We start from the raw sequence: 121,896 nt of genomic DNA, 5'->3' as shown, positions 1-121,896 counted from the left end.
AGGCAGGAAGCAGATCAGAGAAGCTTGACAGGGGAACTAGCACTGAGATGAGCCTTGAAGGATGAAGAGCCCCGGGGGTGCTAAAGAGGCAGACATTCTAGATAAGGGACCAGTGCAAGTAAAAGCACAATATGGGGGACTATAGGAGTGTACTTAGGACACCAGGCAGGCCAGGGAGTGGGGCCTGGAAAGGTTGGAAGCCAAGTGGAGCCATCATGATGAGAGCCATTGGAAATGATGAGCCCTGGGCCAGGGACGCCACATTCTCACGCCAGTTCTTGAAGGCAGAGTCCCTCACTACTCCACTGTTCTTTCAGATAAGGAAACAGAGGTTCAGAGAGTTTACTGTCACACTGCTGATGGAGAAATAGCACTTAACCCAGGTCTGTCTGGTGCCCCATCCTTACCACTGTAATGAAGGTTAGGCATTACTGAGCCCTTTCCATCTAAGTTACCATTGTCCCAGTGTACCTGGCCTGGCATCCCATCTCAGACATGTGGGTACTGAAGGTCAATCTTTGTTTCAGTTGTGAAAGCTGGCTTGGTTAAGCCCCCTCCACTGAGGCAGCTAGGGGATTATCAGGAGCTCCTTTTACCAGAACAGAGGGAATGGGGGTGGGCAAGGAATACCAGAATTGCTAGCGTTTTTGTGCTCCACTGCCTGCTGGTCTTGGTTTATTATTGTTCTACAATGGTGTTAGCTGGCTAGCTCCTACGTATTCTCCTTTCAGTCTAATGTCACAACCCCGGGGTAGGTCGTCTGCCTTGACTAGGGTGGTTGGCTTTTCTTGTTAGGATGGAGTGACCTTGCGCATGCACGCGGGTGCTATTCAGGTACTGCCGGATATTCATGGATTCCCGTTTCCAGCGCATCAGCTTTCTAAGCTGGTCAATCATGAACTTTTTTCTCAAGTGGTCATGCAAGTGGCTCATCTTTTTCTTGGTCTTTTCTGAAGCTTTCATCTTACAAAAAAAAAGAAAACAGATGAGATTAGGATAAACTACTTCATAACAAGAGAGGCATCTGTGTTGCTGATACGAGAGGTGGAAAATGTGCCAGCTGGACCCAATATTCCATAAATAATTTGACTCACAGGGAGTCTCAGTTTCCCTATTTGTAAAATGTGGGCATTGAGCTAGAAAACTCCTATGCTACCTTCTGGCAGTATGCAGCCGAGGACCCTGATTTTGACCTTACCACCTCTATATGAAGACTGGTCAGAAGGAGGTGGGGGAGGGTGTACAGAAAAGGCGCATCTTGTTCCTTCCCCTTTCCATTCTTTAATTCCTGTCACCACTCCTTATTACTCATTTAGTGCTTCTCACATATTGTGTGTGACATCCCCTACAGCACATTGAACTCTAGTTATTTCTTCTATTATATCGTGTTTGCCCTGTCCCCAACAAGACTATACACTCTGGTAAGTCCCATCCTCTATCTTACTTACTTGTTCATTTATTTATTCCAATAAGGTAGCTGTGGAGAGGATATGAAGGAAAATCAGTTATATGTCTCCATAGAAATTACAACATAGTCAGGAAGAGGAGACACATGCCCAAATATTTCTAAGCAAGGTAGAGAGTGATACACCCCTTTAAAAAGCATAGAGTTCCAAGAAGGGAGATAGCGAGAAAAGCCTCATGGGTACTTGGCATATAAGTTGGGGGGTTTGAGTTTTGAAGGATGGGGAAGTGTTGAGCATGTTGAAACAGGACCAGGTGGGAAGTAATCCTGAGAGTCCACACTTTAACGAACTCTGCTGGGGATTCTAAGCACTGACATTCTCTCAAAATATGCACAATGTAAGCAAACAAGAGCTCCATAAGGCCAATGTTGCCATAATTATTTGACACAGGGAATTAGTGCCTGAGTGGACCTTGGGAACAAAGGATAAAGAGGGAGAGTGGGTGGCAGAAAATATGGACACTAAAAGACATAGTTCAAATCCCTTTCAGTTACTTGATAAAAATATAGACTCCAGAGATACTAGCTTAGTAGGGCTTGGATGGGACCCAGGAATCTTTTTTTTTTTTTTTTTTTTTTTTCATGTACCTGGAACGGTGCTGATACAGCCATTGAGAAATTAAGTAGCCGCTTTGTATCACTATTTTCTAATAGCTCACCCCTGTGGCAGCAGGCTTTTTGGCCTTTCTAAGCTAGTGATTTCACCTTGAGCTTGACTTTCACTATGGATCAGGGTCTCTCAACCTTGACCCAATGACATTTAGGGTCAGGTAATTCTTTGTGGTGAGGAACTGCCCTATGAATCACTGGCCTCTACCTACTAAATGCCAGTAACGCCACCCCACTCTCCCTGGTGCTACCAAGAATGTCTCCAGACATTGCCAATGTCCCCAGTTGAGAGCCATCATTGTTCTTAGAGTGTGCTCAGAGGATTCCCAACACACTAGATCTTGGCTGTGCTCCTTAAGGTCCCGAGAAATCAGTGGTTAGTCAAAGCTGCCTCTTCCCCTAAAGTGAGCACTTTCGGAGGGAAGACAGAAACAACTGCCATGCTGTCACTCAAGCTTCAAATATACTGAGTTCCTACAAGCTGGCTCCTCAGCAAGCCACTGGGTCTACAAACAATGTGAAGATAGCCCCTGTCCTTAAGGGAGATCATCCTGTACCATGGTCAGTCAGACCCAGGTCTGCAACTCAGTGATGATGCACTCTGTGACCTTATGAAGTTACTCCATCTCTCTGAGCCTCAGGTTCCTGAACTATTAAATTGGGTAATAGTACATACTGAATGTTGAATATCTAAAATACATAAGGGCTCAATTCAGCTTTAAAAGAACTTCTGGATGGCTGGAGAATGGCACAGCCCTCTGGTACATATAAAACTTGGGAGAGTTTCCAGTTACAGTATCTCAGAGATACTTACCCCGTTTGCCAGAGGTACAACATCCCCCACCCACTGGTTATAGGAATTGGACTCAACCTCTCCTGGGCCCGTCAGAATGGCTTATACCACCTGGCCCACAGTCATTGGTGCAGGGATGGGCCCATGGCCCAGCATGGGCCAACTAGAGTCCTTTTCCAGGATTCGTCTAATTTGAGCAACAGTGGAAGCACTCCATTTCCTTTCTGGGCTACAGGCCAGAGTTTCCTGTGGCCACACTCCCAGGGACAGCTAGCCTGATGATGATGCCAACATGCAGAAAGAAGCAGAAGAGGAGATGAAGAGGGAGAGTGGAAGACACACCCAATGGTATTGGAGCCCCTGGCTTCTGTCACCCCAAACATTGTGACCCTGCCATATCTATCCTCTATAATGTAAACTCATGGTTCTCTATTTTGCTTGAACTAATTCAACTTCAATTTCTGTCACCTGCAACTGAGAGAAACCCAACAGATCCTATTTTACCAAGGGGAAAAGAGTACAGAAGGAAATATGATTTCTCAGGGTCCCAAGAAGCTGGCCCTGCCCACCTCCAAGTCCATCCCGTTTCTACTACAGCAGGCTACAAGAAGTTTGGCAGAGGGAGAAACAACCAGGTCTCTACACTTCTTTTGGTCTCTGTGGCCCCTGAGAGGATCTAGCACCATCTCTTAAGCCTTCTCCTCTCTTTTCAATATCAGAATCCCATGGGCCCATCCAGATTTGGCCCTGGAACATGGAGGGAAGCTCAACAGAATCAAGAAGGGGGAAGCAGCTCAACTAAGGTCAAACCCTAGTTGTCCATAAGCAAAAACTAGAAGAACCTCAATTCTCATATGAAAAATGGGGAATATCCCTAAAGAAAAAAAGTGACCAAATTGTGTTGATGCCACTTCAAGTTCTAGGACCCAAGACCTCTTCTTATGGAAGATAGTTGGAATCGATTCATGGATTCTTCAAATAGAAAGGTAATGTGCTTTTTTTTTTTTTTTTTTTAATTCTCACATAAGGACATTTTTTTTTTTTCCATTGCTTTTAGAGAGAGAAGAAGGGGGAGAGAGAGACATCAATGTGAGAAACATCGATTGGTTGCCCTCTTGCACACTCCCTGCCTGGGGATTGAACCCACAACTCAGGCATGTGCCCTGACTGGGAATCAAACCCATGACCTTTCAGTCTACCAGACAACACTCCAAGCAACTGAGCTGCACTGGCCAGAGTGGTAATGTGCTTTGAGGGACAAAAATGTCACTAGTGCCGAAACATGAAATCCTTTTCCCAGGCTCCCTCAGCACAGGAACAGCTGTGATACTCTGGGCAAATCAGTAATCCAGTGTCTCAAGTCTCCTCTATAAAATGGGACTTGCATTAGAGCACCATGGTGGCTTCCTACCACCTCTAAGATCTGTGATCTCCTTTAAGGTATCAGTGAGAACAAAATAAATAGGGTTCAAGTCACTAATACCCTCTAACAACACAAAAGCTTGTGAGGACTTTACCTCCATCTCATAGATTCGTTGTGCGTTGAGGTTGTCACGAATAATCACCCGAGATAAGTGGCTCTTGGGTAAAAATTTAGTCACGGCTGCTTCACTGGCGTTCATTAAGCTGACGGGGGCAGAGGAAGGTGGTACAGATTGAGATGGCCGGGGCGAGCGCTAGGGGTCCTGGGATAGTGGCTGAGGCCTCCATGGGTTTCTTGAGAGAGGCATAGCTCTATCATAATCGTCAGAGGAGCAAGGGAGGCCTAGGTTTCTTCCTGTGGGCGTGAAAGGGGTAGTTTCTCAGATGCTGAGAGGAAAAGCCATCCTGGAAAGGGAGTAGGAAGAGCAGTCCACAGGGAAGTATCAACAAGGGACTTGGAACTGTCTGCTGGAGCAGCCATCTTCAGGAGAAAAGGCAGGATGGAATGGGAAGTGGGGGGTCTTAAAGAAGAGGAGCCAAAGTTGTAGGGTCGGGTTCAAAGGGCTGAATTTGAGGGGAGCTGAGGCGGGGGGACTTGCTCCAGAGCCTAGTTCTGGGGTGAGGAGGAGTCAGAGGAAGCAGGAAAAAGAAAATAGAGTTCAGACAGGGTTAGGCTGGTTAATAGGGGAATTCTAAGGGAAAGGGGCTTGGAAAATGTCACAGGGAGAGAGAAGTATGGGACGGACCAATGTTTGAGGAGACTCTGGAGGGTGAGATGGGATGAGACGGGCTGAGACGGAGGGAAGTGGAGCCAGGTAAAACTAGAGATCATGCTTGGGTCAAAACGAGGAATTGGTCAAACGTGGATAATGCTATGCACTGACTTTTCCCTTTTTGATAATTTGGTTACACCACGAAGTAGTTTGCAATCATGTACCTTTAAATGTTGTTGCCCACTTCAAAATAATTGCTCATAATTTCTTTCTAAAATGTGGAAACTAAATGTACAGCAGGGAAGAAATTGAATAAATTGTGCTTAGGTCATACAATAAAATACTCCACAGTTATGAATGAAACAGATATTCATAGTGTATTAGGTGGTGAGAAAAGCAGGCGACAAGACAGGGAACTTTTTGATGACATTCCTCCTCCCAAGACATGTGTAAGCATGTAGTAGTACATACATATATAAATGGATCTGGAAAAATATACAAAATGTTAACAGTGATTGTCTCTGGCCATTCATTTTGCTTGTCTGTCTTGTCTAATTTTTCTATAATAATTGTATGCTACTTTCATAAAACAAAAAGACAATTTTGAAAAGAAAACATGTTGAAGGATTAAAAAATATTTTTTTGTAATTCATTTTCAGCCAATTTGGAACCACGGTTTTATGAATGTTTTTACATTCACAAACTAGTGGAAATAAACAGCCCCAATCTCCCATTTACAATTTTCTGACAGCAAAGGCATGAGGTGATGAAAAAGGCTGGTCTAGAGTGAGATGCTCACATACAAAAGTCCCCAAACTGTTTTTTTTTTTTAAGATTTAAAATATTTAAAGACACATAAGACTCTTTACCTATACAGTGGTGCACCAAATTTACCAGTACTTCCCGGAAAGGAAGAAAAAGAGGCAGTGACTGGAAATATTCCCTTTCAAGTAGTAAATGGTCATTTTGAACCAAATCATTTTCCAAAGCAAGGACTCTGTGGGAGAGGGGAGAATGCCGGCAGGAGGTGTGAAATGAACGTGGGGAGGGGAAACGGGCGTCTGTGGGGACTGAGGCCGGGCTGAGGGAACCGAGCGTTTTCTCTCTGGGGCCCGAGGCCGGACTGGGGCCCGGCCGAGGCATCTGGAGTTTTCCCAGGGCCACTGGAGAATGTAGAGGCTGAGGAGGGGGTGTCAGGCCTGAGCGGACCTGCACCTCGCCAGGCTCTAAGGAAGTTCAAGGCTCAGCCCAAAGGGCGCTGGGGACCCCCCCGGCTACACGATGTCAAGGACGACTCGGTGAATGTGTGGGTTGGAGGTGGGATTCCCTGTTTCTTCCCGGAGTCAGGGCTGAGGGGATTCGGGCTCCAGGCAGTGGGAAGAGCTGAACCAGGAAGAAGCTGGGGCCCGGGTCTGTGAGGAATCGCGACTCTCCTGGGGTCTAGGAAAGAGCCGGACTCTGGGGGAGACAGCCGGGATCCAAGGGGCCAGCTGAGGGAACGGGGGCTGAGGGAGCTCGGTCTCCCTCCAGGCGTGTGACGGACGCCCTGGGCACCCGGGCCGCACCTGAAGAGCACGAGCGGCTGCACGGTCCGCGGGCGCAGGAAGATGATCTGCGGCTGGGCCCCTACGTTGCTTTCGGGGCTGCTGCCGAACCTATGGCGCCGGGAGAAGGCTGTTGCCGGAGAGGTGCCAGAACTGGTGGTGGTCTTGATAGAGGCCATTTTGGCCGTGGGAGAGCATAAATCCCATGTGACTGAGGGCTTTTGCTGCTGGGCAGTCTGCTTCTCCTTGTCAGCGAACGACTGAGGAACAGGAGCCGGAATAGAAGCCATTCTGGTGGACACGCGCGGACGTGGAGCCCCTGCAGAAACTCAGTGAGCTGAACACCGCTTGTTGCCCCGGAGACGGACAAGTGGGGCGGGACCCGTGGGATTGGACAGGCCCGGAGCTCGAAAGGCTGAGGACACAGCAAGATTGTCCCTCGGCTGTTGCCGTGGTGCGGCCCGGCAATTGCCATGGAGACGTGCTAGGCCAGCGCGCGCTGAGCTGATGCTACTGTTGGAATAGGACGACCTGGCCCCCACGTGATCGTGGCGCGGGTAACGGGGTGAGTGCGGGCGGGGAGACGAGGCCGGCGTTCCTCCGAAGACTGGGCACGGCGGATTCCTCCTTGCGACGAGGGACCATTACTAGGGAAACCGGAGCGCCCGGCAGACACGGATCGTGGCTCCCGGGTCGCCACCGGTCTTCTCTCTCCCGGAGACCCTCGTCCGAGCCTCTGGGTGCGGTCGCTTCCTGAACGAACCTGCCCTCGCGGCGGGAGAGAGGTAAGACCGTCTGGGTCTTAATACCCAGCAAACGAGGAAGTCCATTACAATGCTAACTTCCCAGGAAAACTATCTGGCTCTCCACGGAACTGGCGCCTTGGTCCTATCAGCCAGTGGACTTTGTTCCTCATGTATAACCCAGAATTAACAAACGCCCCGCGGTGTTTGGCGACCTTTCCCACATATAATGAGACCAGAAAGACGGGCTTTTGGACCTGCTCTGTGACCCTAGACCGGTCCTTTAAAAAAAAAATTTTTTTTTTTTTTTAGAGGAAAAGGAAGGGGGAAAGAAACATCGACGTGCTAGAGAAATATCGATCTATCGGTTGCCTCTCGCTCCTCTCAACCGGGGACCTGGCCTGCAACCCAGGCAATGTGCCCTGACCTGGAATCAAACCAGGGTCCATGGCCCACCAACTGGGCCACACCGGTCAGGGTGACAGGTCATTTTCCCTCCCTATCTCACTTTCCCAATCTGTAAAATGTAGATATTAACTCCGGACATGGGCCTATTATGTTGCTTTGAAGGAGATGAGGGAAGCCAAAGGCTTTGTAGGCTGTAAAACGGCGAAACTGAGCAACAGTGGAGTTGCTCTTTCTCCACGTCCCTCCCCTTCACTCTAAACGTTCTAGAGATCTTTGTGTCATTTCTTCAAGTGATCTTCACAACTTTTTAGCCCTGGGCTAGAATTAAATTCCTTTAGTCTTCACTTCCTTAATGCCCTGCATATCAACTTCCTTAACAACAGCAAGAATAGTTATTATTTCTAGAGGACTCACTCTATGCCAGGCCCTGTGTTAAATACTTTACGTGGGTTACCTCATTTCATCATCAGACGATCCTTACTGTTTTCCCTATTTTCCAACTGTGTTGCACCTGTAATTGCCTGTTTAGGGGTCCGTAACTGTTTTGTACATTTTAGTATCCCCAGCACCTAATAAAATGATTTTCCTACCATCACTACCCTCACCCTCAAGAGCAGTGTCTCTGCAACTTTTTGTCACTGTGATGAACAGCAGTCTCCCCTATTGCTGTTTCCCACTGGGCACTAAGAGGGGGGCGGGTGGTCAGTCTACTGCTCTCTGGAATTTTGGATGAGAAGGATCCAAAACATTTAGGCTTCCAGCTGGGCAGGGGAAGGGAGGCTTTCTTTAAGGACAAACCAGCCCCATTTGCCCTTCCTGGGGTGAGCCTGATGCATTTGATTCTGGCATTGGCAGGTAGGATTTGCCTATGTGGCCTTTTTCCTTCCTCTCCAACAGCCTCAGAACCACACTCATCTCCACCCAGCCCCTCCCCAAATTCTAGAGGAACACAGCCAGAGAACTCATCCTTTCCAGAAGACTTCTCAGAAGGCAGAGTCATGGTTGGAAACATTCCTTCATTCAACAAATATTCATCAAGCACCTACTTGTGGGGACACAGAGCTTGGCACTGGTTACACAGTAGGAGTGAAGATAGACAGAGTGATGTTCCAATGGAACTCACAGATCAAGGCAAAACCACCTCTTCAGGAAGTGTTAAGAAGGAGAACACATAGGGCTTAGAAGGCTGGAGCAGGGACTTGATCAAATGTAGGAGAGAGTTGTGATCCTGAGAGAGTTCCCTTAGGAAGTGATCCTTGGCTAACTCTGCTGGCTCAGCATTCCTCTGCTGAAGGTAACAGATTAGGATCTGACAACCTTATAAGGAAAGAGACTGCGAGCCGCAAAGGCCAGAGAGGACCAGATGTCCATATGGAACTGCAAGTGGCTCAGCCCAGCTGAGGCCCTTCAGGACACAGGGAAGGCTGACAGGAGGCTGGAAAGATGGGCAGGAGCCCGGGTGTAAATAGCCTTGACTGGCAAGCTAAGGGGCTCCATCTCATTCTGACAGTGGGCAGCCACTGAAATATATTAAACAAGGGAACAAAACTTCAGCTTATTTGTTTGTACCACACGAAGACTGCCATTTGGTTTGAGAGGTACTCTAAATCTGAATGCTCCAATTTCAGTGAAACCTGTGAAGATGTGCTGTTTTTATAGCTTTGTTCAAGACTGGGAGAGTAAGGGGCCTGGGATATCTTTTGAGAAGGCAGGAGGTTCTGCCCCACCCTGGAGTGCATGCCATAGTTCTGCTGTACACAGCATCACGCTGGTATGGCTTGCCTACCTGAAGCCCCTCTGCCTCTCTGCACTTGCCATTTGGGGGGTGCTGTGGTGTCCCTTATGCAGGACTCCAGGAAGCTTTCAGTGACCTCTTCCCCTGGCTGTCCTTAGAGGTAAGGTGTAGGAGCATGGCTAATGATGTAGGACTATTGCACATGGGCATATTTTGTCTCTTCGAAGAGATGGTTCTTGGAAAGGGGAAGCTAAGACCCTCCTCTTTCTTATACCCCAGTGACTCCCAGCACATTGGGCTCTGGTTTCATGACACCGATTCAGAGTCTCACGATCTGAACATAAAGTCAGAAAAGGAGAGAGACCATGTGAGTGGTCTGGAAGGAAAGAAAGGATATTGAAGAGAAGAGAGAAGAGGGCTGCGTGAGCCTAGGTGGTGAGTTAGGTAAAGCCTCAGCTATGGGACACAGGCTGGCCTGCCCTACTAAAAATGTGGGGCCCCTTAAGGGAAGCCTTCAGTGCCAGGCTCAGGGGGTTGTCCTGTGTCCTACAATGCACATTAAGACTCCTGAGAAGCATGCTGAAAACGTACATTCCTGTTCCTCACCTCAGAGCCTACTCAGTGGGTTTGAGGAAGAGCTTGGGTATCTGCATTTTTAAAAAGTTCTCTGGGTCATTCTAGTGTGATGATCAGAGGACCACCGTGGGGAATTCTGCTGTAGGCCCATCCATCCATTTTCCAGAAATCCCCTGGGGTTGGCCTGCTGGCCCAGCTGGGCTCCTGCCCTCTGAACATTCTCTCCCTCCTTGCAGTTTTCCATGGACACAGCCTAGCAGAAAGATGCAGCCTGCATGTCTCACTGGCTGCTGACCCACCAGCCTGATGACAGCTTCTCCAGGTACCTTCCCAGTTCAGTTCCGACATCCCTCGGTCAGCGGACTCTCACAGATCACCAGCAGCCTGTATATCAGCAATGGGGTGGCCGCCAATGACAAATTTATGCTCTCCAGCAACCAGATCACCACGGTCATCAATGTCTCAGTGGAGGTGGTGAATACCTGGTATGAAGACATCCAGTACGTACAGGTGCCTGTGGCTGACACACCCACGTCACGTCTCTGTGACTTCTTTGACCGCATTGCTGACCAAATCCACAATGTCGAGGTGAAGCAGGGCCGCACGCTGCTCCACTGTGTGGCTGGCGTGAGCCGCTCTGCTGCCCTCTGCCTCGCCTACCTCATGAAGTACCACTCCATGTCGTTGCTGGATGCCCACACGTGGACCAAATCTCGTCGGCCCATCATCCGGCCCAACAATGGCTTTTGGGAGCAGCTCATCCACTATGAGTTCCAGCTATTTGGCAAGAACACTGTGCACATGGTCAACTCCCCTATGGGATTGATCCCTGATGTTTATGAGAAGGAGGTCCGTTTAATGATTCCATTGTGAGCCATGCCACCAGGCACTGCAGGTGGTCAGAGGTGCAGATCTGCCGTTGATCGGAACTTAAACATTCTCCTTTTGTGATACAGAAAAAAAACAGATGATGCCTTTTTACAAAGCAATAAAAAAAGCATGCTGTAGCTTTTAATCTTGTAATCTATATCTTTAAAGACTAAACTCGCTAAATGTAAAATGGTAAAGATAAGTTTCCTACCCTGTGAGTGACAGGTCGTGGCTGTTGGCCAGAGGGGAGAGTAAGGCAAGGGGTGCCTGGGTCAAATGGATCAGTGCTCAAACCATATGGCAAGACTGAAATCCTGCGGCCTTCCCCCAGACCAACTAACCCAGGAATGAGTCTGCCAATATCCTACCTCATTCTTTCAAACCCAAAGCCAGAGCCTTAAGCATCATGGCATCTCCTTGTTTCTCACAGTAAGAGCCAACCTATTGGATAAGGAACCTTCTTCAGTGTAGGGCCGCAGGCCAACCCCATGCCCACCTTCAACCACAGGGGCGGTTTTCTGGATTGGATTTATACATGAGATAATTTTCAAAGCATTCCATATAATTTTTTTAACTTTTTTTTTTTTTTTGAGTGCTATTGTACATGATAAGGTCTCAAAGTGCCCATGGTAATCCCCTACCAGTCTCTGATGAAAGGTGGCATTAGTTTTCTCTGGGGCATATGTGGAGAGGCCTGACATTAGGCTTCAGGGGTTCCTCTCACAGGCCTTGGTTTGGAAGACTGGAGCTGCAGACTCAAACCTGGGCTTGTCACCTCCTCCTCATTTGATCCTGCATCTCTTGGAGCCTGTTTCCTCATCTGTCCAAACAACCACAGCCCTTTTCTCACAAGGTTATCATGAAGATTCAACAATTCCTTAGTACAGTGCCTGGCACATGCTAGGTGCTTAGTGTGACTGGCAGCTCTCATCACGAATGATGCTGTGACCCTCCTGGTCCAGGTCAGCAGTCATCCTCATAATGGCATTTCCCCCATCTGTGCACAGTCCTTTCCTGTTACAAAGTATTCTTTCAAAAAGTCATCCTGTGTGGGGGAAAAAAAAAAGTGGTTTAAATACTTTCAGACCCTGCCTCAGAAGACACCTAGACTTCAAAGCTTTTTCAGAGCTCTTGTTTTGTTTAATCCACGTGTGAACTGGGAGTCCTAAAGCAAGGAGCATACTTCCAGCTTCCCCCAGAAGTCGTCGTTTAGATCACTGACTATTAGAGCCAGTGCCCTAGTCTGGCTTACCCACTGGGGTCCACAGGGGCATGAGCCAAAGGGACAAATGAATGGGCCCCCCCAGTAGACCATGAAATCAGTGCTCTGACTCACTGTCTACAGTAACATTCCCAGCTATTACTTACATGTCGTTTTCTCCACCATATTCTCTCATTCTCTGTCTTTGATGAGATGAACATTAGACCTTTTGATGCTGTCCCGCAATTCCTGAGGCTCTGTTTTCCTTTTTTTCTCTCTGCTCTTCATATTGGATAACATATTAGTTTTCTCCTGCTGCCATAACATTTGCCACAAACTTAGTGACTTAACACCTGTTATTTCACAATTTCTGGAGGTCAAGAGTCAGGTTGACTGAGTCATTTGCTTGGGTTCTCACAAGGCCAAAATCAAGGAGTTTCATAAGGCTAAAATCAAGTGCATTTTTTACTGGCAGCTCTGGGGAAGATTCTACTTCCAAGCTCACTAAGGCTGCTAATTGAATTCACTTCTTTTCGATAGTGGGAGAGAGGACCCCACTTTCTTACTATACCAGCTGGGGGCTGGTCTTTTCTCCTAAAGCTGCCACATTCCTTCTATTGACTTTCATGTGGCCCTCTTCAACAATGGCAGGTTGAGTCCCTCTCATGCTTTAAATAACTCGACTTTTCCTTCGGCTGAATCTCCGAATTCAGCCAGAGAAAATGCTCTGCTTTTTAAAAATTCACGTAAATAGATTTGACACACTGAAATGAAGATAATCCCAATTTTAAAGTCGGTTTTGTCTACAAAATCCCTTTTGTTATGTAAAATAATACAGAAATTGTTATTTGGTTGTCTTTGGCAGGAGTGGGTGTTCTGCCTATCACAGGTAACTTCTGTTGATCTATTCTTCAAGTTCACAGACTCTTTCCTCTATTGTCTCTGTTCTGCAACCAATGCCACCCAGTATATTTTAAATATTTGATTATTTTCTTAGTTTAAAAATTTCTATTTGGTTATTTTATGTATCTCCTATTTCTCTGCCAAGACTTTCTATTTTCATTTCTAAAGCTTTTTCTGATAATTCCAACATCTGGGTCATCTCCTGTGTTCAGACGGTCTGGGTTCCTTGCATATAGAATAATTTTGGGTTGTATACTGGACATTTGAATATTATGTCCTGAGATTCTAGGTCTTGTTTAAATCCTTTGGAAAATTTTGAGTTTTTGTTTTAGGAGGTAGTTGACCCATTAGGTTAAATTCTGATCTGCCTCCTGTGGGCTGTTAGAAATAAGACAACAGGTCCAAAATGGAGTCATGTATGCTAAACCCCATGTCACCAAATCAAGACTTAATTACAGTTTCAGCTCTCCCAGAAATGTAATCTTAAACCAATCAATCAAGAATTACCTGATAGACCCTGCCATCCCCGATAATCTTGCTAACAAACCCACTTTTTGCTTAGGATAACCTCCTTGGTCCTGCTTCCATTTGCCTATAAAGGTCTTTTATTTTGTATGGTTCATTGGAGCTCCTTTTTTATCTGCTAGATTGGATGCTGCTCAATTCATGAATTGTTGAATAAAGCCAATAAGATCTTTAAAAAATTTACTCACTTGCATTTTGTTTTTTAATAGGACCAGACTTCCATTATCAGGTCAGTTTTCAAAACTTACAATGTAAGTCAGATCTGTCCTAAGTTTGTGCCACCCAGGGGCCAGTTTGAAATCTGGGTGGTCTACCTGAAAGTGTAGTTCTCAAAGTCGTTGGAATATTGTTTAGGGTCAGACCCATGCATGTGAGCCAAGCAGTCCATATTGCAACTTTATGGGATACATTTCTCGAACTCCCTCCTCTCCACAACCTTCCCCTCCCCCCACTCTCCAGTTGTCATGACCACTCATTCTCTAGTTTTTCAGCTAGAAATCAGAACTTTTGTCTTCCTGCTCTGCTGCATACATTCAGGGACCAGATCTGCTCTGGGGCCAATTGACAAGATGAAGAGAGAAAAAAGGAAATGGGGATTCATTCACACACACACCCTCTGAGGATTCCCCTCAGAGTTTTAGGTGCTTTTCCAGATGCCACTGCCATCGCTGCCACCAAGTTTGAACTTCGGTATGAGGCTTGCCTGGGAGCAGGGCCATATGGAGAGAAGAAAAGGGGAATTTCCCTCATTCTGTCTCTCCTTATGGGAGGAGGCCCCTCTTCCTACTCCTCAGACCACAAGGATAGGGCTTCTCTTGGAGGTCTTTTCGTGTCCAATGCACAGTTCCAGGATTCACACTGCCTTTGCAACCAGGCCAGGAGATACAGGAAACTTGCCACCAGATTGTTTATACTTCAAGTCCTGGTTTCCTTTCCCAATCCACCTACCATTTCTTCTTCAGAGTCCTAAGATAGCTGCTCCATGCATTCTGTCCAAGGTTTTTAGTTGTATTCAGGGGGAAGGACAGACTATACTTACTCTATCTTACTCAGCACTAGAACCCTAAGAAATTTATTTTTCCCACATGCTCATTTGTGGGAAAAGGAAAACAAATATAGTCCATCTACAGTACTATCTTCAAGCAATAACCAAGTCAACATTTTATGGTGTATTTCCTTCCTTCTTTGCATATTTTTATCATTGAGAAAATATAATTTTGGATCTTTCTTTCTAAATTAAATTTTTGATATTCAGAATTGGACGTGGTGGGACCAGTATTGCACATCTTAAGTGCAAGAGGTTGAGGTGGAGGGCTCTTGAGAGGGTCCAAGTCCTTTTCCCAAACAGTTCACTCTAGTTCTTTGAGACTCAGAGTAAAGTGATCCTTTACTCAGAAAATCATGTTGGAGTTTTAATGTAAGCCCGTCATAGGGGAGAATAAAATGGTCCTCACAGGCCAAAAGCCTGGCTTGGAGCAGGAATCCATGCCTCTGTTTGAGTTCATGAACCTTTAATTTACCCACTCCAAAAGTGCAGAATCTCTTTCTTTCATTATGATGAATTAAAGTCAATTAAATTTGGTTTGAGAAGTTTCTGTGAAATTTATTATACCCTGTCAGATAAATAGGGAACATACTGGTAGCCCTGGGGATTTCTCTGAATGGTCTCTGTTGACACGATGATCTCATTACAAATCCCAGTGACTGGTAACTCTTGACCCTGAAATACACGGCCCTGTTTACCTACCCTGGGATGTTAAGTCCACATGCCCGAAGAATCCATCAACCTCCATCTCTGAACTGAGGCTCTATATCAGCTAGGAAGGAGGGTGGGATGAGACTCAAGAGTTGAGGATTCTCATCCTCCTTTGTGACTTCACACAGATTCTGGAGGTTTTCTGGAATTCTGCCTACTCTGTAAAATAGGAGTCACAATGCCATCTGTGACGGTCATAAGAATGTGCCCCTCTAGCCTCCAAATATAGAAAACAATTGACCAAAGCCCCAAATGTTGCTCCCTGAAGTCCATCATTATGTTGTTGTTTTTTAATCCTTACCCAAGGATATGTTTATTGACTTTAGAGATGCGGGGAAGAGAAAAACATCAGTTTGAGAGAGAAATATCAATTGGTTGCCTCTAATACACACCCTTGCTGAGGATCGAAGCCACAACATTTTGGTGTACTGGATTATGCTCCAACCAACTGAACCACCTGGCCAGGGCCCATCACCACGTGCATTTGCCAAGTGCCTGCCGTGGGCCAGGATTTTATGGTACGGTGTCAGGGAAGATGCAGAGGTGTGGCTGACAAGATATCCACGTTGGAGCAGGAAGCTTTCAGATTAATTCCCCATGACCCCAGGCTGTATCTTACTCACTCAGCACTTACTGATGTGGTAGCCAGCCTCAGAAATCAATGATCTCCTCCTTCTGGTACTGATGCCCACATTGAATAGGATTGATCTGTACCCAATAACATATTAGAGAAATGAAGATATTAGAATTAACTAATAAATGAGAGTATTAGAGAAATTATTGTAATTTTCTAAATTGGATCAAAAAGGGCATTGTGGCTTCTAGCTCTGTTGCATCACTCACTCTGGTAGAAGCCAACCACATTGTCACAGAAGCCCTGTGGAGAGGCCTACATGGCAGGGAACCGAGACCTCCTGCCAACAGCCATGGGAATGACCCATCTTGAAAGTGGATGCTCCAGCCCCAGTCAAACCTTCACATGATTGCAGCCCTGGCTACCATCTTGACAGACCCTGAGCCAGAACTATTCCACTTTGCCACTCTCAAGTTCCTGATCCACAGAAACTGTGAGATAATTTATATTGGTTGTTTTAAGCCATAATGTTTGCAGGTAATTTGTTACCCCAAATCAATACAACGGATGCTACTATGTGCTGTATGTAAGACAGTGCCCCCACTGTCACCTGCTCACCTGGATCACAATAATAGCTCTTCCCTGGCTCCTCTGACCCTTCAATATCTCCTCCACATAGGATCCGGACCAAATGGAATATCCATTATCAAGAAATGTTTATTGAACATCATGGCTCTTGCCAGCTCAAAACCTTCCATGGCTCTGCATTGTGTCTTATGTTATTTCCAGGAATCATTTTCAACCAAGTGGAAACAGTGCAAGTTTCTGGCATTCCTAAGCTGATTTGGGAGCAGAGTAGAAAGCAAGAAGACTCCTTGTTTGCCCTGGCCCCTGGAATGGCAATCCAAGTGCCCCTTGGGGAGGTTGGGAGGGGCCCCTGGCAGCTGGAGCTAAGACAAGACAACAGCTTTGTTCTGAATTCACAATGGCAGGGAGCCCAGCAAAGACCCAGCTTCCTCTGCTTCCTCCAAGGCAGAGATGGGTGGTGGGAGCTGGGGTAGCTGCTTCAGCAAGAACATGCCCTGGGGGCTCTCACTGTGCAATGGAAGGCTGGGCGTGAGGGTAGCATGAGAAGCCTGGGAGCAGGTGGGCGGTACCTGGGTGTCTGTAGTGAGTCAGTCTACTAATCTTTCTTAAGGACCTATTAGCTTCCGGGCACTGTTGCTAAGCACTTTAGCCTCCTGGAGCTAGATAGGGTTAGGTTCTACTGCTGCCCCCACTTCAGAGAGGCACAGGAGAGGAGGGCCCTTGCCCTGGGTCACATAATTTAGACATGTCAGAGCTGGGATTTGACAAGGACTGGCCCCTGCTCTTGACTGATATTCTCTCCTGCCTACTTTATCCATGCCACTGCTGGGAGACAGCGGTGAGCTGGACAACTGTCTCAGCCTTCCCAGAGCCCAGTCTGGTGGAGAAAAGGTGATAAACCAGTTCTGAGAATGGAATGTGCACAGGGCTCTGCCTGGAGAAGCACAGGGAGCTGGGGTGACCTTTACCTCAGCATGGCTTGGGGCAGAGCAGGGGCGGGGCCAGGGAAGAGCTTCCCAAGGGAGATGACATCTGTTATCCTGAGGAGGCTTCACAGCAGGGACTGGGTACAAAGATAGAGGCTCAGCGAGAAGAAGTGACTTACCTGAGGTGCTAGAACCAGTAAGAGGCAGAGCCTAGAGGGACAGTGGCCTTTCAATGGGATTCACCCTCTCAGCCTGCTAGTTAGCCCTGTGATCCTCTCTCCCAACTATACTGTGAAGCCAGGAAAGACTAGACGGGTCATACTGTGAGAAAGGGGAGTTAAACTCAGGCTCTCTGACTCCCGACTTGAGTGCTCTCTGAGTGGAAGGGAGGACTTTCACTACGAGCTTGGGGAAATGACCTCAATGCTGGATGGTCCTTAGTTTGCCCAGCCCCCAGGTCAAGCACTGCTCCAGTTGTCCCCTGTCTCAGCCCCACAACCACCAGGGCTGGCTTTCATCCAACAGGAGGCTCACTCTTAAGCCAAGCATTCCCCTGGGCCCAGGAGCCCAGGCAAGGGTGCTGCAGGGAGGCTCTTGCTATGACAGGGAGTCCCCTTGAATGGGGAGGAGTCCCGAGTGCCGAGGAGGCTCTGCCCATCCAAAGCCGTCTATCCTCTGTCCTGTTTGTCTAAGCCATAGAATGGGTCCTGGAGGTGCCCAGGCTACACCAGGACAGGGCTGGGCCATTGGCATCTCTGAGTCACAGGGAGGGTGGGTGGTAAGTGACTCATACTAGGCCCACTTCCTTCCACAAGGCCAGCCTAGATGGAGGTCAAGGCCAGGGGACCTTGCACATGTCCTTTCTGGGCCAGGTAACTCCCAGGCTTGGGCTCACCCCCTCAGGCAGCCCTGTCTAGCTAGCATTGGCTGGCATAGCGGTGCTCCACGAATTCTGGCTGTGTGAATGAATGATTCCTCCCTGAGTCCCAGGCCCCCTAGATCCCAGCCCCAACCTAGCCTAGCTCCCATTCTCACACAGAAGGGGGATACTGTCTCACCTTCCAGATGGGGCTGGAGAAAGTAGATGATAAGGTGATAGCCCAAGGTAGGGATCAAGCCAGCTAACACCATCACCCCTTTTTTCCCCCGGCCCTGCCCACCAGGCTCCTCATTGGAATCCTCTCCATAGAGATCATCAGCCCCATTTTGCAGATATGGAAATTGAGGCTACCTACCTAAGGTACACAGTGACGTGGGCAGAGCAGAACTAGGTCTGTTTTCTTTAATTCAGACAGGGTCCTTGTTGTTTTTAATAGGCAGTCTCCAGCACAGGCAGCTGGGTGGGGCAGGGGGAGCCAAGTACACAGGGCCAAGGAGAGGATGAGAGAGAAGTGAAGCTGAGTTCAGCCAGAAGGTCGGGGGTGGGGGTGAGGGAGGGGACTGGGGTGGCTCTAGGAGTTAGGTCTGCTATCCTAGGTTCTCAACATGACAGCCCTGCTCTCCTGCAAGTCCCCTGGGTCAGCCCACAAGATCCTCCCTTCTGAGTGCACCCATAGCCCTGGGCACAACCCCTTGTCAAGATCCTCCCTTCATCAGGCTTCCTTTTTCGGTTTTCCATTTGGACATTTGCATGTTTGGGTTTTCTCTCCCACGCGAGGGTTTAGCCATGAAAGGGAGAAGGCTATGTAGAGAGATGACACCAGACAGAGGGAGCAGCGTGTGCAAAGGTTCTGGTGAGTGGGCCTGCCATTATGGGGGGCTGGAAGGAAGTCATGAGGCTGGAGGGTGGAGAACAAAGAGAGGAGAAGCGAGACAGGAGCCTGGTGAGCCTGCAGGGGCCGGATCCTGAGGGCCTTGTGGTTTGGGGCAGGGAGTTCTGACTTTTTCCCAAGACAGCTATGGAGCCACAGAAGGCATGATCTTTTAGGAAGATCCCTCTGGGGCTGCGTGGAAGTTGGAGTGGAGGGCCCAGAGCAGAGCAAGGAAGAAGCCACTGTTGCCATCCAGAAGATGGGAAATGGTGGCCTGGCCAGTGGAGGGACTTTAGACAATGGGACTAAGTTGGAGCTTGAACATGTCACAGTGGATAAAGGAGGATGTCCTTGTTTTTCTATGGGCGGCTAGAGGCCAGTGGCCCCATTGCTCTCCCTGTATTTCCTTGGCTGTAACCCTGAGGAATAACACAGGAGTACAAGCAAAAATAGTTTATTTGAGGATGGAAGATCCAAAATGGGGGGGGGGGCAGGGGTGAGGCCACAGTAGCTGCCAGGAGTTGGCACACATGACCCCACCTCCCCAGGGGAGGCCAGCAGCAAGAAGCCCCTCTCAGGGCCCCCAAGCTGCTTCCCCCACTTCCTGGAGGAAGGATTGTGCAACCGCCAAGAATCCTCATCGTCGTCATCAGAACACAGTGAGGTTCTCAAAGTTTGGCCAGCAGTTTTTGGCATAGTCATTGATATTAATAATAATTACTTTGACCAGCACAGTGACTGTGCCAGGCTTGGACCCACCATCCAGTGGTGAGTAGGGTCTGTGATGAGGAGAGGCAGCGGGTCTCTCTGGGTGGTCCAATTCCAGCCTCCAAGGTCACCTTGCTGAAGGCACCTCTCCCTCCCATGGCCCCAGTAACTGCCTGCTCTCCACTTTTCCCGTGGCCACTCTCCAAAGTTAGATTCGGGCTGGGGGTGTCCCAATAGCCCACCTGCTCTCCCAGGTCTCAAAGACCCTTGCCAGGCTGGTTCCTCCGCCAGAAGCCCCAGCGGGCAGCCCAAGAGGCCACGAACTCACAGTTGTGGTAAAGGAACATTCCTGAAAGGGTGAGTGCAATGCCCACGTAGCTGAGGGCACTGAGGCGACTACCAAACAGGAGCCGGGACAGGACAAGGTTGCCCACAACAGTGAGGTTGCCCAGGACGTGGACGGTGAGGGCAGAGGTGAGGGCCAGCAAGGAGAAGCTGGCCAGATTGTAGAGCACGGACAGCAGGCAGCTGAGCAGGATGCAGGCCCAGAGGCGGGAGTCAGTAGGAGCAGGTGACAGAGTCACGCCAGCCTCCAGTACCAAGGCCGCCCCTGCCAGCAGGCAGAAGCTGGGCAGCGAGGTGGCGTACAGCAGGGTCACCGCGTCTAGCCTCTCCTCCTGCAGCAGGGCACCTGCAACCAGGACAGCAGCCATCAGCACCCAGTGGGAAGGAAACCCCCTCTTTGCCAACCCAGCATGACCTCCAAGGCCTGTCCTCCAGGAAGTATGGTCTAACCACTCAGGCAGAGTTAGTGACTTTTGCTCTGTAACATGATAGTCAAGAATCCAGAATCACTCTGCCTGGGCCATGACCTGTATGCACTCCTTACTAGCTGTGACCTGGCACTTTGCTTCATTTCATCAGTGGAGGCCTAGGTTTCTTCATCTGCAGAGTTAGGTGATAATAAAACCTAATACGCAGGGGTTTTTATAAAGCTTAAAATACATAAAAGTGTGCAGTAAATGCAAAAAACTAAAATGAAATAAATAGGCCCTTTATTGCCTCTTCAGACTGCTTTCCATAAGGCTAAAACAATCACCTACTAGTGATAGTCCAGTGATCAGTAAACATGAAGTGTGGCTCCCCGCCAAAAAAACCTTCAGTGGCTCCCCCGGCCCTGGGGAACAACGTCCTAGGCTCTTAACCAGCTTGGAAGGCCCTGCACTCAGTGGCCGTGAGCCGCCTTTTTTGATCTCAGCCCTTATCACAGCCACCACTCCACAGTGACGCTCCCACTACCACAGCAGGGACAGGCCAGCCGTCTCTAGCTCTACCACTTGCTGAACTACATGGCCTTTACTTAAAAAAAAAAAAATTTTTTTTAAATAATAACTTGTTTGAGTCCAATGTTAGGTCCAGTCATTGCTTCACTCACTTATGACTGCTGGTATGACAAGGGAACAACAAAAAAGTCATTGTTTGCGCTTGGCTGTCATTCACTAATCAGCATCTTTTGCTACCAACACTGGGGCTTCTTGAGATGAACCCAGGACTAAGGGGAAACGTTCTAGTTTTGTAAAGAAAGAGGGGATCCTCCCCCCTTGCACATGTGTGACTATGTGCCTGTGTGTGTGTGTGTGTATGCATGCGTACACATGTTACCACACAGCCAGTTCACAAAGGAAGTGGTGCCCGTCATCAAAGTCAGACACAGCTCAGGTGAATGGCGGTATCTGCACAAAGGCAGTGATTGTTTGGGACCTTGTCCAAGTTTTAGTGGTGACAGATGAGTAATCAATCCAGGTGCTCTCTGAGCCTCTATGCATTTTCTGACACACACTTTCCAAAAAGCTACAGAGGACCTTATTCACAGGCGATGCTTAGAATAGGAAATCTCTCCCTATTTCGTTCTGATGTTTTGCCTTTGTTCTCCAGGCAACAGTCCCTCCAGCTAGAGCATTTCTAGAAATGAACAGATAATTGGAATACCTCCTGCTCGTTCTCTCCAAATTTAGCATCGTTAGGAGCTGTCTGTGGCCTGCTTATTAAAGGTCCAGCCATTGAAAGATGTTTAGGATTTCAGGTAAACTTTACCTCTGAGACAGTCAGACAGGAAGGTCCTAACCTCCTCACCCAGCCTCTGAGCCTGTTGTGCATCCCACCCCTTAGTGACCCCTCCTCTGCCAGCCCCACTCCCTAAGCTTCCCATTGCAACCTCTCCTTCTCCAAAGGCATTTTTGTTTAAGCATCTGAACGTGTCCAAGCTTCTGCCACATGCAGACAAACATATTCTCTAGACCCTGTTCCGCTGGTTGCTGGCTTATCCCATCCTCACTCCTTCACTAGCTGCATGGTACCAGGTAAGCCACCCTGGTCTTGGGGAACATGGCAACACCCACCTTACAGGGCCATATGAGGTGCTGAGCACAGGGCCTGGTGCCCAGTGGCAACTGCTCACCATGGCCGCTGTCTCAATCCCACACACTCTGCTCCTGCTGGCTGATGCCTTATGCCCTGGCACGGCCTGTTTCCTGTTCCCAGAATGCCCTTTCCTGCTGTTGCTGTGTGAAGAGCTGGGCACAGCATGGGCACATAGTGAGGGCTCAGCAAGTGTTTGCTACTGTGATTACATTACTGTTACTGTCACCACTCACTGCATGCCTCTTCCCTTAGGCGGCCTTCTCTGGTGTCCCCTATAAGCAACTGCCCTTACCACACCTGTGTTCATCTTGGCTCTGGAGTTTCTCTCCTGTCATTGCGATTTCTGTTTCTGAGGGTGTCTCCCCAGCAGCCTGATAGCTCAGAGGACAAGGGTCAGGTCAGGCTACTCCCTGATGCAGGTGAGGACAGCTGAGAACAGGTTCATACCCCACTTCCCAGCCTCTCTGTGAGTGGGAAGTTGGCATTACTCCTCCCCGCCACGTAGCCCCCTGGGTCTGCAACTGGCCCAGGTAGGAGGGAGGCTGCTGGTCCTGCCCATGGCTGCCTTGGCGCTCCTCTTCCTGGACTGTCACCCTCTGCTCCCATGGGGTCTGTTCTCACAAAAGGAGCTGATGTCGGCCATTTACACTCTAATCTAAACTGGGCCCTAGTGCCTTTCTTGAAACCTCTAGAAGTAGAAACCACCTCTTGTCTAAAACCCATGCCACCCCCCTAGCTCCATTCTGTTCCTCCCCATCTCTGCTGGGCCCCCTCTCTGTTTGTGTGGCTCCCAGCATCCTAAGCTCCCTCATGAGCATCCTGAGCCATGTAGCCCAGCCAACGTGCCAATTCTGCTGTCAGCTCCATTAATAAATCTACCAGTTAAGGAGTACCTGCCCTGTGCCAGGTCCCAGGCCAGGTGCTGGGAACATGGAGATGCCCCAACCTAGTCCATGGCCTCTCAGAGCTCCTGTCTGGTGGGACACAGACAGGTAACAAAGTGGCTATAATATGGGGCATTTGGAGTCTGGATGGAGGAAGCAGAGGGTGCTGTGGGAGCCTGAGGCAAGCACCCTACCCACCTCAGGGGCCAGGTAGTTGACATGGAAGAGATGAGAGGAGCTGGCAGAGGCCAAGAAGTGGCATGATGCCAGGCACCTGCCACTCTGTGCCTCTGTGCCTGGGTTTTCGTCAGCCATAGCCCATTCTGCAGGCTGGGCCTTCTTCTGGATGAGGAGCTCTGGACCTCAGCAGGCATGGTGTGGGCCTCAAGGCTGGAGCCTCCCAGGCCTTGTGGCCCTGCCTGGTTTAGGGGGTGGGGGAGTAGGTGTGTCCATGGGGTCAGGTTTCCCGCTGCCAACTCATGCCCAGAACTCAGGCCTGAGCTCAATCACCAGCTCTCATATAACCTGAGGGCAAAAATAGAACCAGGCTTCAGCCCTGCCACAGGGCCAGGGAGGATGGGGACAGGGCCTCTGGGTCCTGCCTCTGAAGATGCCAGGGCAGGGCTGAATCCTGACTTTAACCTTCCATGGCTGCAGGCCACCCCCAACCCCAGCCCAGTGCCCTTGGATCACCCTTTCCTTCTCACAGGCCTGGGTCACAGGATTTCAGAGTTTGAAGGGAGGGAGAGCAGGAGGCCCCTGGGACTCCATCGACTCCAAACCTTCTCCACCAAACAAATGGGGAGACTGAGGCTCAGACAAGACTCAGGCCTGCCCAAGGTCACCCAATATGAGCAGAGGTGTGGTCTCCCTGCCCCGAGTGGGTGCCCTGGCCTCCCGCACATCTCCTTGGGTTTAGGCAGAGGCCGGGGTTGTGACACAGACTCCCCTCAGAAGGACAGGTAGGAAGGTGGCCTCCACCCTCAGACAGAGTGATTTAGCAGGGTCTAGGCCTGGAGCCTCCACCCGCCCTCTGCTCAGAGCTTCCCCCTGCCCGCCCCTGTCTCCTTTCATCAGAGGTGAGGTAACCCTGGGCAAATCGCAAACCTTTCTGGTTTCAGTTCCATCATCTCTAAGATGGGAGAGAAGGTGCTGGTTGCCGTGATGACTCAAGGTCAACACCCAGCACAGGGCCTGTTACACTACAGCTCCCAGTAAATATGAACCCTTCCCAGACTTAGCCAAACCCTTGGCCTTCCAAATCCCAGCTCAGGGCTTGCCCTCTTTCTCTCTCCCTGGTCCCCGCTGTCAGGTCTCCCTTTGGGGCCACAGCCTTTATGCCACATCTTGGATAGCATGGATGTTGACCGCCTGGGTTCAAATTTTACCTCTGCTGCTCACTGGCCATATGGCCCAGGTCAACCCTCTCTGCTGGTCCAATGGGGACAATGTAGTGATTTCCCCTTGATCGGGGCAGTATGGGGAGATCCAGTGAGATAGAAACAAAATATGGGACACAGGTCAATGGCAACTATTATTACATATTAGTTGGGCCTCTAGAGCCTAAGTTTGGAGCCTAGAACTCACTGAGTTGTTGGCTCTTTTTGAGCCTCAATTTCTGCCGCCATGAAGCTCAGTTTCTTTATCTGTAAAATGGGATACCAGCCCTATCCCTCACAGGGCCATCCAGGCCACACACACCTCCTGATCCCCACCTCCTCAAACAGTGACCCAGGCACTCACTCTGCTGAATGGACTTGAGGCCACGGAGGCAGGTGGCGGCCAGCAGGAAGCCACAGCCAGCGGGTGGTGTCCGGAGCTCACCTGCCAGGCTGCAGGCAGCACCCAGGCAGAGCGGGCCCATGGCAACGAACTGCAGCGGGTGGTGGCGACGGCCAAGCAGGAGCGCCGACAGGGCCAGTGTGATCAGTGGCGTGGTAGTGGTGGCCAGCTGTGCCAGGTCCAGGGGCACAGTGCTCAGGCCCACATTGCCACAGGCCATTGATGTGCCAAAGGTGAGGCTGAGCAGCAGCACTTGGCGGTGGGTACCGCTGGGCATGGGGCGCTGTGCTCCCCGGTGGCATGCCAGCGCTGCTGCCAGCATGTGCAGCGCTGAGAGCAGCAGGGGCCGTCCAAAGCCATGCACCGCGAAAATCCACTTGTTGAGGCTGGACATGCTGGCTCCCGCCAGTAGCCACACCAGTGCTGCTATGGCCACCCGGGCCCGGCCAGGCCGCCCAGGGGCCTGGTGGGTATCAGGGAGGCACTCGGGGGACCCAGCCACCCGAGCACCGCTAGTCTCTGCCACTGCCTCAGCAGAGGTCATCCTGCCTTCATGGTACTCCAGAGGACAGCGGCACATCCGTACCAGAAAGGCTGGGGCAGGAGACCAGCTCCCCGGTGACCAGCTCTGAGCCACTAGAGAGCCCCACTTTGGTCCAGGCCAGATCCTGGTTTCTCAGGTCCCGACTTTCCTTTCAGACAGGTGAGATAACCCCTTCTTCTGCCAGGCCTGTGCCAGCCGAGGTCCAGGAGCTATGCTGTGTTTCCCGCTCACACAAGGCAGAGCCCAGGTCGCGGCTGCTGGGGATGCCAGGCTCTCCGGTGCTCAAGCCTGGCCTAGTAAGCTCTGGGCACCTCTGCCCTGTGCCAGGTGAAGTCTCCACTCTTCTCCCTGCCTAGTGCCCACGCTGTTAGATGGAATCCTCGTTTCTTGTCCTCTTTGGTCCAGACACCGGAATCTCCTCTGTGTTCAGGCCATGCCCAGGCCTGGCAGGGGTGATCCAGGCTCCTGAGCCCGTGCCCAGTGGTGCCCGGTAGTCGCGGCTCGCTGCCTCCGACGGTGTCCAGGCCCGCGCTCCGGCCGGTGCCAGGCGGTGAGCTCGACTCGGCTCGACTCCGGCAGGGCCTGTTCTCCAGCTCCCAGCACTTCGGCTGCGGCTCGGGCTGCGGCTGCGGATCCGGCAACAGCTCCCGCCCGGCTCCAGCCCGGGCCGCGCCAGCCCGGCGAGGCTCCACGCTCTTGGCCCCGCCTCCGCCGCCGCCAGCGCTGCCCGCGCCCCACCCGGAAAGTTGGGCTGAGCCCCGGGCCCCGCCCCTGGCCAGGCCGCGTCCCCGGAGCCTGAAGGGATGTCTCGCCCCGCCCCAACGCCACCCTCCTCGATCGGCCTAGCATTCCCTCCTTCAGTAGACTCCCCCCGCAGCTGAAGTGGTCAGCCTGTCTGTCCCCGGTGGAGGATCAGATCCCTCCCCACCCAGAGCCAAGGCGAGTCTCCCATAGACACCAAAACAGGGAGGGAGACACTGGAGTGTCTTTTTTGAGGGAGCCCAATATAAAACCCCAGCTTCACAGGACACTCCATTATTCTAGGACACCTCCACCCCCACCCAGGGGCTCCCATCCCAGGACCGGTCTCGGGACCTTCCGATCTCTAACCACAGTTATCTCGTGGGACCTCAGCATCCAAAAGAGCTGGACTACAGGGACCCTTAAGGACTCTCCATTGTCTCTCCCTAGTCCCAGCGCCTCCTCTCTCCCCGAGCCCAGGGCGGGTCCCTCTGGGCAGGCAGAGGAAGCTGAATCACCAAGGCTACCACAGTTGCGGAAGCAGGGTAGCGCTGGCCAGCATCCATCCCTGGCCAGCCCCTGTCCCACCTCCTGGGCACTCAGCGCTGACTCATAACTGAACTTCCTGGGGTCCACCCTCTGCCTCCAGCCCTGGCAGAACAAAGGGCCCTGGGTTGGCTGGGAGGCAGAGAGGCTGCCACTAAGCCCTTGCCCCGTCCTGGGTCTCAGCGTTCCCATCTGAACGAGGGATGCCCCAGCGCAGAGCAGGGTGATCTGTATTTCAGGCTCTGCCCTGGCCTCTCTGAGCCTTAGCCAGGTGCGCAGTGCCGGCTGCCAGCGTCTTTCCTTTTGCGGGGCTTCCTTCTCCGCAGAAGCTCCTCCCCACTGGACACGGCTCATCCTTAGCCTGTCAGTGATGACAGCCGCCTGTCTGGAGAAACAAGACCTCACAGGGCGACCACTTAGCCCGGTCTGGCGCGCCCTCTTGTGGCAAGATTACAGAATGGCTGCAAGTGTCCCCAAACCCCATAACACTTCTATCTGGACTTAAAAGCACCAGCCTCACCAGAGACCTGCTCAATCAGAGGCTCTCTGGTAGGCTCAGGAATCTGTGGTTTGGGTACCCTGTGTGTATACTAGAAACCCTGATGGACGTGCTGCCAATCAAAGGGCCCTCCGAGGACGGGCCCCCTTCCTAACCCCAGTGGGATGGGGTGTGCAGGGTGTCTCCCTTGCCTGAACCCCACTTCCCAGAGGGTAACCCAGAGCCTTCCCACTGAGAGGCAAGGTCCCTGCACTCTGGCTGCCGAGGCCTGGGTTTGTGTCCTGACTGCGTTGAGGAAAAGCCAGAGGTGAGAGCTCAAGCTCCAGGGTCTCGCCCTCCAGTTGAATTTGGCCTCTGCCATGTAATCATAACAATCATTGAAGCCTCCGACTTTCAGTGTTTGAGTGAAGGAGCCAAGAGGGCCGGCCACCCCAGGCCAGGCCTGTCTGTATCCTAAGCTGTGCTTGACACTATGCTGTCTCATTTTCCTTCTTTGAACACTAGTTTCCTTATGTGTAAAGGAGAGATGACAACAAAACTATCAACAACCTCAAAGTTATACAAGAAAGTGCCTGGCAAGTACATGCTCCCTAAACAGTAATCAACGTCGCCACTGCCAGCGTTGTTCCCCCAGGACCCAGAATACTCACCCACTCTCCTCCATTCCCTGCCCGGAGAAATCTCTCCTTTATCTGCTCACAGCACCTGCACTTGCTCCCTAGCATGAGGCATCAGGATGCTGGGGCATGTGCATAATCAACACTTCAATAACTTTTTTAAATATTTTATTTATTTATTTTTAGGGAGAGGGGAAGGGAGGGAGAATGAGAGGGAGAGAAACATCGGTGTGAGAGATGTCAATCAGTTGCCTCTGGCACACCCCCAACTGGGGACCTGGCCCGAAACTTGGGCATGTGCCCTGACTGGGAATCGAACTGGTGACCTTTTGGTTTGCAAGTCGGCGCTCAATCCACTGAGCCACATCAGCCAGGGCAACACTTTAATCATTTTGAACATAGGCTTTGAGCAGCCCTGCAGGACCCTCGCCAGCTGCTATGCCATAGCTAGCTCTGGGGCTGCCGCCCTGACGGTGGACTGGAGAGTTAGACTCAAGGTTGCAGCCCCTGGGCTGTATAGGTCTCCTTGTAGGACCCTAATCTCAGAGCAAGTGGTACTCACAATGTTAGTGGCCAGCAGATTTCTTGGGCTAAGGAGTCTGAGATGCTTCATGCCCTTCAGACTATGAGTGGCCTTCACGGGATGCCTGTAGGACCAGGCTGGGCCAGACCCAGGCAGACAGACATCCCAGGGAAGGTGCTTGGCTCTCTACTCCCAGGTGGGCAGTGGCTTAGTAGCCTTGCAGGGGTGGAGGTTGGGTGATCCGAGACATTGCTCCAAGTGCACAGAAGGTAGTGGCAGGGTCAGGCATGTGCTGGTTTCAGGGATGTCTGGATGGAGGGCAGAAGTACAGAGACTGTTTGAGGCAGCTGGGGTAGGTGAACTGGGGGGCTACCAGGTAACCAGCCTCAGCTCGATGGTTTCTCCATCCTTGGGTCTATAGTCAGCAATACCTGCAGAAACAGGTTGAGCAGGGGTGTTAACAGGGCAAAGTGACCCACCTCCCATCTCATCTTCTGGACCTCCACTCCAAGGTCAGGATTTGTTAGAGCTGCTCATGGCTTGGTGGTGGGAAGCTGGGGGCTGTCCAGAGCCAGTGCGGAGAGTCTGAACTCAGCTGTGACCTAGGGTCTCTGAGGCCCACAGCCTCATTCTGCAGTGGGGCAGTCTCCAGAGGTTGGGGGTAAGGAACAGCATACTGGATAACCAAGCTGAAAGGAACCAGAGACCCTGACAACACCTGATGGTCACTATCTTCATAGTCCCTGAGGAGCTGTCAGGAAGAGGGACTTGTTCCGTGTGGTCTGGAGGTAGAACCAGGACCACAAGTGAAGTCTCCCAGGAACTGGGCTTCACTCAGTGGACACAACCCAGGCTCTAGCATGACACCTGGCTTCAAGCCCCAGCTCTGTCACTCACTATCGGTGTGACTTTGAGCAAATTATTTAACTTCTGTGAGTACTGGTATTCCCATTTCTGAAATGAGGATAATTAGGACATCAACAAACATGTCCTCCTTCTTCCTATGGGTGTGGGCTTCCTCCTGGACAGGATGGGGGGAAGGAGGGCGGGAGGCAGAGGACATGGCTGTCCACTTCTGCCTCATGGCTGAGTTCATTGGGCTCTCCCCCTAGGCTATATCTTCCAGTCCAGCCTTTATCAGTTATAGAGGTCAGATCTGGGGTCTTCATATCCCACCCCTTTGTTTATCAATTTGTTCAGAAGCCAGGCAGGGAAAGAGAATGCTCTTATAGGGCTCCCTCAGAAAGTTCCCACCTTCCATAAAGCACTTGGCCCAATAGCTCGTACATGGTAAGTGCTCAATAAAAGTTCCAGGTAGCAGGAGCATGGACAGATGACCTTTAAAGAGTCTGTCTGGTAACTGGGAAATTGCACAAGGGTGCTCATGACAGTTTGGGGCATAAGACGTAAAACTGGAGACAACCTAGAGGTACACCCATCCTGTTCCATGCCTGCTTTCACAGTACAGGGCACTGGGGTGGGCCCTGATTGGCCTAAGCAAGTCACATGGTGATCCCTTCTCTCCAGCCAACGATGGCTGCAGCACCTGAGCCATCTCCTAGCAATAGGGATGGACCCAGGCATGCGCTTGTGTCACCATTCCACCTTCGAGACACCAGAAGTTTGCTGAGGAGTCAGACAAGCTTCCTCAGTCCTAAAAGGGAATAGCCCTGGGGAGACACAGAAGGATCTCTCTGGGGGAGGAAGACAACCAGGAGAGGGGGTTGTAGTCCCAGGGAAGTGGGCTTACACCAGCCTGAAGTCCTCACTCCCTCTGGACTCCAGTCTAACAGGCCAATAGATGTCAAATTGTGGAAGCTAGTTTACATTGCATTTCTTGCTACTTGCAGCCCAAAGCGCCCTAGTGAATAACATATTCTATGTAGCCCTTGTGAATAAATTACAAGATCTACATATACCAACATAGAAGGATATCTATTACATATTAAGAATTTTTTTAAAAGTTGCAAAACAGTATATAGAGCTGCACCATCTGATATGCTAGCCATTAGCCATACATGGCTACTGAGCACTTGAAATCTTAGTTTTAAAAAAGTAGGCAAAATATTTCATTAATAATTTTACATTGATTTCATATTGCAATGATAATACTTTAGATACACTGGGTTAAATAAGATTATATTGCTAGTATTAGTTTCAATAACTAGAAAATTTATAATTACACGTGGGGCGCATACTTTATTTCTATTGTACAGCATTGCTATAGAGTATGGCTCCATTTTTTTTTTTTTTATGAAACAAAAAACTTACATATTTAAAAAGTATCTGGAAGAAAATACACCAAAAAGTTAAAAGAAGTTATATCTGGGTAGCAAATTACAGGTGATTTTATTATTTTTTTTCCTATCTAAGTTCCTGGAGTTGCCACACTACCTTAAATAAAAATTCTAAAGAATTCAGTAAGTGAATTATGCAACCTTGAGCATCAGTGATTATCCAAGGTTGGGGTCCAGGAAGGTTTGGGGAAAACTAGGGTGAGTTAACGAAGCCTCACTTTTGGGACAAGTCTGCGGTAGAGGACACATCCAGAGGTGGCCAGCCACCAGACTCACCTTGCTGCAGTGGGGTGTCGGGGGCTCGGATAAGTTGCCAGAACTCACGTTCCCCTACTTTTTTCCCCATCACAGAGGTCAGGTAAGGGCCTGATAAGGAGTCCTGTGTTTCATACCTACCAAAGGGACAGGCAAAGAGAGAGAGAAAAAGGTGACTTTTGCTCCCATGGACCCAAGGGCAGAAGCAGAGCTCATCCATACCAGGAACTCGGGGCCACTGCTAGCCAAACTCTTCCTGGGCTACCTTGTCATGGGTCTCACCTCCCCACTTCCTCTCCAGCCTCACTGACACTGCCCATTCAGGTGACTTCATTCCTTTTGGGTTGACCATGACCATGACCTGCAGGAAGGGGTACTTATTACATTATCAACCCTCAGCTGGCCCCTCTCTGGTGGCTGATATTGTAGGGGTGGGAATCAGAAGCTGCCAGCAACACACATAAAATGCCAATGTCCAGTGAGAGGGGGAGAAGCCAGTGTGCAGAGAGAAGCTGGAACATGGGGGACCGGGACACGTGGTCATAGAACTGGGTCCCTGGTTCTGGAAGTTTCTGTGGTTCAGTGGTACTTCCTTCTTCTTGTGGCTGGGTTGCTCAGTCTTCTCTCTGACTCTACATACACGATGCTCCTCATTATCAGAGAGCATTGGCCTTAAATTTCTGGCCCTTACAACCAAGAATCTCTCCTCAATCACACCCCCTCCACAAACTCCTTGCCTCCAACTTTGCATTTCTCCAATCCATCTGAATGCCACAGGCAAAGGATTGTCTGAAAACTTCATGGCTCATGTTCCTCCTCTTTCCAAAAGGCTTATCAATGGTTTAGGTCTGACGGGGTGGGGGGGTAATGGGGGGGGTTGTGTTTATAATTTTAAGTAACAGAAACTCATTCAGGGTGACTTAAGCAAAAGGATTGTTTTAGGGGGTATCACAGAGCAGCCTCCTTTCCCCAGTCATTTCTTAAATCTGTGGGGTCACATGGTCCCTAGCATTGGGGTAGGGGCGGGGTTCACATGGCTGCTCAGAGTACTTCTATCTGCACACTGTCGGTCTCTGTTTTTCTCTCTTCTTTCTCTCTCTTTCTGTCTCCACCTCTCTGGTCTGAAATTTTATGGGCCCAAATGGCCCCCAAGGCACCAGTTGTGAGCCCTCCCTGGCTGCAGGAGGCTGTCCTCTGGGAAATCCAACTGGGGGCAGAAACTGGGCCCCTCTCAAACTGAGATGTATCTTTCTAGAAGAGAAGTCTGGGTGACATGATGGAAGGCACTGAACTTCTCTGGGCCAGATTCCCCAATAACACGAGAAACACTCGCGTCTTATTGAGGCATGATCTCATTTCAGGGTGGGGTGAGCACTGGGAGTGGGGGTCTCACATGAATCCTCCAAGCTCCTGGGCCTTCTTCAGGACATCTTCCAAGGAGGACCCAGCAGGGATAGGGATGGAGTGTGTGTATCTTGGCCAGACACTGGAGACCGTCAGCATGACATGGATGACCTCTGGCACTTGTGTCTGTGAGGGGGCCACCGTAGCTGGTTCCAACATGACTATACCCGGGAGAGAAGAAGCATCAGCTAGTGTGAGGGCAGGGGGCCTGGGTGTTAATCCTCCTTTCTTCCCTTGAAGACACTGTGACCGATCAGGACCTCCGCCTTCCATATGGTCCCATCTCAGTAAACGCCACCACCACCTGCTCAGCTGAAACCTGGCTGCCATCCCAGGCCACTTTGTCCCTTAGCCCCGACATCCCCAGCCATCCAGGGTCAGGACCCTCAATGGTTTCTCTGCCTCCAGCAACCCCCTCCCATCTATCTGCTACGTAGTGCCCCAGAGGACTCTCCCTAGAATATGCATTTGCTCATATCACTCCCTTGTGCTCCCTGAGGATCTCCTTTCCTTTTCATTTTCCTGCCTGCCACTCCAGCTCATTCTCCCAGGCCCCACTCTTTAGCAAGGCCCTTCACCCAAATCCCAGTCTTTACACCCCTGTGCCTTTGCCCATTGCCTCTTCTCTGCTCTTTTCTCCACTGGGAAATCCCACTCACCAACTCAAGTCCCTCTCCCAGAGGAAGCCATGATTCAAGCTGCTAATTGGGACTCATGATGTATAAGATCTAACCAAAATGTGTCACTCCCATTCCATTCATTCATTCATTCAAATATTTCTGTCCTGAGTATCACAGTAGGGCTGAAGATTCCTGGTCCACCCAGAGCTCTCCATTTGGTGTCTCCCTCCCCACACTATGAATTTCTAGAAGCTATGACCACATCTTAGCTGCCAGTGTGCCCCATGCACACCCGCAAACCCCTGTTGACTCAGCAAATCAGGACCTAACAACCACCCCTCATTGGGCCATGCAGATTTCAATGAGCACCCTGCAGACTGAAAACAGCCACGCTTTCGTGAAAGGCTTGGCTACCTCTTGGTGCCAGGCAGTCTGGGGAGATAAGATCCACATAGCTCTTGTGGTTCAGGACAGGCAGTAGCTGGGAAATCATGAGAACGTTCTGGAAGGCCCCGTCCTGCAGGCTGGCCAAGAGAGCAGCCCTCGCATTGAAGCACGCTGTGCCCAGCTCCACCCCGGCAATAGGGGAGGTCATCAGCAACTGGGGACAGAGTCAGGGAGAGAAGGGGGAGGTGGGTCAGCCAGGAGGGAGGAAACAGTTCTTTCAGCCCCTAACCACCCCACCTCCCACCCGCCACCAGGATGGACCATGGTCCCAGAGTTTCGTTCCCACCTGCAGTGCCAGAGGGGTGCTGTAGATATTCCCAAAGTGGCCCTCTGGGGTCTGAGCCTTCAGGATATTCTCTTTCACTGTCCTGATGGCCAGGGTGATCCGGTTTCTCAGATTGGGGTTCAGGTTGGAGCGCTCCAGGCAGGTGAAGGCCAAGCCTGCCATGGCCATTGTGTCTGCAGGGGATAGAGCCAATTGAGGTCAGCCTAGGCAGGGTGTAGGGGCAACGGGTGGCCACAGGAGGGCTTGAAGAAGGGGATCTACATAGCATATCGGCATTTCAGAAAGTTTCCGCCAGCTAGGAGGACCAACTTAGCTGCGTTTGCCCAGGACTTTCCCAGTTTGGGCACTGTAAGTCCAGTGTCCTGGCATTGTGCTAAGCCCTTGACTTATAAGGCATGTTTTATCGATTTACTGCTAGGAGGTTATTTTATAGGAGAAACTGAATCATAAAGGCCAGCTGACTTGTCCAGGACGTCCTCCAATGAGCACGTGTGACGGAACTAGGGCCAGGATCCCAGTCCAGCTCCAGTGCTGGTCACAGCTGCTGCACCGCACACAAGCCCTCGCCATTTTGTTCCTAATGGACTCGATAAGGAGGGGTCCCAAGGAAAGGTGCGCGTGGGGCCGGGGGTAGAGGCCTTCAGCTTGGGCTGTGGGCTGGAGGAGCCCCAGCCTGGCCTCGCAGGATCTGGCCCACTCACCCACAGAGAGGTGGCCCTGGTGGGGATGGTGGTCATGTTCCATGGCATACAGGAGCTTGCCAACCACGCTGTCATGGACCTGCTTCCGGTGGACACACAGGGCCAGGAGGCTCAAGCCGTACTGGTAGTAGTTGGTGTGGGGCTGGCCCTTGTGATTGTGCCCTGAGAGGAAGAAAACCAAGGGAGGAGAGTGTCACACCAGGCTTAGGGGCTGCCTCTCTGCCCCCTCCCAGCAACTAGCCCCACCAGCACACAGGACTTAGAACCTATACTTTCCGACATCCTCCTTTGGGTCATGGGATCCTTCATTCCTTTAACCCTTACTTGCTGAGGCCCCACTAAGTGTCAGGTGCTGTGCTAGGAGGTATGAAGACAGTGACAACAGGCCAAGCACAGTGCAGCTGGGGCCCCCGACAATAATGCAACCCACACTCACGAGAGCAGGATTAGAACTGAAACGTGGACAGAGGTCCATGGGGCGGTGTAACAAAGGTCTTTGAGTGTCTGCGGAGTCTCTCTAAGAGTGATGCTGGAGGGGAGGTGGGAGAGAGCTAGAAGGGGAGGGAGACCTTCCAGATACAGGGAACATATACGGAGACACTGATTTGGGAGCTAAGAGAAGGCCAGTGTGGTGGGGCCCACGGAGGTGTGAGTGGGTGAGCCAGAGAGTGGGTGGGCAGAGCCCAGAGAGGAGAAAATGGCAGGCTGGGCCTATGGGCTGTGAACAGAGCTGTAAGCAGCCCCTGCTGGGTTTAAGCAACATTAAAAAGATCAGATTTATATTTAAAATACTTGCTCTGTGTGTGCTGGTCACGTCAGGAGGCAAGAAAGTTAGCAGAGAAAGGGTGAGGAGTAAGTAGTCAGAAGGCTATGGTTGTCCCAGAGGTGGGTAGTCAGGTCAATCTTGGTGGCTGAGCAGCAGAACTTACTGACAGAGTGCATGTGGAGTGCAGGAAAGGCTTGATCAAGGATGGCTACTGGGGCAGGCCTGGGCCTCTAAGTGGATAGTAAGATAGGCAGATGAAACACTGGAAAGAGGCCTAGGGGGGAAACCCAAAGTTCTGATGAGCCCTCCCCACCACTGGCAGACTGCGTTGCCTTACCAATGGCCCTCTTCTCATTCTCCAGGAACCGCTTCAGCTGTGAGATCAGCCTGTCCCCCTTGCGGCCTCCAACATACTCGCAGTTGGCCCTGAGAGCCAGCATGTAGAGAGCCAGCTGCCCCATGGAGGGCTTGGCCTGGAGGCCACTGTTGTCATCACTGGAGGCAAACCTAGGACAAAGCCAGTTAACCACACTTCAAGGAGAAAATGCCCCCCAGGTAAGCCTGTGTTGGGGTGTCCCCCAAACATTACAAAGTGGAAGATATTCTAACAGCTGGAAAATTTTTTTACAACCTCCCAAAAGCAGATATAGTCAGCCATGTAAGTTGTGAGGTGTGTGCCACCCATATTTTATAAAGATGAAAAATTAGACTCAAGGACAATCTCTGAGGGTTCTCCCATCCAAATGACCTGTGCTTGCGCCACCATTTTGATCACCCTTCACCCACACACTCTTCCCTTTCTTCCTTCTCCCTGCCCTGCATCCATTTCTTAAGAGGGAGTCCAAGAAGGAGATGCTCCATGGTGCTCCTGATCCTTCATCTCTCATTCAAATTCCCCCACTGGACCTCAGAACAGGACTCCCCTTAATCCCTCTAGAAAAGGGGCACAGAGTCAGATACTGCTTCTGGGCTCAGTATGGAAGAGTGTGGTCATGGATCAGTGACGTCTGCCTCAGGCACAGGAGGGTGCAGTAGCAGCACAAGGACCCTGTACTGGCATCTTCATTCTAGTCAAACCAACTCCATTCTACAGACGAAGAAAGGCCCAGAGGAGATAAAACTTGTCTAAGGTCTCCCACTCAAGCAGTGAAAGGCCCAAACCAGAATGCAGGTCTCCTTTCTCTTAGGATGTGGAGCAGGACATGGGGAAAGAGAAGAGAGAGTGTGGCAATACCCCAGGAGGCTCTGCTGGTAATTGAGCTTGAGGCTGTGCAGGTAGAAGGCCTCCCTGGAGCTGGCCTCCAGGCTGGAGAGGCGCAGGCCCACGTAGATACTGGGGTTCAGGAGCTCTGGAGAGAGCTGGTCCATCCAGGGCAAGAGGCGCTGACCCAGACTCTGCACCAGCTTGCTGTCCACCTCTGGTATGCCTTAGGAAAGAAAATAGGCCAAGTGAGGTCACAGAGGCAGACCACCAGCAAGGGCCATCTCCAAGGAATAAATGTCCTCACCCCCGCTCCACCCAGAACAGACCCTATTCGTACGGGGAAATCTGGCCATAATGAAAGGCAGCAAGGTAAAGGGGAGCAGGAATCCGGTGCCCTAAGAGCGGCTGGAGGGGGCCAGGGAGGGGTGGTGGGCCGAGTGCAGGGGAAGCCTGTGCCAGACAACTACTCTGCCCATGAGGAGGGACAGAGACTGGAGGCCAAGCTGTGTGGTGTGCCCCTGGCACGGTGCCTGACCTCACTTGGTCCTCACGCCAGCCCCATGACGTAGGTACCGTCAACGTTGCTTTGCACAAAAGAAGAAACAAAAGTTCAAAGTCACGTCTTACATGAGGCTGCTGAGCCAAGGATGGGCCTGCCTGCAAAGCCCCTGCTCTTGGACACTCTGCCGATTGCATGTTCTACCGATTTCTAGAAACTTCAACCCGCATGTGGAACGGGTTAAACATCCAGTTTTAAAACACTGCCCACTGGCTACCTGGGGCTGCCTGGTGAACTTCCTCTGTGAAGATCTCAAAATAACTTTTCTTGCCACTTTTGCTTAGGCAAAGAAGACCCCAGATTATGAGGTGAATTGTTAGAAAGGCATCACATTTTCAACCATTTGTCTGTGTGCTTTGGAATTTACCTAAAACTGGGTAACTAAAATATGAAAATACCTGGATATACCTAAGAAACTGAAGCCGCAGGGATATTTCCCAGCTGCAGCTGACCTAGTTCCCAGATCCTGCTGACCTCCATCCAACCTCTTCTTTTAGGGAAAACGTTTTGCAGGCACTGTGAACTTTTCCCCATCTATTGCCTCCAGGTCACTGCAGGGCTCCACCTGTGTCCTCCGTGCCCTGTCCCAGGATACTGCACAGCCACCCCTCCCAAAGGAACTGCCAGGCAGAGTGCTTCTGATAGGGGAACTCAGGAGTTAAAGATTTTAGCTTTAGTTATAGTTGATAGGCTTAAGTGACTGATGCATGTGGAAAGCTGTTATTCCAGGAACCAGAATGCATGACCTACATGACCCCAGGAGATGACAAGTAGCAATGGAGATGGTACCTGAGCCATTGTGTTCCAGAGAGGGAAAGTCGGTGACGCAGATAAAGAATTGTTGATCGGCAGATAAAGAAGTACTAGGAAAATTGCTAACAGCCTGCCACTCTTATCTGGTTAACCTTTTTTTCCAAACCCTTTACCTACCCTTTTCTTCTCCTTATAAAAAGGTGGGCTTGAGATGAGAGGTTAAGACAGCTTTTGAAGGCACATAACCCTCTGTCTTCTCGGATTGCTGGCATCTGAATAAAGCGCCCATAGATTCAATTCTTGTCTCTACTTATTGGTTCTGGTAGTGACAGGCAGCATGAATGCTGGCTTTTTCTGGTCTCACCTCCTGGGCCTCCTCTCACATAGCCCCACCTCTTCCAGTTTCGGCCCTACCCTCTTATGTCTTCATTGTCCCAAAGTCATAGATATCTGTTGCTATGAAAGCAGGATAGTAGGAGGGTTGGGATGGAGGAAGCAAGTGGGAATTTCTCTTCTTCACCTTTCTGCCTCTTAGGGTCTTTCTGTGTGTCTGTCTCCATCTCTCTCTCTCTCTCTCTCCCTCTCTCTCTCTCTCTCTCTCTCTCTCTCTGATTGGCTCAGCCTCTACTTCACTCAGCCTTTCTCTCTGGCCATCTGTCCCCTCTACAACTTCAACTTCTCTTTTCCTTTCTCTTTTCTTCAAAATGGTGAAGGAATCTTGCCTCACCCTGGGATCTGACCTCCAGCAGATGAGTCAGCCCTGGGGTTAGAAGTGATAAGAAGAGAAACTGGAGCTATAAACAGTCTCCTTAGAAGGAAGGAGACAGACAGATTGACCCAGGGTAATAAAAGTGTCTCTGGGCTAGCACCGTCCCCACCGGAGCCTCCTGCTCACAGGGCCACACAGCTCTGACTAGCATTAACATTCCGAAGCATAGGAGCCCACCTTGCACCAACATTAGGGCAGCATCCCTGTTAATTTCATAGAGCTGTAAGTGGATAAAGCAGGTGCATGGGATCCTGGCATACACAAAAGAGGAAGGCCAGGGAACATTCTTAGCTCATTTTGCAGGTGAGGGGATGAGGGTGGGAGTGACTAAGTGACTCAGCAGCAGCAAGCTGCACCGCAAACCCGGTCCAGGGCTCTCCAAGCTCCATGGGAAAGGGACTTTTAAACTGTTCACAGTGAGGTTGAGGACCAGGTGCCTGGTCTCCCCTGAGGACTGTCTAGACACGAACAAAGAGCCAAGGGCTAAGGGGTCTGGTTGCACTTGTAGAACACAGACTGGAGGCTCCTGGTGCCCACGACCTTGCTCTGGAGTTCTGAGAGCTGAGTCTGGCAAAGCCAGACTCCTGGAAAGATGAAGCACCTTGGGCAAGTCACCTAGCCCCTCCAACACTTGACTGCTTCATCTATCACCTGGACATGACTAAGCCTGCCTCCCGGTTTCTCCAAGGATCCCAAGAGATCCTGGCGGTGAAAGAGTATTGCAGAGCATAACACTACGAGCAGAGTATAAGGTGGGAAAAAAGAGGTGGGTGGCCCCGGAGTTCAGAGGCGTTCCTTCCTGCCTTCTGCTTCCTGACTGGGGCCTGCTTCCTGCCTGGCCCCAGTGCCCAGGTAGCCCCAAACCAGTGCACTCGGACTCAGACAGATCCTGGGAGGCCCCTCGGGGCCCGGCCCCGGTACAGAAGAAACATAATGCAAATGTCTCACCACGGCCCACCCGGACCCTCTGGGACTCATCTCCCCACCAGGGTCTCCATACTCACTTCCCTCTGCCTGGGAAGCCCGTCCCCCACTCCTTTCCTTGCCAATTTCTTTTCCTCCTTTGTGTTTCAGTTGCCATGCTGCCCCCAGCTCCTTGGAAATCCTTCCCCAGCCTCTCTCCCTGAATTGGAGGCCTTTGTGCCTTCCTCTGGCACTCACCTCAGCCCCCAAACACAGCACTGATTTGCCTCTTGACTTCCTTTGTCTGTCCCTTCCCTAGGACAGAAGCTTTAGGACAGGGACTAGATTTGGCTTGCCCTTTGTTCTTTCCCCAAACCCTAACGCCACACCTGTTACAGAGAAGGCTCAATCAATGTGTTACCAAATGTATAAATGAACAAATGACTTAATTAATGGAGGCGATCATGTCTGGTGGGGAATCAGATATATAAATTAATCTCAATACAATGTGCTAAACGCTGAGGTCCAGCTAAGCCCAAACTGCTTTGGGAGCCCAAGGGGCAGGCAAACGGGTCGTACCTACCTACCCCAACATCGGCATCTCAGTTTCCCCAGCTAGATAATGAGGGGCTTGGACAAAACAGTCATCCCTCCTAAGGACCCAGGAGGCAAGAGGTACAGGGTAGGTCCAGTTACTTACTGCAGGTATCAGCGAGAGCCTCCAGGGCCCCCAGCAGGAAGAAGAGGGCCCTAAGGTGTCCCATGGCCACAGCAGGTGGGTGATCAGCAGGCAGGGAGCTGGACACTCCTAGGGCTGGCCTTGCAGTCTGTCCTGACCACAGACGATTACTGTTCAGAAAGAGACAGCTTCCTGTCACTGATTAACCTCTCCACGCCTGACAGCGTGCTGCTAAGTCAGCAGAGAGAAAAAGGGGGAAAGGTCTGTAGCTGAAGGGAAAGGAAGGCCAAAGAACAGAGGAAGGAAGGGCCAAGTGGTCTTCCTGGAGGCAGGGGAAAGGAGAGGGGGAGGGCAAGTAAGGATGGTGGGACACGCTTTTGAGGCCAGCCACACTCTGTCCTGCTGCCTGAAGAGCCTGCCATCGGGTCTGCTCAAGTCAGCTTGTGCCTCTCTGGTATCCCCCAAACTGCTGTAGCAGGGCACGGGCAGTGCTGTGGTGCCTACCTGTTGCCCTTCACAGAAGGAGCCCCTGGAAGTGCCTACACCCGCCTGGGATGGAGCAGAACAGGGAACTGTGGTGATCACATGACGGAGTCAGCTGTTATCTGCCCGCCCACAGGGGTGGGGCTGGCTGGACCTGGACCCGGACAGACCAGCTAGTTTTCTTAACCAACCAGGCTCCTTAAAGACCAAACAAAACAAGTTAAGGAACAGAATTTAATCATTTCAGAAACAAAGCCATGACTAGCAGGGTTATTTGTCAGGACTAGAAGAGTAATCTAAAAAAGTCTCTGCATAGAAAGGAAACAAAGGATTTCTCATCTGCCCAGTTCCACAGGAGAATCAATGTACAAGACTTAACTCTGGCTATGCTGTGTGACCTTGACCAGGTCACTTAACCTCTCTGAATTTGAGATAGTTTCTTCTGTGTGAGATGAAAGAGTTGGACAAGATCATTCTAACTAAGCTCCCTTCCAGCTCAACTTGTGAAGATGTTAAGCCCTTAAAACACCTATAATCATTTTCAAATGAGCTTTTTATTGCAATCATTATATGGCAAATTGCCAAGGTTCATTCTTCCAAGATAATCTGTTTTTGTGCCTGACTTATCACAAGGCAAGCTCTTGATATAGATAAATACAGTCATATACCACAGAACAAAATTTCAATCAATGATGGACCGCATGTACAATGGTGTTCTCATAAGATTATAATGTAGCCGAAAAATTCCTATTGCCCAGTGATGTTGTAGCCATTATAACATCGCAGAGCAAATGTTACAAAGATCGGTAAGGCTGTGGTTGAGATGGCAAACAACTTTAACCTGGGTGTGGATGAGGATGACATTGAGGAGTTCCTAGGGTGGTTCCTGATGAACTGCCTGATGAGGAGTTGTTGGAAATGGTACAGGAACTCATAGCTGAAGAAGAGGCAGAGAAAAGGAAACTACAGTAGAAGAAAAAGACAACCTCCCAAGAAAATTCACAGTAATGGGTTTAGCAACAGCTTTTCAGACCTCAACAAACTCCTTAAAAAGTTTGGAAACATGGACCCCAACACCAGCAGGTTTTCGTTAACAGGGAAGAAAGTTCATGGTGCATTCTCTGCCTACAGGCAAATTTATGGTGGAAAAAAGAAATAAACCAAGCAAACCACCATGGACCTATTTCTGAAAAGAGTAAAACCTTATCATGAAGAGCCTCAGGCAGGTCCTGCAGAACAAGGCATTGTGACCATAGGCCATGACAGCTCCCTGTGTTTGATTGTCCCTGAAGACCCTCCCGTGGGACAAGACGTGGAGGTGGAAGACAGTGATATTGATGATCCTGACCCTGGGTAGGCCTCTGCTAACGTTTATGTGTCTTAGTTATTAACAAAAAAGTTTAAAAAGTTAAAAATAATAATAATAGAAAAAGGCTTATAGAATAAGGATATAAAGAAAGAAAATATTTTTGTACGTCTGTACAATGTGTTTGGGTTTTAAACTAGGTGTTATCAAAAAGTTTAAAAAATTTAAGTCTTGCCATTTTCTCCACCTGCTTGTTGACTAAGACATGGCAACTCCTGGCCCTGTGACTCCTAAGGCGCCCTTTGAACCATCGCAGCCCCCAGTCATTGAGGGCTTTAGCCCCAGTGTCTACAGCAATCAGGAGAGCTTCAAAGAAAAGTTCCTTCACAAGACTCGCGAGAACCCAGTGGTACCCATAGGCTGCCCGGGCATGGTGGCTGCCCTCCCCTATGGCCTCTACTGCTTCCGCAGGGGTCAGATCCAGCGTTCCCAACTCATGATGTGCACCCGGATCGCCGCCCAGGGCTTCACAATTGCAGCCATCTTGCTGGGTTTGGCTGCATCCGCTCTTAAGTGTCCGCTGCCTGGCCTTGAAAGCTCCGCGGAGTTCCTTCCCAGGCACAGGAGCAACCAGCAGTCCTTCCACGGGACCTATTCCCTCTTCTTCCCTGACAAGCCCCTGTGTCAATGGTGGACGAAGTGGCCAATTGAGTACGTAATTTTTTCCCCCCAGGAATCTTAGGTTCAGTTCCATCTGGGTGTTGCATACTGCTATTTCTGCTGCACCTTTTCCATTCCCTACTTAATAAACTCTGATCCACTTGTTAAAAAAAAATTAAGTCCTTAAAGTAAAAATGTTACAGTAACTTAAGGTTAATTTATTAGTGTAGCCTAAGTGTACAGTGTTTGTAAAGCTACAACAGCGTGCAGTCATGCCCTGGGCCTTCACAGTCACTCACCACTCACTCACTGACTCACCCAGAGCAACTCCCAATCCTGTAACCTCCGTTCATGGTACGTGCCCTATAAACACGCACCTCTTTAAATCTTCTGTACCATATTTTTACTGTACCTTTTCTATGTTTAGGTGTGTTTAGATCACAAATATGTACTGTTATGTTACAGTTGCCTACAGTATTCAGTACAGTAAAATGCTATACAGATTTGTAGCCTAGGAGCAATAGGCTGTATCATATAACTTAGGTGTGTAGCACGCTGCACTATCTAGATGTGTGTAGTGCACTCTGTGATGTTCGCAGGACAACAATATCCAAACAAGCATTTCTCAGAAGGCATCCCTGTTGTTAAGTGACACGTGACTATACAGAGATGTGAGTCTGTTCACGGAAGTACTTTATACGTTTAAAATTAGACTGTCCAGCGTAGAAAGGCTGGGTGTGGCCCATCAGGGTAAGATTCTGGAGAAAGAAAGAGCCCAGCTGGAGGCCCAACTTCTGCAGATCCTTGGGTTCAGAACTCCAGAGAAGCCTCAGCAATTTGTGTACAATGGAGCTGCTTTAGTCCAGGAGAGGACTGCCCTGGCCCCCCAATCCTCTGCCTGTGGCGAGTGGTGAAAATGCTGGTTCCTGTTACCTTCTGGAGGGCAGCCTGGAAAAGGAGGCCATGGTCAGAGGCTCCCGATTGCCTAGCTTCTGGTGAGAAGCAGCTTCCTTTATGAGGGTCTCCTCTCATCCCTGAGGACTCAAGGGTAACTCAATGACCAGTGGGGAGGAGGTGCAGTTCCCATAGCCATTAGAAATAGAATGGCTGAGGGTGGACCAGGCTGTTTTACATAACACAGTAAGGGAAAGTTAAAAAAAAAAAAAAGATGACTAAGTCATTTGGATTAGGATTTTCATTTGGGAGTCTATAGCTAAGAAAGTAATAATTAGCTTGGAATGAGCAAGTTAAGTCTCCCTGTCCATGGATGAAGCCAGCTGCAGCATTAACAGGAAACATTACTTCTACCAAGATCATGTTACAGCTATAAACTGTCCCAATAACCATGTTATTGCAATGACTATTCCTTTTACTAAAAGATTTCCTTTTTTTCCCCTAAAAATCAAATTGGCTGTTAGAGATCATACTACTAAGAATGAAAGATAGCTGGAGGAGCTAAGTCACTGTGACATAAATAGCTTCAGGTAAGAAGTTTCTGGACTGAACAACATTCCACACCTATCTTGACTTTGTAATTTTCAAGGGAACAGGACTTTGGGTCCACTTTGATGTCCAGACCTGAAGCTGACCCTTCTCATGCAACTCTGCCTTGAGCCTATCAAAACATCTCTTGGTTTACATTTCACCTAACCCCACCCTTCCTCCAAAACTTTAATGCTCTTTCCCTTTGTGTGATCAAACCCCCCAAGTTCCCCTGCTGGGCAGTCTCCTGCATTGCAGTGGGTCAGCAAAGCTAACTTTGTCAGACTAAAAGATTTGTTCCTGAGGGTCTTAGGCTGACTGTGCTAGGATGTAGTCAAAGAAAGAATCCAAAAGAGAAAAATAAAATTGTATACATGAAGGTGGCATGAGAAGAATAGATATAACAATTACACGGCTACATGGTTATATATGGAATATCCATTTTATTAATTAAATTGTAAATATACAAAATTCTTATTTTAGAGCCCATTTAATGTAGAAAGATGTTCATAATTAATCTTAAGTTAAAAAAATTTCATAAGCAATATGTTGATTGCACCAAAAAAAAATCAGTAAATACAAACTTGTTAAGAAAGAAGGGGGAGAAAAAAAGGAAGAGAGTGGAAGAAGAGGAGAAAAAAAGAAAATCATTAGTCTCATAACTTAGAGAGTGATTCAAAAAGGGTGGTCTTTGGAGATCTGGGGGCCTCCAAGGCCCTTTTAAGGGGTCTGCTAGTTCAAATTACTTTCAAAAGCAATACTAGGACATTATTTGCCTTTTGCACTGGTGTCTATCAGGGCCCAGGGCCAAGTCAGAAACTATTTCTCAAAAGGTGTATAATTTCCTGTAGTGAGTGAATGGCAGGACTTTGCCACGGAATTCCAGAGTCCGGCATTGTGATTCTCCCACGAGGGCTTGTCAGAAGCCCCATACTGCATCTTTCCCAGCACCGACGCCAAAACCATAGGGTTGGCTGGATCTGATGGTCCAAGTGGGGCGCTCTTTGCTCTGCAACCAGGACTCCTGCAGAGCTCTTTCTTTGTCTTGGCTTGATCAACTTGAGACCAGTGTAACAGACCACTGTGATGTTCTGTGGGTAGTCCAATTGATCCAGATCTCTCCAGAGAAATAAAAATGCAGAGCGCCTTGGTAAAAAATTGTTAAGAATTTCAAGACAGCAACAGAGCGTTGGATCAACCAACGCAGGACTGCGGGCGACTGCCTAGGTCACATGCCTGTGACACTGGCCTTGCTCCTGTAATCCTTTCATGAAATAGCCACTACTGCCCTTTCAGATCCATTCCTCTGCTTTTGTCCAGTCATAACGGACTTCTGTCATTCTCTGAATCCCCCGAACATTTGCCTCTGGTTTGCATGGTCTGTCTCTGCTTTCTCTTTACCAGCCCCACTCCTCTTTGAAACACTCTCAGCCTTCTGCTGTGAACACCACATGCACCTGGTTATTCTCAAAGTCTTTGCCAGCTCACCTTCCCCTACCCAGCTTTCATTTCATTTTTCACTGTTTGTGGAGTCTTTGGGTTTTAATTTTATTTTAGCTTTCAAGTAGATAATAAAAATTACATTATTCTAAACAAGCATTGGCCAGTGATGTATTTACCTCTAAAGAGTAAGTTCTATCTATAACCATGGCCTTGGGGGGAGTCACATTCACAAGGACCTCAAATTTAAAATTTCGAGGCAAACTTCAAATGGAGTTTGGAGGCCTGAGGAAAAAAGAAATCACTTTAAAAATTTTTATCTACTTTAGAAACCACAACACTTTGATGTGAATATTTGTATAAATCTTGCAATTACCCTTTGAGGAACACAGTACAAAATTCATGTGTACATATTAAAAGCTCAACGTATTAAATATCGTCGTCGTCGTCGGCAGCCGTCTGTCTCGAGAGACGATGGTGTAGCTTCTTAAGATCTTGTCTATCTGCACCGCCGAGAATGGCTGTGCAGTCCGACTCGGGAGTGACACGGTATCTGTCTCCTCCCGTGTTGAATCGACATCTTGCGATGACGCTGGAGTGTCCTCTCCAGTGAAGCTGAAGCTACAGAGCCTGGGCAGGGTAATATGGAGGGTCTGCTGTTGCCCATGCAGCAGACCCCCCCTCTCTTCGCAGCTGAAGGGTCCAAGGGAAAGACGGAGTCAATACAGCTTGGCTTCAGGTGCGCCGCAGGAGTTGCCGGTGTTGACTACAACGTCAAACCGCCTTAGGGACTCCGGCTCCGGATTTTCTGTCGGGGTTTACTCCCTTAGCCTTTCCCCTGAAGAGGTATGCCGCAAGGCAGCGGAGGTTTTTTGGAGTCAGAGTTTTCCTTCTCTGATGTGCCCTGACTGGAAGATCGAACCAGCGACACTTAGCTCGCAGGCCGACGCTCAATCCACTGAGCCAAACCAGCCAGGGTTGTATTAAATATACCGTTAAAGTATTCTATGAGTTCTATAACTCTGCTTGGCCCTACATTTATTTTTCAACCTACCGCTAAGACTCAGAAAATACAAGTTGCCTCTGAGGTTTCTCTACCTCTGTACGGTAAAAGTCTGTTTTTGGTTTATTTTATCCCCACAACAGCGAAGGAACGGAAAACCCAACGCCTGGCGACGAACTGAACGTAACCTCAGTTAGTGCCCCTAGCGGCCGCTTTTCAGCCTCGAGTGCCCAGTTCCGACACCGCCTAGCAATCGTTACCATAACAACACAACGCGCTCACGCATCCAGAAGCGTGGCTGCTTTCTGCATCCCAGAAGTCCCTGCGCTACCTTTATGCCTTCCGCCCCCCTCGATCCCAACATGCAATGGGGTCAGAGGCTGCACGTTCGTCATCAGGATAATTATAGAAATGCCTGAATATTTTCCTTCGTTTAAACGCTAAAACTGTTTGTAATAGACTCATAGGTGGGAAAGAGCTCAAAAGAGCAGTCTTAGTGATTACTTTCCTCCTTAAATCTTGAAAAGGGAAGCCCCCATGTATTCCTAGACTCGCTCAGGCACCTTGTTGGGCAGCCTGCGGCGTTGGGACCTCGGAGCCTTAGGAAGGGCACGTGCGGGAGGAAGTAGCGCTGTCAGTCTCGCGGCGCTTATAGTCTCTTCAGCGTGGAGCCATGGGAGGCTTGGAGAAGAAGAAGGTGAGTTGGGGGAGACTCCAAGGCGAGGTGGCTAGGGGGTCTCAGGAGGTGAGAAAGAGGAGCGCGAAGGAGCCTGGGGACTGCGCCATTCCCCGGCCTTGGCCCCTCGTGGGTGCAAAAATGGGATCTACATGACGGGAGACAGCTGTGAGAAGGGGTCAGAGGGTGGGCGAGGAAGGCAGTACCTGTCCTGTGAAATCCAGGAAGGAACCCGGGAGTAGGGCCGTAAGAGGGTTGATAACCAAGTAGAGTTTTACCCCAAAAGCAGGCCTAGTTGAAAGACACCTGTTTACGGAGTAGAGTAATAAACTACGTAAAGTTCTCCATTACGTCGAATTCATCGTCTCAAAAACTTGTGATCCCGTTTTCTCTGGAACCAAGCCCTGCCTTGGACACTGGGGGATGGGGACGTAAACATCCAAGTGTGGTCGCTGATTTCCCCGAGTTCGTTTTCTATTTCTGGTGGGGAGGTGAACACTAAAATAACGAGGTAGAAACTCTGAACGGTTGTTAAATGTGCTGCGAATGAAGCAAACGAAGAATAAGGGTGAGGAATATGAAAGGATACTTAAGTTAATGTTTTCTTAGAAGGTTTCTCGGAGTCTAAACATTTAAGTTGAAAGCCAAAAACCAGAACACCTCGGATGGGCTCTGGGGCACAGGAGAGCTTATTGAACAAGCCTGTCAGGGGAAACTTAAGTACCAAGGCCCTTAGGTGGGAAAAGCTTGCTGTTGGCAAGGAAATGGAGGGACATCATGATTGCTGGGGTATAATAAACCAAGGGAAAAATGGCATCTGCTGAGATTGGGGTTGGATAGGGACAGATTTTGGAAGGCCTGTCAGCCACGAGTAGGAGCTTGGATTTTATTCTAAGTGCAGTAGGAGTCAGCTAAAGGGGGAGTGACATGATCGATTTTTCAAGGAGTTCTTGTTGCTGTGTGGAGAATCAGGTTGGTGTCATGAAAAGACTGGGGAAGGGATGAAGGTGATGACGATGTAGTTGCTTCAGGTGTTTCCTTTAGCTTGAATGTTTGTGTTTTTTGCCAGTTTGTGTTTAACACTGTTGAGCACCCAGTAAATACTAGTGTTTGGAACTGCAAAGATAGAAAATAGAAAATCTTTCTTTGTGGCACAGATGCAGATGTGTAAACAAATCGTGACAGTTTTAAAAACTGGGTTTTGCAGCTGTTTTGAGCCAGATAAGGTTTTGTTGTGAGGAGGGCTGTCCAGTGCACTATGGGATGTTTAGCAGCGTCCCTGACCTCTTAACCCACTAGATGCCAGTAGCACCCCAACAACCCAAAATGCCCACCCTCCCCCACACACACACACAATGGAGTAAAGTCACCCCAATAGAAAACACTTTTTAACGATGACAACATGCTGAGACAATTCGAAACTCATCTTTGCATGCCCAGGACTTGGCATGGGCCTGATAGACAATAAATGTCTGAAGGAAAGAATGAATGAAGGGTGTGTTTTGTGATTGTGTGTTATTCATAAACCCCTCGGGAAGCTACAGGTTCATCTCTTTAGAGGAACACCTGAACATTGAGGCCACTGGTATCTGACTCCAGAAGGAGATCATGTATCGGAAGGATTCCCTGGTGTTGGGTACAGTGCACTGCTACTCTTTATCAGGCAGACAGAGATGTGAGTGTCAGGCAGCTTCTTGGCATCATAGACATCCATATGGTTGCTCAAGACAATGTGCTCCTTGGGAGTAGGTAGAGACTAGGCCTTCTGTTTTGATTGCCCTGATAGCATCTAGCTTAGTGCTTGGAACATAGTAGAGGTCCTGTTATTGTCTGTTGAGTGAATGGGGAAGGGAGAAGCTTTGTCACTTAGAGCATGTATTCTCAACCAGGTGATATCGCCCCCAAAGGGAACAAAAATTAGTTGGTCGGTGGGGGAGGGGGGTGTGAGGGGTCTTAGATATTACAATGGTTTGTGGCCCTCTAAAGGACCACGTTACATAAACAGATCTACAGTATATCTGTGGTATTAACATTTCATGGGGCTGTAAGAGGGGGCAGTTAAGGATTTGGAAAAGATCTAAAAAGGCTTCTGCTGGTAGGGGGTGATTATAATGAAAGAAAGCTGAGTACACTCACTGGCTTAGTGGGTTAGCATTCAGGGTCTGGGCTCAGACCTAGGTTTGACTCCCAGCCCCAGCTTTTAAAAAGCTATGTGAGAGAATAGAGGAGAACCACGCAGTTTGCAGGTAGGAGAATTCCATGCAGTTTACAAGGAGGCTGGGAACTCCATGTGGTTCTGGATTAAGAGCCGGAGAGCATCGCAACACAGGAAAACCTCCCCAGTCAGGCTCGAATGATTGGGAGCTGCTGGTAAAACTGAACTGTGTCTGGGGAGTAGGAAGACTGTATCTCTGACTTTTCTAAAACTAGCCTGGTTTGGTAGGGGGAGGCAGAGCTATGTGTTTGTGGGTGTTTTAAAGAAAATAAGACTTAATGGTGGAAATCCACCAATAATCTTAAAAAATAAATAAATAAAAGCTGTGTGACTTGGGCAGTTTATTTTACTGAGGTATCTCCTCCCATGTGAAATGGGAGTGTTTCTTTTTTGTTTTTTTTTTAAATATTTTATTTATTTTTAGAGAGAGGAGAAGGAAGGGAGGGAGAAAGAGAGGGAGAGAAGCAGCATCAGTGTGTGGTTGCCTCTCGCGTACCCTGAACTGGGGACCTGGCCTGCAGCCCAGGCTTGTGCCCTGACTGGGAATTGAACCAATGACCCTTGGTTCACAGGCCAGCGCTCAATCCACTGAGCCATGCCAGCCAGGGCCTGAAATGGGAGTTTTAATGGCACCCCCCTCATAGTGTTGTGAGGATTAATGAAGTAATGTATGGAAATCGCTAATTATAAAGGCCAATACTTAGATCTACTACTAAGTACTTGGCACAGCACCGGATCCATAGCAACCTCACAGTCCCCAACACCATGAAGATGTTTGTGTCCTTTATGTTGACTACCGCCAGGACAGTGCAAGAGAGCTCACTCAGGTGGGTGGGCTCCCTCCCTACAGTGTTTCCTATCCCAGAAGCCTCTCAGCCATTTATCCAGAGCGATACTTGCCTCTGGCACGAGACATGCCCAGGTATTGATGATAGTCATTTCAATCATCGCTAACGGATAATTGTTTTCTTTCTGCCCAAGTACGAACGAGGCTCTGCCACCAACTACATCACCCGAAACAAAGCCCGGAAGAAGCTGCAACTGAGCCTGCCTGACTTCAGGTGAGGTTGGAAAGGAGTGGAATAGGGGGGCCTTGGGGGTGCTTGGGGAGTGAATCACACAAGGAAAACAACTGCATCTCTGTCTTCCCTGCGCTGCCACGCACTCCATCTGGAATTCTGATATTCCTCCTCTTTCTTGCCTGGCTGTGCTCTAGTAAGTTGTCTTTGCCAGATATGGTCTGTGGGGGAGCTGGAGGAGACCTGGGTGACACTGCCCTCGGTCATCAGAATAAGCCCACTGGTCAACACACTGCTGCTCTCTGTCTGGGTCTTTGTCACCCATCCCTCCCCCCTGGCAGAAGAGACCTTGGACCCTACAGCTAGGTGTTCTCAACTCCTTGTGAGTCAAAGCCAGACTCCTGCACAGCATGTAGACCCTGCCACGTAGCCCACTTTTAGTACTTCTGGTGTACCCTGCACTTTCCACCCTTACAGTCTTTGTCTTTTTCAGGATGCTCATCCCGCCTTTATTTATTTATTTATTTATTTATTTATGTATTTATTTATAAAGATTTTATTTAGTTTTAGAGAGAGGGGAAGAGAAACATCAGTGTGTGGTTGCCTCTCGTGCACCCCCAACTGGGGACCTGGCCCACACCCCAGGCATGTGTCCTGACTGAGAATCAAATGGTGACCCTGTGGTTTGCAGACCAGCACTCAGCCCCTGAGCCACACCAGCCAGGGCATCTTCCCACTTTTATATGGCTGAAATAAGGCCTTTCTTGACATATCTTGCTAAAAAGGGTACCAACTTCTGGCCCCTCTTAACATCCTGATTGTTTCCTCTCTGGTGCCTGTGACAGTCTGCAGTATGTGATTTTGGGGGAACTTGTGGTTGTTGGACTTCTCACTAGAATGTGAGTTCTGCATGGGCAGGCCCCCTGTTCCCTGTTCAGTGCTGTGTTGCAGGCCCAATGTGGCCAGTGCTCAGCATGTTTACTGACGGAAGGAATGGCCTTTATCTTCCAGGCGACTGTGCATCCTGAAGGGCATTTATCCCCATGAACCCAAACATAAGAAGAAAGTTAACAAAGGCTCCACGGCAGCCCGTACTTTTTATCTTATCAAAGATATCAAGTTCCTCCTCCATGAACCCATCGTCAACAAGTTCCGGGAATACAAGGTGAGGCCCAGGTCTAGGGTCTGTGTGGGTGGGCCATCAGAGCTAACTGTTACCTCGGGCAGGTGGTTTGGTCTCTCTGAGCAGACCTGTATAAAGGGTGACATAATTCTGCCTAAAAGGAGTGTCGTGAGGGTTGACTGAGATCGCATGTGAAAATTATTTGCACAGAACCTGGCAAATGATTAATGCTTTACCTGTTGTACTTTTCCCCTGGTTCTTTTGAAAACGAGTGAATTTATTGCCTCTGAGACAAAGATAGTGCTATTTCAGGGGCTCTCAGGTATGTTCTCTGCCCCAGAACACCGCTGCTATTCAGATTCTTTCTGGAATTGCTCACAGAAGACCAAGCTTTTCATTCCACAAATAGAAACCATTAAATGATCAAATTCCACAGGTAAAGTAGAAATCTGTCCATACCAAATGCAAATAATTGAATAGTAGCTGTTACTGAAGCCTTTGCCAAACAGCAGCGCCTGGCTGAGGCTCTTGGTGGGATGGGTGGGGTGCCACCTAGTGGCCACAGCTAGCTGCTGGCCCTCTTGTCCAACCGAGTCCTCTGAGATGAGTGGCCGGCCCTGTTTTGCTTCTGGATTTTAAAACTACAGTCGTGGTCACTAAGAATGCGTTTCTCAGAACATAGGCCCATTGTTAGGTGATTTCATCATTGTGTGAAATCATAGTGCACACTTACAGTTCTAAGTGGTATGGAGTAGCCTGTTGCTCCTAGGCTACAAACCTGTACAGTGTATTGCCGTGCAAAAAATGCGGTATTAAATCAAGCTCGAGAGAAGATGATGCAATATACAGACACAGTAAACTTGAGATGTATGAGGCAGCTGCCAGCATAACAAGGCATACTGTTGTATAGCAAACTTTTTTTATAAGTAGAAAAAAGTACACTCTAACAATAAAAAGTATAGTGTAGTAAACACATAAACCAGTAGCACAGTCATTTATTATCATTGTCAAGTAATATGTAATTTACGTAGTGTACTGTACTTTTATGAGGCTGGCAATGCAGTAGATTTGTTTATACCAGTATCACCACAGACGCATGAGTAATGCACTGTGCTACAGTGTTATGATGGCAATGATATCAATAGGTGATAGGAATTTTTCAGCTCCATTATAATTTATGGGACCACTGTTGTATATACAGTCTGTCCACTGAAATGTCATATGAGTTCTGCTCGTCAGTTACTGGGGGATCAGTTGTTTTTCTTTTAAAGATTTCATTTAATGGTTTTTTAGAGAGAATGGAAGGGAGGGAGAAAGGGAGAGAAACATTGATGTGTAAGAGAGACATCAGTTAGTTGCCTCTCACATGCAGGCCTGCAGCCCAGGCATGTGCTCTGCCAGGAGTCAAACCAGCAACCTTTCACTTTGCAGGACAATACTCAACCAACTGAGCCACGCTGGTCAGGGCTTAGGGGTGTGTGTATCTGTTTTAATGTTTCTTAGGGCTGGCTGTTTTGCAAATCCTGAGCTGAGAGAGCAGATGGCTCAATCAGACAGCTTCAGGAGGCCTTGAGAATATTCCTACCCCACATATCCCTCCTCTGCAGAAGAGGAGTCTCCAGGAACCTTTGGCCCTGCCATCAGCTGTCTTTTCCTCTCTTCTAGGTGTTTGTCCGCAAGCTCCGGAAAGCCTATGGGAAGAGCGAATGGAACACCGTGGAGCGTCTGAAGGACAACAAGCCCCACTACAAGCTTGACCACATTGTCAAGGAGCGGTGAGTTGGGGGCTCAGTCTTAGCACTGGAGATACAGTGGGGAACAAGACCAAGGCCCTGCCCAAGCTGCTGGCATCCTGTTGGAGGAAGCAGACCAGAAACCAAACTGCCACATTTCTGTAATGATTGCAAGTCATAATGAGTCCATGAGGGATGCTAACTATGTGCAGGGAACTAGGGGCACATGCTAGTTACAGGCTTGTCAGAGGCGGTATCGCTGAGGAGAGAAGATTGAGACAGTCAGGGGAAGCACAGTCTAAGCAGAGGCAACAGCAAGTGCAAAGGCCCTGGGGTAAGAGAGAGCCAGAGTTCTGGGGAGTGCACACCAGGTACATGGCCTGACCTGGAGCATATGGCTGGACACCTGATCTTAACCATTCCTTGCCCAGCCTTCTCAGCAGTCCCATTCATTCATTGTCTGAATCAGTGGTTCTTAACCAGGGTTAACAATGACTTAGATGGGAGGGTCTACTAGTGTTGAATGGGTAGAGGCCAAGGATACTGCTAAATGCACCACAGTGCATAGGACAGTCCCTACAACACATAACAACCGGGCCCAGAATAGTAATAGTGGTAAGATTCAGGAACTTTGGGGTAAATGAATGTCTATCCTCTCTAGGGGTCTGATGGCCAGGGAACACTTAGCTTCAGGCTAAATGGACTTGGCTTCACTGAGCCAGCCCAGCCATGGGCTAATGTGGGAAGAGCCTTGACCTAGGAGCGCGACAGCTGGTGGTCTCACCCCAGCCTCACAGCCCATGAGCTTTGTGGCCCGAGAACAGCTTCTGCTCTGAGCAAGTCCTCCCCCATGACAGAGAGATGACCATAGCCCCTGTCCTGACTGTGACACAGCTGTTGTGTGGAACAAATGAAAAATGCACAAGAAAAAGCAAGTGTCTGGAGTCATGCACACACCAGGTGCCAGTGTGGCTGTGGTGTTTACATTCCATGTCACTCCTTCCTTGCACTCCCATCTCCTTAGCCTTGGTTAAGAAAGAAGCAGGTGGAGCCCTGGCTGCTGTGGCTCGGTGGATTGAACATCGGCCTGCAAGCCAAGTGTTGCTGATTCGATTCCCAGTCAGGGCACATGAGTAGGTTGCACGTCAGGTCCCCAATTGGGGGCGCGAGTGAGAAGCAACCACACAGTAATGTTTTGTTCCCTCTCTTTCTCCTTTCCCCTCTCTACAAATAAATAAATAAATAAACAAATTTTTTTAAAATTGTTAAAATGATAAATTTTAAAAAAGAAAAAAGAAAGAAAGAAGCAGGTGGCTTAGAAATGGTGCTCTTTCTACAAAGGGCCTGGGTTGGTGGGCTTGTCTGGGAGGTAGAGAGCGAGGGACCTCCGAGGTACCAGAGAGGGCCAGTCGAGGCTCTGGTCTCTGCACCAGGAAACCAGATGGATCTCTTGTTGTCTTGCTTAAAGTCCCTGCAGCCTTTCTTCCATCTTGGTCTGGGTTTGAAGACCTGGCAGGCTCCTCTTGACTCGTTTTCAATGCGTGATGCCATGTAGGGCTGAAAGGACTTGGGCCGTCTCTGGTCCTGTGGCTTTCAGAGAGTCCCTTTTTGAAGCAACAGAACCCTTTCCGCAAAAGGAAGCTTCCTGGAAGGCACTGTGGATGCCAGAGGCTTTAATAGCTGCTCTCGCTGAGAGAGGGAGACTTGAAGCCTTGTCTGTCCACTTGTCCCCGGATATTCCCAAGAAGCTGCAAGAGCCCAGTTCAGTTTTTCTTTTTCTTTTTTCCTGTGAAGATTTTATTTATTTTTAGAGAGAGGGAAAGGAAGGGAGAAAAAGAGGGAGAGAAACATCCATGTGTGAGAGAAACATCGATCGTTGCCTCTCGTATGCCCCCAACTGGGGACCTGGCCTGCAACCCAGGCATGTACCGTGGCTGAGAATCGAACCAGCAAGCCTTAGGTTCAAAAGTCAGCACTCAATGCACAGAGACATACCAGCCAGGGCAAGAGCCCAGTTTTAAACCAACAGTCTGATCCAGTATTGTCATTTTCCAAATGAAACCACTGGGATTGAGCAAAACAAAGTGAACCATCCTGGGTCACAGCTGGGGCAGGAATTCGGGTGTCAATACTCATACTTCAGTGTCCTCTCCATGACCCACACCTCCATCCCTCAATGGGGCAGCCACACAGAGTGGATCCTGCCAAGAAGTCTTGTTCCCATTGGCTTCCTGATTTACCACAGGATTTTTGGAAGTACTTTATTGCTTTGGCTGTGCCTTGCCAGGACCCATTTCCAGCATCCTTATTGTCTGGTTCTAATTGGTTCTGTAAACCTGATCAGAAGTTTCCACCTTGAAAAAGAGAGAGCCATGGACTCAGTCTGCCCTCTTTGGCCACAACATATGGAAGTGGGTCAAGGCCAAGTCCTGGGTTTGCAGTGGGTGTCCTGGGGACCCCGTCCAGATCTCTCTGATTCTCAGGGCTAAGTGGGCATGTTTTGGTTCCATGGTTCCTCCCAAAAGGAAGCTGGCACTGCCAGGTCCCTGGGCACTGCCTGAGTCTATGGCCAGGAGGTGGCAGTGGCAAGGCCTGGCTTGGGGAGTGGGTCCTCCAGAGTGGCTCATAACTGAATCTACAAGTACTGCCCTTCTGGCCACGCAGGTACCCCACGTTCATAGACGCTCTTCGGGACCTGGACGACGCCCTCTCAATGTGCTTTCTCTTCTCCACTTTCCCCCGGACCGGCAAGTGCCACGTGCAGACCATTCAGCTGTGCCGCAGGCTCACTGTGGAGTTCATGCACTATGTCATCACCGCTCGGGCCCTGCGCAAGGTGAGCTCAGGGCAACCTGGCAGGGCCCCACCTGCTTTCTCCCTCACCGTCCCCTTGGTTTTCACCATGCTTTCCCCTCCTACCCCCAGGTCTTCCTGTCCATCAAAGGCATTTACTACCAGGCCGAGGTGTTGGGGCAGCCCATTGTGTGGATCACACCCTATGCCTTCTCCCACGACGTGAGTGTGCCCATGGGAGGGGCTTGTGCTGGGCTGCTCTTCCTCTGGCTCCTAGGCAGATAAGGGCGTGAGCACAGAGGGGGCTTTGCTGTCCTGCAAAGTCCAGCATGTGCTGGGTTCCTAAGTGTTGGCTGGGGGTGTGGGGTCAGGTGAGGAATGTGCTACACAGCATCATAATAAGCACCTGAGCCAGCCTGGCTCCAGTGTCCCCCAGTTGGTTGATCTTGAACATGTTCCTTCACCTCTGTGCCTCAGTTTATAACATGCTTTCACTTTCTAAGCATTGTTGTGAGGATTAAGAAAAGTATATTTTAAAGTGCCCTTTGAAGAGCTGAATGAAAATGAGTGGCCGTGGGGATCTGGACAGTGGCCACACACAGCCCTCCTCTCCAACCCACAGGAGTCCTCATCCTGCTCTGTTGCTGGCAGCCGCCAGACCTTGGGCAAGCTGCTTTGCTTAACTCCAGCTTCCTCCACTGCCATCCCCCACATAGGGCTGGGGGGCTGGGGACATTGGGGAGGGTGAACACAAGGGGAGCATTTAGTTAGTGTGGCACTACTTCTTATCTGCCTTCTTTTAGACTGAGGATTTCCAGCAGGGATCCATGGAGAGAAATCCTGGTTTTGCCTCCGTATGGGAGCATCATTAGCCTGTAGTCTCCACAGCGTCTCAGCCAGCCACAGTCTCTGGCTCGTCATTCTGTGGGCCTGCATTTGGCCCAGTTTCCTGCTTGTGCATTGGCGCCCTCAGTGGAGAGCAGATGCACCAGCCTGACTGGACAGTGGGCTTGCTGCCAGGCTATCAGGTGCTCCAGGGCAAAGCCAGGGTCTGGGCTCCTCTGCTTTCCCCTCGGCTGTTGGGGGTTCTAAGGGCCAGAACCAGTCTGAGTGCAGAGCAGCAGTGATGTTTGGTGCAGGCTGCAGTCTCTGTGGGTGAGAGGCCGGCTTGGCCCTTGGCAGTTCCTGCTCCCACGCCTTGGGACCGGCTTGTGTGCCAGAACCCGTGGGTCTTTACTCTTCCCTCTTCTGTCCCTCCTTTCCTCCTCCTTCCTTCCGGCCTTCTCCGTCCTTCCTCTCTGGCCCTCCTGCTCCTTCCTCCTCTCTGATGTCCCACCCCCGTGCTGTTCAGGCCGGGCTTTGTGTGTGCTCCGGGGGTGAATAGGGCGCTGTGGAGACCGGCCTCCACGCAGCTGGCCTGGGGGAAGGGGACCACCACCTGTTGCTCCTTCCTCCCTAAGCAGCTCACTGCCGCTGCTGCCTCTCAGCAGGAGGATGGAGGACCGGTACTGGGCTGTAGGTGAGGCCCTAATGGGCCCCCTCCCCTTAGTGACGGTGCTGGACCCCTCAAAGTAGGACCCAGGCAGGCGGGGGAAACCACACTCAACACTGCATTGTAGGAAATGGACTTGGTGCTCAGAGGCTCACCAGACACATCAGGGGTCCTGCGGATGCTTTCGGGAGGACAGAGGTGTGAGTGTGGGCACAGGTGGGGCACCTCTTGGTCCCTGTCCCCCATAGCCAGGTCACTGCCTGCTGGCAGGATGGAGGGTCACAGGCACGGCCAGCACAGAAGGGCTGTTGTTGGCACATCCCCCTGTCCAGGTCCCGGGGTCAGCAGGGCTGGGCTAGCCTCCCTGGTTGTGAGGGACAATGCCGCTCAAGTCAAGGTGCTTTGATTTGGCTCTCAGATCCTGGCCCTGTTTTGCTTGATTGTTTCAAGGGCCAAGATGAGCCCTTTCCTGTCCCGTTTGCAGGGTGGGCAGCTCACGAGGGTAGCTCTGTGCCCTTGCCTTGGCAAGCAGCTTCTCTGCCCGCCATTTTTCCAGAGCTCCCTGGGGCTGAGTCAGGCAGTTGCCCTAACCTGTTGTGTATCCTCGGGTCCTGCCTCTGTTTCTCGTTCGGTCTGACGCCGCGTCACTCAGTTCTGAGTATCTGTCCCAAGGCTCCTGCCAAAACCTGGGCCAACAGTGGTGCTAGGCTCTGGGAATATTGTCCCCTGGGCACTTGTGCGCTAGTCCCAGAGAAGACATTAAACAGATTGTGGAGTGGGTAATGGAGAAGACGTGAGCTCTTGACCAGACTGGTCAGGGAAGGCGGCCTCTGCAAGGACAGAAGTCTGAGCGTGGAGTCGGGGGTGTGGGGGTTTGCCTGCCAGTCCTGGGAGCAGAGTGACAAAGGCTTCCTTTTGCTCCCTTCTAGCTCCTCCTATATGGTTGGGATCTGGCACCGGCCTCCAGGACACCCCTAACCCTTGGGACCCCTATTCAGAGCCTCACTGGTACCCAGAATGCTCCTGGGTGGGGACACGCCATACAGCCCCTTTCTGTGGGGCAGAATCTCAAGGCAGGGCTGCCCTGGAGGAGTTCTTCACCTTGCATGGGTTGTCATTGTCATCTTTGTACCTATCCTGCTGATGTGCCTCCTCTGCCCCCAGCACCCAACAGACGTGGACTACAGGGTCATGGCCACCTTCACCGAATTCTACACCACCCTGCTGGGCTTCGTCAACTTCCGCCTCTACCAGTCACTCAACCTGCACTACCCACCCAAGGTAAGGCCCAGCCCCGCGCCTCCCTCTCCCTGTGCAGGGGCCACCACCCTTCTCTCCCCACATGGAGGCGGGGGCCGTGGGCAGCCTCTTCTTCTGACCTTCCCCTGCCTCCTAGCTCGAGGGTCAGGCCCACCCAGAAGTGAAGGCCCATGAGGACAGCTATGCATTGGACTCTGAGAGTTCTATGGAGGTGAGAGAAGCTTCCAGAGCACCGGCCCTGCATCCCCCAGAAGGGTGGTCCTTGGCCTGGGGTTGGTCATGGCTATATATGTGGTTTCAGGGCTTCCCTCAGAACCCAAACCCACTGATGTCCCAGGACTGTCACTGCTACCCCTCCCCTCCCTTGGCCACCCCCTCATTTAAAGCCCCCCACCTGCAAGCAGCAGCCCTGCAGCCCTGCTTCTTTTCTGCAGAAACTGGCAGCCCTCAGCGCCAGTCTGGCCCGTGTGGTGGTACCTGCAGAGGAGGAACCTGAGGTGGACGAGTTCCCGGCTGATGGGGTGAGCACTGTGCTGCCTCCCACCAGGAGCAGGCAGGGCAGGGGCCTTGGGACCAGGGGATCCAGGAGGAAGCTGGGGTGGAGGGTGGTCCATCTCTAATGCCTGCCCTGCATCGGGGGTGTGGGCAGGCCTGACAGCTCGAGGCCCGGGCCATTTCTCTGTAGGAGATGGCGGCCCACGAGGAGGACCGCAGGAAGGAGCTGGAGGCGCAGGAGAAGCAGAAGAAACTCTTTGAGGGCCTGAAGTTCTTCCTGAACCGTGAGGTGCCCCGCGAGGCCCTGGCTTTCATCATCAGGTAGGGAGGTCAGGGATGCTGGCCCTGCCACACTCTGGGCGGGGTCTTACCCGGCACAGGGCAGCCGGGGACGCCCACCGGAAACTTCAGGATGGTGTCAGTATCCACTTCTTAGGGTGTTGTGAGGCTTCAGCACAGTGGTGCTTGGGAGGTGCTCAGTGTTCCCCAAGCACACGGCAGTGTTCATCGGGGTGCAGCTGGCATCACCCTCTCACCAGCTCAGGGCACATGGGGGATCCTGGGGTGAGGAGGGGACACTTGTGTCCCAGGAGGGGGAGTTGGGGGCCAGTAGGCCCCAGGGTAGGCACCTCATGCCTGAATACTTTCTCATGGGCTCCCCTTGTGCCTGTAGGAGTTTGGGGGGGGACGTGTCCTGGGACAAGTCTTTGTGCATCGGGGCCACCTATGGTGTCACAGACTCCTGCATCACCCATCAGATTGTTGACCGGCCCGGACAGCAGACGCCTGTCATCGGCAGGTAGGCCCCCAGAGCCCTCCTCTCCCGCTGCCTGTTTGGGGTTCTGAGTGCAGAGGTCTGTCTCAAGGCCTCTGTGGATGCAGTGGGGCCTCGGGTGGCCTCCATGACCCCTTTCTGCCGCCACTCTGTGCCAGGTACTACGTGCAGCCGCAGTGGGTGTTTGACTCAGTGAATGCCCGCCTCCTCCTCCCTGTGGCAGACTACTTCCCCGGGGTGCAGCTGCCCCCGCACCTCTCGCCCTTCGTGACGGAGAAGGAAGGAGATTACATGCCCCCAGAGAAGCTGAAGCTGCTGGCCCTGCAGCGGGGAGAACACCCAGGTGAGTGGGAGGGGCGGGGCAGGGTGTGCAGGCGCTTCCGTGTTGGTCTTTGCCTCCTGGGCCTCAGTTGGCTCTTTCCCTTCTTGACTACAAAGGTGGCAAGCTCCAGAGAGCAGGGGAGCAGGGGCACAAGACCCTTTAGACTCACCTTCGGGCTAAGGGTTAGGAGAAGAGAATACCCGTGTCCTGTAATCAGGTGTTCTGGTTGTTCAGAGTAACTGAGCAGAATGGTTTACATAGGAGGCAGGCATGGCTCAGGAGTCAGGAGGAGGGCCTGGAGTTTCCTCTGACGGCAGCTGGGACTGGAGTAGAGGTGCCAGACTGGGGCATGGTTGTGACAGTCCTGCACTGCCTTTGGAGTGTCCCCAGTGCTGAGGGGGGTGGGGTCTGGTCCCAGTTCTTGCCCAGCCAGGGAAAGAGCAGGCTCCCAGGGCATTCAGAATTCTGTCATCGGCTGTTTATAGGACATTGGAATGAATCCGAAGAGGAGGAAGAAGAGGAAGAGGAGGAAGACAATGATGGTGATGGTGATGAAGAGGGAGAAAATGAAGAGGAAGAAGATGATGTGGAGGCTGGTTCAGAAAAGGAGGAGGAGGCCCGACTGACTGCCCTGGAGGAGCAGAAGATGGAGGGGAAGGTACTGAGGGGCTCATTGGGACATGACCTGGGGAGCAACCCACTGGCCATCTTGGTGCCAGCCCTGGCCCAGAAGGGCAAGAGCCAGGGGATTGGTGGGGTGGCTGTGGGGACCTGTGTTCACGAGCATCGACTTGTGTTCCCAGAAGCCCAGGGTGATGGCAGGCACTGTGAAGCTGGAGGACAAGCAGCGGCTGGCCCAAGAGGAGGAGAGTGAGGCCAAGCGCCTAGCCATCATGATGATGAAGAAGCGGGAGAAGTACCTCTACAACAAGATCATGTTTGGCAAGAGGCGCAAAATCCGTGAGGTGAGTTCCTGCCATCTGCCAGCTGTGGCCACATAGGTGACCTTTGAGGCCAGCTGGCTCTTCTCTGGGCAGACTGGGCTCTCTCATAGCCTTTTTCTGAGGTTGCCCGCCTAGCCTCTGAGGCCCTCGCCAGGCCTGCGTGGCATCTTGGTGTCAGGCACTCTCAGCTGGGCTCTCTTCAGGGCTTTGGTCTCCTTCCTGCCCCTGGCTGTTTCTGAATCTGCTGGGGTCTGGGGACAGATCTTCCCTAAGAGACCTGGTCTGCTTTTATGAAGTACTATGTAACATAAATGTCTAAAGCAGAGGGGTCTTTGGGAAGTTTTGGTTAAGCTTCTGTTTTGTTTCTTTTCACAAAGTCACATATGCTCATTGTAAAACCAAACAAAAATTAAAAGTAAAAGTTCTGTGTATGTCTTTAACTTTATTATAGATGGCGTGTAAGTGGCTTGCAGTCCTGCCCTTGGGGTGACCTATAGTAACAGCCCCCCACATTTCTTTTGTGCATGTAGTAACTGACATTATTTTTGGAGGTCAGGCTACATACAGGGTGGGGCAAAAGTAGGTTTACAGTTGTGAGTACACAAAAGTTTATTTTTTTATTATTAATTATTGTATTATTTTCCATACGAACAACTGTAAGCCTACTTTTGTCATACCCTGTATAGATTGTTTTGCAGTGTTTTTATTTAACCATACTATACTATGAGCTTTATATAATACATCAGCTGTTCCTTGCTGATAGGATTATATTGTTTTACGTTTTTAGAAAACACCCTTGAGCTGTCTTTGCCTGCTTCCCAACATCTCTATAGGATTAATTCTCAGGAACGTAATTGCCAGGTTGAAAGGTCTACCCCTTTTGTAACAGACATTGCCAGATGGCCCTGGGGGAAAGACTCTTTCAACTTGACCCCCTCTGAATATCTCCTAGTAAACGCTTGAATGTTACCCAGCTTTCTCAAAGGGAAGGGTAAATGGGGCAGTTGCCTTCAGTTCTGGGAGCCAGGGATCCTCCTAACTTGCTGTGGGCCCATAAAATAATAGTTTTGTTTCTTTTTTCCTAAAAGTAATTTACATGTGTGCTAAATTTTTTAAATCTTTTCCAATTTTATTTATTTATTATTTATAGAGAGAAGGGAAAGGAGAAAGAGAGGGAGAGAAACATCACTATGTGGTTGCCTCTCACGCGCCCCCAGCTGGGGACCTGACGTGCAGCCTAGTCATGTGCCCTGACTGGGAATCGAACCAGCGACACTTGGTTCGCAGGCCGACGCTCAATCCACTGAGCCACAGCAGCCAGGGCTTCCATAAAAATAATAGTTTTAAAGGCAAAAGTGCGGGCTTGTTTCCTCACCTGAGGTTGTTCAAATAGATTTGTTTTTCCCCATGGTAATTGCCTATTAACTTTTCTGGAAGCTCTGCTTTTAGGGTGTGGCCCCGAGTAGAAGAAAGGGGGAGTCTCCTTCCCTGCTCACTTCCCCCCTCATCACAGTTAATTTCCCCTCTTTTCCCTCATAGGCCAACAAACTGGCGGAGAAGCGGAAAGCCCACGATGAGGCCATGAGGTCTAAGAAGAAGGCCAAGAAGGCAAGGCCAGGGTCAATGGCAGGACCCTCCTGATGGGCCAGGCCAGCCCTGGGCAGCTGGACTTCACACAGGCAGGCGACAGGACCCAGGCTTGGTGGCAGACCAGAGTCCCAGAGTCTCTTCTGTTTTCGTTCCCCTGCTCCCCTTGCTGGCCCTGGCGTCCTCTCATGTTCTTTGGCTGGGCTCCTGGGCAGCCCTGGCCTCCTTGGATGGAGCTCTGGCAGAGGAGAGGTGTCTATTCCCAGCTCAGCTGTATCTCCTAGAAGTCAGCAACTTGGGGAGCAGGACCCCACCAGCCCTTCACTAGCTGCTCCCGTTCACCGTGGCTTTTACAGTTCCCCGCACTCACGTGGTTAGTTACACCCAGGATTCTCCCAGTTCTGTGATGGGGGGAGGGTAGAGAAGCATTTGTTATTAAATGGCTGGAGTTTTGCAGCCAATTGAATTCTGTGTTCATGAGCCTTCTTGAGGTTAGAGAAGGGCCACCTGCCTAGTGCCCTGTGCTCCATGCTGGAGAAGCCTGGGTATTTCCAGAGAAGGGCCTGGTCACTGATCAGAGTTCTCTGGATGTCCACGGTTGCCAGAAGGTAGGTGCAGAGGTCTGCCCTTAGTGCACAGGCCAGCCTCCTTACTTTCCAGACTGTGAACCTGCTTCCTTGTGTGTAAATTAGGAGTAGAAATTTGGGAACCTGCTTCCCAGGGATGTGGGGAGATACTTAGTTATGCAAACTCAGTAGTGTCAGGTGTCCAATAAAGTGCTCAGTAAACCAACTGTGGTTGTCATTACTTCCTGCTTGAGTCAGCCCAGAAGGCAAGAGCCAGTGCCTGAAGGATCTTCAGGGCCTGCGTTGAGGGAAAAGCTTTGCCTTGTGGGCTCCTGGGCAGAATTAACGAGTGAGCACCAGTATGGACAATGCAGCAGCCTGACCTGCTACGCTTGCTGGGCCATCCCTTCAGCTTCCCACCCAGCCTTGACAGTGCCTCATGGAAGAGCCAGGGCCAGAACTGGGCCCAGAGTGGTCACAACCCCTCCCAGGTCAGTCAGGGAGTTCCCAAATAGCTTCCTCCCAGGGTGCCCCAGTGGGTGGGCTGTCGGGAGCAGGCCCAGGGCAAGGAAGTGTGGGTTTGGAACTGGGTTCCCACTTCCCCACATGAAGGCACCTGAGAGAGGGCCTTGGCCCTCTGCCCCTCATTGTGCTCAGGCTCTGTAGACATTTTCTGGGCAGTGGCTGAGGGAGCAGACAACCCAGGGCCGCTGTCTGCTGGGTCTTGCTGTGGGGGGAGGAGAGGGCTGTATTCCATCTGACATGCTCATGGTGGGGGCGTGGCACCTCCAGAGGCAGGGTCAGGACCTCTGAGCCGAAGCCTGCTGCCCTAGGGGATGACAGGCCTGCCTGGGTGCGTGTGCATCCTGGGGCCATGGCAGGAGTGCCAGGGCAAGGCTGGAGAGCAGGCCCATCAGATATGGAAAAACCTGGCAGCCATGCTGATGTGGAATTTTCCCCATTCCAGAGTCGCCCAGTAATGGCGGGGGCAGTGCCACTATGACGTGGCCCATGCCCCACTGGGTGTCCAGCTGCTTTTGTACTGCCTGCAGCTGGTGCTGAGCTTTCCCATCTACAGACAGGCATTAGTCCCCATCCTTGGCCCTCTGGGATGAAGGAGGGAAGCCCAGGGCTGGAAAGGGTGGGTCCCGGATGGAGGGCACCTGCATGCTGATGGCACTGTGCTCAACTCTGATGGGTGCCCTGGAGAGGTGGGGTCAGCTGAGACCTCCAAGTGGCTGACCAGGTAGGTGGAGATGGGTCCCTTGTCTGAGCTACCATTGGAAATTCTGGCAGCATCCCCCACCCCAATCATCTGTATTTCAGAAGTCAAAAAGTGTGTCCCCAGCTTTCAAGGACTGTGGAGCAGGGGACTAAACCTTCTGTTGAATCCTCAGGGCTCAAGCATCCCCAATAAAAGTTAAGGAACTAGTCAAGCCGCCTCCTTCCCAGAGCAGGGCTGGCCTCACCACCACCACGCCACCCCGTTTCCCAGGCACCCTCGAATCCCCTCGGAGGCTGGGAGCTCAGCCGAGCCTCAGGATCCGGTGGCGGGACAATGGCTTCGTTGGCGCGTCGGAGACAAATGCTCCTTGTTGTGCCGCCGGCGGGGGCGCGATGCTGCCCGGGACGCGCTGAATGCGGCTTCTGTACATCCCAGGCGCGCGTGGAGGGGTCAGGAGGGGACCAGGGTCCGGAGTGCCCATTGGCCGCGGTGCCCGGAGCTGGGCGAGGCTGACGGCAGCACCTGGCCGGAGCCGGCGCAGCGGCGTCGGGGGCGGGGCGGGAGCATGGCCCAGGCCCCGTGGAGCAGGAGGCTCCGGCGGGTACGCCCCGCCGCCTGGTAAGCGCCCGGGCGGCGTGGCCCGGGCCGAACCATCACGCCAAGCCCAAGGAGACCCGGGACAAGGTACGTTCTGGCGTCCCAGCACCCACTGCCAGCTGGCATCCTGTCTCAATCTGCTCCCTTGGGTCCCAACCCACACCATCCCACCTCCAAACTGGGATTGCGCACCCGACCGGACTCTCAGACCTCAATGATATGGAAGTGCTACACTACAGCTCCAGGGGGCCTGGTGACAGCGGGTGGGTGGGCATTGCTGCCCTTGGTTTCTTCCCTTGGGTCCCCATTTGCAGGGTTTTCCCAGTCACTGGACGTGGGATGGGTGGGGCTGGAGCTGGGCTGGAGCTGTGCTGGAGCTGGGCTGGAGCTGGAAGTCCATTAATGATTAATCTTGGACACGGCAGCATGTGCTCTGGAGGAGGAGGGGCAGGAATCCCCCCTCTGCCCACCAGCTCTCCCCTAGAAGGGGGTCTGTCAGATCAGGGGTTGGGGGCCGGGTAAGGGATTGATTCCCTTTTCTTGGGGAAGGCCGTGTCCTGTAGCACAAAGGGACCAAGGCCACCGAGGAGAGGCTTGTGGGAATGGGACAAACCCTGGTATCCAGGAGGGGGTCCCCTAAAAAATCCAATAGTTCCCCTGTTTTCTGGACCTGTGCCCAGGAAGGGGGACCAGTTAGATACCAAGCCAGCACTTTGGTAACAGCACAGAGCAAGACTGTGGTCTCTTCCCAATGGGGACCCTCTCCTTACCTGCCTAGAACGGGCGATGTGACGGGTGCCCTTCTGGCTACAGTAACCCATACCAGCGGGAGGGAGGGAGGTGACAGGCCTAATACCTGATCGCCTGGGTTGCCAACGTGACAGGTGCCATGGAAATCTTCAGGACAGTCCAGCTGGGAGACTCCAATCTCTTCCTTCACCAAGGGGTGGCCTGAGGCCCAGAGAGGGTAAGGCTGTGGGCCTAGGCCGGAGTAGCTGCTATGCTGCTGCACTACACATTGCCCTGCACGAGAGACATTGCTACTATCCCCATTGTCCCGAGGGGAAGCTGGGGCTCGCGGAGATTCAGGGACTTGCCCAAGGTCACATAGGTCAAAGGTGGCTGTAAGTTACAGGAGTCGTCCCATCTGCACCTCAGGATACCAGCCCTACTCAAGGCTTCCATGCCCCTCTGGGGTCCTGACCTCTTGGATTTGCCTGGGCTGCCCCAAACTCCCAGCTCAGGATCCCACCCCTTTGCCTCCCTAGCTCCCAGCTCTGCCTGACACTTGCTGGGTGAGCGGGCTGCTACGCTGGGAGCAGAGACAACAGAGCCCTGTTCCCAGCTGCCACCTGGGGCAGCTTTATTCCCTGCTTCTCTCTCAGGCAGACCCCTGCCTGAAGGAAGCTCCCTGTGGATGAAGAAGCCTTCCTGATTCCCGCTCATCCCCTTGTCTGATGTTTGAGAGTTTGGGTCCAATGCCCTCTTGTCACCCAGCAAGGGAGGAGTGGGCCCCCTTGGTCCTCCCTCTGTCTGAGGTCTAAGGGACTGAGCGTGCCACCCCAGTGGGAGAGGTAATTAACTGGGAGAATGATGCGTAGATGGTGGAATTCCAGGCATGGCAGCAGGCTCTTGAAGGGCTTCTTGCTTTGCTTTGACTAGGTGAGGAATATGGACAAGCCCTTTTAGGAGCCCTATCGTACTTCAGACAGGAAGGACTGGACAGAGCAGAGGTGCCCATGGGGATCAGTGGGCAGGGGCCAGTGGAATCGCCAGGTGAGAAGTGCCGGTTGGGAGGTAGTGGGATCCCAGAGGATACCTTCTTTTTCTCCTGCTGGTTCCTGGGCGAAGATGAGGTGTGGTTGGGTACCCCCGCACCTGGTCCCAGAGGTGTCCTGACTTGCCATGTGACCTTAGATGAGTGCTTCCCTCTCTGTGCCTCAGTCTCCTCAGATATAAAATCTAGGGGTCAGGGAACTTGGGTCTGGAGCCTGGGAAATATGGTGCCCTCGATGGGGAGGGTAGCCTTCAGGAGGCTGCACTGGCAGGTCCTGTGTTTCCCGCCAGGGGCGTCTAGAAGGGTCATGATAATTCTCCGAGGTGTGTGCAAAGGGCTGTGTACGCCTTGTCCCATTTGATCCTCACAGCAAGCCCCTGAGAGGGTTGCAGCATCCCCATTTTTTAGGAAACAGGCTCAGAGAGGGGAAGTCACTTCCCCGAAGTGGCCCAGCCGGGGAGTGGTGGAGCCAGGATGTATAGTCAGAGCATCTCAGCCCCTGCAGGAGCAGAGAGGCAGGTGGGTGGGTTCAGGGCATAGCACATGCTCAGCACCTTTTAAAAACATATTGTTTCCTGCTTTTATGCTAACAAGTGCATGGCTTTCCTTTTATAAGACATTTCAGTCATGCTAGAAGGTACAGAGAATATTACCGGTTCCCACATACTCACCTCCAGGTTTCTCAGTAGTTTTGGAGCCAATGAAGAAGTGATTGACTTCTTGGTTAACCTATGTTTTGCTACTCTACAGTTAGAGCTAACTTTGGGGTGACAAATGTGCCAACAGGAGAGGTGGCGAATTTACCCAGACAAGGCAGCGTAGCAGGAAGAGCTATGAACTTGCTTCTAGTTCTGACTTTGACTTTTAGCCCCTCCACAAGTTCCTGAGCCTGTTTTCTCACCTGCCACATGGGATAACAGTGGGACGGTCTAGAGAGGTCAAGGATGTGGTTGCCATTTGAAATGGTAGAGATAGGTGAGCCTGCAAGATCAAAACTAGCTTTCTGAATCATCAAAGAACATTGGCCTCTTCTTAGTCAGGCCTGGTACCCAGCTGGCAGCCATTCCCCCAGCCAAGGGGGCAGTTGGGGCAAGATGACAGTTTGGATGTGGTCCTTGGATCCAGCAAGTTGGGGTCCAACTGAAGTGCCCCTCAGGGCAGTCCTCCCCTCTTTACTCCAGCAATGCATTCCAGAGGGGCTTAGAGTGAGGAAGCTTCTGGATCCTTGCAAGTCACTGCCCCAGGTGCTCCTGGACAGAGGGTCAACCTCTCCCATCTGAACCTTCATCTGTGCAGCCACACTTCCCAGCTTCTTCTCTGTCCCAGGCCCTGCTGCCTCTTCCCCATTTTAGGACACTGAGGTTCAGAGAGGGCAGCCTGCCTGCCATGGTAACACAGCAAGGTGGGGCATGGTTCAAACCAGCCACTTCTCCCTCCTCCTACAACTGGACTATAGTTTTTCAGAATGGAAATTTTCTAATTTTTTATTTTACCTTCAGCAATGTTTTCCCTACAGGCTCTTTGTAAAACAAAATTATATGTGTGTATGTGTGTACACATATATGTGTGTATATTTTTTCACTTTATTATATATTGTGGACATCATTTTAATAAGTACATAATAGACCATGGGGTGAATGTTACTTAATATTTTTTAACTGTTCTCTATTGTTGGACGTTTAGGTTGTTTCTAAATATCCCCTTTTCTAAATAACACCACAGTGAACATCTTTATGCCCCATCTGAGGTCTTGTGCAAGATTATCTACTTGGAAAAATTCCCACAGCTGGAGTCGCTGGGTCTGAGGATGGGCACTTTTAGAACTATAATAGTTGCTGTCAAATATGTACTCTGAGCACTGTAGGGGGAGTGTTATTGCTTGGCTCTTAAAGTCTCCTCCAGTGTCCCCATGAGACTCTCTGCAGCTACAGGATGTAGCCCGAGGACACTCATCCTACCACTTTCACTGCCAGGGCAGTGTTCGTGTGTGCACACTGAGCAAACAGTGTGGAATGATTCATGGGAACAGTGGTTCCACAGACTATTCTGCAGCCAATGGCTTTGGAGGCCCTTTATTTTTACCTCCTAGAGGAAAATCTTCCCCTTCCTGCTCCCATAAGTTCAAGTTCTCCTTCCTCAGCCTTTCCCTGGTGACTCTATCAACTCCTCTAACCTCAGTTCCCACCTCTGTGTCCATGGTCCCCAGTCTCTGTCCCCTGAGATCTCCTCCTTGAGCTCCAGGCAGGGAATCCTGTGCTCTTTGCACATTCTACAAGCCTCTCAAGCATCCTCAGGAGTCAACGTGTCCTGAACTAAAACTGACATTGCCCACTCGATCCCATACTAAACCTGCTTCTCTCTTAGTCTCCCCCAACTCAGGGACTAGCTCCACCCCTAGCCAGTTACCCTAGCATGGATTCTTCCCTCCCATTCTCCACATCCTATCATCCACCAAATGCTGTCCATGCTATGGTTCCAGTCCATTCCCCCTTTCTAACTGTGTCTCCAATCTTCCCTGCCTGTCCCACAACCTCTGACATGCACGTATACTGGACTCTCCAGCCAGGCTAGGCATTTGTTAGGTTCTCAGTGGCCCTGGGCCTTTGCACATGCTTTGTTTCCTGCCTAGCTCGTTCTAGGGTAACAGGTGCATAGTTAATGCCAGCTGCTGTGACAGACAAGCCCTAAGTTTGAAAGGCTTAACACGATGTCAGTTTAGTTGTCATTTTCATGAAATCCAATTGATTGTTTGGTGAGCAGAGATGCAGAGAACCAGGCTTCTCCCATCTCATAGCCCCTCCCACTTCCAGATCCTTAGACACCATCCCCATTCATCCAGTGGCTGGAAAAGACCACAGAAGTTCTGCCCACTTAACTCATCAGCTGTTTACGCTCACAATCCGTTGGCCAGAATCCAGTCACGTGAGGACCCTGAGCTGCAAGGGAGGATGGGAAATGTACTTTGGCCTGGTACACAGGGAGAAAAGGGAACTGACTGCCTTGGGAATTGGAAAACATACAGCAGCTCTGCCACTGCAGACCCTACCCCGCAAAGCCTCCTTGAGAGTGTCCCCCCCCACCTTCCAAGCCAATTCGAGTGTTTAGTCTGTGCTCCCACAAGCCCCGCCAATGTGTCCTCCATCACAGCACCCACAGGTATCTGCTCCTCTCTCTGTGAGCCCCCAGCTCTGTGCACCTGGCATCATGAACCCTAGTGCTGGGGACAGTACAGGTGCTCAGTAAATACCTGTGGGACAGATCAATTTAAAACTCACTGTGGCCCTGGCTGGTGTGGCTCAGTGGATTGAGCACTGGCCTGTGAACCAAAGGGTCACTGCTTTGATTCTCAGTCAGGGCACATGTCTGGGTTGCGGGCTGGGTCCCCAGTTGGGAATGCGTGAGAGGCAACCACACATTGATGTTTCTCTTCCTCTTTCTCTCTCCCTTCCCCTCTCTTTAAGAATAAATAAATAAAATCTTTTAAAAATTAAAAACTAAAAAAAAAAACCTCCCTGTGATCACAAAACAATGTCCACAATCTATTGACACGTGAAAAAAATGCAAGTTAAAAACAAAATAAGCTCTCCCGAAGAGAGCCTTCCCATCATCTACAGACAGAAAAAAATGTCTGGGGATGGAGCTCTTTTTATTGTCTTCTTTACATTTTTCTGTAATTGCCCAAAATTTTGTTTTCAGTGAGCGTGGACTGTTTTTATAATTAAGAACCAGCTAGAGATAATGCCACGCTGGGAAGAGACCTCTGTGGCAGGGCCGGAGACGCGGGTTCTGCCATAACTGCTCCCTACTCTGGAAAGCTTTGCTTCGCGTGGCTCTTCTTAACCCCACCCATGAGCTTACTGCTTGTTCAAGAGCTTGAGCTCCACTCCCCCCTGGATGAAGTTATTAACCCCATGTGACACTGGGCTTGTCGCTCCCCCTCACCCAGCCTTAGCTCCCTTCTCTATAAAGTTGGAGTGATAACAGGGACTTCTCGGGAGGATTGTGAGGGTACATGATATATCGGGAAGCCCTGAGCATGGGACTGGACTCTGGTCCACAATCCACGTTCATAAACCACCACCCTGGCTATTTGATGCCAGCTCTGCCCAGACTCATCCCATACATCTGCCTTCAAACTCACTAAGCCCAGAAAAGGCAGAACAACTCTGCCTGTGCCTGGACCCAATCCAGGACTCAGGTCAGGACTCCAGGCCTTCCTTATGGTCCCGTAAGCTCTGGTGTTTCGTGGGTGCCTGCAAGGGAGCTGTGGGGTGGGGGTGGGGGGGGTTGGTGGCGCTGCTGCTCCCAGGCTGGGCAGGGCTTTGAGGGGAAAGAGCTATCATAGCAAAGTGTCAGATGCCTGCTGCTCCCTGGGAGGGGCTGGCAGCGGCTCAGCCTATTAAAGTGCTCAGTGTGGGATAATGATTATTATTAATTGATGCTGACACTTGGATACCTAGAGTCCTGTACCTGGGCCATGGTGGGGGCTGTGGGCATCATTGCTGAAGAAAAGATGCAGGGGGCTTTTCTGAGCACCTCTTGTCTATGGGCAAAGCTGAGAGAGAACAGACCTAAACCCAGCCAAGGGTGCGGTGTGAGAGATTCCAGTACCTGGGCTGAGCCTGAGGTACCCTTGCGTCTAGGGCCAGACCCCCTAAAACTGCCTCTTCCTGTTGAGACCTTGGGAAGGATCATTAGCATCTCTGATGGACCCAAATCCCTCAAGGCTAGTCCAGGGTGACCTGTGCCACAATCCCTCACACAGGGGTGGAGGTAGAACAGGCAGGATTCTGTACCGGTACCTCTCTGGTGAAGGACTTGGAGCTCAGAGAGGTGAAATCTTATCAGACCCATCCTCCAGCCTTGGTCAGGTGCTCCCCTCACGGAGGCCCAGGATGATTTGCTCAGTGTCTGGGCTCCCTCAGAGTTCAGACAAATCTTTGTCTGGTTGCCTCTCAGCATCTCAGAGCCCTGGAGTTTGACAAGTCTGCATTTGGACTCTGACTGGCTCTCTGCCCTCTGCTAACTGTGTGACGTGACCTTGGACAGGTGAGCTCACCTCTCTGAGCCTTGGCTTCTTCACCTGGGGAGTGGGGTCACAGTGGTGCTTGATGCACAGGGCAGTGTTCAATGAGATGTGGTTCAAGGGGCAATTAGCCTCCCCACCCCAGTTGCCTCCTTATCCCTCCCAAAACCTTCAAGCCTGTCCTGGGCTCTCTGCAGGGCTCTGCGGCTGCTTGTGTCCTTGGCCCAAGGACACTGGGGACCTTGCTGAGCCCTTGGACGAAGGAGCTGCCCAGCTGCTGAGGTCCAGAGAAGGTCAGGGGCCACCCAGAGGGCAGAGGGTATATACCTGCAGGGTACAGGAACTTGCCACCTGCTATCCCCAGGGAGGGAACTCATGAATATTCACACCCCTGGAGTGGGAGGGAGCCAGCCAGCACACTACTGGGTGTCATTGGAGCGTTCCTGTTTCCCAGTGACCGCAGAGGCAGCCTGGGACTCAGACGTGGCTCAGGCAGAGAGAGGAAAGGGGGAGCCCTTCAAGACCCGAGGTAAGTGCGTCTTCCTCTGTCCCTGCACAGAGGTCCCGGGGGAGCAGGACACCCTGGGGCCAAGAGCTGCCTGGCAGTGATGCTGTTACCATCCTGGCTTGACTTGCCCATGTGCACACCGTGGGGGATGAATCTGTTTCTCCTTTGTTCCCTGGAAGGTGCTGGTGCAGTCAAACTGGAGGATGGCTGGGCCTGGCCTGGGGCCAGCCATGGGCACAGATGGAGGCTGGGGTAACCCAGAAGGGCAAGAATAGATGTGAGGGACTAGGGAAGGGGGACTGTCTGCCCTGGGACTGTCACCACTGTAGGCAGAGAGAGGAGACCCAGGTTCTAGTCCTGTCTCTCCTGCTTCTGTGCTGTGTAGCCTTGAGGGTGGTCCTGCCCTCTCTGAGCCTCAGCCTTCCTGCTGCGCTGTCTTCCAGACCGGAGGCTGTGAGGCTCGGGCCACACTGAGATTGTCCTTGGTATCCCATGGCTCTAGACCTGGGGCTGTCGGTTGCCTGTAATCCTCCATTGTGGGCAAGTGGGCATATGCCACAAAGGGCCCTGAGTGGGACCCTGGGAGGGTAATAATAATGATGATGATGACAACAGTGGCAGCCCATGCTCAGTGAGTGTCTGCTCTGTGCCACCCTTGTGTCGGTCCCTTCGCTTGTGGGATGCAGAGGATTTGCACACCACCCTTTGAGAAAGGGAGAGCTGATATCATTTTGGAGGAGAAATTAAGGCCCGAGGAGGGGCGCAGACTTGCCTAAGGCAGACAGCAAGGAAACAGCAGAGCTGGGATTCAAACCCAGGATCCTGGCCCCAAAGTACTGACACCGTGTGACTTTCACATGTGTGACTGACACATGCGGCTCTCACACATATGTTAACCCCTCCCGGGCCACGTTCTGCCGTGAGGGTCATGAAGGTTCATGTATCAAACATTTACCAGGTGCCAGGCTCAGAGAGCTCCGGGCTGAATCACCAGCAGGCTTGCTTGCAGCTGGGCCCGGTCTGTAGTGATAATAATAATTAATATGTATTGATCTCTGTACATGCATTCTCTCCTTGGAATTCATAGCCTCATAACTATTTTCCCACCAGCTAGGCTCCTGGCTGCCAGCCAGCCCATGCCTGGGCCTCAGTCTACCCGGGGCTCTGCCAGTGATCACTAAGGGTACTGTCTGCCCTGATCTTGTGTGTCTGTTGTACGCAGGAGGCTCGGAGAGGGTGAGTGATGTGCCCAGGTTCACAGAGGCCAGGCAGGAAGGGCACCACCATCCTTGGATATTTCATGCAGCTGAGACGGGAGGGACAAGCCACCAGGGCCCTCTCTGCGTCCCCACCCTTCGTTCTAGCTGCCCTGGCCCTGCTGCACCGCTGGGACAGAGGTCCGCAGCCACACTTCAGCCTTCTGAGATGGAACTTCCGGCTGCATGCACCCTTCTTCCCGAGGGCTTGGGGCTGGGCCGGGGACACATCAGGCAGGGGCTGCCGCGCTCAAAGCAGGAAGCTGCGCACTGGAGGCTGGCAGACCTGGGTTTGAATTCCAGCCCTGGACCTTGCCTTGCTGAGTGACTCCGGGCAAGTCAAATCACCTCCCGGAGCCTCAGTTTCCCCATCTGCAAAATGGGGGTGACAGTGGAGTCTGCCTCCCGGGATAGCTGAGTGGAGAAGCCTCTGCCCAGTGCCTGGCTCATTCCAGGGGCTCAAAACTGAAACCAAGAGGTGCGAAGGCCCAGGCCTCAGCACCTGGCAGGGACCAGCAGGGTTTGAGGGAGCCCAAGTGGGAGAATGAATGACTGACTGAGTGAAGCAGTGATGGGGGCTGGGGACCGTCCTGGGCGGGGCCAGGCAGAGCCTGATTGGTGGTCTGGGAGGCTGGTCTGCCCCCTGCTGCCTGGCTTCCACCCTGGAGCTTCTGCCTCCAGCTTCCAAGGGTTCCAGAAAGTGCCCTGGTGAGGGAGGCTGCTCAAGGTGAGGTGAGGGGGAGATGGGGATTTTCTGAGGCAGGAATCCTAACCCTCCCCATTTTAAAGTCAGAGAAGCTGAGACCCAGTGTCCCACTCAGGGTTTGGGCCTGCGTCTGAGGCTGTGGCCTGACCCAGGGCTCTGCCCTGTTTTCCCTTGGGCCCTCAGGGAACAGAGGCCCATGGGGGCTCTTGAGGCATGGTGCAGGTTTGTACTGAGGGGGGGTGGGTTGGGGGGGAGTTGTAGGCACTCCTTGTTCAGGGGGCACACTCTGAGGTGACAAAGACAGGCCCAGACAGAACAGGGCCCTGGGCACTCAGGAGGGGAGCAGCTAACACTCTGTGTTAGTCGCTTTGCTTTGGTCCCTTTGTTTTGGTCACTTTGCCTGCCCCCCATCTCAGGAAGAGCCAGTGGGAGGGGCTACCAGCTCCACATGTTACACATGAAAACTGAGGCTCCAAAGGGTCTCTGTGATTGAAACACAGGCTAGGGTTTCCAGAGCCTGAGGTGGCCACCTCTCCTTCCTGGGGCCCCTCCAGGACCAGACTATTCTAGTAGGCTTACGCCACCTCACAAGCTTTCTGATCTATTATTTAAATACATTAAATATATTTTATTGTCTTTCGGATTAAAAAGGTCCTACAGCTCCTTTTAAAAATGCACCCATTACAGCCACGCAAAATATAGGAAAAGATTTCCACACAGACCCCTCCCCTAGCTTTGAAGAGAGGACCACTGTCAAAATTTAAAATACTACCCTCCAGTTGTGTCTTTCTGGGCTACATGTATATTTTCGCAAACACACATGTGGATTGGTGGGCACAGTGCTCTGGAAATCACAGTGTGTTTTTGAGCTGGTCCACTTAGCTCTGCCTTATTTTTATAAATGGGTACAAATGCCTCCATTTGGAAACAGGTCATAGTTTGTGTAATGGTCCCTGCTGATGGCAGCTAAGGTCACTTCTAAGTTTTTCTCTTTCTGACCAAGCCGCCGTGAACACCCTTGCATGTGTGACTCCGCCCAAGCGTTTCTGTAAAACGGTGGGAATTCGGAGAGCTTGTAGTTTGCTCCTTTGATGGAATGGCCCTCCAGAGGCTCTCCCGTGCTCTTGTCCACCCCCGACCTTGTCTGCCTTGCCCACTCGAGTGAACAGGGCTATGTCATTGTCATGAGGGAGGCCAAAGTCCCTCTTGTATAGTTTCTTCCTCTGCAGATTGCTTCGTATCTCCTTTCCTGTGTGGAGAAATTTCTAGACGATGAGCAGAGGACTCAGGGACTGTTGTGGTTGGTCGGGTGGGCCTGAGTGCCCCTTTTCTGGGAAGGGTTTGTGGGTCTCTTGAGTAATTTTTCCAGGAGGAAGTATGTGGGGTTCTCCCCCAGGCAGGTTATTTGGCCTCTGCCCCCAGGGATAGTGGGGACGTGCCAATGCGTGTCATTATGGGGCAGCATGCGTGACCTCTCGTGGCCTCAGGGGCCCAGGGCCCCATGCCACATGTGCCAGAACAGGAGTGGAAAGTTTTGTGCTTTGGCCTTGCAGCTAAGGGGAGGTGGGAAGGCCCCCTGAGTCCCAGCTCTCTGCCTGACCCATTACAGCTCATGCCTCATCCCCTGCTAATAGGGTTGCCACCCCACCCCAAAACCAAAACCAAACAAAAAACCAGGACACCCAGTTAAATTAGATTTGTAGATAAACTCTGAATATATTTTAGTGCAATATTTGGGACATACTTATATGTACTAAAATCAATTTTGTTGTTTCTCTGAAATTCAAATTTACCTGGGCAACCCTGCCTGCTGGCAACTAGAGAGGAGGGGGCGTGTGGGCAGAGGCCTGGCTGACATTATGACCTGAGCCTCTCCTTCCTCACTCTGAGCCTTAGTTTCTTCATCCGCCTCCCTGGCAGACCCAGGGGCCAGTGACGAGATGAGGAGCCTCAGCTCGTCACTGGGCAGCTGGGAAGGGTGACACAGGGGACTAGTGGGAATGGCTGGGCTTTTGAAAGGTGAGGGACTCATGGCCTCTCCCGCTCCCTGTAGACAGCCCTGGCCCCAGGCCTCGGGGGACAGGCAATGGGACAGGGTCTTATTTTCCTCCTTAGGAAATGATTTCAATGAAACCGAAAAAGCTATAACCAGTAAACTAATGAACACCCATGTACCCACCCCACCACTCAGCTTAAAAATTAAACCTGAACCAGACAGTAGAAACTTCTCCCTGCCCCCGCTCCAGCTTCTCTCTGTGTTGGCTTTACCAAGTATGTCTGCAGCCCTGTCGCTGTGTCTCTCCACGTGTTTATCTCTGTCTGGACCTTGCTGGGGGCGCCGCAGAGCTAGCGAAGGCAGGGCCCAATATTAAAGGCTGCCCCTTAACCCTGCCAGGCCTGGGGCAGTGCTGGGTACTCCGTGGGGCTGGCCTTCTGACGCTTGCTCTGCTCTGTGCCCCTACAGGTGTCCGAGATGCCGCCTCCTCAGAGGAAGCGCTGGGAGTCCATGGCCAAAGGGCTGGTGCTGGGAGCACTCCTCACCAGCTTCCTGCTGCTGCTGTACTCGTATGCTGTCCCTCCGCTGCACGCTGGCCTGCCCTCCACGTGAGTGGCCCTCCTGGGTGACCAAGGGGTGAGGGTGGGAGTGGGGGTGAGGGGACACCCTGCACCACGCTATGCTGGGCAGAAACTCCACTGCGGACAGAACTCACTGTGTAACCCTGGGTCTCAGTGTCCTCATCTGCGAAGTGGGTGTAGTAACAGAGCCTGCCTTACGCAGCATGAGAATCAGATGACACTGCCTGTGTACGGGGCTTGGATTATCGTTACCTGAGGCTCCAACAGGGCTGGGAGGTGACCCCAAGAGCACTCAAATGGCACAGGACCTGGATTCAGACTAGGGTCTGTTTGCCTCCGAGCCTGGCTCCTAACCCTGAGGATATCTCACCTCCCCGTGGGGCTGCTCAGCCTAGGCCTGGCACAGCCCGTGCCCTTAGTTGGGCGGTATTAAGTTGAACTAGAGGAAATTCCTGATAACTGACGATTTTTGGTCAAAAATGGACCATTTTTGGCCTGCAAAATGTCACATGGTTCAACCTAATGACAACTCATGATAAATGGACGAGGACACAGTGGCCACAAATGACAGCAGCATGCCTGTCTCACTTGGACCTCACACCAATACCAGGAATAGAGTCTGTTATTTTCCCCATTCCATAGGTGAGGAACGTGGGGCCAGAGAGGCCAAACCACCGGCCCAGGCATTGCAGCCTGGAGGGAGGCCCATCTGGTCCCCATCCTGGCTCCCCCATGACCTCTATCCCCAACGAACCTGCTGTCTAGACACCAGGGCCCAAGGTTCTGACACCTAAGGGTCCCAGCAGCCCCTGAGGCTCTCCCCACCATTCTGTGCCCAGCAGGACCCCGGAAGGTATAGCATCCTGCTCTCCAGCCTCCGGCGAGCCAGAGATGGTGACCGCTGCTAACGGCTCATCTGGAGGGTGCCAGCCACAGCGAGACATCGTGTTCATGAAGACACACAAGACCGCCAGTAGCACGCTGCTCAACATCCTGTTCCGCTTTGGCCAGAAGCACGGGCTCAAGTTCGCCTTCCCCAATGGCCGCAACGACTTCGACTACCCGGCCTTCTTCGCCCGCAACCTGGTGCAGGACTACCGCCCGGGCGCCTGCTTCAACATCATCTGCAACCATATGCGCTTCCACTACGAGGAGGTCCGGGGCCTAGTGCCACCTAATGCCACCTTCATCACTGTGCTCCGTGACCCCGCCCGCCTCTTCGAGTCCTCCTTCCACTACTTCGGCTCGGTGGTGCCCTTTACCTGGAAGCTTTCCGGCCAGGACAAGCTGGCCGAGTTCCTGCAGGACCCCGACCGCTACTACGACCCCAACGGCTACAATGCTCACTACCTCCACAACCTGCTCTTCTTCGACCTGGGCTATGACAGCAGCCTGGACCCCAACAGCCCGCAGGTGCAGGAGCATATCCTGGAGGTGGAGCGCCGCTTCCACCTGGTGCTCCTGCAGGAGTACTTTGACGAGTCCCTGGTGCTACTCAAGGACCTGCTGTGCTGGGAGCTGGAGGATGTGCTCTACTTCAAGCTCAATGCCCGCCGCGCCTCCGCCGTGCCCCGCCTGTCAGGTGAGCTGTACCAGCGTGCCACGGCCTGGAATGTGCTGGATGCCCGCCTCTACCGCCACTTCAATGCCAGCTTCTGGCAAAAGGTGGAAGCGTTTGGGCGGGAGCGCATGGCCCGCGAGGTGGCTGCCCTGCGACGGGCCAACGAGCGCATGCGGCGCATCTGTATCGACGGGGGTCACGCTGTGGATGCCACCGCTATCCAGGACTCGGCCATGCAGCCCTGGCAGCCGCTGGGTGCCAAGTCCATCCTGGGCTACAACCTCAAGAAGAGCATTGGGCAGCGGCATGCACAGCTCTGTCGTCGCATGCTCACGCCTGAGATCCAGTACCTGATGGATCTCGGCGTCAACCTCTGGGTCACCAAGCTCTGGAAGCTCATTCGAGACTTTCTGCAGTGGTGACATCCTGTCCATCCAGTGCCCCACCCACCCACCTGCTCGCTCGATGACGAGAGGTGGGCAGGGACCTGCTGGCCTTCCCCAATCCCCTCCTGGTGCCACCTCGGTCCCCGGGGTAAGGTAGGGCCGCTGCGGGGATGCAACTGGCCAGGACTGGGCCCAAAGCATACAGAGAGGGCCTGAGATCAGTATTTAATTAATTATACCAGTTTTGAAATTAAATCCCCTTTCCTGTTCTACTTCCTGCCTCCCCTTAAAGGGGAGACTTCAGAAGTAAAGGCATTTGATGTTGTTTTTGTTAATCAGCCTCAGTTGTGGTGACTGGCGGGCCCAGGTTGGGGGTAACTGGTGGGGACTGGGGACCCCAAGAGAGCATGGTGTGTGAATGTATCTGTGGGACAGAGTCCCATGGTGTGGCAAGGACTTAGTGTGCACCAAAATTTGTGTGTTACATGCTGAAGCCCTGTGTGGTTGAAGGACTACCACAAGCCACCAGGACCTGGAAGATTTTGTGTGTGTGTGTGTGTGTGATCATCCAGGGGACTATACCAGTTGCTTACTCCAAATGATCACTGGTTATGTGCCTAGCACTGGGCTAAGTACTTTGTGAGTATTTTCTCAGTTCATCTTCATTGGAAATCGGCGATATGGGGACTGTTCCTATCTCATGCTAGAGGTGAGGGAAAGTCACTTGGCCAAGATCACGCAGCAAGTAAGTGATAGCACCAGAGCAAGAACTGGATTAGACTGAGTGTGTGGCCACATGGAGATAGAGTCCAAGTGTGTGTGTGTGTGTGTGTGTGTGTGTGTGGGACAAGGAGTTGGGGAGCCCTTGGTGGGACAAGGAGCAGCAGGCCCTGGGCCCAGGCTACAGTTTTCTTGTACAATTTCATTCTCACGATAACCCTTTGAGGCGGGCATAGTAACTCTCCCATTTTGCAGATGTGGGAAGTGACATTCTGAGAGGGGAAGGGACTTGCCCAAGGTCACATATCAAACCCAGAACTAACCCATCTCCCTGGGACCCTAAACTCCTTCCATCTCCAGATCCTGTTTACCCCATATTTGCCTGTCCCTTTTCCCCCACTGACCACTCCAGGATGCCTCACCCTCTGCTTGGGCTCCTACAGCCCCGAGTTCCCCCTTCCACCCTAGACTCAGTTTATTAACCCAAACACTATTTAGTATTCATCGGCTATTTGCTATGCCCCCAGCCCTGAGCTGGCCCCAATCATACAGCAATCAGGAAGTTGGCCTGGGCTCCTGTTCAGAGAGGCAGCCAAGCAACCAAGGCACATCAGGTATGGCCAACCAGAGTGTGGATACATCTACTCTAGCCACCTGCCTTCCTCAGTCTCTCTAGGGGGTCAAGGGCCCTTTCCAGGACTCTTGGGTCTCTAAGCAGGGGCCAGCAAGATGTGAAAGGCAGAAACCACAGTGTGACTGTTGGAGACCTGTCTTTTTTCCAGGCTCCAAGACAAGTGCTTGCACACCTTATTAGAATATTTACAACATTCCAGTTTTATAGACCAAAGCTCAGAGAGGTTAAGTGACTTACCCAAGGTCACACAGCTAATTAGTGCCAAAGCCAGAATGCAAAGCCAGATCAATCATCTCTTAACCCCTCCCTGGGCTTGAGTCAATCTTTCACGTGGAAGTGAGCTTCTGGTCCAAGAAGGGTGGCAAGGGATTAGGGTGACCAAGTGTCTGTTTCTGGGGACCATCCCAGTTTTAGCCTGACATCCTAGGAAATTCCTCAGTCTGGGGCAACCAGGACAGTGGGTCAGCCTGGGAGCAGTTTGACCCCACCAGCCCCGGGAGCCATTTCATTGCCTGTACCCCTCATTAACGTTCTTTGCAGCAAGAAATAAGGATACCCTTGAAGACTTGATTTAATTCATATGGAGAGAACTAAGCAAAAATGAATAAATAAAACTGACAATAGCTTAAGACTATTCTCAGGAAAAGACATTAGTGACCCCAAATTCATGAGATGATTTTCTTTCCTTTTTATTAATTAAAGTTAGATGTCACTTAATGCAATACAATAACATCCTGGGTGGGTTTGTAGGAACCCCAAAATTATATTTCCTTGGACACTTAAGGGCCTAGAAATGCCAATGATAATATTATTATATTATTTTAAAAAGTAAATGTATTTAAACAAAAAACAATTCACCTATTTCTCCAGTCCCCACCTGCTGCTGCTTGAGCAGGGTTTTACTTTTAGAGGGATATGTCGTGTGGCTTGCCTTCACGGCCAAGTGCAGGTATTTGGTTTTACCATTAGCCAAGATCAGCCTTCCCAGGATCTTCTCCACCTGCTCCTGCTCTCGCCTCACTAACAGTGCAGTTCATCATCCGCTCCTGAGAAAAGCAAGGGGGTGAAAGGAAAGCCCGAGCTTTGTTCAGATCTCACCTTAACTGGATGACAGATGTTGTTTGATGAAGAATTTTCTCCTCTGTGTTCCGTTGTGATGCTAGAAAATCTGAAAACCTCCACTGTAAACTTCATAATCAGCTACCCAGGCTTATCTTACATTTTCATACAAGAAAGTCCCACTCTCTAGGTCAATTCTAAGTATTTGGCCTTTGGGTCTGTTGGCATTAGAAAAGAGGAGGAGGAGGGAAATATGGCCTTCGTTTAAGTGACCGTGCCCTTTCAGCCCTGGAAGAGTTAGTCAACGTCTCTTGTGACGTTGTCATTTTGCCCTGTCACTCTGGTTTGTGGATCTCGGGATGCTGGAAAGGCAACATTTAATAGATACCTGATTAACCGGTTGTTAAATAATTTTCCTATGTTGACTATTTGGAATGTGACCTGAGACAGACAGAATTTACTCCTCCAGGATGTGTTTCTTGACTTAATATTACAGAACCAATTCTCGGATCACCTTTTCACCCACCAGAGGACATCACAAAAAATGGTATATTTCGGGAAACCTGTTTGTAAAAACAACTATGAGAATTACATTAAGATGATAAATTATGTGTTCAGCTCCTACAAGACAGAGTCCCTTTTTATCTGCAACACAATGGCTGGGTGACCGATGGGCTTTTGCTTCTCATTGATCTGATCCGATTGCTGTCTCCCAGCCACGTCGTTCAGGTCAGTTCTGGCTGAAGTAAATACATGCCAAACCTCTCCTGTGACTATATAGATGACATCAATGGCTTGTACACAAAAAGCAAATCCAAAGTCAGAAACAAAGTTTTCCACCTGGCAGACTTTGCAGAGAATTTAAAATTTGCTGACAAAGAAAAGAGGGTCTGGTTGTTATTTACTGGACATAAACTGATGTGCTTCCAGTTAGCTGGCCTTTGTGTTTAGAAAACACTCCAAGCAACAGAGACTCGTGTAACAGAGTGCTGCGTGACTTGGTGGTGTTAGGTAACCTTGGCCAACTGCAACCCCCAGTGCGGAAACGGCTTTATCCCTCACGTGGTCTGACATTCTGTCAGGTCCCTTCCAATGCAATTCGCTCTGGATTATTCACGCCAATATCACTCCTACCCGTGTACTGCATGCTGGGAATGCCAGATCCTGGATGATGTCAGAGGCTATGCAAATGGGCCCGTCCTGCTTGCCCAGCCTCCAATCTGCCATTGTCTGGGGTTTGGAATTTGTAGAGGGATTGACATGAAAAAGAGGCTTTATCACATCCTCACTCCTGTGCCCCTGGAAGAGCTAAGAAACATGAATTGTTTGCTGGTCAGAGCCATTTCCACTCCACAGCATGTCTTCAGCAGCTAGCGCGGGCTCCAAGGCATAAAACCTTACACCACCACAGATTATAATCTCAAACTTCCTGGAGCATCAGAGAAAACTGGAGCAAGAGGAACTGAGGAAATGTTCAAAGAGAAACTACACCCAAAATTTAAACTCTATCGAAAAACAAACCAATGTTTTTAATAAGGGAAGGAGCTTAAAGACTGATGTGGTTTTGTGGCTGCGAACAGCAGTGCCCTTATGTTGGAAACTATTTCCTATATAACTTATGGATGTACTTGCAGTAAATTTAAGTCCCTTCTTTAAGCTACATGACCTAGTTTTATGCTAGTCTGCTGTATATGCTTAATCACATGTGATTTTTATTTTCTAAAGCAGCAGGGAAAACATTGTATGCCATTGAAACAAAAAATATGGTTGATTCCTCAAAAAAAAGGTATTCAAAGACCTGGTTGTTGGAATCTGGATAAAAATAGGGAGACTGGAGCCACAAACATGTACCAAGGAGGACGGAAAGTGGCCAGTGGGATCGCAAATGTAACAGGATGTTGGAACCGCACCTTGATCCTCCCTTGTGATGGCCATGGGGGCAGGGACCCTGCCAGTGGGGTCTGCCTGCCTCTGGTCACAGCCCCGTGGTTGTTCCCATCCCCTGATCATGTGATGCTAGGTTCTCCTCTACTCCTGTGAGTCAAGTGTTAAAAGATCATGTTTGGTCTTTGAGTTAATCAGGTTTAGCAGATGGGAGTTTGAACTCAAGGGCTCTTCTCCTTCTCCTTCTCCTTCCCCTCCTCCTCCTCTTTCTTCTTCTCTAATGGTTTTATGCTGCAAAAATTGCTTTCAAATCCAGGAGGCCTCTACTGGGGCCTCTTTCAAACTAGATTTGTCCTAATTGACCCCACATCTGAGACTGAAGACACAACCTGCGCAGAGCTGGACACCATGCTGTCTGGAAGAAGGCCTGGCAGGGCAGCTCTCCTGAAAAAGGCCCATTCTTGCCTTTGGGTGGCTGGACCTGAACTTGTACTTATGGACAACTCTGTGCCATTTAGCGCTTTCTCCTAGGCGTACAGGAAGCTGGTGATGATGCCATTCTCCCAGATAGCTTTGGGAAAAAATGGTGGAAACCTATTCTTCCTCTTCTCCCTGGAGGTCACGATCCGTTGTTCTGCAAGGCTGAAAGTGGTTTTGGTAAACACGGATGATCAGTCTGGGTCATACCATTTCTGTGTTCAAGATGGTGAGATACTTACTGAGGCAGAATTTCAAACAGTACTGTGAATTTCAACTTCTTTTTTTAAAATATATTTTATCGATTATGCTATTATAGTTGTCCCAATTTTCTCCCTTTGTCCCCCTCCACCTGGTATACCCCTTCCCCCCAGCAATCCCCCCCCTTAGATCATGTCCATGGGTCGTGCATATAAGTTCTTTGGCTTCACCCTTTCCTATGCTATTCTTAATATCCCCCTGTCTATTTTGTACCTACCTATTATGCTTCTTAATCCCTGCACTATTTCCCCATTTCTCCTCCTTCCCCCTCATAGCCAATAATACTCCATATGATTGATCTCCGTATCTATGATCCTGTTCCTGTTCTGGTTGTTTGCTTAGTTTGTTTTTTAGATTCAGTTGTTGATAGTTGTGAACTTGTTGCCATTTTAATGTTCATAGTTTTGATCTTCTTCTTTTTCTTAAATAAGTCCCTTTAACATTTCATATAATAATGGCTTGCTGATGATGAACTCCTTTAGTTTTAACTTCTCTAGAAAACACTTTTTCTGTCCTTTGAGTCTAAATGATAGCTTTGCTGGATAGAGTAATCTTGGTCGTAGGCCCTTGCTTTTCATCACATTGAATACTTCTTGCCAACTTCTTGCCAGTCCCTTCTTGCCTGCAAAGTTTCTTTTGAGAAATCAGCTGACAGTCTTATGGAAACTCCTTTGTAGATAATCTCTTCTTTTCTCTTGCTGCTTTTAAGATTCATTCTTTATCTTTACCTTTAGCATTTTAATTATGATGTGTCTTGGTGTGGTCCTCTTTGGGTCCAACTTGTTTGGGACTCTGTTTACTGGACTTGTATGTCTATTTCCTTCACCAAATTAGGGAAGTTTTCTTCCATTATTTTTTCAAATAAATTTTCATTTTCTTGCTCTTCCTCTTCTCCTTCTGGCATCTCTATGATTTGGATGTTGGCACTTTTGGAGCTGTCCCAGAGTCTTCTTATTTTCTCCTCATTTTTTTGAATTCCTGTTTCTTCTTGATGCTCTGGTTTAATCCTTATTTCTTCCTTATGTTCCAAATCGTTGATTTGAATCCCAGCTTCCTTCCCTTCACTGTTGGTTCCTGTGGATTTTTCTTTATTTCACTTAGTGTAGCCTTTATTTCTTCCCTTATGCTTTTGTCATACCCAATGAGTTCTTCGATCATCCTGATAATCAGTGTTTTGAACTCTGCATCTGGTAAGTTGGCTATCTCCATTTTGTTTAGCTCTTTTTCTGGGATTTTGTTCTGTTCTTTCATTTGGGCCATATTTCTTTGTCTCCTCAGTTTGGCAGCCTCCTGTTGTTTGTTTCTGTGTATTAGGTAGAGCTGCTTTTACTCCCTGTCTTATTAGCATGGCCTACATAGAAAAGGCACCAGTCTGGATGAATGTGGCTTCTTTAAATCCTTGGTTGTCAGACTTCCATAAAGCTCAATTCTCTGATGGTTCTGGGTGTTATTTGTTTTGAGGTCCGGTTGTAATTTTTTCTGTAGTTGTGCAAGGAGGTGAAGCATGTATACCTATGCCTCCACCTTGACCTGAAGCCAGATGAATTCCAGCTTCTTAACAGGTTATGTTGAAGGAGGTTATTAGGATGTGTGAGTTTTAACCTCTGTATTCATTTAAATCATTGATTAGCATTGTCTTTAAGTACTCGGTATCTCATAGAAGCACAGACTTACAAATTTTCACAGGAGCCCTTGTCACCCTCCTGAGTGAGTTTTGGTATCCTAAAGACCATTTAAGATCTACCTTTTTAGTTGCCTCTTATTTATATCTAAATTTAGCTCATACAAGTCTTTCTATCTTGTCCTTGTAAAAAATTTTAAGACAATCTATCACCATCAACTTTTTGCTTCCTTCCCCACCCAGTTCCTTGTATCTTCATATTATTCCCTATAGATCATTAGCAGCAAGTCTCAGAACTGCCCTGTCATTTGCCTTTTCATTAAATCCAGGCTTGCCTTTAGTCTCATTTCCTGCAGGTGTTCAAGGTTACAGCCTTCAGTCCCCATGAAATGTTGCCATTAGAGGGAGCTGTCAGCCCTTGGTCAGAGGGCCAGACGGGCTAGAGCTGGCTGAGGAGCCTGTATAGGCCTTTCTTAGAGAATTCAAAAGTCGAGGAGATGTGGGTCCGTGGTCAGCTCCAGGGTGTGCTGGTCAGTCCGACAACACTTAGTGTTGACCTTGAATGTCCATTTGATTGTCAATATTAATGGTTTGGGCTTGTTATTTCTACAGACTATTGTGGTTCAAGATGGGTAGGAATGAGTCTGCTTTGAAGATTCTATTCTTAATCATTTGTGTGTGTGATTTCCAAAGTAGTATATATTTATTTTGAGGAAATTAAAGAAATATGTGACTTAGAATGTGAAAACCCTTTGCTGCCAATTTTGTGATTCTTTAAAGTCAGTTTTTAAAAAAGAGATCCATTTACAGGAAACATAGATATGAAAATAAATGACAAGATTCTAAAAAAAGAAAAAGAAAAAAAGTATGAGGTCTCCAAGGGTCTCTGCTGCTTGTAGCTTGCAGGATCCATGCTGTTCTTGCTACACTGGGCAGCAGGGTGTGCCATGGTGCCAAACTTGGTCTTGGTCAGCTCTGACATTTCTGTCCAGCTGGGGGCATCCACGGTGACCGATCATCTGTAGGCCTGACATGGCTGCCCCTGGGAAAAATTCAGTGGGACCACCCCACCTGTTCCTCTCTGTTATAGGTTGAATTGTAGCCTCTAAAAAGATATGTTGAAGTGCTAACCTCCCCAGTTCCCTGTAACTGACCTTATTTGGAAATACAGTTTTTGCAAATGTAATCAAGATGAGGCCATGAGGGTGGGCCCTAATCCAACATGACTGGTGTTTTTATAAGCAGTGGAAATGCCATGTGAAGACAGAGATGTAGGGACAACGCCAAGTAGGTAAGAGCAGAGCCTGGTATGATGCAGCTGCAAGCCAAGTCAATGGCCACCTCCAGAAGCTTAATGAGGCAAAGAAGGATTCTACCTGAACTTTCAGTGGGAACATGGCACTACTGACACCTTGATTCCAGACTTCTAGCCTCTAGAACTGTGAAAGAATAAATCGCTGCTGTTTGAAGCCACGCTAACCCTAACCCTAAGCAGCCCCTGGACACTAACACATTCTCCATTCCCTCTCCTGGACCACCACCTCACTTCCCTTCCCCAGGCCCAACCCTACAAGACACGCTCCCCCTGCAGCCAGAGTGTCCTCTGCTTGGAGCCCTCCACGCCCCCCCCCCCCCCACCTTGGGAAGGAGTCCTGCAGCTGAATGCATCTGTGGCTTTGCACATGCTGTTCCCTCTGTCACGAGGTCCCCTTCCCTTTGCAGGCCTAATGCTGCTATATGTTTTCAAAGCAAGCTCCGCTGTCTCCTGGGCATTCTTCCCTGATACCCGAGCCCCCAGGCTAGTTTGGGGCCTCCATGTCCCCTGTCTCAGTTTGCTCACCCAGGGCCAGAACTGCGGACTTGCTTGTTCGTGAGCTCCCAACAGTGGACTTCTCCGGGACTGGGTCTTATTGACACAATCAGCCTATAGTGCCCAGGCCAATGCCTGGTACACATTTAACTCTTAATAAATGTTGAAAAACAGGTGATAAAAAGGAAGGAAAGAAGGAAGCCCTTCAAATGAGCCCAGACCGGGGATTGAACCTACAAATTTTTGGTATACAAGACTCGTCGTCGGCAGCCGTCCGTCTCGAGAGACGATGGTGTAGCTTCTTAAGAGTCTATCTGCACCGCCGAGAATGGTTGTGCAGTCCGACTCGGGAGTGACACGGTATCTGTCTCCTCCCATGTTAAATCAACATCTTGCGATGACACTGGAAGTGTCCTCTCCAGTGAAGCTGAAGCTACAGAGCCTGGGCAGGGTGATATGGAGGGTCTGCTGTTGCCCATGCAGCAGACCACCCCTCTCTTCGCAGCTGAAGGGTCCAAGGGAAAGACGGAGTCAATACAGCTTGGCTTCAGGTGCGCCGCAGGAGTTGCCGGTGTTGACTACAACGTCAAACCGCCTTAGGGACTCCGGCTCCGGATTTTCTGTCGGGGTTTACTCCCTTAGCCTTTCCCCTGAGGAGGTATGCCGCAAGGCAGCGGAGGTTTTTTGGAGTCAGAGTTTTCCTTCTCTGGGTATACAAGACTATGCTCCAACCAACTGAGCCACCCAGCCACGGCTGTCCATTAATGATTTAAAAGACTCTTGCCATCTTTAAAAATTGAAAAGTATATTTATTATTGTTTTACATGACTTCTTTTCTGACTAGTGAGATTAAAAATTTTTAATGCTTTAATTTTTTGTTTATTGCCTCCTGGTATCTTTTGTTTATTTTCTAGAAAAGTATTTTTCTTATTGATTTATAAGTGCTCTTTACATATTTACCTTTGCTGTCATATTTGTGGCGCTTTCCCAAGTTTGTAGTTTGCCTGTTATTTTTAATTTTTGACTCAATAATGTTGTCACATTTGGGGGGCCTTTCCCTTGATTTCTCATTGCTTTTATGCTTAAGTAGGCCATACCTATCCTAGGGGATGTGGGCGTTCGCCTCTGCTTTCTTCCACTTTGTTCCCATCATGCCCTTATTCCTTGGCCTGTGAACCACCCTTTCTACCTCAGAGCATTTTGATGGGGGTGGAGCTGAAACAAGCTTGGTCCCCAGTTCTGAAGGTGCTGGAGCTGCAGGAACTGAAGTCAGGGGATGACTTCAATCACCAAGGGAAATGGAAGCCCAGGTCAGAGGCAGCCTATCTTCAGTCTCAGGTTCCAGGAGGGACTGGTCTGAGTCCCTACCAAGATAGCCCTGTGGGCCAACACCTGGACAGATGGGGGCAGGGTACCGGGTCTGGAGGGGCAGACTTGGGGGCAGGAATTTGTTCACATGGGGACATATGCTGAGGCTTCACCCTAAGCCAAGAGCCTCTTGCCTTCCATCAGGGGGCGGCGGGGTGGGGAGCACCAGGAGCACACGAGACTGGCAGGACAGTATGCCACAGGACAGCCCTGTGCTCACCCCCTTGCCTTCTGTTAAGCCTCCCTGAACCTCCATAAAGCCCCCCTCTTGCTCCCACAGGCAACTGAAAGCTGAAGCTGCCAAAATTCATTGGCCCTGACCAGCTACCCATGGAGTGTAGGGATACTGTGACTGATCCCGATGGTAACCCCAAGTGCCTGACCACGGCACAGGGTGCCCAGAAGTCAGGGACAGAAGGACGATGGCCGTGGGCTAGTGCTCACTCATCCACCCTCACACACTGATTAATTACTGGGGCAAGGTACCAGGAGCTACTACCTGCACAACCAGGTGAGGGTGCAGTAGGAGCACATGGTGACTGTGGGCCAAAGCTTTCCCCTGCAACTGGAGAATGAGATCCTATTCCTGAGCTGCACGCTCAGGTAGGGACGGTGGCCACTCACACGTGGGCACAACTGGAAGGAGCCTGGAACCCAGGCCAATGGTCATCAGTGGGGCCCTGTCCCCTGCAGGTGGTAGCTCAATCAGCTGGGGCAGACATGGCTTTGGGGTTTTGCTGAGGACCACGAAAGGGGGAACAGCAGTGGGTAGGGGAGATGGCGAAGGTGCTGTCCAGCCAACCCTACAACACCCACCTGGTGCCTAAGGACGGGAGCCTCACCTGCCTCAACATGGGTGTCTGTAAGTATTGGCAGGAAATAGCTCCAGCTGGAGCTGAGGGGCAGGAGGGGGTGCCTTGACATGTGTCCAGGTCCCACTAGGTAGGGCCCCTGGATCAGACAGGCACAGAGTGAAGCTGGCTGTGGGCTCTCAGGCATGGCAATGGCTCCCGGGTCTGGGATTTGCCACCATGGAGGGCAGAGGCCTAGGTAGGGTGTCCTGTCTAAATGTCTGCCCCTCAATGCAGATGTCTTAAAGTTTGACAACACCTATAGCCTGGTTCATTCCAAACACAATAGCCACACTTTGAAGGTGCTGCTTCAGGACCAAAACTCCACGGAGAAGATGGAGACATTCTAGGTGAGTCTTGTGGCTCCCACACCCTCCTCCTTGGTCTCTGTGCCCACAGTGAGTTCACAGCCTTCCTTGGTCAAACCCCTCGACAACCCCAGGGACAGGATCCTCCAACAGCCGGTCTCGGCCCGTCTCTCACCATGGGTCTGCATATTAGGAACTGCTGGGGCAGTGTCCCAGTGGTGGCCAGATGGCCACAGCAAAGCAACACAAACACTATCCCCATTACTACTTCTGGTGACCTCAAGCTTAGCAAAAACCCTAGGTTTGTTTTTATGAACCAAAACCAAGGCATGAGTTGTTCTAAAATATATTGTATGAACAGAAAATTGGAGGCATTTCCAACACCTACAGGAAACAATTGCCACTGAAAAGATAGTTTATTAATCACAGTGCGTAAGGAGGGGGGATGCCGCACCATGGAGGCCACATGGAGAAACACCAGGGTCAGTCATGAGGTGGAGGGAGAGGGAGGAATTGTGGCAGAAGCCCTTGTTATGGTTTCCACAGGAAGGAATGGGTGAGAGAGGGGAAGCAGGCCTAGGATTGGGCAGTTGGAATAATTTCAGGAGGCTTTGGGGCATAGGGGCTGTCCCTGATAGTCTGGCACCTGGCCATGCGGTGAATAGGGCAGGGGAGTAGGGACCCCAAGTGTCAGCTCCGTCTAGAAGGTGGCTGCAGTGTGGGCTCTCTGTTAGTTGGTTTGTATCTGAAAAGCAAAACTGATGGGGAGAGCTGTTCACCATCTCTAGGCATTGGCTCTTCCTGGGAGGAACAGTTTCTCCAGAATCAGCAAGGCCCCAGGCATCCAAGCATGAGAATATAGAAAATAAAAGACATGGTGAATACAGTTACCCAGCAAGCAGCTGTGCAACTAATGCTCTGAACTGAAATTCAGCCTCACAGCTTCCCCTATCTAGAAAGAACTTTTAACCCCCAATTCTGTCTTACACACACACTTTCTTTCCCAGCGTTAGGGTATCTGAGAATTTGTTCACTGTCTGGGTCTCCATCCAAGCTTCCGATTAAGATTTCAGACCCAGCCCCTCACTCAGCCCCACAGGCCTGATAGCTCCACTAGGATGACCCTGTCCTGGGTCAGGCCTCTGGGTCTGGCTGTGTGGTCAGCTGAGGTTCTGCCTCATTATCCAGTACTGACATGCATTTCCCTAGCTTGCTCTCAAAGTGGTAGCCCAAGTTGACAGCCACTTTGCTGGGAATCCTGTCCAAACACGGAAATGTGGACATTCAGCAGATCTTGCTCTCACTGACCCTACGTACACTCCCAGGATTCCCTGCCTTCATTTTTAAGGGCTCACTACCCACCCCTACTCAACAATCTATTCCAGAATTTTGATAACAAGTTAACTCAACTGATTCCAAAACCCATCGTCTGGTTCCTCTCATCCTCCATGATTCTTCCCTGTTCTCCTGCACAGAAAATGCCAAGGAGCTGTGGGCGGGGGCCAGCTAAAGAAATACCCCATAGTCTGCAGCCCAGTGGATGAGGGGAGAGCCCTGGGGATCCAAGGCAAGAACAGAGGGGTCTTCCTGGGTCTGGTCCCTTAGCCTATGACTTGTCCCATCCTACTCAACACCTCATCCTCTCTACCGTCTGTCTTTGCCACAGTCTCCCTGGGAACAGGCTGGAGGCCAAAGCCATTGGCCAGCTAGTGGTGCCGTCCACAGCTGGTCTCACCTGCCTCCTCTTACATTGCCGTCCCACTCAAAGCACCCACTCCAGGCTCTGCCCCAAACAGAGGTGAGGCTCTGACCTGTCCCCGCTCACTGTTTACTCTTCCCCAGTCCTCTCCCACATCTGCCATGAGTTTATGCCATAGCCTCCTAACCAGTTTCCCTGCTGTGAACAATCTGCTCTCTCCCTCATTCTTCACACTGGGCTCAGGGTTATCCTCTGGGCACAGGTAGAATCATATCCGTCTCTTTCTCTGAAACCTTCAACATCTCCCTACCTTGATTAGCTCGTGGCCCAAAGTCCCCAGGACTGCCTAAAGTTCCTGCGTGACCTGATCTCAATCTTTTTGAGCCCTTTGCCCTTGTAGTGTCTCTCTTCCCATGGTGTGAGTTTCTTTGAGTGCTCACCTCTATCGGGAACATCTTCCCCCTATTCCCACCTTAGAGGCCCAACTCAAATACCATCATCTCCTCTGAGAGACATTCCAGGTCTCTCCTCCTCAGTGCAGTGCTCTGACTGAGACCTCAGTGAGCTCCCTTCAGGGAGCTAGAACAGGTGGAGGTTAAGGATCCAAACCTTGAATGGAGACAGATAAGGGTTTAAATCCTGGCTCTGGCTCTTACCAGCCTCAGAAAGATCAGTTTCCACACAGGGGTACAATGGTGAGCACAGCAAATGCGGCCCATGCCTTCATGGGCTGACCGTTAAGGGGGCGAGTCAAATGATCAAACCACACAACGTCAAGTGAGAATCATACGTGCAAAAGAGGAGTAGGGTTCTGTTTGACCATTTAACTGGGGGATCAGAGACGGCAATAACTAGGTGGTGCAGGAGGAGGATGTGAGGGAACAGTGTCCCAAGTCAGAGGGAAAGCAAAGGCCCTGTGGCAGATTGGAAGCAGCAAAGAGGGAGAGAGAGCTCCCCACACTGCCCACCTGATGTTCTGTGGCTTGGGAAGGCCAGAGACCTCCTGGATTTTGTAGGGGAAGAAATCCAGGTGTGACCCCTGATCCCTAACCCATCTTTTCCTCTGTGTCAGGCCTTTGGGGGTAGTAAGTCAGGCTCCCCTTGTGCATCCATCTCTCTCCCAGGCCCTTGTGGTCACCTCTCTTTCTAGGGAGCAAAGAGTATGGGGGATGTGGCAATAGCAGGCCCTGCCTTCCCCTGGAGTCACCCTGAGTTGGTAGGGGAGCCAAGGAAACCTTCCCACAGCTGCCCTAGAGCCTACTCTCCACCTCGCAAGCAGGCCAGGCATAAGGCCACCCCAGCCCTGGGCATCTGTGTCAGGCAGACATTCCCTCCCGATTGTTCCACCAAGGGTAACCCAAGCCCAGTCCTACATATTTGGAGGAGCATCCAGCGGCATTTGTCCAGCCTAGATGTCCACAAGGTGGGACTGATTTAGCCATGATGTGGGGTAGAGCAGGCAGGGACACCAGCAAAGCCTGATCGCACCCCAAAAAGGGTGATGTCACTTACCCAACAGAGCTTCCTTCAGTTGGCAGATTACAGGCTTGAATTAGGACAGCAGGCAGGGCACCTGTGGCCGCTGGAAGATGCCAGGAGTTTTCAGAGCGTCTGGAAGGTGGGAGGGAGAAGTTGGAGGGAGTGGGCAGGAGGTGTCACATTAGTGTTACATACCAGACAACACCATCATTGTAGTCCAGCTTCTCAGCCCACGAGCCAGGAGGCGCAAAACCATGAGTCATCTTCTGGAAGGCGGGAGGAGATGGGCGCACCATGGAAGAGGAGAACCGTCTGTCCCCCAAACCACGGGTACCTCGATGGTTAGAGCAGAAGTCCTCCACGCTCAGCAACAGCTGACCTTTGAGAAGGTGGCGGCTTCCTACAGGTTCAGGGGAGGACATCTGCCCTTTGTTGGAAAGACAGGGACCTGAGGGTGACCTAGAACCCTGGAGCTGAGCAGACGGAAGGATATGGCGTGGTGAGCACCTGGCCCTGCACCAGCCTGCCAGGTCCCCGTCCTGGCTTTGCTGCTGGCTGGCTGTGAGACCTCAGGAGGCTCATTAACTTCAGTTTCTCGATCCATAAACAAGGATAATAATAGCGCTTACCTCAGAATGTGCCTGGAGGTTTAATGAGCTAACACTGCACTGTCCAATAAGCCCCAGACGGAGTGGCTTTAACAAGAAAATGTATCCTCTGAGGCTAGAAGTTCAAGATCAAGGCGTCGACAGACTTGGCTCCCTCCAAGGGCTGAGAAGAAGAATACATTCCATGTCTCTCCCCCCCAGCTTCGGATAGTTTGCTGGCAATCGTGAGCTTCCTTGGCTTGTAGGAGCATCACCCCAATCTCTGCCTTCATCCTCACATGGAGTTCTCCCTGTGTGCATGTCTGTGTCCCAATGTCCCCTTTTTATAAGAACACTAGTCATATTGGATTAGGGGCCCCTCTTACTCCACTATGATGTCATTTTAACTAAGGTCACATTCTTAGGTACTGGGGATTAAGACATCAACATATGAATTTTTTTTGGAGGGACACAATTCAACCCATAACACCACATGTGGCTATTTGAGCGTTTGAAATGTGGCTAGTGGGACTTGAAATGTGCTATTATGTTAAATGCACACTGGAGTTCAAAGACTTGGTACCAAAAAAAGAAAAAAAAAAGCAAGATATCTCATTATTAATGAGATCATTAATTTACCTCATTTGTTAGTCATATTGATTACATGCTGAAATAATAATATTTTGGATACATTATGTTAAATAAAGTATATTATTAAAATAAAAAATTTAATGTAGACACCAGAGAATTTAAAGTTCCCTGTATGAAAATAAACAAACAAAATTGAAACAGACTCATAGATACGAAGAACAGACTGATGGTTGACAGATGGTTCACACTCAGTGTGAAAGGGGAAGGGATTGAGAAGTACAAATTGGCAGCTGCAAAATAGTCAGGGGGATGTAAATCAAGTACAGGATAGGGAATATAGTCAAGAATATTGCCGTAACTATGTATGGGGCCAGGTGGGTATTGGAAATATTGGGGGTAGGGGAACATTTTGTAAAGTATATGATTGTCTAACCACCAAGCTGAATACCTGAAACTGATACAAAATAATATTGAATGTAAACAATAATTGAAAAATAAAATTTTAAAAAATAATGCGGTTACCTGCGTGGCTCCCATAACCTGAGCTAATATTTGCAAAACCCTTAGAACAGGGCCTGCCACATAAGAGACACCTGTAAGTGGTGGTTAAATAAAGGCTTCTCTTTGGAGGTAACCTGTTACCTGTGGAATTTAAAAAATATGACTTCCTACTCCTCACAGACTAGGGAAAATTGGGAACAAGTTTCTTTTCTTGTCTGGCTCTTCTTTAATGAGCAGATTTTGTTTTACTTTCCGAAAGCATATGGCATATACAATGTAGTGCTATCGCTTCCAAGTTATTCGTGGCATTTTCCCCATGTCGTTATAAACTCTTCATCAACTACATTAAGCACCGTGGTTTCCTGAAAAATTGTTTCCAATTTTCCTATTAATGATGCACAAACAACTTTAAGATGAAAATAGTTTCCGTTAGGATTATTATTTGGCAAAGTGGTAAACTACTGAAAGATCCTAATGCATATTGTCAATTAGTTTTCTAGAAAAGCTGAACGATTTTCCAGTCCTGCCAGCAATGTATAAGTGTTTCTATTTCACCAACTTCTAACTTTAGAAAGGATTTGTGTGTGTGTGTGTGTGTGTGGTGTGCACACGCACGCGTGTTTCCTCTTTTTTTTTAATGGGTGATTTGGTTGAGAAAAAAAAGCATCTCTATTTGTATGCACATTTCTTTGGTGACTGAAGATTAAGCATTTATTCACTCGTTTCCATTTCCTCTTCTGATAATTGGTGTTTTAAGGCTTTTGTCCATTTCTTAGCACATTACTATTTTTCTTATCAGTTTGCATGCCTTCTTTATAAAGATCAATTTTTGTACATTTTATTTTCCCCAAATTCACATCAGCAACTAGTGACTACCTAATGACTTAATTATGCTTCTTGTTTAACAGATTTTTGTATTTTTATATAATCAAATCAATCGATTGTCCCTTTATGATTTCTGTCATTGCTTTTAAGTGAAGACCATGACCTTCCAGAGACGTGGTGAGCGTCACTTTATCTTTTTTTTGCTTTTTGTGATAGCTATCTTCTTCCTTCCTTCCTTCCTTCTTTTCTTTCTTTCCTTACTTCCTTCTTTTTTTCTTCCTTCTTTGACTTAAAATCCCTCTAAGACAATGCTGTCCAAATGAAATATAATGCAAGCTAAAAATGTGAGCCGCACACATAATTTTAAACTTTCTGGTAGCCACATTTTAAAAAACTAAAAAAGAATAGACAGAGCACAAAATTTTTTTAGCATAGTGAAGGTATTCTGTATGATACCACAGTGGTGAATACTTGTCATTGTCCATTTGTCCAAACTCACGGAATGTACAACATCCAGAGTGGACCTAATGCAAATTATGGACTTTGGGTGATAATGATGTAAGCCCATCAATTCTAACAAATGTACCACTCTGGTAGGGGATGTCCTCAGTGAGGCAGGCTGTGTGTGAGTGCAGACAGGGAGTATATGAGAGTTTATTATGCTTTCTGCTCAATTTTGTTGTGAATCTGAAACTGCCCTAAAAAAATAAAGTTTGTTAACTTATAAAATTCTAAATTACAAAAAGTAAAAGAAACAGGTGAAATTAATTTTAATAATATATCTTATTAACCCAATATATCCAAGATATGATAATTTCAACATGGAATCAATGTAAGAAGTTAATTATGGAAATACTTAAAATTTTTTTGATATTATTCAATAGGTCTTCAGAATTTGGCGTGTATTTTACACTTACAGTACATCTCCATTTCACTAGTGACAAGCCACATTCCCAAAGCTGAGCTGCCACACGTGGCTCGTGGCCACCAGGTTGGTCAATAAAGGGCTCAAACTTGGTTTGACCCCAAGGAAGGGTAGAGGGCAAAGGTTCCAGTAGCCCAATTTCCCACCCTCTTTACCTTCACTTCCCACCTGCTCCGCTCACTGGAAATTTCTGCCCAGCCGACTTGAGTTTTCTCACCTTCCCCAGTGACCTTTACCTGGCTCTCAGATGTCACCCGGGACACCTGTGTCAGCAGCCTACCACCCTTTGGCCTCCCAACCTCTCCATCACCCCAAGCAGGGCTTCCATCTGTCCACTGACACCTCCCACTTCCCACCTTTAGGCTGTGGATCCTACCCAGGAGCTCACATTCCCATGTCTCCACCCGTGCAGCTTGCTGCTCTGGTCACAGCCTCAGCAGCCATGAGTCTGAAACAATATTCCTACCAGCCAATCCTTACTGGGTGTGCGTGCCAGGCAAACCCGTGGTGGATCATCTTATCTAATCCTCCAGACCATCTTGAAGTCGAGAACCATTTTGCACCAGAGGGCTCCCCTATCAGCTAGTGAACACTGGCAGGATGCAGCTTGTGTTCAAAGTCAGGGGAAGAGGGTTGGGGGCCCCTTGGGAAGAAAGGTCTGGGGACCACCTAGAGCAGTGGTTCTCAACCTTCCTAATGCCGCGACCCTTTACTACAGTTCCTCATGTTGTGCTGACCCCCAACCGTAAAATTATTTTCGTTGCTACTTCATAACTGTAATTTTGCTACTGTTATGAATGATAATGTAAATATCTGATAGGCAGGATGTATTTTCATTGTTACAAATTGAACATAATTAAAGCATAGTGATTAATCACAAAAACAATATGTAATTATATATGTGTTTTCCGATGGTCTTAGGCGACCCCTGTGAAAGGGTTGTTTGACCCCCCAAAGGGGTCGTGACCCACAGGTTGAGAACCTCTGACCTAGATGTTGAATCAACTTTACAGAAAGTTCCTCCATTTTGCTGGAGGGGGATCTTTGTGCTTCTCGAAACTTGCCCAAGCGTCCTTTACGCCTTCCTCCTTGACTGCCATATGGGGCCCCTGGGACGAGGAGGCCTGGGGATGGGGGTGCCTGCTGCCCCCGACTGAAGTCTGCTCTGGGACCCCTCTGATGGCGGGTCACCTCCTTGCCCCGCGTAGGGTAAGTTTTTTTTTTCACTGCCGGTGGCAAAAATCCCAGAAGGGAGGAGAAACCAGTACCAGGACTAGGCGGGGCGAGACCAGGCGTGGCGAGACCCGTCGGGGCGCGGCTCTCCCGTCGGGGCGGGACTAATATCTGACCCTCTGGGCAAAACCAGGCGCCCAGGAGCACCGTGAGCGGCAGAACTTGGCGTCCACAAGCACCATGAGCGGCCGAGTCGGGGACCTGAGCCCCCAGCAGCAGGAGGCGCTGGCCAGGGTGAGGGTCTTCGAGGGCCGAGGGCCGGGAGGCTGGGGGAGCAGGGGGCGGGGCGAGCAGCCTGACGCTGCGCACCCGGGCTGGCGCCCCTATTGTACGGAGGGGAAAAGGGATCCTGGAGAGCGCCTCTGCCGACAGTCCCGCGCCCACTTGCTCAGGCAGCTGTGTACAGGACACGGGACAGGAGCCCTTCTCTGGGCGACACTGGGGCCCAGTCCAGCTTTCCACTGCTGCCCACTCTTGGCCACAGAGCCCTGGCTCTTGATCCCTGGTTAGGGGGCAATAGGATGGGTAGGGGGGCGCTGCCATCCCACACCTGGGCAGCCTTGGGCGGACTCTCGGATCTCCCGCCCAGATTGCAATATTTGTTTGGTTTCTCTTTGTGGGCTTTCTGACTCCCCAGGGCCTAAGCTGTCTTCCTATTGTCACTGCTTTCATTAAAGGGGAATGGAGAAGTTTTGGGCGATTTCAAGACAGTCCGTAGGCTGGGAGGGTCAGGGCCATGGGGAAGGAGGAGCATATCCAAGCCTTAGGTGCTACAGCATTAATGTGGTTTGCAGATGGCCAGGAGCTGGAAACTTTGACTCCAGGTTGGGGGAAGGGGGTTGGTCACAGCCCCAGCTTGTACTTCGGGCCTGTGAAAGGGCAGCTTCAGACATGTGGAGGATGTGAGGGTCCTCCAGAGAGGAATGAGGACCCCTGGTCCCTTAAGGAGGGGGACCCTGAGTGAATTCCTAATGAAGGAGAGAGGGGTCCCAGGTGAATGATGGGGCCCCTGGGTGAATTCACAGGTAAAGGAGGGGGTTCCAGAAGCGGAGAGTCCCAGGTGAATGAAGCATCCTCAAGTGAAAAAAAAAAAAGGGTCTCCTGGTGAACCCTGTCCCTCCCCCACTGGCCATGGCCTCAGGGAAGCCCCAGACACTAGGCTTCTAGGAGGGACTGGACACCTGGCTGTGGGGGTGAATTACGATGAAGATGTCAAAGAGTTTTAAACAATGTTAAGAGTTGATTCTTATTTTTACCATTATTTAAAAGAAATAGATTCTATTTTTAAAATTAGGGGGAAAGAGCAGTGTAGAAAGAAGGGGGAGAACCCACCCATGGTCCCAGAGTTCTAGGCAACCATGCAAGGAGCATTTCCTTCTAGCTTTTTCCTCAACCTAGTTTTCACCACGTGGTCCCTCTGCCAGATGCTACTTTCTCCACATGGCAGCATCCTAAGTTTTTTCTCCAAGTTGCTCCAGTGTCTTCCCAGCACTGGCTTAGGGGTTTTCTCTTTTACTTGACATGAGTTTCAAGGGTACAGTGGCCTTGAGATTGGAAGATGCGGATGCTTCCTGGCCTTATAGCTCCCTTACTCTGTCCCTGGGGAAAACCACCTTCCTCTCTTTTGCCGCCCAGCCTGTTTCCTCATCTGCAAAGCAGGGATGTGACCATTGCTCCCCCTGCATCAGGGCACATCCTGAGGTTCAAAGGAGGGAATCTGGTAATCTGGAGGGGCTGAGGGGTGTGGAGTTATTGTTTCTCAGGTAGTATTGCCCACGCCCCTTCCCCAAAGAAACTTCCTTGGAAGCCCAGAGGCTACAGCTGTTCAATGTGCGGGAAGCTCCATTTCAGGTGCCTGTCCCAACTGGTGATTATTATAGCAGATGCCGTTGTGCATGTTATTAACAATGGAGATGTTTAAGATGATTATTCATTTTTAATTATGGGAGCGATACAGGAATACATTCTTATTTTGGACATCATCCATAAAGCTAAAGATGGTTTGGTGGATGGTCATCAAGACAGCTTCCTATGGCTCGGCTGGCATCTGTTTCTAATCCCAAATCTGCAGTCACAGGTTCCCCTGTACACCCAGCCCTGCAGGCCTTGTCTTCAGTTCCCTTCATCCCCATGGAACTGGGGTTTTCTCTCTACCTCACACTTGAGCCTCAGTTCCAAAGCCAAACTCCCAGTGGCTTCCCCAAGCTCTACCACCCTCCTTTTCCCCAGCCTTGATGGTGCCCGGATGCGGCCACCCTGGCTTCTTTTTCACTTCCTCTCTGCTGACCTTTGTCCAGGGTCGTTTCCAGAGTCCCCTGTCCAGGGCTGTGGGCAGTCTGTGTTTGCTGTGTGCCCACATTTATGTGACACCTGCTGTAAGCCGGGCCAGATGCTGTGCTTTACCTGGACAAACTCCTTTGATTGGTACAAGTTTATCCTTACCCCACTTCACAGATGAGGAAACTGAGGCTCAGAGCGGTTAAGTAACTTGCTTCAAAATCTGAACCCTCAAGATGCAGTATCAGGGGCAACGTTCCTAAAAATGTTCTGGTTGGCCTGCACCAAATTCACCAGGGATGTCTGCAAAAATAGCGATGTCGGATCCCCACCTCAGACTTACAGAATGAGGGTTTGGGTGCGGAGATCCCCCAAAGTTTGAGAAAGACACAACTCTTTCTGCCATAGTGGGCTGGAGGTGGGGGTGTGCCCCAACCCCAGGTGGCAAAATGGTCCAGGTAGCTGCTGCTAACTGTACAGTCCCTGACTTCAGGGTCCCTGGGCAGGGCTGACTGCTGACTGAGGGTGGGAAGGTCCAGGGCTGGGGTGGGGGGCCCTGGGGGTCCTGGGAGCCCCTCTAACAATCATATTACCCCCTCAGTTCCGGGACAACCTCCAGGACCTGCTGTCCACCATGCCCAAGGCTGATGACCACTTCCTCCTGCGTTGGCTGCGAGGTGAGGCTGGCGGGATCGGAAGGTCTCAGGAAAGGGTGTGGGAGACTTTGGGGGACAGTGCCACAGAGTGGTAAAGAACGAGGGCTCTGGAATCAGCCCGCTTTGGGCTAGAGTCTGAGCTCCCCTTCAAACTGGCATGGCACCTCCCCATTGGCTGTAGTGAGTGTTAAATGAGAGGATGTAGTGCTTGCACCAGGTGGGCAGGGTTGAGGTGAGGTTAGGGTTAACACCTGGGAAGTTCTCAGGATGACAAGCCTGGCCAGGCGTTGAGTCAGATATTGCTGAGCACAGTCTTCAGGACCTGCCTTTGGGGTCTATCTCCAGTTCCTCGAAGACAAGACTATGCCGTCCCCTTAGAGAACCTGGCACCAAGCAGGTGCCCAGCAAACACTTCAGGAAGTGGATGTAATTAAGGATGGAGGAGTGTCTTCTAGGAATTGCTGAAACAGTGTAAAATGATTATAATAACAAAAACCTCCCCAGAGCTTAGGGAAAAAATTATTTTGACTCAGCACACCCATGGTATGGATTTTGAACTTGATAATCAAGACAGAGCTGGTGGCCCTGGCTGGGTTACTAAGTTGGTTGAAACGTCGACCCAAGCACCAAAAAGATTTTGGGTTGATTCCTGGTCAGGGCACGTACCTAGGCTATGGGTTTAATCCCCGGTCGGTTTGTTTGTGGAAGGCAACCGATCGATGTTTCTCTCTCACATCAGGGTTTCTCCGTCTCTCTCCCTTTCTCTCTCTCTGAACGCAATTAAAAAAAAAAGAAAAGAAAAAATCCTCAGGTGAGGATTTAAAAAAAAAAAAAAAGACAGCTGGTGGCCTCGGTGGTTTTTTCCTGAAGGTGAGCATGATCAGGGCAGAGGGGGCCTGGTGGCATCTCACACCTCTTCCATTTGAAAATCTCTGACCCTGGGTCTTATCAAAGACCCATCACAGGACAAATTCCTCAGAGAACCAGTAGTCTCAGAGAGCAGCAGTCATTGCATTTCTAAAATAATGCCAGCATTATGTTTTCAATTAAAGTTCATTTATTTCTTCAAAATAAGTGATCACAATATTATCTATCATTTATTGAGCACTAACTGCGAATCAGGCAAAGCACTTTGTCTCATGTCATCCTTTGAATAACTCTGAAAAAGATATATTTCCATTTAACAGATTACAAAACTAAGGCTAAGAGAAGTTAAGTGACTTGCTCAAGGTTGCACAGCAAATAAAAGGACAAAACTAGATTTCAAGCTCAAGAAAGCCTGACTCCAAAGCCCCTGCTCTGCACTACCCATAACACCAAGGGGATCTCTGCTCCCAGGGGAACATATCAAATACCACAGGCTAGATCAGCCTTTAAAATGAAGAGTTTTAAAAGGCCTGGGAACTGAAATCAAGAGCCCTTCAAAATCTTCTGTAGAATTAAAGATCCTTGCATTTTAACAAACTTTTCAGACCTATACTATATCCTTGGGTGTCAGGAAAATCAGGGGACACCCACAATTTCCTCATGAGTTTTCAGAGAATAGCCTATTCTAGATTCAGCCTCAAGCTTCCTCTTACCTCAACTCTTGTTGCAGCTCAGAACTTTGACCTGCAGAAATCTGAGGACATGATCCGGAAGGTGAGGCCCATTCTCATGAGCTTCTTGCCTCCTGCCTGCTGTACCCCAGGGATTAGTGACAAAGGGTGGGGACCCTTGCCCTGTCCCATTGTCATGTTTCTTCTCCTCGGATCCTTTTTCTGCATCAGACCCAGGTCCCCCACAGTCCTCCTTCTGGTGTCTCCCATCCCCAGTTCAATGTCATTAGAGCCTGGGGATGTTTTGGCAGGATCTGGTGGCCGTGGGCAGAGGGACCTTTGTGGCAGGCAGTCTTCAGGTCCTGCTGTGTCTCCACAGCACATGGAGTTCCGGAAGCAACAGGACCTGGACAACATTCTCACATGGCAGCCCTCAGAGGTGAGCCTCACAGAGCACCCCCAGGCCACCGGATCACCCCCACCTCACTCCCCACCAGCACATCCAGCCACCCAATGAAGCAAGGACATGGCTTGGTGGCCTGGTTTGAGTCAGGACTTCCCCCCAGGTGATCCAGCTGTACGACTCGGGCGGTCTGTGTGGCTACGACTATGATGGCTGCCCCGTGTGGTTCGACATCATCGGGAACCTTGACCCCAAGGGTCTCCTCCTATCAGCCTCCAAGCAGGACCTGATCCGGAAACGTATCAAGTCCTGCGAGCTGCTTCAGCAGGAGTGTGAGCTGCAGAGTCAGAAGGTGAGTGACCAGGGCTGGGGGTTGGGGAATGTAGGGGGGAGGAGGGGTCATGTTAGGCCCAGTCTGTCTAAAAGGTGGCACCAGGACCAGGAAGGGGAGGAACCCTGCCCCTGCTTCCCCCTAGCCCTCAGCACTCCAGGCTCCAATGAAACGTGGCTTCTCCTGCCTTACCCACCTACAAGCATCTAACATGGACGTGGCCCTCTCCGCTAGCACGAGCCAAGGGTCACCAAAGCCCTTTCCCCTCTCCTTTGACCTTAAGTGAGATGTTGACATTGGGTGCAGTGAATGCTCTCCTTCTGTTCCCCAAGAGCCCTGGGACCAGTGGGTGGTCAACTTTGCTTATAGAAAAGATGTCTTGTGATTGTAAATTGCGTAACTGTAATCACTGAATGGAGGAGCCATTACTTGGGATGTCCCAGAGAGCAGTGGCCCTGGAGACTGGACACACACTCTTGTGGGTCCCCTAGAAGCTACCATGGAGTTGCTTCAAAAGTATGGAGTCCTTGGGACACGGGGCTTCTGAGCCAAGAAGGACCCATACCCACCTTTACAGGTCTTCTTCCTGCCCCCAACTCTGTGTTTCCTGGCCTGTAACCTTCAGAGTGAATCTAATGCCTTGTTGGCTTTTTGAGTTTAAGTCTCTGATGAGCATAAGAGGAAGCCCCTCAGAGAGAGCTATGTCACTGTGGGGTGATTTGGCAAACGGCTGATCCAAATGACGTGGGCAGGGCCTGTGTCTCCAGCATGTGGCAGTGCTGGACACAAAAGGCCTCCACAGAGATAATGTGGCAAACATGAGAGAATTGCAAAGCACTGTATTTAGTGCCTGGTTCGAATAGGCGTGTGCTTCTCAAACAAGATGGCTGATGTCAAAGGGTCAAAACAGTGTCTTCCATGGGATGAATGTCTCAATTGGAGCCAATAATTATGGTGACGACGATACTACTAACAATATCTGTTCATATTTACCAGGGACCAGCTATGTGCCAGGCACTAGACTCATTGAGTACTCACAGCAAGTCTATCAGAGCCTGGGATTATCCCCATTTTGCAGAGGAAAAATAAAGTAAGGTTCAGAGGGGTTAAAAACCCACCCAAGGCCCCACAGCTTGCGAACAGTATAGCTCTGGCTTAGACACAGCTGTGGGACTGCAAACAGTGGCCAACCTAGTATACTATTGTATCCAGAGCTGCCCAATAAATAAGGAATGATGATTTTAATTCCACAGCTAACTCATTTCAGGCAATAGTGTTGAACAAATTGTGTGATAAGGGCCACTGTGCCAGGGCTTAAATGCAGACCCTAGATAGGTGTCTCTATTTGGAGAACACTGTGGGCACCAGGGGTGGGGGTGGCAGGAAGGTAGGAGCTGTGGCCAGGTCTCTCTGGCCAGTATCTCCCAGCTGGAGCCGTTGTCTGACATGTATACCTGTTCCATCCCATGCAGCTGGGCAGAAAGATCGAGACAGTGCTGATGGTGTTTGACATGGAGGGGCTGGGCCTGAAACACCTGTGGAAGCCGGCTGTGGAGGTCTACCAGCAGGTAAGGTAAGCAGCTGGCTCAGGGCCAATAGGGAGCCACTGCCCACACAAGCTTCAGTTCGTGGAGGAGGGGAACGCGCCCCCTCAGGGGCCCCCCACGGAGCAGCCAGTGAAGCTGGTCCCTGGTACTGCCTGCAAGGAGAAAGAGGACAAAGTACATGCTCATGGGCAGATGGGTGGGCCAGGGAGTTGGGGGATGGAGGCTCTTGTCTCAGGAGCCTCAGGGGCCGGGAAATCCAGGAGGGGAGGTTGGAGCATGGCCTCAACCACTCTTCTTGACTCTACAGTATTTTGTCGTCCTGGAAGCAAATTATCCTGAGACACTGAAGCATTTAATTGTCGTTCGAGGTGAGGATTAATTGGGCAGTGAGGGGGGAGTGGGGATGGGGGATGGGCAGTGGATAAGCCACCGAATTCAGGGTTTCTCAAACCATCCTCTGTGAAGAATGAGTTTTTGTGTTGGTTCGTTTGTCTTTTGGTGTGTGTATTGTCATTGTTATTGTTTTTTAGCTCATTTTTTCACAGACTGATACTTTTAGAAAATATAAGCGCCTATACAGCAATGTCAAATAAGTTATGAGTTTCTAAATGTTTGCTGTTGTTTTCTTTACTTTTCTGGGTTTGGAATGGTAACATATGGTCCATGGACCACACAGCTTGGTGCACTATCTGTGGGCTGGAATGGTCACTCTCTGTGACAGCAATACAGTGAGGGGGTCACCGCATGTGCTCTGGGCCAGATGACCTGGCTTCCTATCTAGCGAGCTCTGTGACTTTGAGCAACTCTATTGAACCTCACTGAGCCTCAGTTTTCCCATTCTGTAAAATAGGAATTCAGTGGCACCTTCCTCTTAAGATAGCTGTGAGGTTAAATGAAACAGTCTGTGGAGAAAGCGTAGTACAGAGTCTGGTGCACAGAAATATCCCAGTAAGTGTGAGTGATTTAAGTGGGACATGAGTTCTAAGGCAGATGCTCCACCCACCTGCACCAAGAGGATTCCAAGGCAACCTGGGAAAACCTTGAGAGTGAAAAGGAAGAGGCACCATTGGAGAATCAGCACTACTGAAGAACTCCAGCTGAACAGGGCAGGCAACCATTTACTGAGAGCCACGCACTGTGTATGCCAAGCGTTATGCATACATTGTTAAATTCGATTTCCATTTTATAGTTAATAGCACCAAGACTCAGAGAGGGTGAGTAACTAGCTGAGGGTCACAGAGCAGGAAGAGTCAGAATCTTGATCTATCGAATTCCTATCTAGCCCATGCCCTTGCGTGACTTTATCCACATCCTCTCTGGTCCAGCTTCCCAAGGCAGTTTTGTGTGTTTCAGCCCCTAAGCTGTTCCCTGTGGCCTTCAACTTGGTCAAGTCGTTCATAAGTGAGGAGACTCGAAAGAAGATAATGATTCTGGGAGGTGAGTGACGTGGCCTCCTGGCTGTGCCCATCTGCCTAGGAAGCAGAGGCCAGAGCTAAAGGCCCCATTTCTCCCTGGCTCTTCCTCTTTACCCAGGCATTGATCTTGGCCTGACTCCCAGTGGCCTTTGCACACTCAGACAAGGCCTTGAGCCCTAGACCCCAACCTGGGTGGCCATGTGAAGCTATTGGGTGATCTCATGAGTAGCCACCAGGAGAGCAAGCCAAGGACACATCAGGTCCCCTCCCAGGGCTTGGCCCCCTCTGCCTTCTGTCAAGCCTCCCTGAGCCCCCATGGGGCCCCTGCTCTTGCTTTCACAGGCAATTGGAAGCAGGAGCTGCCAAAGTTCATCAGCCCCGACCAGCTGCCCATGGAATTTGGGGGGACCATGACTGACCCTGATGGCAATCCCAAGTGTCTGACCAAGGTACAGGGTGCCCAGAGGATGGGGAAGGAGGGGTAATTTGTGGTTTCACTCACCCACCCTCACCCACAGATCAAATATGGAGGGGAGGTGCCCAAGAAATACTACCTGCACAACCAGGTGAAGATGCAGTACGATCACACGGTGACTGTGGGCCGCGGCTCCTCCCTGCAGGTGGAGAATGAGATCCTGTTCCCAGGCTGTGTGCTCAGGTAGGGATGGTGTCCATTCACCCCTGAGTACAGCTAGGAGGAACCTGGAGCCCAAGCAGGTGGTCGTCACTGGGGCCCTTTCCCCTGCAGGTGGCAGTTTGCATCAGATGGGGCAGACATCGGTTTCGGAGTTTTCCTGAAGACCAAGAAGGGAGAGAAGCAGCGAGCAGGGGATATGACAGAGGTGCTGCCCAGCCAGCGCTACAACGCCCACCTGGTGCCCGAGGACGGGAGCCTCACCTGCCTCAAGGCTGGCGTCTGTAAGAGTTGCAGGGTTCACTAGAGTGGTTTTTTCCCTTCTAGCGAAGAGATGAGCTGATGTGTATTTCCAGTCTGGCTTCTCTCTTTGCCTTCTATTTGCGGCTCTCGGGGAGGGTGTGGGAGTCTGTGCAAGCTCCCAGACCCCAGAGGTGCCAGGGGAATTGGCTCAGGGTATTGGATCTGATGAGTGGCCGTAGGTGTGGGTACAAGGGCAGAGACTCACTGTAGAGAGGGGATTCATAGCCTGGGGCCATGAGCTCACCTCCTGGGAAGCCTCCATACTGGGCTGGGCAGGCTAAGAGATAGGTAAGTAAACAGCATGAGATTAGCTTCAGGGGTCCCAAACTGCCCAGGTTCACGGACCACCCCACTCTGGGCATCCTGAAGAGATGATTTTCCTAGGTGTTTATCCTTCCTTCCCAGGCTGCCCAGACCAGTTATAGTTTGGGCAGTTTTATCAGAAACAGTGCTGCCCAGGAACACCATAGACTTCCCACCTCTATCAAGACCCGAGCTAGGAGAAGGGGGACCCAAGCTTCATTTCCTCTGGAAAAGGAGAATGATTTTTGGCTAATGCTTTAGTTAGTACTACCTAGTTCATCTTTGTGGAAAGAGAATTAGGAGAGGGGAAGCAGAAGCTGAATGACTCATCATGTCCCAGCATCCATGGTGGCCTTTGGCACTGAAGGACATGCCATCTAAGAAAGGCATGGAGAGAAACACCTTATGGAGCTCAGCCCTCTCTTCTGGGGAAAGCAGGGCTCCTCTCTGGGTTGGAGCATTGGGATAAGGGAATCTTAGTCCTTCCCCTTCCTTGCTCTGTAATCATCAGCAAGCCATATCAACCTCTCTAAGCCTCAGTTTCCTCATTCATACAATGCAGATGACGGCGCCCTCCATGGGGCTGCTTTGAGGATTCAGGGAGCTCTGAGTACTGATGTAATGCCTGGCACCTACATAGGGCTGATGCATGCTGGTGACTATTACTAATTCTTTATTGAGCACAAGCATCATGTGAAGAGATGACCATGAGCAATGGGCTGGGAGCCGAGCAGTGGCCGACCCTCTGGCACCACCCACAGTCCCAGGCAGCTGGGTCCCAAGGGCACTGGGTTTGCAGATGGGTCAGGCTTGAGCTGCCTGATTACTTCTCTGTCCTTGCAGATGTCCTGCGCTTCGACAACACCTACAGCCTGATACACACCAAGAAGGTCAGCTACACTGTGGAGGTGCTGCTCCCTGACAAGGCCTCCCAGGAGAAGATTCAGGATCTCGAGGAGACAAGACCATCCCCAGCACAATGAAGACTGGCTGCCTCTGTGCCTGTGCTCCCCAGCCCCTTGGTCCCCATTCCCTGTCCCCTGCCCTCCCAGGCAGGGTGGTGCTGGAGGTGACTGCAGAGAGTACTCACCCCACATGGCCATCTCAGCTCCTCAAGGGCCCACCTGGCACAGTGGCCAAGCAGGAAGGGGACACCCAGTGCATAGGCCACCCTGAGGATTCAGATAAGCATCTCATCCCCTGTTCGAAAGGACTGAGAATGACAACCCCGAGGATGAACCAGCACCCACTGAGGAAGGGTCCTGCTCGCAGAAGCGGCTCTGAGTCCCTCTTGACAATATCTACCGGCCCCAGGGCTCAGCCACACCTGGCATCCAGGTTTGGGGGCCTAAGCCCCAGGCCTTGCAGGGATCACAGCCTTAGGCCCTAAGAGCAGGGAGGCCAAATTCTCTGCACAAAGGGGCTCAGCAGGGAGGAACAGGGCCAGCTAGAGGCAGCTGGGTGGAGAGACAGGGCAGGGCTGCGGGTGTCACTTCGGGCAGAGCATCAGGGCCCCTCCAGGGTTTTTCTCCTGCCTTTGGAGGGAAAATCAGAAATGGAGAGCAAGACCCAGCAGGTATAACCACCAGGAGAAAAGGCCATGCTCAGCCTTACACACAGCTGAGGGGGCGAAGACTGCGTTTCCGGGGGACTCCCAGTGACCCCCGCCCCCCTCCCCACCTGTTGTGACCCAGCTTTCATTCAGCTTGGGTTCTTTCTGGCTCAGAGTGGGGGCCAGCACCAAAGCAGAGCTGCGGTAAGCTGGACCATGCTGGAATACGGTCATGTGCTGCCACGCCAGGGCACTCATCTCAGGCTCTGACTTGCTTCTCAGAGAAACCATCCCTCTTTTCCTCCGTTCCTGTGACTCCCAAGGGGACAGCTAAATGTCATCTGCCAACCTCTGACCCTACCATGCAGCCCAGCAGCTGGCCAGTGATGGCTTCTATTTCTCAAAAGCTGGCCCACCTGGTGCCCATAGCACCGTCAGGAACACCACCTGCTCTGCTGGGTGGGCTGCACCCAACAGAGCAAAGCTTGCCATGGAATAAACCGAGGAAGCCATTGAACTGGGAGTGGCTCTGTGGGTTGACTTCAGCTGGCAATGAATGGGGTCTCCAGCTGGAAGCCATCGAACAGGGTATGGGAGTCCAGACTGTGCTACCATCTCCCCTCCCCCTTCTGCCCCCTGCTCTTGCCAGTCCAGTGCCCACCAGTATCTCTGAAGACCTGACCCTGGGGTGACTTGGCCCTTGGCTCTGGATTTCTGCCCATGAGCTACCTGTTTGTCCTTCTGTCCCACAGGGCAAGAGTGCTGTACACCAGGTGATGTCCGCAGGAGTGAGTGGTTCAGCATCTCTATAAAAGGGGTTCTCCCTGTAAAGCATTAGCATCCTGGCTGCCAAGGCCCTCCCCAGAGACTAGAAGCCTCAGCAGATAACACTGTCTGGGTGCTTTGCAACCAAGAAGCCAGGCTCTGTTCCCTTTCCCGCACTTAGAGTCTGTGATTTCATTTTCTCCAGTTCATAGGAGGTTTCTGTGTTTCCCAGGACCTGTTTTTAACAAGAAAATCATGGGGCTTGGGTGGTGGGGGTCTTCAGGTGAGCTATGGGAGGTCGGTCTCTTGGGCCCCCAGGCCCCGCATCTGTGGCAGAGGCATCATCCATGGCTTTGCACACAGGTCTGAACAGAGGCTCTGATACAATAAAGAGCAAACTAAGTAAATGAAAGAAAATGCCAGAAGCCAGGCTGTGAGGCCCTCCTTGTCCAACAATGTTTGAATAGTTAGGCAAGACACATACCTGCTGTGCCAGCATCAAGGAGATGGCCTGGGGCTGGCTGTCAGGCAAAAACCCCAGTGCGTCCGTGTTCCAGGGCTGCTCCGCGTGCCAGACGTGGCCAGCTCTGCCCCCACCCGTGTGGTGCTGTGTGGTCACCCTCTGGGCAGCCTCCCCGGATGCAGCCATATCTGGAGAACCCTGAGGCCCTCAGGCATCCCAGAGCCTTTTCCCACCGCCCTTGGCAGGCTGTGGAGGGCACACTGACAGGTTGGAGGGACCCTTTGCCAGGTTTTGCTGGACCCACCTTTTCATATGACAGAGGTTCCTAATGCCTCACTTCTACCTTCACAACTCCCTGCTTGAAAACAAGGGATTTATGGACTTGAACCCCGACCCTTGCCTTTCTCACCACCCACAGCCAATTTCCCACCATCAGCACAGCCTCATCTGGTTTCCCTGCAGGTAGCAAAGCGTCTTCTGAAATCTGATCACAGATTTACCCAAATACAACTGTAGCAAGGGGTCAGGTGCAGGCTCCAGCAACTCTGAGTCCCAGAGCTGGCAGAGCACACCTGTGCTAAGCACTGAGGGCAGAAGTCACCTGCAGAGGTGAGAACAGAAGCTCCTACCTGGCCAGGTGGGCAGGGGCACCTTGGGAGCTGCATAAGGGGGCATGTCTTCAGCAACCCCATTCTTAACTTTTAACACTGTCACAGAAAAAAAGAAAGAAAGAAAAAAGAAAAAGAAAGACAAGAGAGGGCCTGGCCTGTCTGAAGTTTGTTTCTCTGTTCATTCATTTATTCATCAATGTCTATTGAGTGTCCAGCGCCAGGCACTGCAGGCCTGGGGATACCTAGGCACTGGGCTGACCAGACTCCACTAGCAGGAAGGTTGCCTGTGTGGAGAGAAGCAGAAGTGACTGATGATCCATTACTCAATGAGCCTGTCATTGCCACATGTGCTTGCAGGGGTAGGAGCCAAATTCTGGTGGAGCATCCAGCAAAGGAACCCAGTGGGGGATCAGATGCGCTTTGCCCAAGGGAGGGACCCCTGAAGGGGGAGCTAAAGCATGTGAAGGGGTGGCCAGGTGTGGTTCGGCCTTCCAGACTGAGGAGTGGGGGTGAGGGAGGCTGTGAGGTGTTTGAGGCTGGAGGAAAGCCAGGACACCGGTAACAACTGACTGATGTTTGCTAGTCATGAACCACTGTGTACACTTAGTTGTTAATAACACAGATTATGAAACAGAGTCTGTTGTTTGTCAGGGAAGAATGGCAAAATCTTGGCAAGAGGCCACAGATAAAAACTCTTGCTCAAAAGGAGGTGTTTGGAAATACCTGGCCTCACCTATCCAGAGGAATGGAGGCAGGGCCTGTGCTTCCTGGCCCATCTCCTCCCTGGAAAGCCCCACAGTCTTCCAGGACAGACAAGGAGATGAAGGGGAACCTATATGAGTGTTTGGAGGGCAGTTGCAAAGGTTTCCCTGCCCCCAAAATCTCCACCCCAGTTCAGCTCACCTTCTAAGAGCCCTGACTAGAGGGGACACCGCTGTGGGACAATCACAGCCACCCAGAGCAGGTCTTCAACAGCACACTGTGGTGTAGCACCCCACAGTTTGCAGAGCCCCTTATTTGCAACCCTGAAGGAGATGGGAATTATAGCCCCATTTTTCAGGCCAGGAAACCAAGGGTCACGAGGGAAAGTGCCGGGGCCAAAGGCTCAGTGTCTAATGGCAGAAGGGGAGCCAGCACCCAGGTGTGCTGCCAGCAGTGCCCCTACCGGGCTGAGAGGGAAAGAGGGAGCGAGCGGGCCTTGCCAGGGAGGGCCAGACGGGGGCAGGGGCCATTGAGTGCGTCAGAGCAAGTTGCTGGGTTCCTGGGGTGGGGAGAGGGTCCAGAGTCTGTAGAAAGCTTCTTGGATATCTGTGCCCCTTGATCGGATGTGACAGTGGCAGTTCCACTGCACACCTACTGTGTGCCAGGCCCGAGCTGAAGCAGGAAGCATCTTCCCCAGTTTACAAATGAGGAGAGCGAGGCTCACAGCAGAAAGAAACTTGCCACGTCACACAACAAAAAGAAGGACGTCAGATGTGAACCTGGATCCATCTATCCAGACAGCATAAGAGCTTAATGAGCGCACTGGGTGGGCAGCTTCGCACTTGGTGACTTCAGAGGAGGCCACTGTGCCAGGCCTGAGCTGAGCGGGCCTCAGGTGACTTCCATCTTCAGCCACCAGGGAGCGCCATCGGGCCAGGCATGGGTCTGTCCTGTGAAGTATAAACAGGGCCCCCAGCATCCGGCTCATGAAGGGCAGCTTTGCAGGTGAGTTGAGGCTTGATAGGCCAAGTTCACCAGGCCCAGGCTATTTGTGGGGCCATCTGGTGTCAGAGAAAGAGGTGGTCCGACCTGGTTCAGATCCTGGCTCTGCTGTCTGCTGGCTTGCTTTCTAAGTACCTCTGGACCCAATCTTCCTCCCTATGGCCGTTGCCCCAATCAGGGCCTACCCCTTGATTATTAGAAAGGAGTCCAGGAGTCTCCATGTGCCCATCCCTACACCCTCCTGTCCTGACTCCATGGGGCAGCCAGGAAAACCTTTCCCAAATGAAAATCTGTTCACACCACTCCCTGCATAAGCCCTTCATTGGCTCCCATCCCCCCCTGGGAAAGATCCTTCTCATTGGTGACTTACAAGGCCCTTTGTGACCTGGCCACAGCACTCCCATTCCAGCTTCACCCAATGACTCGAACTCACCAATTCACCAAGCTCCTTCCTGCCTCTTTCCCTTTGCTCACTCCGTACCCACAGTCAAGGACTCCCTCCCTCGTCTTGTTCTGTGTGCCCCCAAGGCCCCTAGAGCCCTCTTCTGGGAGGCTTTCCCTTGACCCCTCCCCCACCCAGCCTCCAGCAGCGTTAGGGTCCTTCTCCAATCTCTCAGAGCAATGGGACAGTGATCATCACACAACAGACTCACTGTCTGCCTCATGTTTGTCTCCTGTTCATCCCCAGCCACCAATTCAGGCTACACTCCCAAGAAGCTTCTTAAAGCCTTACAAAAAAAGTAGTAGATACCATTTACTGGGCACCTGTGTAGGTTTGCTGCCCCACTTGTGCTATCTTGTTTAATCTTCATGACAGTGTGGGTAAAAGAGAGGTCACAGGGTGGCCCTTACAAACTCAGAGACCGAAAGTAACCACATCAGATGGTCTGAACATAAGAGTTCCTAACTAGAAGCAAGTAGGTAGTCACATCCCAGGCCCGTAGCTTCCTTGACAAAGATTGAGCTTTACCTTAGGTGAGACTCTCTATTGTCTTTTTGCCTCTAAAACAACATACCTTTGGAAGATGAGAGTAATCTCCTTTTCCAGTCCCCTCAGGTGACACCCACCACACCAGAGCAGACCACAGAGCCCTCCTTGTTTTCTTGTTTCTCTATGTGCTGTAAATGTTAACAACCCTGTACCATGCACAACTGCCCTATAAAAGAAATATGTGGTCTCTCCGTTTTACTTTTTATCCAATTCCAGAAATTTCCCCGACTTTGCTTTCCACCCCCCACCTTTAATCTTCCACCAATGGATTTCATGTAGCCCTCCTTACATCTCCTCCTTTGTATAAAATAAGCTCTGAAGCATTTTCTCAAGCTGTTGAGATTTTGCTTCCTGGCAATTGTCATCAGTTTAGCTCAAATAAACTTGTAAAAATCCTCCACAGGTTAGGATGTTTCTTTCGTTGACAATAGCTTTGTGAAATAAATATAGTAGTCAACCGTGTTAAATAGGAGAGAAAAGTAAGGCTCAGAGACACAGTCCTTTGCTCAACCAGGACTGGAATTCAGGGTGTCTGACTCCAGACCCTTGTGTCTCCCTAAAAAGAACTGAATATAAGAGCCAAACCCATAAAACTCTCAAGAGAAAATATGGAGGTAAGTTTCATGACCTTGGATTTGGCAATGTTTTCCTAGATATGATACCAAAAGCATAAGCAACGAAAGAAAAAGTAGGTAAGTAGGACTTCACCCAAATTTAGCACTTCTGTCCACGAAAGGACGCTAAAGAAAGTGAAAAGACAACCCACAGAATGGAAAAAGTATTTGCAAGTTTTATATCAGATAAGGGATTAATATCCAGAATATAAAAAAAAATTTACAAGTCAACAATACAAGAACCTCATTTTAAAATGGATAAAGACATTTAAAAAGAGAGCAGGGAGAGAAGGGAAAGGGTCTAGTTAAGGAGCTAATATAAATGACCCATGGACATGAACACCAGGATGGGGATTGACTGTGGGAGAGGTGGGTGGGACCAGGGAGAGCAATGGGGGGGGGGGGGGGAATGGAACAAGTGTGATAAAACAACAATTAAAAAATGGCAGAAATAAAGAAAGAAAGAAAGAAATAAAAATTTGACTACACATTTCTCCATAGAAGATATACAAATGGCCAGTAAACACAATAAGAAGTGCTTGACATGCTTAGTCACTAGAGAAACGCAAATCAAAACCACAATGAAATACCCCTTGACACCCACTCGCATCGCCATATTAATTTAAAAAAGGAAACAAAATAAATGTTGGCAAGGGTGTGAAGAAATTAGAACCCTCACACATTGCTAGTGGGAATGTAAAATGGTGTAGCCACTTTGGAAAACAATGTGGCTGTTCCTCAAAAGGATAAACATCGAATGACTATATGATCTAGCAATTCCAGTCTTAAGGATATACGCAAGAGAATTGAAAACCTGTGCTTCCACAAAAACTTGTACAAAAAATGTTCATCACAGCATTATTCATAATAGCCAAAAAGTGGAAACAATCCAGATGTTCTTCAAATGATGAATGGATAAACAAAACGTGTATCCATACAAAAGAATATTATTCAGCCATGAGAAGGAATGAGGCACTGCTGCCTGCTACGACGTGGATGAACCTTGAAACCTTTTGCTAGGTGAAAGAAGCCAGTCACAGAAGAGGACATGCTGTATGATTCTCTTCGTACGAAATACCCAGAATAGGAAAATGTTGAAACGGAAAGTGGGTTAGTGGTTCCCAGAGACTGGAGCAATTAGCAGGAAATGGGAATGACTGCTAATGGGGGGCGATGCAAGTATTTGGTAATTAGGCAGTGGTGACGGTTGCACAACCTTGTGAATATACTAAAGATCGCTGAGTGGTAAACATTCAGAATGGCGAATTTGTGTTCTGTGAATTATATCACACTTACATGTTTTTTAATTAAAAAAGGAAATGAAAATGCCCAACGGTGAAAGATGGAATGTAGACTGTCCCTGGGTGGTGCTACCAAGGCAACACTGAGACCCTGGTGAGCTGCCCCAAATTCCCAGTCCATCTTCCCTTTTAGGCCACCCCTGCCTCACCTTACTGTGATCTGAGCCCCCTACGCACACACACACACACACACACACGAACACACGCATGCACGCACGCACACGCACACTAACTTGCCTCTTCCCAGGAATGCTCACCCCTTTGGTGAGGTCCCATAACCCCTGGAACTTCTCTGTACTCGCCCAACTGATTCTGGTGCGAACCATCTAGGGGAAGGCAGAGAGAAATGTGCCTGTTGAGGACAGACTGGCAGTCCTTTCGTATTTCTTAGTAACTGCCTAGAAAGAGAGGCTCCAGGGTGTGCGTGGGCGGCCCTGTCTACCACCCGGCCATTGTTTGCTTATGTTGTGGTGTTGTCATGGTCCCCTGAGAGCTTGGCAAATTAGGAACTTGGTAAATGTGGGGACTTACTTGGAGATGATGTATTCTTTGGGTCAGGGTGGGAAATTCTCCTTTGCCAGGGCCTTTGTTTCAGGGGAGAAAAAATAATTCTGCTGGCCTCAAGATACCCTACAGCCCTAGGGGACACATGATGATGATTTAGACCATTTATTGAACACTTACTATATTCCAGGCACAATGTCAAACCCTCTGAGGGAAGGCTGGGCTGGGCTATGGTTCCAGAGTCAGACAGGCTTGGGTTCAAATCCTGGCTCTCCATTTACTGACCTCAGAAAAGTTTCTTAATCCCTCGGACCATCTACTTCTTCGACTGTAAAATGGGGATAGCCCTACCTGATTCTAAATGGCTTGATAATGATGCAAAGCTCTCAGCACAGAGGAAAGGCGCAACAAGTGGGAGGCTGTGAGCTCCATGGGGGCAGGGACCTAATCCATCTTGCCTTCTGTCCTGTCCCCAGCACTCCCCTCCATGCGCTTTCGCTTTCGCACGTCCGCACTTTTGCCTGTGCCATCTCCTCCTCTTGGGATGCCCTTTCCTCCACTCTGATCTCCACTGATCAGCATTGTTCCTTCCTTCAAGGTCTGGCTCAAATGCCACCTGCATCCCATTGGGTAACTTCCGGGCCTGGGTCCTCCCCCTGATTAGTGTGGAAGATCCTGGAGCTGAGACCGAGAGAGAGTCTAAGTGCAATGGCAGAGCGACAAATTGCATGAGTTTAACTCTGGATAAGTTACTTAACTTCTCTATACCTCAGTTTACTTTTCTGTAAAATGGGATTAATAATGGCACCTACCCACCCCCACCCCCGGGGTGTTCTGAGGTTTAAATGAGGTAATGTACTTACGGTGAGGCCTGGCGTGTAATAAGCCTTCAGTAAATTCAATAAACCTTTGCTCTACAATATGGTAGCTACAAACCATAAAGGGTGACTTAAAGTCAAATTAATCAAATTAATTTTCAATTCATTTAGAACTGTAGTTTCTCAGTCTCACTGACCATATTTCACACATGACTAGTGGCCATCAAATTTGCCCAGTAGGACAGCCTTGACATACAACATGTTCATCATTGCAAAAAGTTCTATTGGACGATAATGATCTGAGCACACAGTGGTGCTCCGTGCCTATTTGTAGTCTGGGTCAGGAAGAGCACTTAGGGCTGTCTCGGAAGGCCCAGAGCTTCTAAGAGGACCCCCAAACCCTCCTCCTGGCTCTCCCTGCCCAGCCTCTGGTGTCCCCAGAAGTAACTGGAGCATCTCACATTACAGGGATTACTGTGATAAAGGAGACTGGTGAGAAAGGGGCAGGATTAGGGGCTAATGGGAGGGAGGGGAGGAACCCAATCTCTGCACGCTGCCAGCCAGGCAGGAAGTGGGTGTGGACAACAGCTGAGGGTTTGCAGAAGAGACTGGAATGTGAAGTGGGGAGGGACTGGGGTGTGGAGAGTTATCTAACTGCTCCTGAATGTGTGCAGCTGGCACCCCAGATGGATGGAGATGACCAAAGATGGCCCCTCCTTCTCTTTCGGGACCCAACTCTATCAGGGTCGCGGGGCAAGGAAGGTGTCCAGCGCTAACATCAGCTGGCCTAAAGAGGCCCCAAGACAGCCCAGAGGTGGGGACTCAGGATACCCTAGGGGTAGGGGACCTGGGAGAGCCCCTGGCAGAGTGGCTCCCGCTAGCCCAGCTACTGGGGCCCAGGCTAGCCCAGGGGTGGTTTCAGCCCTTGTGGTACTCTGAATGCCTGGAAGATGTGGCCGCATGGACTTGCTGTGGTCTCAAGCTGATGCATTCCTGATTTCTTCATAGGAAGTCATTGAACGTGGGGCTGCTGCTGTCTCGGAGCTTCTGATAGCTGGAGGAGAACAATCCCTTGGACATGCATGACCCTTGACAGTCTGTATGTCTCGTTAGATCTTCCCTCCAACCATGTAAGGAGGACAGGACAAGTGGTGACCCACGCTTTCATGCTATAGATGAGGCAAGTGACACTCTGAGATGTCATCTTAAAAGGGAGGTCTTATGGGCTAGTGGGGAGCAGGGCCAGGCCTTGCAGGAGAGTCTAATGGTAGAATATCAGGCAGAGTAACAGGAATCAAAGGACAGGGCACCCTTCTGGGCTTTTATCACTGATCAGGTGTTTCAAATACCAAGAAACACCTTCACCGCCTGAAGGCCATTAACATGCTCCTCCTCTCCCAAGGGCCCAGGGGATGCAGCATTCCGAACAAGACTTTAGCAATGAGAAGAGAGGGCTGTGGGGTGGAGGGTGCTCAGCCCGTCCTCACACTGAAGGTGTAGGGCCAGCACTGCATGATAAAATTTGAAAGACATCAGGGAAAGTAGCATCGGCCTTTGAAGAAAGCAAACCTTCAGCAATGACACTTGAATCCTATTTTTCTACCCCAACCTGTCTCTTCTTAATATGAATGCTTGTTGCAAAAGGACATGAGCCTCCTACCCAGACAAAATGAATAAATTATTTACTAAACTGACCAAGTCCCTAATTCCTACCTGTCTTTTGCAGAAGCCTATGTGTGGAATCTCTTCTTTAGTGACATGGGGAAACTGAGGCTCAAAGAGAAAGGGTACAGTTCTCACTCCCCCAAAATATTCCCCTTCTCCAGGACAGTGGCCCATGGGGGCCTGGGAACACTGATGGGGGTTCTGTAGGCACTCAGCCTGGGCTTCCATGCCATGGGAGGCCAGCCTCATTCTCTCCCAGCCTTCTCCACCTAGCAGGGGACCTCGTGCATGTCCTCACGTGCCTGCTGACCCCTCAGACCTGTCCCGCAGCCAAACACTGGACCTTACTTAATCCCAATTACGTAATGTGCAATTCAACAGTTGTCCCAGGAGGAGGCACCTGGAGCCACACCCAGGAGTGGGGGCGAAAGGCTCAGCTGGATCAGAGCCACAGACCAGGCTTGGCCTCTGCCTGCAGCTGCCGCTACTCCTCCAGCCTCACCCAGCACCATGAGCGGCCGAGTCGGAGACCTGAGCCCCAAGCAGGCAGAGACCCTGGCCAAGGTGAGAGCTCCTTTCCCTGGAGCCCCAGGCAAAAGGGCTGAGGGGCAGAGGAGGGGCAGTGGCTGTAACCCTGCCTTACCCTTCACATGTCCTTGACATTGTCTCTTTGCTGTCACCTCTCCCAAGGTTAGGTCTCACAGTGCCCATTGACATCAGCCCTTTCCAGGGAAGGGGTTGATGGAACAGCAGCACTTCCAGTCAATAGTGTGGGTGTTCGATCAAGTCTGATTTCTTCCCATTCAGGAGTCAGACCCAGAGAGCTTTATCTGAAAACTGCCCCCTTCCCCCTTCCTCCCAGGTCCCTTAGTGGGGAGCTGAAGGATGCTGATGGTCTGCCCTCTGACTCTGTTCCCATCCCCCCTCAGGACCCTGAGAGATGACCTGAGAGAGACTCTGCGTCCCTCAGAATGGATGCAGAAACTACTCAGACACTCACCATCTGAGGAAGGAAGGGAGGGGTTTTCTCTGTGGAAAATTGTCCCTGTTTCTTTATTAGCCAGGGTTTTTATCTATTTTCTACATGGGAAATGCATAAGAAAAACATGCAGCCATTCACCAAGTGGTTGGGAATAATAACAAAGGGAAATGCAGATCAATACAGGGTTGAAATGCCCAGGTATTTTACACAAGTTCAAAAATATTTACTCTTACTTAATTGTTCTGTTTTTCACATTCTATTGACAAGAATTTGGGGCTATTCAGAGAAAAACAGAGCAGATCCCCCTTTCCTTAAAAGCCACTTTGTATTTCTAGTCTATCTTTAAAATTTCCCAGAGGGTGGGATTCGTAGCAAGCATGAAAGACAAACCTGCCCTTTAAGTCCCAGGGTCAGGCTCCACACAGCGGTCAGAGTCTTTTGACCCGTGCCTGCCTGCCTCCCACAATGACCTGCCTGTAAGAGCCAGAGAGACAGAGCCTGTTCTCCCCACAGTCAGTGGGGAAGAGAACACATGGTCCTTAATCATGTTTTTGTAGAAAATGGGATAAGAAGAGAAGAAGGCAGAAGCCTTGGTGGGCTAACACCTGGAAAGGTTGAAGAATACAGCAGTCGCCCCTCATCCACAGTATCAATTTCCACAGTTTTAGTTACCTGCTGTCAACTGCAGTCTGAAAATATTAAATAAAAAATTTTAGAAAGAAACAATTCATAAGTTTTAAATTTCACACCGTCCTAAGCAGTGTGATGAAATCTCCTGCCTCTCCTGTCTGTCGCACCTGAAGCGAGAATCATTTCTCTGTCCAAGCGCCTGTTAGTCACTTAGTAGCTGTCTCTGTTCTCAGACTGGTTATCAGAGAGGGGAAGAGAGAGACCACATTCACGTAATTTTTATTGCAGTATATTGTTATCATTGTTCTATTTTATTATTAGTTGTTGTTAATCTCTTACGGTGCCTAATTTAAACTTTATCATAGTTATGCATGTACAGGAGAACCATACTATATACAGGGTTCAGTACTACTCATGGGTCAGAACATATCTCCCCGTGGATAAGGGGGCAGCTACTATAGATCCATACTCCGATCCACTTACCCACCCACTTTTTCTGTCCTCCATCCGTCCTCCCACGCCCGCCCACCCATTTGTCCATTCCTCCTTCTATCCATTCACCTACCGAACTCTCCTTTCTTCTTCTCACCCACCCATCTCTCCTTTTCTACATCCACTCATTCAGTGTTTTCTCCTTCCTTTTTTCCACACACCTAACCCACTCATCTATCCATTCACTCTTCTTTCTAAGGACTTACTCACCCATATATCCTCCCTTCTGTCCTACCTACGCACCCTAACCCCCATCCTATGATCTGTGTCTCCTGTTCATCTGCCTGCACATCCTCCCATCATCGTGAGCCGGACGCATGTGGAAGGGAAGGAGGGTGGAGGAAAACAATCACTGAGTCCAGGGACCAAGGCTCAGTGTGAAAACCACTTTAACCAGCATCTCCCTCCCCAGTTCCGAGAAAATGTCCAGGACGTGTTGCCTGCCCTGCCCAACGCTGATGACTATTTCCTTCTGCGCTGGCTCCGAGGTGAGGGCAGAGGTGGGAAAGCTCAAGGGGAGGGGGCAGCGAGAGGCGCCTGGTCCCAGCTGCTCCAGACGATGCCACATGGCTCTCAGGCTCCAACCACATCACCTTGCTCCGTGTGTTCAGTCCAGGAGAGGAGAGGGGACAGGGAAGAAAAGTCCCTCCCAGGCTCCCAGTGCCCTCCATAGCTCCCACTGCCCGGGAGCAGGACAAGGCAACTGCAAGGCAGTCTTTTCCCCACCGCAGTCCTTCCTTCCATCTTCCTGCAGCTCGGAATTTTGACCTGCAGAAATCAGAGACCATGCTCCGCAAGGTGAGACCCGTCCCCGCTGAAAATTTGGGAAGGGGCTTTGGGGGACGGGGGGCAATGCATGCCTCCAGCCTCTGCTCCATCCCTTCCTCTGGGGTGCTGGAAGCCCAGCGGAGCCTTACCACTCATCTCTCCTTAGTACATGGAGTTCCGGAAGACCATGGATATTGACCACATCCTCGACTGGCAGCCCCCAGAGGTAAGCCAACACCCCCCCCCCATGCACACCCCAGTCTCCCACGGACATACCACTAAGCAGCCTCTGGGTCACTGGGGATCATGTGTGAAGGGCAGACAGCCTGAGAAGCCCGTGGAACCCCCTGGGCCAGCAGGGACCTCTCCTGTAACAATTTTGAATATTTCCTGGGGGCTTATGAGGCCCAGGCCTGGGTTAAGAGGTTAAGACTTTACCTGCATGAGCTCATTTAATTACCACAACCCTTGAGGTGGATACTATTGTCTCATTTTACAGATGAGGACACTGAGGCCCAGCAAAGATTAAGTGGCTCACCCAAAGGCCCACAGCCCTGAGGCGGGGCTGGGATTTGAGTTCAGGCCTGTCTCTCCCCAAACCTGGCTCATCACCACCACATTGAGCTTGTGCCCCAGCGTCCTCACCCTTAGGGCCTTGCTCAAAGCATCCTGTCTGGATGGGAAGGAAATTTCCTCACGCAGGCATTGGGAGGACAGTCCCACCACTGTCATCTTAGTAAAGCAATGGTCCTAGTTTTATTTATGGAGTAGGAGCTCTAGGCCAAGCGCTGTG

At 50.5% G+C, this 121,896-nt stretch overlaps 8 protein-coding genes, 2 long non-coding RNA genes and 2 pseudogenes across 11 annotated transcripts in view; 7 read left to right on the top strand and 5 right to left on the bottom strand.

The window, feature by feature from the left end:
* Nucleotides 1-657: 657 nt before the first annotated feature.
* Nucleotides 658-7,347, bottom strand: CUNH5orf52 (chromosome unknown C5orf52 homolog). The gene is made up of 3 exons (XM_090291372.1): nucleotides 6,568-7,347; nucleotides 4,385-4,493; nucleotides 658-963 (listed from the first exon to the last, which is right to left on the bottom strand). Exons 1-3 carry the CDS (start codon nucleotides 6,834-6,836, stop codon nucleotides 739-741), a joined length of 603 nt encoding a protein of 200 aa, XP_090147498.1. The 5' UTR covers nucleotides 6,837-7,347; the 3' UTR covers nucleotides 658-738.
* Nucleotides 7,348-9,814: 2,467 nt separating this feature from the next.
* On the top strand, nucleotides 9,815-10,998 carry DUSP18 (dual specificity phosphatase 18). 2 transcript variants are annotated; one of them, XM_090291639.1, is made up of 2 exons: nucleotides 9,815-10,483; nucleotides 10,594-10,851. In XM_090291639.1, the coding sequence occupies exons 1-2, from the start codon at nucleotides 10,315-10,317 to the stop codon at nucleotides 10,776-10,778; spliced, it is 354 nt and encodes a 117-aa protein (XP_090147765.1). In that variant the 5' UTR covers nucleotides 9,815-10,314; the 3' UTR covers nucleotides 10,779-10,851. The 2 variants fall into 2 exon arrangements, with proteins under 2 accessions (XP_090147765.1, XP_090147764.1); XM_090291638.1 differs by having other exon boundaries at nucleotides 9,815-10,998.
* Nucleotides 10,999-11,465: 467 nt separating this feature from the next.
* Nucleotides 11,466-15,936, bottom strand: LOC149997033 (uncharacterized). The gene is made up of 3 exons (XR_016514082.1): nucleotides 15,887-15,936; nucleotides 12,247-12,359; nucleotides 11,466-11,923 (listed from the first exon to the last, which is right to left on the bottom strand). It is a non-coding gene; the product is annotated as an uncharacterized LOC149997033 (long non-coding RNA).
* A 3,624-nt stretch (nucleotides 15,937-19,560) lies between these two features.
* SLC35E4 (solute carrier family 35 member E4) lies at nucleotides 19,561-26,142 on the bottom strand. Its single transcript, XM_090291085.1, has 2 exons — nucleotides 24,859-26,142; nucleotides 19,561-20,501 (listed from the first exon to the last, which is right to left on the bottom strand). Exons 1-2 carry the CDS (start codon nucleotides 25,475-25,477, stop codon nucleotides 20,068-20,070), a joined length of 1,053 nt encoding a protein of 350 aa, XP_090147211.1. The 5' UTR covers nucleotides 25,478-26,142; the 3' UTR covers nucleotides 19,561-20,067.
* Nucleotides 26,143-27,995: 1,853 nt separating this feature from the next.
* On the bottom strand, nucleotides 27,996-40,589 carry TCN2 (transcobalamin 2). Its single transcript, XM_090291763.1, has 10 exons — nucleotides 40,515-40,589; nucleotides 40,032-40,180; nucleotides 36,378-36,570; nucleotides 35,481-35,650; nucleotides 34,378-34,539; nucleotides 33,677-33,849; nucleotides 33,358-33,544; nucleotides 32,313-32,484; nucleotides 30,941-31,056; nucleotides 27,996-28,798 (listed from the first exon to the last, which is right to left on the bottom strand). The coding sequence occupies exons 2-10, from the start codon at nucleotides 40,093-40,095 to the stop codon at nucleotides 28,737-28,739; spliced, it is 1,299 nt and encodes a 432-aa protein (XP_090147889.1). The 5' UTR covers nucleotides 40,096-40,180; nucleotides 40,515-40,589; the 3' UTR covers nucleotides 27,996-28,736.
* A 1,475-nt stretch (nucleotides 40,590-42,064) lies between these two features.
* On the top strand, nucleotides 42,065-42,541 carry LOC149997030 (HIG1 domain family member 2A pseudogene; annotated as a pseudogene).
* A 4,424-nt stretch (nucleotides 42,542-46,965) lies between these two features.
* On the top strand, nucleotides 46,966-63,284 carry PES1 (pescadillo ribosomal biogenesis factor 1). The gene is made up of 15 exons (XM_090291714.1): nucleotides 46,966-47,081; nucleotides 50,257-50,336; nucleotides 51,306-51,459; nucleotides 53,083-53,192; nucleotides 55,815-55,986; nucleotides 56,076-56,165; nucleotides 58,600-58,716; nucleotides 58,832-58,906; nucleotides 59,130-59,216; nucleotides 59,381-59,511; nucleotides 59,864-59,989; nucleotides 60,124-60,308; nucleotides 60,773-60,945; nucleotides 61,091-61,252; nucleotides 62,771-63,284. The coding sequence occupies exons 1-15, from the start codon at nucleotides 47,058-47,060 to the stop codon at nucleotides 62,870-62,872; spliced, it is 1,788 nt and encodes a 595-aa protein (XP_090147840.1). The 5' UTR covers nucleotides 46,966-47,057; the 3' UTR covers nucleotides 62,873-63,284.
* A 13,653-nt stretch (nucleotides 63,285-76,937) lies between these two features.
* GAL3ST1 (galactose-3-O-sulfotransferase 1) lies at nucleotides 76,938-79,338 on the top strand. The gene is made up of 2 exons (XM_090291630.1): nucleotides 76,938-77,083; nucleotides 77,899-79,338. Exons 1-2 carry the CDS (start codon nucleotides 76,953-76,955, stop codon nucleotides 79,037-79,039), a joined length of 1,272 nt encoding a protein of 423 aa, XP_090147756.1. The 5' UTR covers nucleotides 76,938-76,952; the 3' UTR covers nucleotides 79,040-79,338.
* Nucleotides 79,339-81,189: 1,851 nt separating this feature from the next.
* On the top strand, nucleotides 81,190-83,054 carry LOC149997027 (polynucleotide 5'-hydroxyl-kinase NOL9 pseudogene; annotated as a pseudogene).
* Nucleotides 83,055-92,269: 9,215 nt separating this feature from the next.
* Nucleotides 92,270-97,039, bottom strand: LOC149997026 (uncharacterized). The gene is made up of 3 exons (XR_016514007.1): nucleotides 96,960-97,039; nucleotides 93,208-93,945; nucleotides 92,270-92,841 (listed from the first exon to the last, which is right to left on the bottom strand). It is a non-coding gene; the product is annotated as an uncharacterized LOC149997026 (long non-coding RNA).
* Nucleotides 97,040-97,940: 901 nt separating this feature from the next.
* Nucleotides 97,941-108,256, top strand: LOC149997025 (SEC14-like protein 4). Its single transcript, XM_090257679.1, has 12 exons — nucleotides 97,941-98,070; nucleotides 100,715-100,790; nucleotides 102,367-102,410; nucleotides 102,687-102,746; nucleotides 102,874-103,062; nucleotides 104,514-104,609; nucleotides 104,896-104,956; nucleotides 105,942-106,025; nucleotides 106,346-106,452; nucleotides 106,522-106,661; nucleotides 106,752-106,921; nucleotides 108,087-108,256. The coding sequence occupies exons 1-12, from the start codon at nucleotides 98,017-98,019 to the stop codon at nucleotides 108,224-108,226; spliced, it is 1,221 nt and encodes a 406-aa protein (XP_090113805.1). The 5' UTR covers nucleotides 97,941-98,016; the 3' UTR covers nucleotides 108,227-108,256.
* A 10,382-nt stretch (nucleotides 108,257-118,638) lies between these two features.
* The window catches only part of LOC149997024 (SEC14-like protein 3), a 10,538-nt gene continuing 7,280 nt past the window's right edge, over nucleotides 118,639-121,896 (top strand). The window contains exons 1-4 of the mRNA XM_090257741.1: nucleotides 118,639-118,795; nucleotides 120,748-120,823; nucleotides 121,090-121,133; nucleotides 121,270-121,329. Of these exons, the coding sequence (XP_090113867.1) occupies nucleotides 118,742-118,795; nucleotides 120,748-120,823; nucleotides 121,090-121,133; nucleotides 121,270-121,329 (234 nt within the window). The 5' untranslated portion in view covers nucleotides 118,639-118,741. The remainder of the gene's footprint in view (nucleotides 118,796-120,747; nucleotides 120,824-121,089; nucleotides 121,134-121,269; nucleotides 121,330-121,896) is intronic.

This window comes from Furipterus horrens, unplaced genomic scaffold, assembly GCF_987537825.1.
Source record: "Furipterus horrens unplaced genomic scaffold, mFurHor1.1.pri manual_scaffold_11, whole genome shotgun sequence".
Lineage (NCBI taxonomy): Eukaryota > Metazoa > Chordata > Mammalia > Chiroptera > Furipteridae > Furipterus > Furipterus horrens.
Note: the sequence above shows the minus strand (reverse complement) of the source record. Positions and strands in the feature narration are given on the sequence as shown.

Bases quoted from the DNA above. Each gene is read 5' to 3' on its own strand.
- LOC149997025 (XM_090257679.1), top strand. From the start codon at position 98,017: ATGAGCGGCCGAGTCGGGGACCTGAGCCCCCAGCAGCAGGAGGCGCTG. The intron at 103,063-104,513 runs GTGAGTGACCAG...CATCCCATGCAG, and splicing joins GTGAGCTGCAGAGTCAGAAG to CTGGGCAGAAAGATCGAGAC. The intron at 104,610-104,895 runs GTAAGGTAAGCA...TTGACTCTACAG, and splicing joins CTGTGGAGGTCTACCAGCAG to TATTTTGTCGTCCTGGAAGC.
- DUSP18 (XM_090291638.1), top strand. From the start codon at position 10,315: ATGACAGCTTCTCCAGGTACCTTCCCAGTTCAGTTCCGACATCCCTCG.
- SLC35E4 (XM_090291085.1), bottom strand. From the start codon at position 25,477: ATGTGCCGCTGTCCTCTGGAGTACCATGAAGGCAGGATGACCTCTGCT. The intron at 20,502-24,858 runs GTGAGTGCCTGG...TCCTGGTTGCAG, and splicing joins CCTCAAGTCCATTCAGCAGA to GTGCCCTGCTGCAGGAGGAG.
- CUNH5orf52 (XM_090291372.1), bottom strand. From the start codon at position 6,836: ATGGCTTCTATTCCGGCTCCTGTTCCTCAGTCGTTCGCTGACAAGGAG. The intron at 4,494-6,567 runs GTGCGGCCCGGG...TGCCCCCGTCAG, and splicing joins CAGCCGCTCGTGCTCTTCAG to CTTAATGAACGCCAGTGAAG. The intron at 964-4,384 runs GTAAAGTCCTCA...TTTTTTTGTAAG, and splicing joins AACGAATCTATGAGATGGAG to ATGAAAGCTTCAGAAAAGAC.
- TCN2 (XM_090291763.1), bottom strand. From the start codon at position 40,095: ATGGGACACCTTAGGGCCCTCTTCTTCCTGCTGGGGGCCCTGGAGGCT. The intron at 36,571-40,031 runs GTAAGTAACTGG...TTCTTTCCTAAG, and splicing joins GGCTCTCGCTGATACCTGCA to GCATACCAGAGGTGGACAGC. The intron at 33,545-33,676 runs GTGGGAACGAAA...CTCTGTCCCCAG, and splicing joins GCACCCCTCTGGCACTGCAG to TTGCTGATGACCTCCCCTAT.
- GAL3ST1 (XM_090291630.1), top strand. From the start codon at position 76,953: ATGCCGCCTCCTCAGAGGAAGCGCTGGGAGTCCATGGCCAAAGGGCTG. The intron at 77,084-77,898 runs GTGAGTGGCCCT...TGTGCCCAGCAG, and splicing joins CACGCTGGCCTGCCCTCCAC to GACCCCGGAAGGTATAGCAT.
- PES1 (XM_090291714.1), top strand. From the start codon at position 47,058: ATGGGAGGCTTGGAGAAGAAGAAG. The intron at 58,907-59,129 runs GTGAGAGAAGCT...TCTTTTCTGCAG, and splicing joins ACTCTGAGAGTTCTATGGAG to AAACTGGCAGCCCTCAGCGC. The intron at 60,946-61,090 runs GTACTGAGGGGC...TTGTGTTCCCAG, and splicing joins AGCAGAAGATGGAGGGGAAG to AAGCCCAGGGTGATGGCAGG.